The sequence below is a fragment of the Macaca fascicularis genome, chromosome 16 (assembly GCF_037993035.2).
Source record: "Macaca fascicularis isolate 582-1 chromosome 16, T2T-MFA8v1.1".
Lineage (NCBI taxonomy): Eukaryota > Metazoa > Chordata > Mammalia > Primates > Cercopithecidae > Macaca > Macaca fascicularis.
The window spans coordinates 56,559,269-56,697,808 of record NC_088390.1 but is presented as its reverse complement, the minus strand read 5'-3'; the positions used below and the strand labels follow the sequence as shown (position 1 = coordinate 56,697,808).

Here is a 138,540-nt window from a genome sequence, read left to right as displayed (position 1 = left end):
CTCCTGCCTCAACCTCCCGAGTAGCTGAGATTACAGGCACGTGCCACCATGCCTGGGTAATTTTTGTGCTTTTAGTAGAGAAGGGGTTTCTTTTTTTTTTTTTTTTTTTTTTTTTGAGACGGAGTCTCGCTCTGTCACCCAGGCTGGAGTGCAGTGGCCGGATCTCAGCTCACTGCAAGCTCCGCCTCCCGGGTTCACGCCATTCTCCTGCCTCAGCCTCCCGAGTAGCTGGGACTACAGGCGCCTGCCACCTCGCCCGGCTAAGTTTTTGTATTTTTAGTAGAGACGGGGTTTCACTGTGTTAGCCAGGATGGTCTCGATCTCTTGACCTCGTGATCCGCCCGTCTCGGCCTCCCAAAGTGCTGGGATTACAGGCTTGAGCCACCGCGCCCGGCCTGAGAAGGGGTTTCATCATGTTGGCCAGGCTGGCCTCAAACTCCTGACCTCAGGTGATCTGCCCCCCTCAGCCTCCCAAAGTGCTGCGATTATAGGCGTGAACCACCACACCTAGCCTCATAATGGAAGTTTGAGGTCACTTCTCAGTTTCTCCAAAATGTGCAGAAGCAATTTATTAAAAGTTTTTACTTTATTATTATTATTATTATTATTATTATTTGTGAGATGGAGTCTCGCTCTGTGGCCCAGGCTGGAGTGCAGTGGCAAGATCTCAACTCACTGAAACCTCTGCCTCCTAGGTTCAAGAGATTCTCCTGCCTTGGCCTCCAGAATAACTGGGATTACGGGTGCCTGCCACCACGCCGGGCTAATTTTTGTATTTTTGGTAGAGATGGGGTTTCACCGTGTTGGCCAGGCTGGTCTCAAACTCCTGACCTCAGGTGATCCGCCTGTCTTGGCCTCCCAGAGTGCTGGGATTACAGGTGTGAGCCACCGTGCCTGGCCAAATTTTTTACTTTATATAAATGCAAGGAGATAGCTTAGACATGTGCCTCCAAAATGCTTCTCATGGTTGCTCTCCATAGCAAAGATGTTAAAATCTTGACCTGTTGTTAAATCACATTCTGAAAGGGCGAGATAAAAAGAGTGTTCTTTTCTAATTTGGAAATACATTAAGGATTAAGGATGAGAATGGAGAAAGGGATTACAGTAACGTAGAAATATGTTCTTTCTCCAAAACCTTCTGATGATCTGTGAAGAGGCTGTAAGGATGAACTGACTGCATCAGAGATGTTCCATGCCATGTGTAGGTTGTGACAGAATATTCATACAGTAAAACAAAGTGACTTATATTTTGGAAATAAGACTGCTTCAGAGTTTAAAAAAAAATCCACCAGAAAAACAGCCAAATTAAATAGGATTTCGTTAATTTCTTTACTAAAATTAAATAGGATTTCCTTTAATTTCTTTACTAAAAAAATGTTATTTTGAATCCAACTTTGATTTCACAAGTTTGAATTTTTTCTGGGCTTTAAAAGCATTTTCCCTTAGAAAGAAGAGTTAAACTTCTGGTGATATCCAAGGTACTTCCAAGCATTTAAAAATGACAGACGGCCGGGCGCGGTGGCTCAAGCCTGTAATCCCAGCACTTTGGGAGGCCGAGACGGGCGGATCACGAGGTCAGGAGATCGAGGCCATCCTGGCTAACACGGTGAAACCCCATCTCTACTAAAAATACAAGAAAATTAGCCGGGCGAGGTGGCGGGCGCCTGTAGTCCCAGCTACTCGGGAGGCTGAGGCAGGAGAATGGCGGGAACCCAGGGGGGCGGAGCTTGCAGTGAGCCGAGATCGCGCTACTGCACTCCAGCCTGGGGCACAGAGCAAGACTCCGTCTCAAAAAAAAATAAAATAAAATAAAATAAAATAAAATAAAATAAAAAATAAAATAAAATAAAATAAAAATGACAGACATTTTAGACATTGATAGTCTATAAGATAGATTTATACCTTATGGACATAAGATGCAAAGGGCCTGATTGATAAACACATTGCTGCTCCACCAAAACAAGCCTGTAGACGCAAAGTAGATGGGCATTTTTGGTCCAGGTGCGGTGCCTCACGCCTGTAATCCCAGCACTTTGGGAGGCTGAGGCAGGTGGATCACCTGAGGTCAAGAGTTCGAGACCAGACTGGCCAACATGGTGAAACCCCATCTCTACTAAAAATACAAAAATTAGCTGGGCATAGTGATGCATGCCTGTTGTCCTAGCTACTCGGGAGGCTGAGGTAGGAGAATTGCTTGAACCTGGGAGGTAGAGGTTGCAGCGGGCTGAGATCACGCCACTGCACTCCAGCCTGGGCAATAGAGCAAGCCTCCATAAAAAATAAAAACTAAAAATAAATAAAAATAAAGTAGATGGACATTTTTGAAGAGCTATAAACTAATTTCTACAAGCCTAAACACCTGCTGTGGCTAGTTAGTATAAAATTCTAAGTATTCCAGGCTCAAATGTTTTCGTTGCGAGGATATTGAGTTTGATATCACATTGGAATGACAACAGGAATCAGTGTAATACAGGCTTGACAACAGCAGAACTGCAGGTCTAACTGGATCTTACCTTTGATTGTCTACAGTTTTCCCACTATCTAAAAGAAATAAAACATGTCCCAAAGGCTGCAGGCAGTTAGGAGGAGTGTTACCAGAATAGAAAACAGGAAGAGTCATATGATCTTACTATGGCATGGGACACAAAGAAACATGTCACTGATCAGGCACACAGTGGCTCACTGTAATCCCAGCACTTCGGGACGCCAAGGCAGGAGGACTGCTTGAGCCCAGCAGTTCAAGATCAGCCTAGGCAACATAATGAGACCTCATCTCTACTAAAAATCAAAAAAATTAGCTGGGGATTGTGGTCCATGCCTGTAGTACCAGGTACTCAGATGGCTGAAGTGGGAGGATTGCTTGAGCCTGGGAGGTAGGGGCTGCAGTGAGCCATGATCATGCCACAGCACTCCAGCCTGGGCAACAGAGCAAGACCCCGTCTCAAAACAAAACAAAACAAAACATGTCATTGCTGTTTTTAAAAAAATTAAATATGGGTAATATCTGTTTAATTAGTCCTATTATATTTGTGTTCTCCTTTTACAAAATCTTTCATGTATGTATCTTAAGACTACACAGTAGTGGCCAGGCACAGTGGCTCATGCCTGTAATCCCAGCACTTTGGGAGGCCAAGGTGGGGGGATCACGAGGTCAGGAGATCGAGACCAACCTGGCCAACATGGTGAAACCCCATCTACACTAAAAATACAAATATTAGCTGGGCGTGGTGGCATGCACCTCTAGTCCCAGCTACTCGGGAGGCTCAGGCAGGAGAATTGCTTGAACCAGGGAGGCAGAGGTTGCAGTGAGCCGAGATCACGCCCCTAGTGGCACTCCAGCCTGGCGACAGAGCGAGACTCCGTCTCAAAAAAAAAAAAAAAAAAAAAAAAAAAAAAAAAAAAAAAAAAGCACAGTAGTATAGACTATAGAATTTAAATACCTAGTAAAGAGTTATAAAAGAGTTAAAATAAGGCTGGCGCAGTCGCTCACACCTGTAATCCCAGCACTTTGGGAGGCCAAGGAGGGCAGATCACCTGAGGTCAGGAGTTCAAGACCAGCCTGGCCAACATGGTGAAATCCCATCTCTACAAAAATACAAAAATTAACCAGACATGATGGCAGGCACCTGTACTCCTAGCTACTCGGGAGGCTGGGGCAGGAGAATCGCTTGAACCCCAGAGGAGGCGGTTGCGGTGAGCTGAGATCATGCCACTGCACTCCAACCTGGGTGACAGAGCAAGACTCCATCTCAAAATAAATAAATAAGTAAATGAACAGAAAGAGACTTTATAAAAATAGTGTTTATTCACACATATCATTTGTTTAATTACCCCACTATTAATTAGTACTAATTGCCTCTTTTAACTTGTCCTATTGTTGTTTTGTTTAAATAACAGCATTTATGGATCAGAAAAGTAAATAATAAAGAATAATGTAGAATTTCAAATAAACACCTATTTTCATATTTTTACATTAAAGTAATAAAATGTGTATATATGACATATAATATTATTATGCTTTTTATGTTTTGTCTGGTATATCTGTGTCCCACCTGGCTCTCTAAAAAGTTGGTTATTAGAGGGTGAGGGGACTCACTGCCTCTGCCAGCCAGCACCAGGGTAGACCTCACTTTGAAGAGCTCAAACAGTGTCACCAGGTCCACACTGTCTCTCTGGGCCCTTGGTTCGCCTCCCAGCCTGTGCTTGTATTATCCTCACCCAGCAAGCCTAGCAATGAAAGCGTTTCTGTCCCAGGCACAGGCTTGAGATAGAGTCTCATTGGGTGCCTTTGAGTCACATGCCTGTCCCCAAACTACTTGCTGTCTCCAAAGGGAGTGGCAGAGCCTGGATCATGTGGGATCATTGCTTTCAGCGTGAGAGGGCAGCTGGAGGGAGGCACCCCCCTCACACCCATTCAGAGAGTGGAGAAGCAGTTCTCTACTGGGAAATCAAGGCGTCTTTCTCAGAAGAGGGAAAACAGGCTGTCCATTTCCCCTTCGGCAGGGAGCCAAAGTGCTTTCTGCTAAACCATTTTTGGCCAAATTCCTGGAGCCACACAATCATTCATCCATCTTCACACTTACAGTATTCTATGGAAATGATCTATTGATGTGCCTCGCTTGCTGACTGCACAGTGAGCTCTCAAGGACAGGGATGGCATCTGGCTCCCACTCTGTCCTCAGCCAGGCGCTTAACAGGTGCCCCAAGATATCCTTGGGTTCCTCTTCGTGTCTCTGTTCTCAACTCCCAGTTCACACGTTCCTTGCACAGTCTCTACAGATGTGCACAGCCTTCACATCTGTAGCACAGCACACACCTTTCCTTTGAGTCCAGAGCTGTGAGTCTTGCCATCTTCAGGACTCTAAATTGAATGTCCCACAGGTGGCTCAAACTTCACCCGTGGGAAAGTGAACTTGCTGTCTTCACCCTATTCTCCTCCTCCACTGTTCCCTTTGTCAGTGATAGCTCTATTGTTCATTCAACCAACTACACTGTCATCCTCCACAATTGGTCAATGCCCAGGTATCATTGGTCCTGCCTCCTGTATACCTTTCAAATCTTCCCTCCACCCCCATCCTCTTCATTCCACTGCCCTGCACTGCCCTGCCCCAGGCCTCAGCCTCTCTCCCTGGATGGCGTGCAGGTATCCTGTGCCAGAATCTCCCCTAGAGCAGCGATACAAGGTTCCAGCCCAAAGCCCCTTGGTGCCTCCCATTAACTTCACACTCAAGCCCAAACCAGTAGCACGTCAGCCTCCAGCCCCACAATTCTGCCCAGCTCTGGGGCTCCAGCCCTTCCAGGAGCCTTGCATTTCCCTGGGAGCACATATGCCTCCCTGTCTGATCCCTTTCTTCAGGTGGCTAACTCCCTTTTGTCCTGGGAGACCAGCCTTACTACCAAGAGGCCCCCCCATGATACACAACCCGGCCCCTCACACTGAGAGCCCTGCCTCTGAGCTCCTGTGGCCCTCTGTACTTTTCTCTTCCCTGCCTTTTCCCACATTTCATTCATTCGTTCACTCATTCATTCATTTATTCATTCATTCATCTTTTCAGTGGTGCATTGGATTGTGTGTCCACTGTTATACCCGACAATAATTTGACTTATGTGGTAAAGCTCCTGTGGTTAGACAGATGACCCCTACCTACCAGTCTCTCCCTCTGGAGTGTAAGGGCCAAGAGGGCAGGGATGACATCCCTTATCTCCGTGACTCCAGCCAAGGTTACTCCAGGCCTGGCACCTAGTAGGTGCTATCAATTGTTCAATGAATGGATCAGCAGACCAGCTACAGCAGAGATTAACAAACTTTGTAAAAAGCCAGATAGGAATTATTTTAGACTTTGCAGGCCCTGTGATCTCTGTCTGAATAAGAAAGCAGCCATAAACAGTACATAAATACAATTTTGTTTACAAAAACTGGATTTAACTCATGGATTGTAGTTTGCTGACCTTTGAGCTACAGGAATGAACTTCCTGCAGCACTTGGGAATAGCTTCTGCCCCCCACCTTCCTGCCCAGTGAGACCTGCTCCTGCTTTCTGTCCCCTTCTCAGCCTAGCCCCCATGGCCCTTCCTCCCGCTCTCCAATCTTACTTTCTGCCCATCCTCCACCCCCCATTCCCAGAGCACTGTCTTTGTCATGTCTCCCTTTTCAGACTCAGAGCTCCTTGTGGACAAGAATTTAGCTGCTTTTCCCTGACCTCCTCCAGCCCAGCCACCTGGATTCTCCATCACTCCCACACTCACATGATGACCAGCCCTATGGACAAGGCAATGACAGGCAGATATTTACTATGAATAGCACTTCCTCAGCTGAACAGTTGGAAAGCACATTTTTCTGCATGTTTTCATTCTTTTGTCAGCCCCTGTCTCTTCTGCCTTTCTCTGGGTTCCCTGAGGCCTTTCCCCTTGAGATTCAGCCCTTCTGGTTCCTTCCCTGGCTAATGCATGGGGAATCTATGTACAGCCTTGGTTCCCAGGAAGATGGCGGGCTTGTCAGACTTAGTTGCTGTGATGAACTCTCTCTCTATATATCTATATCTATATCTATCTCTCTCTCTCTCTCTCTATATATATATATAGAGAGAGAGAGAGAGCCTAGCCCCCATGGCCCTTCCTCCCACCCTCCAATCTTACTTCCTGCCCACCCTCCATATATATATATACACATATATATATACACACACACACACACACATATATATATATATATAGAGAGAGAGAGAGAGAGAGAGAATATATACATATATATAGGCAAATAAGGCAGCATGGCTGGGAGGCAGGAGGAGGAACAAGGTGACCCCGGGATCCACCTTGGTGGTGGCAGCCCAGGCTTCTGCTGTATGGGGACCCGTGATGCTGGCCCTGACCATGGCTGCAGTTAGCGCAGCTGCCACCAGGTGGCAGGCATGCCCATTTCTAAAGGACGGGCTGCTGGAACTCGGATAACTCGTTGGTTGATGGATTTGTTTATCCATCCATCATTTATTTATTAAATCGTTTTTTATTCCCCCAAGCATTTTTGACTCGTATGTGCCAGCAGGCATTGTGCTAAGTGTGAGGAGGAACCAAAATTGGCCCAGAAGAGGTGGCTGTTGTGGGCACTTCACAGGGCCCTCTCCCTGCTCAGCAGCACCGCGGGAGTGCCCTGACCAGAGTGGACCATGGCGACCAGGTGCCTGAGGGTCAGGCCTGCAGCTGGCGGGGCCTACTGCCTGGATCGGACCCCACGGCAGCCACTCGGGCTGGCACCCCCTGCCCTCCGTTCTGCGGCGGAGCCAGCGGGCAGTGGGCCCTGAGAGAGGTTTGGCTGGCCTCCCGTGCTGGGCTCAGGCCGCCCGCAGTGGGGCTCAGGTGCAGCCGCACAGTGGTCCCTGGGGCTGAGGTTTTCTCCATCTCTGTTCTTCCTCCAACCAGGCTCAACCTCAAACCACGAGTCCACCCCTCTGCCCCCCTTTCTCCCTTCCCTCTGCTCTGTTCTGCAGCGTTTCTCAGACGTGTACATCTCCAGGGCAGAAAGTGAATCCTTGGAACAGGACTGGGTCCCGGGGCCTCAGGGTCACCTTCTGCTTTCCTTAAGCCTTGCTGCTGCCCCTCCCCTGCTTCCGGCTGTGGGGCCAGCGTTCAGCCAGAAGCATCCAGTCTTGGCTGTTGGCTCTGTCCCCACATGACGCATAGCCCCACGAGGGCAGGGACCTCAGCTGATTCACTGTTGAAGCCCCAGGACCTTGCACAGTGCCTGCCACAGAGCAAGCCTCAACAAAGGTGGGCTGCATCACTCAAGGAACGGGAGCGAATGCAGCTGGGCAAAGAGGAGGGCCACAAGCGTCTATGGGAGGGCGGGCAGGCGTGGATGCTGCAGGACACATCAGAGCGTGCCCACGCGCCCTGAGACTGCCCTGCATTGAATTGGAGGAGCTCCTGGACCCACTGCAGTGAGGACCATAGGAGCCCCAGTTTGCTACATGGGACTCTACATCCAGCAGGGGTGGAGTCATTTTTTGGGGCCCCCAGAGGACTTCCTTGGCCAGCAGCTGCAGTGCCCAGTCCTCCAGGAGAATGCCAACTGCCACTCTGTATTGCTTCCCTCCTCCCCTTTCCTGCTGCCCCAGCTTCCCTGGCAACTGGGAACACTGCCCCCCACCCCAACTACCAACCCAGGCCCCGTGCCTTCTGACTCACAGCAGCTCAGCAGGAAAGCATCTGGTCATGCCCACAACCCTGGCATCTGGCCCACATGAGTGGCACCCCTCCCCAGGACCTTCCACACAGTTTCCATATTAGGGTAATGTCATTGAAATCTCTCCCACCCCGCCCCCAAGAAACCCCCTGTGATGCGTGGGGATGGCATAGCGCCCCGCCGCACGCCGTGCCAGGTGGAGTGGGAGTCCTGATCCTACCGGCTCATCACATTCCGCACATTCCCAGTGGGCAGGGTGGGGGAGGGGCTGGCCAGGCAGGAAGAATGCCGCTTGCCTCTGACATCCTGTGTCTGCGTTTGCTTCATCCCCACCCTCCCCGCCTGGGCTCAGCTCCCCTTCATGTGCCTCCTGGGCCCTCACACCTTGGACCCCCTGTCTAGCTCCCGCCTCTCTGGACTGTCTTCCCTTTTCTGACCTGTCCTTCTTCTCCATTTTCTCCTCCCTCGCTCAGCCCTTTCCTCTCTGTCATCCTGGAGTCTGTGGTGAGAAGTGGGGAGACCAGGCCAGCTTCTACACACAAGGCCACTCTCCCTGTCCTAGACAGCCAAGCACTCTGGGTTTGGTATGGCCGCAGCTCTGCGCCATCTCCTTATGCATCCAGGACTTGCCCTCTCTGGCCATGGGCTCCCAGGGTCCCAGTCCTGATCTCTAAGCTCCGCCCAAGGACCTTAGTGGGGATGGAGCAAACCCCGATGGTCTAGGTCCCCATGCTGCCCTGGGGAGATTTCTCCCTAAATCCCCCTGCCAAACGGCGCAGGACTAGATTTGAGGGTCATCTGCTCACCTGCCTCCCACCCACCTGGACCCTGCTCTTGCTGGAGGAGGGGCTGCCTACCTACCTTCTTTACACACTTCTGTGGGCATTGGGTCCAGTACCTGGACAAAGTTGTCCCATTCCTGAAATACCCACATGCCCCTCCCTCTGCCCTCCAGTCACCTCCCGGCTTCTGACCACAGTGCAGTGGCCGAAGTGGAGCTGGGCTCCAGGAACCTTGAGTTCCAGTTCTGGCTCTGCCACTTACTTGCTGTGGGACCTAAACTAGTCACCACCCTGCTGTGAGCCTCAACGCTTGGGGGAATGACAGGAATATACCGGTAGCCTCATGCTCCAGAGCCAAAGGGGACACCCAGCAGCCCCAGACCAGACAGATGTTCTGACCAGGTTTTGATGGAGGACATAGAGGGAGTCGCCAGAGAAGTGGTCCCCTTTTGGAGACAACTCTGTTTTGTTTATTTCTTTTCTTTGTCTTTCTTTTTTTTTTAGACTGAGTCTCACTCTGTCACCCAGGCTGGAGGTAGTGGCGCAATCTTGGCTCACTGCAACCTCTGCCTCCCAGATTCAAGCGATTCTCCTGCCTCAGCCTCCTGAGTAGCTGGGATTACAGGCACCTGCCACCATGCCCAGCTAGATTTTTGCATTTTTAGTAGAGGCAGGGTTTCACTATGTTGGCCAGGCTGGTCTAGAACTCCTGACCTCATGATCTGCCCGCCTTGGCCTCCCAAAGTGCTGGGATTACAGGCGTGAGCCACCACCCCTGGCCTGTTTATTTCTATACTTATTTTTAAGAGATGGAGTCCCGCTCTGTCACCCAGGCTGGAATGCAGTGGTGCCATCATAGCTGACTGTAGCCCTGAACTACTGGGCTCAAGTGATCCTCCCACCTCGGCCTCCCAAAGTGTGCTGGGATAACAGGCAGGGTCCAGCTTCTGCTTTGCTTTTTTTTTTTGAGATGGAGTGTCGCTCTGTTGCCCAGGTTGGAGTGCAGTGATGCAATCTCGGCTCACTGCAACCTCTGCCTCCCGGGCTTAAGTGATTCTTGTGCCTCAGACTCTGGAGTAGCTGGGACTACAAGTGTACCACGATGCCCGGCTAATTTTTGTATTTTTAGTAGAAACGGGTATTTGCAATGTTGGCCAGGATGGTCTCGAACTCCTGGCCTCAAGTGATTTGCTGTTCTTGGCCTCACAAAGTGTTGGGATTACAGGAGTGAGCCACCATGCCTGGCCCTATTTTGCTTTTTAATTGAGCAAGGAGCAGGCCACTCCCAGGGGTTCCCCAACCTCAAACCAGTGCTCCCTACCCCAGCCCCTCAGACTCTTCTCTTATCAGCAAGGTATATCTGAAAAAGTAGTACTATGAAGAGTATCTGAAATACACACACACACTCCATCAGGTTGAGTGGTGAAATACTCAAAGCTTTCTACTATGATGAGGAGGCAGCTGAGGAGCCCACTCTTACCACTCCATCCAGCACTGCACTACAAGGGAGGCCTCAGGCAGGGGAATAAGGCATTGTAAGAATTGTAAAGGGAGAAAGAGAACTGCCAATATTTAGATGACATAATGGTCCATAGACAAAATCCCTCAAAATATACAGACAAGCTATTAGAATAAATAAGTAAATTGAGTAAGCTCACTAGATACAAAAATCAGTATAAAAAATCGAATGTTGCTGGGGTAGGCAAAGATTTCTTTTCTTTTCTTTTTTTTTCCTTTAAATAGAGATGAGGTCTCACTATGTTGCCTGGGCTGGCCTCGGACTCCTGGGCTTAGGCAATCCTCCTGCCTCAGCCTCCTGAATAACAAGATTTCCTAAACAGGACACGGAAAATACTAACCATAAAGGAAAAAACTTGATAAATTTTTCTCCATTGAAATTAGAATTACTAAGCCGGATGTGGTAGCCCACTTCTGTGGTCCCAGTTAGTAGAGAGGCTGAGGCAGGAGGATCCCTTGAGCCTAAGAGTTTGAGTACAGCCTGGGCAACATAGTGAGATCCTATCTCTAAAAGTGAAAAAAAAAAAAAAAAGGAACCAATCAAATGTTTTTCTACCAATGTACAATTAGGGAAAGGAATTAAAAGGACAACATCGTTTATACACCATAAAAATATCAAATACCTAAAAATAAATCTAACCCAAACAGTGAAAGCTCCCTCACTACACAGAAAACTTCAAAACATCTTTGATAAATACTTTAAAATATCTAGGCCAGGCGTGGTGGCTCATGCCTGTAATCCTAACACTTTGGGAGGCGGAGGCAGGCAGATCACTTGAGCCCAGGAGTTCAAGACCAGCCTGTGCAACAGAGCGAAACCCCACCTCTACAAAAAATACAAAAATTCATCTGGTGTGGTGGCGTGTACCTGTAAGAGGCTGAGGTGGGAGGATCACTTGAGCTCAGGAGGTAGAGGCTGCAGTGAGCCATGATTGTGCCACTACAGTCCAGCCTGGGTGACAGAGTAAGAACTTGCCTCAAAAAATAAAAAAAAATTAAAGATAATCTAAATTAATGTTCACGGATTGGAAGCCTCCACCTTGTAAATCCTCCCCAAATCAATCTATAGATTCAATGCAATTCCAATCAAAATCCTAGCAGGAGTGTGTGTGTGTGTGTATGCACGCATGTAGAAATTGATACGCTGATTCTAAAATTTGTATGGAAATGGAAAGGACCAAGAATAGCCAAGACATTCTTCAAGAAGAGCACAGCTTTGAGACTTCCAGTACTAGATATTAAGACAACGTGGCATTAGTGCAAGGACAGAATAGAGAGCCTTGAAGTGAATCCACTCAGATGTGGTGATTTGATTTCTGACAAAGGTGACACTGCTCAGCTATACTGGGGAAAGGGCAGTCTTTTCAATAAATGGTGCTGGGCAATTGGATATTCATGTGGAAAAAAAGGTATACTGATCCCTATGTCACATCATACACAAACATAAAATTCTAGATGGAATATAGATCTAAATATAAAAGGTAAAGCCACTAGAAAAAAACAGAATATCTTCATGACCTTGGGTAGGCAAAGTTTTGTTGTTGTTGTTTGTTTGTTTGTTTGTTTGTTTGTTTGTTTTTTGAGACAGGGTCTTGCTCTCTCACCCAGGCTGGAGTGCAGTAGTATGATCCTAGCTCGCTGCAGCATCAACCTCCCGGGCTCAAGCAATCCTTCCACCTCCACCTCAGCCTCCTGAGTAGCTGAGACTATAGGCACATGCCACCACACCCGGCTAATTTTTGTATTTTTTTGTAGAGACTGGATTTCACCACATTGCTCAGGCTGTCTCGAACTCCTGGGCTCAAGCGATCCTCCTGCCTCAGCCTCCTGGGTAACTAAATTTCCTAAACAGGGCACAAAAAGTTCTAGCCATAAAGAAAAAAAAAAACTTGATAAATTATATTCCATGAAATTAAGAACTTCTAAGCCAGGCACTGTGGTGTGTGCCTATAGTCCCAGCGACTCGGGAGATTGAGGCAGGAGGATTACCTGAGGCCAGGAGTTCAAGCTGCAGTGAGCTACGATTGTGCCACAGCACTTCAGCCTGGGTGAGAGAACAAGATCCTATCTTTATAATCAAAATAAAATAAAATTAGAACTTCTGTTGATTAAAAGTCACCATTAAGAAAGTGAAAAGGGGCTGGGCATGGTGGCTGACACGTGTAATCCCAGCACTTTGGGAGGTCAAGGCAGGTAGATCACCTGAGGTCAGGAGTTCGAGACCAGCCTGACCAACATGGTGAAACCCCGTCTCTACTAAAAATACAAAATTAGCCGGGCGTGGTGGCGCGTGCCTGTAATCCCAGCTACTTGGGAGGCTGAGGCAGGACCTCCCTGAACCTGGGAGGTTGCAGTTGACTGAGATCAAGCCATTGCACTCCAGCCTGGGCAACAAGAGCGAAACTCTGTCTCAAAAAATAAATAAATAAATAAAAAGAAAGTGAAAAGGAAAGCTGCAGAGTTGCAGAAGAAATTTGCACCACAAAAGGCTTGTATCCAGAGCATATAAAGGACATTAACAGACCAATAGGAAAGAGAGAGATAACTCAATAGAAATGGGCAGGCAACATGAACAAGCCTGCCACAATAAGGCTTTCCAAATGCCCTGTAATCATATGGAAAGATGCTCAATATCGTAAGTCACTAGGGCAATGCAAAAGCTGCAATGAGCTAAAATGAAAAAGACTGACTTCTGAAGATTGGCAGGGGTGTGCAGCAAATAGGGCTCTTGTACCAGCCAGCGGGAGTGTGGGTTGGCACAACCGCTTTGGAAAACTTTATGATAGTATCAACTAAAGCTGAGCATACACAGCCTCTATGACCAGCAATTCCATATCTGGGCATGTATCCAACAGAAAAGTATTCATTGTGCCCCAAAAAACATGCACAAGAATGTTCACCACAGCACTACTGTCAACAGTCCTAAACTGAAAAAATCCAGATGTCCATCAGCAGTCGACTGAATAAATAAATGGCGGTGTATTCATACGAGGGTGTCCAGCAATGCAAAGAAACAAACTGTAACTACAAGAAACAAGATGGGCGAATGTCGTAGGCTTAATGTTGAGCAAGAACCGCCAGACACAAAAGAACACATATTCTATGATTCTGCTGATCAAAAGTTCAAAAACCAGCAAAACGCACATATGGTGGTAGAAGTCAAGATGATTGCTACCTTCTAGGAAGGAAGAAATTGGGAGGAGATTCAAGAGGGCTTGGGGGATACTGGAAATATTAAATTTCCCAACCTGGGTTCTGGTTACATAGGTGTGTCCATTTGGTGAAAATTCATCCACTTTTCTGTCTATGTGTTACACTTCAATAAAACATTTCCATTAAAATAAAATAAAATGGTGGCCCAGAGAGACTCATGAACTTACCCAGAGTCACGCAGTTCTTACACAGGAAGTTAAAAGTCTTAAGTTCTTATTCCTTCTTTGTTCTTCACTCTGTAAGGTCCTGGGCAAGTGACCGTCTCTTTCTGGGGTTCACTTTCCCCAACTGTGTGGAATAGAAAACACACATACATACACACACACACACACACACACACACACACACACACGTTATTGCAAAAGCTGGCAGGAGAACTAGGAAATACCTTGCTGGGCTCTCTTGGGATGTGAAACAGAGAGAGAGAAAGAGAAAGGATCTAGCTAATAGCCTGGGAGAACTCTGGGTTTCAGAAGACCACTCAGGAGAGAATTCCTGAGGATAGATGTGGAGAGAGAGAGAGAGAGAGAGACAGACAGACAGACGGAGATAGAGACAGAGAGAGACTGAAAACCAAGAAAATAAGGTGGTTGGCAACCAGAGGGAGGTGGAAACATGGGCTTGGGAGCTGGATATTCAGTGATGGGTGGAAAAGTAGCCCCTTCCTCCTCCATCACCCCCATCCCTCAGGAATGATCCCCCACCCTTGCTGTCTTGGGTGAAGAGTATTTAGGGAGGAATTAAAGGGAAGGGGGGCTGCATTCCACACCTGGGCTGACACAGTTCAGAGTGAATAGCCCGCAGGTGAGAGGCAGAGGGCAGTGGGAGTACAGCAAGGACAGGTCAGGGAGGCCAGGGTGAGGGTGACACTCACACCACTCGAGCGCGTGTTCCTTTTTTTTGAGCCAGACTCTCACTCTGTCACCGAGGTTGGAGTGCAGTGGCGCGATCTCAGCTCACTGCAACCTCCACCTCCCTTGTTCAAGCGATTCTTCTGCCTCAGCCTCCCGAGTAGCTGGGACTACAGCCACCCGTCATCATGCCCGGCTAATTTTTGTGTTGTTAGTAGAGACGAGGTTTCGTCATGTTGGCCAGGCTAATCTCGAACTCCTGACCTCAAACTCCTGACCTCGAGTGATCCGCCTGCCTCGGCCTCCCAAAATGCTGGGATTCCCACTGCGCCTGGCCCGAGTGTGTCTTCTAAACATGGGAGTGGAAGGAGAGCCTGGAGGTTTGGAGGACTCAGGTGTCCAGGTGGCGGAGCCTTGGTTTTCACATAAAAGCAGCAGGGGAAATTAGATGTGGTTTAGGGCCAACCCAGCCTAGTGAACTTTCTCCAAGCCCCTGCCCACACTCACTCACGGCTGCAGAGGGTCAGCCCCGCTGGCCAGACATGAACACAGACTCTTGGAGAATGTCGGAGGCCAAAGGCCAAAGTGGCTAGAAAAGGCGATGGCGATTCTCCTCACTGACATCTGGAGGCTTGAAGGAGAGCTCTCCCCACCCCACCCATTCCCCACCCAGACCTGTCCTTGGAGGGAAGGATTCTGACCCCCAAAGAGGCAAGGGATTCCACGCAGGTCCCAGTCCCCAAGGAAGAATAATCTGGCCCTGAGCAGCCAGGAACTAGTGGCCTGCTGATTGCAACACATCAAGGAGCAACTGATACTGAAGACCAGGGAGGTGACGGGGGAGAAAGAGGTTTACCCATAATATCATCTGCCTCTCACCGTTTGGAGGCTGCAAAGATTCTAAGGGCTTTGATTGGGCTGGGCCTCACCTGTGACTGAGCTGTCGCCAGCATGACCACAGTCCACTAGCAGGAAAACCACTTTAGTGCCTGTACAGCATAGATGAGGCCTGGAGAGGCTTCACCACATACCCAAAGCTGCACAGTTGGAAGGTCATGGGCTGCAGGGAGAAGAGGCCAGCACCCTGGGGGAGCTGGCAGGAATGCCAGGAGCTGCTTTGCTCCTGGTGTTGAAGGAGGCTCCAGGCTGGGGGATGAACAGTGGTGAACATAGCCCCCAAGAGAGATGGGAGACTGCTTTGATGAAACCCTCCTCATCAAGGCTTATCTCCAAATGCCACCTCCTCCAGCCAGCCTTCTCAGATGTCCTCATCAAAGAGGCTGTCTCCTTCCTCATCCTCATCCCCACCCCCCCAGCACACAGACCATACCAAGTCCTGTCTCCCAGCCTGAGTGGGGCCCTGCCCTGCCTGTCTCCCCCGAGCACTGACTGGCATCTGAGTAGCAGGGGTGGATGGGCTCCACTGACTGTCCTCCTCAGGGAGCCTCACATGGACTTTGAGCAGGGTAGCTGCTCACCAGCACTTAGCCCAACCAGAGAAGAGCTCCAGGCACCTCTGCCCAGCCCCAAGCTCTCCTTGGGAAAGCTGAATGACAGGTGAGGTCCAGCCCAACCCAAGGCTTCAGAATCTCTGCAGCCTCTAAACGGTGAGAGGCAAATGAGATCGTGTGGGTAAACTTTTCTCCCCGCTCATCTCCCTGGCCCGCAGTATTGGCTCCCCAGCCTGCTGCCTCCTAGAAGACTTCCTGAGGGAGGGAAAGAGGGTGGCAGAGACCAGGAGCCAGCGAGAGACAGAGGATCTTCCGGAAGCTGGGAGAGGAAAAGGAAAACTTGGGGCTGGGCGGGGGTGTTTGGCTCTCCCATGATGGCCACACTGCCCTCCAAAGCCCTGATGCCAGGGTGGACCTGCCCTCGCTGCCCCGGCTCAAGACTTGCAAAAGGTGTGGAGGGACCAGCCAGTTGCCCCATCCTGGATGGGTAGGAATAGGGGACCCCCCTCTACCTCGCAGTTCCCACCCTCCCCTGTGGTCCAGTCCCAGCCTGGAAAGTCCTGTCCAGGGGAGGAGAGGTGGTGAGTGAGTAGGGGTCCTGTCCTTTACAACAGCCTTTTGCCCCCAAGGGGCCTAGAGTCTCTCAGGCTGACAGCCCCTCCTGGGCTGGCCGGAAGGCAGAATGAGGGCTCCCCAGGGGGCAGATGAGACAGTGTCCCTCATTGTCCTCAGGGGCTGTATGGGGCAAGGGAGCAGGTGTTTACTGACTTAGGAGAGGCTTGGTTGAAATCCAGGTTTATCTGCTTAAACCACGTCGAGGGGGAGAGGGAGGCTGTTTGTTCCTATGTTTCCACCCCAAACCTCCCAGGGCAGGGCAGGGCAGGGCAGGCAAGGGAGGGCCTGGGCTCTTGACACTCCAAGGACGTCAGTCGCTGCTTCACCCGGCCGGGTTTCCTTCCTCCCACCAAACCTCTTTTGAGTGAGTGGCACCTGGATTCCTGTCCCAGCCTGTCTGTGCAGACATGAGAGATGAAGAGAGAAGGGGACAGAGAGACAGAGGGAGACAGGAACAGGAGGAGGAGGTGGGTCATGGAGGCAGCTCCGATGAAGCAGGGGAGAAGACTCCAAGAGGGACTTGGGCAGGGTCCTGGGAGCGGGGCCCGGCTGCCCAGCTTGGGAGGGGCAACACAGGGCTGATTGTCCGGGGCCGCCGCAGCCTCCCCAAACCCTCCAGTAGTTTGGGTGTGGGATGTGGCTGTGTGCCCTGGGAGGTGGCCGGTGGGCCCAGGGCAGTGTCCCCACTCCTGTCAAGCTCCTTGAGTATTTTTTCCTGTCAGCTCTGCCTCTAGGGACCGCTTCCCGCCCAGGATGTAAGGCAGGCAGCAGCTTGTCTGACCCAGCCTGGGCCTGGGGGAGCCCCCATTCTTGGTGGCCGGATAATCTGAACCAGGGAGACAAGAGAGACTGCTCCCCGCCCCTCACTTCTCTACCTCTCCTTGGAGAGCCATAAGCATCTGGGGTGCAGCCAGATTCCTGCCAGGCGGGTGGGCGGGGGGAGGGATTGCGGCAGGCAGCGGGCTACTGTTCTCCTGCACCCCCTCCCAGGCTCTGGCCTCCTCTGGCCGCCCCTCCCTGTGTCCAAGGCCTGCTCGCCTGACTGAGACGTGAGTAATGGACACAGCACAGGGCCTGACCCAAGGGCTTTGGCTGCAGGCCCAGCACTAGGAACACTATAAATATTTGGGGGAATTAATGATGCTCCTTCTCCCCAGCCAACTCTCTCCTGCAACCCAGAAGGCTTATGGGAGGAGGCCACAGTGTCCATCCCGCTGCCTCCAAGCTGAGACAGCATCAAGGATATAGGGGTCCAGACTGCTGGGTCCTTGACTGGGTTTGGCCACAGACAGGAGAACCATCTTTGTAATGCAGCTGCACCATCTCAGCCATCCCCCTGGCCTCCAGGCCGGCCAGCATCTCCTCCAGCCTGGAGACCCCAAGCCTTCTCTCTCAGGTACAGAATCCCCTGTTAATGGATGTTCTTTCTGAAATCCAGCCTCTGCCCTTCCAGGATCCCCTTCCATGGCTCTGGGATGGCAATCAATGGGTCTGCCCTTTGGGTAGTTAACAGTGCTCCTCACCTGCTCTGCTGCATTCCCTCCTGGACAGCTTCCGCCTGCTGTCACCCTGTCCAAGGGCCCAACCCCGGTGGATACCCCTAAACTCCTTGGGGTCCCCTTCCCTGCCTTAGTAGAAGCCTGGAGCGGGCATGGCCTCTCTACCTTTCCTGACATTTCCCCCTCTTCTGTGGCCTCAGATCGAGACAAGGATGTCATTTGAAAGCAATCTCTGAACACTTACCATACCAGGCAGCTAGGAGTTTTGAGGTCATCTCAGGGCGCTCCCTGTCCCCACTCCTAGGGCCCTGAGAGAGGCTGTGGGTGCGGGGCTGTACCAGGCTGGGCTGTGGAGCAGGAAAGCTGGAAGAAGGCAGCTGTATGTGCTTTTCCAATCTTACTCCCTTGTCCAGAACTCAATTTCTAATCTCATTTCATGAGACTCCTTTGACCTACTTCCTTGGATAATATTGAGCAAATTATTGAACTCCTCTAAGGCTCAGTTTCCTCATCTGTCTAATGGGGAAATGAGGGTTTTTTTGAGCATCAGATAAGATATGCATGCAAAGCACTTAGCACAAGGTAGAATATGTAGTAAGTACTCAACAAATGGTGACCAGTATGACTAAGACTTTTAAGACTTAAAGGCCAATTTTCCTTCTCCGAGTTCCCTCAGCTCCAACCTCCAGGTGTGTTTCTCATGGCCTGGGAGAAAGAGAGCTGTTCTGGAAGAAGACACCTTGAAACGGGACAAGACACTCTGCTCCAGCCTGACTAGCCCTGATCGGGCCAACCTGCTTCACCCACTGTTGCCCCCACTGCCAGGATTATCATAGGCCCCCAGATCCGGTGCCTTCCTCCCACACCTACCAGCCTGATGAGGCTGGTGCCTATCCCACTTCCAGGAAGAGGGACATAAACACAGCTGGGGTGGACGAGGGCCCCCAGCATCCTCTCCGGAAGCAATGGCCACCAGGGGCTCCAGGATGCATCAGGGAGAATCTGGGAATTCCTAGGACTCAGGTCAGGGAGTGCAGGGAGAGGAGAAGCTCCCCTTCCTAGAGCTGAAGAGAGAAGTGGCAGGGTCGTCTCCTCTGAACACTGTGTTTGGATCCCTACCACCCCCGCCTCCACACCTGGTGGATGTGATGTGGTGTCTCATTATGGTTTGAATTGCGTTTCCTTGATGACTAATGATATTGAGCATCTTTTTGTATGTCTATTGGCCATTTGTATATCTTCTTCTTCTTTAGATAAATGTCTATTCAGATCCTTTTTAACCACCTCACTGGCACGAAGCCACTAGGCTGTCCTCCCACTTTCATGTCCCCACCACAGCCTGGCTTCCCTCTAGGTGCTTCCCTCTATCAGGGCCTTTTCCTGCTTGAACCTTCAATGGCTCACCACTGCTTGCAGCCAAAAAGTGTGAAAAGTGACCGGGTGCAGTGGCTCAAGCCTGTAATCCCAGCACTTTGGGAGGCTAAGGTGGGCGGATCACAAGGTCAGGAGATGGAGACCATCCTGGCTCACATGGTGAAACCCCGTCTCTGCTAAAAATACAAAAAAATTAGCCAGGCGTGGTGGCGGGCGCCTGTAGTCCCAGCTACTCAGGAGGCTGAAGTAGGAGAATAGCGTGAACCTAGGAGGCGGAGCTTGTGGTGAGCCGAGATTGCGCCACTGCACTCCAGCCTGGACGACAGAGCAAGACTCTGTCTCAAAAACAAAACAAAACAAAGAAGTGTGAAAAGCGTTTTGTGAGAGGTTAAAAGAGGTTCTTCTGAAGATGATTCCATGGTTAAACCATGGTCAGAGTTTTGGAAAACGATACACACTCTAACCCACTCCAGGACTTTGCCGATGCATATTAGCATATAAAAGGCTCAGAGAAGTCCCAAAGCAAACAATCCTCTCTTTTTTTCTTGTTTAGAGACAGGGTCTCGCTATGTTGCTAAGATGACGCTGGATTCAAACTCCTGGGCTCAAGGGATCCTCCTGCCTCAGCCTCCTGAGCAGCTGGGACTACAGGCACGGGTCACCACACCTAGCAACAATCTTCTCCTTAACCCAGCATTTCCCAGACTGGTCTGATGATAGATTCACACCCCCTACTTGTATTTATTTTTTACAGTTTTATGGAAATATAATTCACATGTCATACAACTCATTCATTTAAAGTGTACAGTTTGGCCAGGCATGGTGGCTCACACCTGTAAGCCTAGCATTTTGAGAGGCCAAGGCAGGAGGATCGCTTGAGACCAGGAGTTGGAGACCAGCTTGGGCAAAATAATCAGATGCCATCTCTACCAAAAACAGGTATTTAATTTTATTTTAAGTTCCGAGGTACATGTGCAAGTTTGTTACACAGGTAAACACGTGCCATGGTGGTTTGCTGCACCCGTCACCTAAGTATTAAGCCCTGCATTAGCTATTTTTCCTGATGCTCTCCCTCCCCTCACCCTGTCTCCTGCCAAGCCCCAGTGTTTTCTCCCTCCCCGTGTCCATGTGTTCTCATTGTTCATCTCCCGCTTATGAGCAAGAACATGTTTGGTTTCCTGTTCCTGCATTAGTTTGCTGAGGATAATGACTTCCAGCTCCATTCATGTCCCTGCAAAGGACATGATCTCATTCCTTTTCATGGCTGCATAGTATTCCATGGTGTATATGCACCACATTTTCTTTATCCAGTCTATCACTGATGGGCATTTGGGTTGGTTCCATGTCTGCTATTGTGAATAGTGCTGCAGTGAACATACGTGTGCATGTATCTTTATAATATAATGATTTATATTCCTTTGGGTATATACCCAGTAATGGGATTACTAGGTCAAATGGTATTTCTGGTTCTAGGTCTTTGAGGAATCGCCATTCTGTCTTCCACAATGGTTGAAGTAATTTACATTCCCACCAACAGTGTAAAAGCATTCCTATCTCTCTGGGGCCTCACCAGCATCTGTTGTTCCTGACTTAATAATTGCCATTCTGACTGGCATGAGATAGTATCTTGCTGTGGTTTTGCTTTGTATTTCTCTAATGCCAGTGGTAAGGTTTTTTTTGTTTTTTGTTTTTTTTTTTTTTTTTTTTTTTTCTTGAGACGGAGTTTCGTTCTTATTGACCAGGCTGGAGTGCAATGGTGTGATCTCGGCTCACCTCAACCTCTGCCTCCCCGCAACCTCCACCTCCCAGGTTCAAGCGATTCTCCTGACTCAGCCTCTGGAGTAGCTGGGATTACAGGCATGCACCACCATGCCCAGCTAATTTTGTATTTTTAGTAGAGACGGGGTTTCTCCATGTTGGTCAGGCTGGTCTCGAACTCCCTACCTCAGGTGATCCACCTGCCTCAGCCTCCCAAAGTGCTGGGATTACAGGCATGAACCATGGCGCCCAGCCAATTTAATGGTCTTTAGAATATTCACAGATATGTGCAACTATCATTACAATCAATTTTAGAACATTTTCATTACCCTGAAAAGAAACCCTACATACTTTAGTTATCACCCTTAAATCACCACCCTTCTCTCTCTGCTCTCAACCCTAGGCAACTACTAACCTGCTTTCTGTCTCTGTATTTGCCTGTTCTGAATAGTTTATGTAAATGAGGCCATACTATATGTGGCCTTTTGGACCTGGCTTCTCAAACCCAGGATCATGTTTTCAAGATTCATTCATATTGTAGCACGTGTCAATACGCTACAATATGTGTCAGCACTTCATTCCTTACAGCCAAATAATAGTCCATTGTGTGACTGTGCCGCATGCTGTTTACCCATGCACCAGTGGATGGGTACTTAGATTGTTTCCACTTGGGGGCTATTATAAATAATGTTGCTGTGGACATTCATGTACAGGATTTTTGTTTGTTCGTTTTTTGAGATGCAGTCTCACTCTATGACCCAGGCTGGAGTGCAGTGGCACAATCTCAGTTCACGGTAATTTTCGCCTCCTGGGTTCCGGGTTCAAGTCATTCTCCTGCCTCAGCCTCCTGAATAGCTGGAATTACAGGTGTGTGCCCAGCTAATTTTTGTATTTTTAGTAGAGATGGGACAGGGCCAGGCTGGTCTCGAACTCCTGATCTCAGGTGATCCGCCTGCCTTGGCCTCCCAAAATGCTGGGATTATAGGTGTGAGCCACCACACCTGGCCCTCATGTACAGGTTTTTCTGTGAACACATGTTTTCATTTTTCACGTGTATATACCTATGAGTGAAATTGCTGGGTCACATGGCAACTCTATGTTTAACCATTTCAGGAAATGCCAGACTATGTTTTGAATCAATTGCACCATTCTACCTTTCCCCCAGCACCGCTGAGGGCTCCAATTTCTCCACATCTTCACTAACACTTTTTTTTTCTTTTTCTTTTTCTTTTTTTTTTTTTTCTGAGATGGAGTCTCGTTCTGTCACCCAGGCTGGAGTGCAGTGGCACGATATTGGCTCACTGCAACCTCCGCTTCCTGGTGTAAGTAATTCTTCTACCTCAGCCTTCCGAGTAGCTGGGACTACAGGCATGAGCCACCACATCTGGCTAATTTTTGTATTTTTAGTGGAGATGAGGTTTTGCCATGTTGGCCAGGCTGGTCTCGAACTACTGGCCCCAGGTGATTCGCCCACCTCAGCCTCCCTAATTGCTGGGATTACAGGCATGAGCCACTGCACCTGGCCATTGCTAACACCTTTTATCTAACTTTTTGCTTCTAGTCGTCCTTGTGAGTATGAGGTTGTATCTTATCATGGTTTTGTCTTGCATTTCCCTGATGGCTAATGGTATTGAGCATTTTTTTAGTGTGCTTATCGGCCATTTCTATATCTTCTCTGGAGAAAGGTCAGTCTATTCAGATCCTTTACCCATTTTTAAATTGGGTCATCTTTTTACTACTGAGTTATAGGAGTTCTTTATTTTGATAGAGGTCAGTTTATCTATTTTTTTCCTTTGTTGCTTTTACTTTTGGTGTTATATTTAAGAAACCATTGCCAAATCCAAGATCACAAAGATTTACTCCAGTGTTTTCTTCTAAGAATTTTATAGGTTTAGGGCCCAGGGCAGTGGCTCATGCCTGTAATCTCAGCACTTTGGGAGGCCAAGGTGGGCAGATCACTTGAGGTCAGTAGTTCAAGACCTGCCTGGCCAACTTGGGGAAACCCCGTCTCTACTAAAAATACAAAAATTAGCTGAGTATGTTGGTACACGCCTGTAATCCAAGCTATTCAGGAGGCTGAGGCACGAGAATCGCATGAACCTGGGAGATGGAGGTTGTGGTGAGCCGAGATGGTGCCACTGCACTCCAGACTGGGCAACAGAGAGAGACTGCATCTCAAAAAGAAAAAAAAAAACTTTATAGATTTAGCACTTATATTTAGGCTATATTAAAACATAGGCTTCCGTTTTGAGTTAATTTTTGTATATGGCCTGAGGTAAGGTAACTTCATTCTTTTGCTTGTTGATATCCTCCTAGTATCGTTACAAAACATCCCATAGCATCTTATGGGACTCTGGTGCTCCCGGAAACACTAACTGGAAAATGTTGATGAGGTCCAAGTTTCTTAGTCTGGCACAAGGCATCTCACCATCTGCCCCCAACTTGTCTTTTCCCAATTTCTCCAGGCTGGTCTCTTGCTATTCTCCAGATTTGTACTGGGCTTTCCTGTCTCTGTGCCTTAGTGTGTGCTGTTCTGTAGGTCACCCCCACCCCATGCACACATCTTTGCCTGCAGAAATTCATTCATCCTCCAAGGAAAAATAATAGCTAACATTTATTGAGTGTTTGACATGTACCTGACATTTTTTCTAAGAACATTATTTGTGTTACCTCATTTAATTCTTGCAGCGACTCTATGAAGCATATACTCCTATTGTACCCGTTTTACAGATGAGGAAATCAGTGCTCAAGGTGGTCAGGTAACTTGCCCATGGTTATGCAGTTATCAAGTGATGGGGGAAGAATTTGAACCCAAGCAATCTGACTTGAGAGTCCCTGCTTTTAACAAATCATTACTCTCCTATCAGTCTTTGCTTATCCCTGCAACTCTGTCCACCACTTTATTTGTACTAAAGTATGTTTACTGAGCTTCACCCTGTATTTCACTGAAATAACAAGTTAGTGAGTGAGTAAAAGAATGAATAGAACTGGATTCTCAGAGTTGGAAGGGACCCAAGTAGTGGTATGCATTCCAGCATAACCACCCGACTTGATGGATGGGGAGGTCTCTGCAACTCTCCAGGGTCACAAGGTAGGGACAGAGGCCACATCAGGACCCAAGTCTCTGCCCCTCCTGCCAGGCAGTGTTGACACCATGCTGGCTGCGCCTCCATGCCGCACATTACTTGAGTATCTCCTTGAGACTCCAATCTGAACTCAGTCCGAAGCAAACAGGACAAGACCCCTGGGACTCTGCCCTGTCTCCCTCCTCCAGGGAGGGGGGTTAGGCCTGGCAGAGCTGCTCCTGGGCTTCAAGACCCTCCTGGTTCCTCCCCCATGCAGGGCCATCCCTGGGGTCTCAACCTAGCTTTCTCTGTTTCCTTGGAGGGAGCATCGGGAATGAAAGGTGGCAGGCAGCCAGGGGCACAGGGTGGGGCGGGAGGAAGGGCCCCAGGTCCGGTTCATTTCCTGGCACCGTTGTTTGCTGCATGCCCCTGGCTTCTGGTGGCTGTTTCCACCACGCCCACAGCGTTCCTCCCTGGCTGAGTGGGCAGCTGGCCTGGGCTGGAATCTCCCACATCCTCGGCCTCCGTTGTCTCTCCGCTGGGACCGCTCTCAGAGCCCAGCAGATCTAGGGGAGAATTCTGCTCCTCACGCTGCACATGACCTTGGGCATGCCACTTTGCCCGTCTGGGCCTTTGTTTCCTCTTCTGGAAAAGGGGAAAACGTGACTGATCTCACAGGCTTGTCATGAAGAATCAAGGATAATATACATGAAGGGCTGGCACAGTGAGATTCTCAATAAAAACGACTATCCCTTTTTCTCTGCCTACCTCTCCCCATTTCCCCCAGTCTTCCAGGATGCCCACTTCCGGCTGCCTCCCCATCCCTGTGTTGGAGTCTCAGTCTGAGCCCTAGGTAGAGCCTTTTCTGGAGTCCTCTGTGATGGGAACACCTTCCCCAGGTGCTGGGCCCTCTGCTCGCTCTTGGGTACCCATAGAAACACCCACGCCTCACAGCGATGGGACCTGAGGGGACCGACGGGGACATCGTGAGTGTTTCAATGGACCAGAGGAGGTTCAATTTGACATCATTCATCTCCATCCAAGCAGAACACTGTAGTAGCAGCCATTGGCAGGGTGGAGAAAGAGGGTCTGAGCTGGCTTTCCTAGAGGTCAGAGTTCTTGGTGGAGAGACAGCCACTGCCATGCCATGCCACCATGACCGCCATCATCCCAGTAGGAAACAGGCAAACAGGACAAGATCCCTGGGACCCTGCCCTGTCTCCCTCCTCCAGGGAAGGGGCTTGTTTTCTATTTATTTTACTATGTGCTGGGCACTGTGTGAGATTCATTGACTCGCCACAAGGGTTCTATGACTAGGGTGCAATTATTAACTCCATTTTACAGATAGAGAAACTGAGGCATGGAGCGCTGAAGCAACTTCACCCAAGCTAACAGGTGACCTAATGTGGCGCATGCTCCATCAGAGGGAGAAACAGAGCTATGCTGAACTGGAAAGCATCTGCTGAAACTTTGGAAGCCTGGAAGGTGGTGGATTTCAGTTGGCCTTGAAGGAAGGGGAGCCGTCAACAAGCCAGAGGAAGCTAGAGTGTTGCAGGGAGAGGACAGGGAGAGGGCAAAAAGCTAGAGTGCTCCAGGGCCTGGAGAAAGCGGCAAGCAGATGTTTGGGGCACGAAGACCTGCCTCACAGGCCGGGGTTGTGTGGAGAGTGGAGGACAAGGGCTGAAGGTGAGCAGGGTGGTTTGCCAAGGACCTCAAACTCCAGGCTGGGGAGCTGGGCTTTGGGTTTTGTTCTGTAAGGTATCCAGGGTTGGGTTTTGAGTGGAGTCAGATCAGGGAATAAGATGGCCTCCTGGAGCCAGGTGACAGTTGACTTGAAGGGAAGGGAAGGGAAGGGCGCCGTGTGCTGGGCCCAACGCCAGGTGCTTCCCATCGATGGCTCAGTTAACCCTCACCACGGCCCTGAGAGTTGGGCATCGCTATTACTACCTCTTTGCAAATAAATAAACTATGGCTCAGAGATGACCAGAGGCCAGTTAGAGGCTAATGTGCATTGGGGTGGGAGGGACCCCACGGCCTGGGAGTGGGGCCAGGATGCAGGCCATGATTGCACACTGGCAGGGACAGTGGGTGTGCAGTGCCATGAGGGCTTCTCAGGGCATCTGCAGGTGCAGAAAGGAGGGAGGGATGCTCAGAGAATGAATGAAGTATGGACCCCTGGAGCTACAGCCAGGGTCACCAAGAAGCTAGAGTGAGAAGAGGGCTGGAAGGAAGAGCAGAGCTGAGGAGCTAGAGCCCACGGTGCAGGTGGTGAGAGGACTATAGAAACAGGGGATCAAGGCCAGGCGTGGTGGCTCCTGCCTGTTATCCCAGCACTTTGGGAGGCTGTCTCTCCACCAAGAGCAATGGATCAATTGAGGTCAGCAGTTTGAGACCAGCCTGGCCAACATGGTGAAACCTCATTTCTACTAAAAAAATACAAAAATTAGCTGGGTGTAGTGGTGGGCGCCTGTAATCCCAGCTACTTGGGAGGCTGAGGCAGGAGAATCACTTCAACTCAGGATATGGAGGTTGCAGTGAGCCGAGATCACGCCACTGCACTGCAGCCTGGGTGACAGAGCGTCAGTCTCAAAAAAAGAAGAAAGAGAGAGAGAGGAGAGATGGAGGGAGGCAGGGAGGGAGGAAGGCAGAAAGAAAGAAGGAAGGAAGGAAGGAAAAAGAAAGAAAGAAAGGGAGAAAGAAAGAATTGGGGATTAGGAGGGTTATCTTGGGTGAGCCTCCTGTGGTCTCAGCCTGACCACACAAAGCCAGGCTGGCACAGCCTGGTCAACATCAAAGCCAAGGCCTCAGGGAAAGGCCTCTAAGAATTTTCCTGTGTTCACGGGTTTGGCATGGACCACCTTGTGGTCCCTCTGGGCTTCAGTCCCTCGTCTAGCTCCAACCCTAGTCCAGGGCCTTTGGCAAATTGCCAGCTCCACCTAGCAGGCCCTAGAGGTGCTAGAGATTTCCTGGCTGTCCTTGCTGCTGCCCTCTTCCCATGTCCCCTGCATCCCCCCTGCCACCAGCTCCTCCTCAGCCCCTCCCCTAAATGTCCCTCAAGCCTATCTACATCTCCACAGCCCCTTGCCCTGCAGTAGGATGGCCCCTTGCCCTTTCCATTTTCACCTCCACATTAGCCCCCAGATGGATCTCCTTAACTCCCGATCAGAGGGAGCACTGGACCCACAAAGGCTGTCGGCTCATTCTCTTGTGTGAATCCATCAGCTCCCCTCAGTTCCAAGGCCAGCAAGCCAAAGCCTAAACTCGGGCAGGCACCAGTGTTTCCCTGAGCATGTCCCTATGTCCCTCATGTTGCTGTGCTGTGGTTTCTGCCCCATTACCCTGCTCGTGTTGCATCTGGCTCCCCTCCCTTCTCTCTGCCATGTGGTGGGCTGGGCTCTCACTCTGCCTCTGGGTCACACCTGCCAGAGACGCTGCCCAGGGCAGTTCTGCCATTGAGGGTGTGGCCCTGACACCCCCCAAACCACATCTGACTCCTCCACTCAGAGGGGTCCCTGACATCCATGACAAGGTGGGGAAGGGGTCCTCCACAGGAAGAAGGCCAAGGCCCTGGGGGATTGTTTTCCAAGGATGCGAAAGCCTCTTCATCATTGCCCTCATCCTGCTAACAGCCAGAGAAGCAGGTGCCACGGGCCTGGCTGGAACCCCTGCCCACCCCACCTGCCCCCACTAAATAATTATTTACCCCAGCTCTTCCCCATGCTCTGGCCCTCCTGACCCCTGACCACCTTAATAGTTGCCTGACTCATTTGTACCTCAGGGCCAGAGTCTCTGTGGGCGATGCTGTCACATCCTGCCCCTCCCTGCCTGGGAGCACTAGGGGTACTCTGCCAGGTAGGGCTCCTGCATTTAAACAGGAGCCTTCAGGAGGTAAGGCTCAAACCCATAGGAGGGCTGCCTAATAGTGAGCATGTCTGTGATCCTGGCAGGAAAGGAGAGAGCCATTGTGGGGATGGGGAACTTTTGCTGCCTCCCAGATCAAGCTCCCTAAGGGCGCCTTGCCCTGGACATCAGACCTGGGGTCCCAAGAACAGGGCGTGTGCCTTCCCTCAGTCTGCCCTAGGAGAGCTAACTCCTTAGCTTGGCTGACACTTGCAAGCAGGTTTCAAACCAGCAGTAATTAGTCCCACAGGGGTGAGGTCAGCAGTGAGGGGCTTGTGGGAGCTGTGATGAGGGATGAGGGCTGGGAGAAGGCTTCAGCCTGACTTACTGAGGACCTCGGTCCATTCAGAGCAGGCAGGGAGGAGGAAGTGAGTCAGTGGGCACAGCGATTCATGCCTCAGAACTCTGACTTTCTTTTTCAACCCACTGAGCCAAGACGTTTGTCCCAACAGGATCCAAGGGTGGGGGAGGGGACGGGAACCAAGGGATATTAAAGAGACAGGGCCAGCCTCTTATTCGCCTGCACTGGGCTCCTGTTTTAGTGCCATAGAGTATGTGGTGATCGATCTCAGCTGGACACACCGTGGTTGAAGACCTGCCACATGATGGAGAAGCTGCTATGGGGGCTGGAAAACACAGTTGTCAACAACTGAGCATAACCACCACCACTTAGGGGAAGAGCGGCTGACTTCTGGGCCCCAGTTCTTTTTCAACAAACCCATGAATTTGGCATCTTTATGTGGAATTTATAGATGAGGAAGCAGGTGAAGGGACTTGTCCAAGGTCACAGTCCCACTGGTCTAATCGTACTGCAAGGCCGAGTGAGAAGTCAGTGCGAGTCCTGGACAACTCAAGAGTGACTAGGGATGGTGGTTGGCGTGGGGGTGGGAAAAGGCTTTACTGAGAAAGTAGAAACTCATGAAAGATTTCGAAGAACAAGTGGAGATTTTCCAACTGAACAAGTGAGGAAAGGGCATTCCAACCAGAGGCACCGGCGTGTGCAGAGGTTGGGTGGCATGGCTGGCCTGGTGCTGTCATGCCGGACCTCTGCTGAATTTCAGTGGGGATGGCACCAGGTTCAAGAGGCTGAACAAGAGACCCAGAGTCAGTGAACGAGATATAGGTTTATGGGGAGCTTACATGCAGGGACAGTCCAGTAGCAGTGGGCCAGACAGCACCACAACCGCTTGCAAAATGCATGGCATTTATATAGCTTTTTCACTTAGTACCCTGCCCCGGCAACCTCTAGCTGGCAACCCACATTTAACCCAAAACAAAAGACCTCAATCCCCAATCCCCTCCATGGCTCAAATTCCATAAGAGATGGGCCGGGGGCTTAGATGTTCCTCATAGATAAGAAATCAGTCTCTGGGTTGGCCACTCTGATTCCTTAGCTCCAAATTATGAATGCAGATTTTTCTTAAGTTATTGTTGTCAGATGCATCTGCCATGCAGGTGTGTTAATGGAATCCTTCTGGGATTGGGGACCAGGCACCGAGACAGAGGCTGTGACAGGAGGAGCCCCTTGTTGAGGAAGAAAGGAAGATGCTAAGTACTTCTGGATACATGGAGTCCAAGGAGCCTGCGGCCAGCCGGAGGTGACTGGCAAGAGTTAAACATCAATGCTGGAGCCTGGCGGGTATCATCAGCATGGAGGAGAATGTTAACGAACAAGGGGTCAACTGTGGAGACATGAGAGATGAGAATCACAAACAGATGCTCAAAGTGGACTGAGGAATCTTGCAAGGGGGAGAGAATTCTAGGAAGGAGAGGGTAGAGAGGAGTTTAAATAAAATACAGATGGAGAGGTCAACAGGTCGCTGCTGCCACCCTAGAAAGGTCAGAGGGAAAGGGGCCAAAGTTGTCCATAGCATTTGCCCATCAGAAGAGACTGGTGCCCAAGGAGAGAAGGAGGCTCCAGTGAGATGGAGGGGGACGAAGGCAGACTGGGGAGGTGGAAAGGGTCACGGTAAACCTAAGGGCAGGATCCCTACTCCAGGAGAGGGTGGACAGGTGACTCCACTCAAAGGATGTGACTTCTAGGCTGTGACCTCCTGGGAGAATAGAGGGTAGCCCAGATGACTGGGGGTGGAGAAACAGCAAAAGTCTGGAGGTAAGAGGAAGACTGGCTCCATCAAGGAACTGCAAGGTGCTCTGTGGCCTGGGTGAAGAATTAGAACAGGTGAAGGGCAGCGGTGGGGAGGGGTGGAAAGATGAGCAGGGCCATCTCAGGGATGGTGTTGTATCCTGAGGGCAGCAGGGAACCATCAGACGTACCAAGTAGGAAAGAGACTCTGGTAGATTTGTAGGAACCCCACTCTGGCTTCCACGCAGGTGGTAGGGAGAGTTGGAGGCAGGGAGGGCAACAGGAATCACTGGCAGTCATCCAGGGAGAAAGGACAGAAAGGAGCGGACACACTGGCAAGACAGCAAGAAGGCAGAATCAGGGGGACACAGTGATTGGCTGAGCTGGGTGAAGAGAAGGAGGAGCAGACATTCAAGCTTCCAGTGGGGATGAGCCCCTGGAGCAGAGCACTTGGGTGCCCCACGTGATGGTGCTTGAGGAACTTCCAATCAGGAACTTGGATTCAGAAACTGAATCCACGGGGCCAGAACTTGGGAGGGTGCTGATTTGGGAGTTATCACCATATGGTCTGAGTGATTCAGAGCCAATAAGATGGGCTGGGCATGGTGGCTCACACCTGTAATCCCAGTACTTTGGGAGGCTGAGGAGGAAGTTCAAGACCAGCCTGGCCAACATGGTGAAACCCTGTCTCTACTAAAAATACAAAAACTAGCCGGGCGTTGTTGTCCATGCCTGTAACCGCAGCTACTCGGGAGGCTGAAGCAGAAGAATTGCTTGAAACCGGGCGGCAGAGTTCGCAGTAAGCCAAGACTGTGCCACTGCACTTCAGCCGGGGCAACAGAGTGAGACTCCCACTCAAAAAAAAAAAAAAAAAAGCCAATAAGATCATTTTTACCTAAATATCAGTAAGGCACAATGGAGAGGATTTCCCACTTTGGTATTTTAGTCTTCATTCCTACCTGAGCAAATAACCATGTTTCATCTAGTGTACGGCAGCAGATATATTCCTGCATCCATTAGTATTGCATTACGAAGAAGGCAATGAAACTCGGCATTGATGAGCCATGAGGATGATGGCCCCGAATAGAGCAGGTCCAGGTTGGCCAGCCACATGGATTGACCCAGCCAGAAGTATGTGCCGTGTCCAAGATGGACACTACCATCATCCATTCACCCAGCTACTCCCAAGGGCCTTACTGACCCTGTTTCCAACCACAGGACCAATCACAGCCGCTGGCGGAAGGATAAATACAGATACACTTCTCACTCCTGCCCCTGAGGAGCTGACTCTGGAGGAAAGTCCATCATTGTGGAGTCGGAGAACCCTAGGGGTGTTACCAGCCACACTGGGGAGGTGTTCATATCTCCTGCACCTTGGGCATGTCAGTATTTTCAACCATAGCCAGGGAGGCATCTATACCTCCTAGGGTTATTAGAAAGTAACATACATAAAAGGCTGCACACATAGTATGTGCTTAATACATATTTGTTCCCTATCTATATTCAAATATACATAAAACATTCAGACATGCAGTCACATAGGCAAACACCTGTGAATTCATAAGGGCATGTTTTGATCATCATACATGTAGGAACCCTCTACCCCCAGTGGAGTGTCTAGGGAGTTAGTGGGTGAAAGTAGATGAAGCCCTGCCCCCGATCTCCCCAGATTTCCCACCTGAGCACAGAACCCTGCCAGTAAAGAGGCTTCTCCACAGGAAATGGCAAAGCCCTTGGGGTCTGGTGACTCAGCCCTGACTCAGCCATGTGGCCTCCTGGGCACCAAAGGGCCACCTTGACTTGAGGTTGAGAATGCTGTAGGCACAGCAGAGTCCTAATCTCCCAGCCAGAAGAGAAGGGGACTCTGGGGGCCAGGGCAGGGCATGTGCAGCAGGGCCAGGCCTTGGGCAGTAGGAAAGGAAGAGAGAGACAGAGAGGGCTGGCAGGCAGGAAGTCCCCGGATGTTTGGGTCCTACTCACCACGCCCTCATAGAGATCACTGCCTATTAATCCCCAAAAAGCCTCTGCGCTTTCCCTCCTTCACTCCCAGCATCCCTCTCGCCCCACACCTGTCCCTGAAGCCCCAGTCAAATCTTACCCCAGTCAAATCTTACCCAAGAAACCCCTGGGCCTTTCTTACCCATTCCCTCTCTCCCTCCCTCAGCCCCTGCTCCTGCTCAACCCACCCCTTGGCCAAATTATTACACCAGCTGCCTTCTCCCACAGCCCAGTATCTCCTGGCAAAGTCAACTTCATGCAGCAGCCAGAATGTTCTGACAGCCCCCTTTCTCCCACAAGCACCACCCCTAACATACAATGCAAAATGGGTTTAGCCTGTTTAAATGTGAGAGCATCCAGAACAGGAGGCCACATCCTGGCCTGTCAATGAATGCTTGAGCCTGGCAGATTCTGAGCCAGGGGAATCGCCTGGACTAGGCCTGCGTCTGGGCCACAGGAGAAGGAAATCTGATAAGCCCATTCAAGCTTCAGCACTCCTCCCTCCCTCCCTCTTCAGTAATTTGCATTTTCAATTCAAGTCAGATAGACACCTGAGTCTCGGTCCAATAGCTGAGATTTGGTACACTTTGTTGCACAGATATAAGAAGGCTTGGGACACAATGAATGTAGATTGGGGAATAGTAAGAGATTTCTCTCCAGCCCTTTCATTTCACACATGGGGAAACTGAGGCCTGGAACAGGAAGGTAACTTGCCCAAGGTGAGAAGGCAGAAGAGAGCTTGCACTCAATTGAGGGCACAGCATTGTAATTCCTCATTATTTTTCCAGCAGCTGCCCGTGTGCTTCACGTCTCTGTGCTGATCTGCCCCAGAGAGGTGAGGGTGTCCATTGGTGTGCTCTGGGGCTCTGGGAGAGTGAGATGAGGGCTGGGAGAGGGCAGGTAGAGGAAGACTTGTGGGAACACAGCAAGTGCTAAATAACCAGAAGCTGCCTTTGTGGAATATTGACACCGTCATTGTTCCAGCTGGGAAAACTTCACCTGAACCAGGACCCAATTCTTCTGCCTTTCTTCTGCAGCTCCTTTCTTTCCCTGTTGTCCAGATACTCCTCCTCCAGGGAGCTTCCTCGACCCTCCAGCAGAACCCACCGTTTGCACGTTGTTTCGGTCACCTACAGAGGCAGATGGATCCCATCCAAGGTTTGGTTTGAATGAAGACTGATGACACCACCCAAACACCAAGAGACTATGAAAAGGTTTATTATTTACATAATGGAGGTCTCCAGGGGGAGCAGGGCCGGCCTTTCAAGCAGGTCCCAAATGCCTTGGGAGAGCCAGGAAGGAGACTGGCCTGGGTTTTTATTGTGGTTAAGGAGTAAGGGTTCCCTCAGGAAGGGGCTTGAGAATATTCCCCCCTCAAACACCAAAGGAGGGTGCACCCAGACTTTCTTATCAGCTTGTCCAGGTGTAGGGCACAAAGAGGGAAGGGTGAGGCTTAAAAGCTGTCCGCAAACATCAACAAATGAACTTAGACTCATTACACATATGATTCTGGTGCCCTTGTTTCTCTGTCTATGTTTCTAGGTGGGTCTCTTCACCATGGGGAAGGGATGACAGATAAAGAGTTGACATGATAAAGTCAACTGAATGATGAGATGATCCTACAGATGACAGTACCACTGAAACCAAAGGACCTTGAGATTTCTCTTTCTCCATCTCTCCAGCTGAGGTCCTTCTAGTCTCCAAGTCTCCCTCCACCCCCACTCCATCTCCCCACACTAGTCTGACACTCCCCCACATTCTTTGGCTCAGGCCCTCCCCCTACCAGTCGCCCCTGCTCTGCTTCACATTCCCTCTGGACACTCCCCTGGAGTGGAAAAACCATCCCTCATCCCTTTCCGGCTCCCAGTCCCAGGATCGGACATGCTGGTCATTCCTGTTTGGGATGTCCAAAGAGATAAGGCCTGGCATGGGGCCGATCTGTCATCGCAGGACTCTCAAAGCTGTTTCAGGCAGGATCCTCACCCACACGGCGTTTCCACCCTAAGCCCCTGCCCTTCTTGCCCTGGCTGGCTCCCCTTCTCCAGGAACATGGTAGAGGACTCAGGAGCCAGACAGAAAGCAAAGATCACTGTTCAACTTCCATCCAGGTCAGCTTCCTGTTCCTTGACCCCACATGTCTTCTAATCCCTGGAGGCCCTGGGCTACAAAGCAGACCATGAGAGAGGCTGGGTGGCTCTGGAAGTCACAGGTCAGGAACAAATCCTATTCTAAGGAACGTCAGAGACAAGTGTCTTCTTCCCAAACACCACAGAGAAAGCTGTTATCGCAGCTGCTTTTGTTTAGGCATGTCTAGCTGTCTGACATCCATCTGCCTGGAGTGTGTCTCTTAAAGATACAGCTGTGGTCAGCGGCTTCCAGTCCTAGCTCTGCCTCCCATAAAATTCAGATCTTGGACAGGCAGGTAACCTCCTGAGGCTCTGTTTTCTCCTAAGTCAAATGAATATGATAATCCCCACCTCACAGGGAGGCCGGGAAGATAAAATGAGCCTGCCTGTGAAATGATTTGCAAACTGTAAAGCTAGGCCGGGACCCTTTCCCAGACTCTGAATCTAATTTTGTACTCATAAGAATTATGAGTACAGAATAATTTTATTCTTAAAGAGAGCCCCAAATTGCACAAGCTTCAGACTTCACCAAACTTGGATGTGCCCAAAGTAGTGTATAAATATTAATTATTAGCATAAGTAGTTAAGGGCTCCAGGATCAGATAACACAGGATGAAAATCCTAGTTGTGTGACCTCTGCCAAATTGCCTAACCTCCCTGAGCCTCATTTTTCTCGTTTTAAAACAGAGATAACACTCCAAAGATTGTTGTGAGGATTTAACATTTGTGAAGCATTTAGCATAGTTCCTGCTGCATATGTGCTTAATACATGGTGTTTTTTCTTATTAAGAATAGATGGAGAAAATAATGCTTGGGGAGGCCAGGCGGGGTGGCTCACCCCTGTAATCTCAGCATTTTGGGAGGCCGGGGGTGGGAGGGGGGTGGATCACAAGGTCAGGAGTTCGAGACCAGCCTGACCAACATGGTGAAACCCCGTCTCTACTAAAAATACAAAAATCTAGCTGGGCATGGTGGCAGGCGCCTGTAATCCCAGCTACTCAGGAGGCTGAGGCAGGAGAACCGCTTGAATCCGGGAGGCAGAGGTTGCAGTGAGTGGAGATAGCGCCACTGCACTCCAGCCTGGGAGACAGAGTGAGACTCCATCGTCTCAAAAACAAAAACAAAACAAAAAACAAAAACAAAACAAAACAAAATGCTCTGGGGAAAATGGGTCTCTGAGCTGCAGCAAGAGAAATGTGAGTTAGATCTAAGAAAGTACATAATTACCTCTTTTTTTTTTTAGACGAAGTCTTACTCTGTCGCCCAGGCTGGAGTGCAGTGGCGCGATCTCGGCTCACTGCAACCTGCGCCTCCCGGGTTCAAGCGATTCTCCTGCCCCAGGTAGCTGGGACTACAGGCATCCGCTACCACGCCCGGCTAATTTTTGTAATTTTTTAGTAGAGACAGTGTTTCACCATATTGGCCAGGCTGGTCTCGAACTCCTGATCTCGTGATCCGCCCGCCCCGGCTTCCCTAAGTGCTGGGATTACAGGCGTGAACCATCGCGCCTGGCCAGCGTAACCTCTTGAAGTTCCCTTTCAATTTGATTCCTTGGTGGAGGAGACCTTTAGGCTCCGCCCACCTACCGCCACCTGGCGCTACCCACCAAACACCTGATGGGGGCTGACGTCCAAGCCCAGTCTCCAAACACTCTGTTCAAGCTTGGGTAGGAAGAGGGAGCCTCTGGGATTCTCTGGGCTGGGCCCTGAAGGCAGGAGTGGACGAGAAATGGGTACGGTCTAGGCTCAGCTTCCTGGCGACGCAGTGCTTTCTGTGAAGGAGGGACTCATTTCTACATTGACAGTCTTATCCCTTGATACCAGAAGTCGCAGGGAAAAAAATGCTTTTTGGTAATTACAATTAGCGACATTTGGTTGTTACCACTGCTAAATATGTCTGTCTTTGCTGAGGGGCCAATCTCAGCTCGGATCCGGATGAGTGGACAGGAGAAATAAATCTCTGCAAACACAGCGAGGAGCCTGGGTGAGAGGAAGAACTCCCAGGGACCGACAGCCACCTCTTGGGGACTCACAGCGCTGCGGAGGCGAGTCCAGCATTCCAGCCAGCCGCGCGCGGAAGTCTGTTCCCAGATGCGCCAACGCCAGGTCTCTCCAGCGGGCTGGCCTTTTCAGCAGCAGCAGCAGAGGCAGGAAAGCGGCCGGACAAATCCCACCCCCGGCTCCGCCCGTCACATCCATCTTGCTCCCGAGACGACCCTTTCCCAGAGAAGCGAGGGGCGGGGAGGGGAAATCTAAGCCTTTGGGTGTTGCCGACAGGTGTTTGGGGGAGAAGGCGGAGCTGGGGTAGGGAGGATGAGGAGGGAGGGGCGGTGCTGCCCCTTTAAGAGGCGGTGGCCGAGCCGGGACCTTTTTCTCTTTCCCCGGAAGGAAAGCGCAGCCCGGGCTGGGCTCGCAAGGTGGTGAGGTGCGGGACTGGGCGTGGAGAGGCGGGGCGCGCCCCGCAGGACCCCTCCCTCCTGTCCTCCTTGCGGTCGACCGGTGCGCTTGCCAGATCCGCCGCGAAGCCGGGATCGAAGGCAACAGCGCGGCCAAGGGGGCGCGGCCGGGACAAGCTGGGGGCCGGTTGCCCGGGGCAGGGACGGCGGCGACCCGGCCGCTGGGGAGACGGGAAGATAGACCCACGGATCTTAAGAGGGGATCCGAGAGCGCAGCTGTGAAATTGGCCGAGGCTGGGGGCACGAAACCGATCAGCACTACGGAGCGCAGCGGCCGGCGGGTTTCAGTGTCCTCCGGCGGCGCGGGGAGCAGGTGAACAGGTCCTCACGCCCAGCTCCGCGCTCTCACGCGCTCTCGCCCGGACCCCGCTCCCGCTCGCAGCCATGGGCCCTGGCCCCAGCCGCGCGCCCCGCGCCCCACGCCTGATGCTTTGCGCGTTGATGGTGGCAGCCGGCGGCTGCGTAGTCTCCGCCTTCAACCTGGATACCCGATTCCTGGTAGTGAAAGAGGCCGGGAACCCGGGCAGCCTCTTCGGCTACTCGGTCGCCCTCCATCGGCAGACAGAGCGGCAGCAGCGCTACCTGTAAGTGAAGCTGGAGGCTGTGGGGTGGGAGCGAGAGTGTGCGTGCGGGGGATGCGGGTCCGGAGCGGAGTCGGAGTCCGGGGCAGCTGGCCCTTGGGAGCCAGGATTAAGGGGCGGGTACCCAGGCGGCCCACTGGCTGCTGGGGGTTGGCGGGAAGTGGAGGATTGGGTGTGAGGTCGGGCAGTAATCATTGGCAAGTGCTGACGGGGCCAGAACCTGTCTGGACGCCACCCCTCCGCCCTTTAGATCTCTCCTGAGAGCGGAAGTGGGGTCCCGGTGACTGAGTCCTCTCCCATTATGTGAACCGAGTACCCAGCACTAGCCTCTTCTCTCCAGGGCTGGGAGCTGGGGTAAACTGCAAGATAAACACCCAGCGGACCCCCCTTCCCCTACGCTTGGGAGAAAAATGAGCATATGCATTTAAGCACCTCGCTGGTAGTCTGCGGCCACGCCAGCCACACCCTCTGCAGAGCCAGACTGGATGGCCTTCTCAACCGCTGGCTTGGCGGATGGAGGGTGAGGTGATGGGTGAGTCTGGGCGTTTGGAGCTGTCCATACGCTCCCTTTGACGCCTTGAGGATAGCGGCAGTGGAAGAGAGAGGAGGACTTGTCCGAGCTCTGGCTGCGTCTCCTCCTGCCCACCCCCAAGCAGTGGCACTCTCCCCACAGACATCCTCCCTGCATTCCACGGATTCGTGTTGGATCTTCAACCCTGAGTGTGTTTGTTTTGGTTTGAAGAGGGAAACAGTGTTTTTCTCTTTCTTCTGTTCTCCTTCCCCAACAGCTGCAAGGAGGAGGGGAAGAGCTATGCATAGGGGAGGAAGGAGGAGGAGGTTGCACCCAGCCGCCTGGGTCCCCCTCACTCCACCAGACACACTCATGCCCAGTAGCATGTCCAGGATTCAGAGGTCTCTCTGCTGTGGCCTCAGAGCATGCCGAGGTTGGTGGCTGGGGAGGTGAAGCTGTCCAAAGAGGGATGGTGGTTAGGACAGGTTAAGCAGGTACCATCCACCTCTTTGGGCTGGGTGATCTGCCCCCTCCTAGCCTCTGCCCCCACCTGGCCTCTGACCCCACTGAACAAGAAGATGTAGTCACATTCAGGGTACACTGAAATCTCTCCCTGCTCCGGTTGGGGCCTGCAGAGATTGAGGAAGTTTAGAATGTCCAAAGTCCAAACTCTGACCCTGCCTTGGTTCTGCCCTCCCGACCTAGCCTGCCTACCTGGACTTAACCTCAACTCCATCTTGCTCTTGCAAAAGCTAGGGCTACCACACCCTTCCCTGCCTGGCCCCAGCAGCTGCCACCTGGCCTTAGCCAACCCTCTATCTTTTGGAGATCCTGAGCCACCAGGAGCACACGTTTCTACATCAGCACTCTTTCTGCCCTAACCAAGAAAAAGATTTTCAGACTTTCAATGCCAAATCTGCATGATATAAGATAACATAGGTAAAGAGATCAGACTGGAAAGAAAGAGTCAATAATGATTCCTCAACCCCTCCCCCTTTTGCCTGGTGACCTTGAGCAAGGTCCCCTCCCTGGGCCAGGTTTCCCCCAAAAGGGGTTGGACCTGGATCTAGTGCTCTTTCCCACTGCTGCTGGCCTGTGAGAGTCAACTTGATATGGTAGAGGGAGAAGAGGCTTGGAGGTCCCATGGCCAGTGTCCTGTCTCAGATCTGTTACCAATACCTGAACCTGAATTTCCTTACGTGTTGGAGGGAGGGGAATAGCATGCCTTCTTTTGGGATGTTAGTGGGGCTGTAACTAGATAAAGTGTGTAAAATCCTCTGCACATGTGCCTTTCTCCAAGGAGCACCTGAAGGCTCTTGCGCTGAGGCCAGAACCTGGATGCATCCTCATTACCCATGAGCCCCCTCCAAGGTGGCTGAGCAAAGGGGTTCTACTTTTCTCTCTGGGAAACTGGAGCTGGCATTCAGCCTGCCAGGAGCCCAGAAGGTTCTAAAGCTAATGAACCTCTGAGGGGCAGGAGTTCTCTCCCTTGAGTATCCTCAGTCTTTCCTAAGGGTGGTTCTGTATCTTGGCCTTTCTTGTCATCTCACTGAATTCAACCCCTTGGCCATTCAACCCCTCGGCCATTTGGGAGAGCCAGCTGGGCTTAGCTGCAGCCAGCTGTGTAGCCAGATGCAAACAGCTGCCTGAGTGCACAACTCAGAGGAACTAACTAGTAAGACGAGCTGCAGCCTCATATTCTGTTAGCCTGAAAGTCTCTTTGGAAAAGCGGGATTGTTCATGGTCTTGGATAGGCTCTTAAACTGGGGTTCACAGAAGGTTTTCAAGAGATGCAGGGACTCCCTGAAAGTATACCCCAAATCGTAGTATTTGTCCACTGCCCTGTGGGTGGGAGGAGGGGAGAGCACCGCTTTCTTGTTCTCCATTCAGAAGGCCTCAGAAATGGTTAGAAACCCAGGGTGGGACCTTCTTTGCTGCCCCATCACCTTCATCTCTGGACTGGGGTTCCTGGCCCACAACATAGGGGGCTCGCCCTAACCCAGGGCCCAATCTCCTACTCTGTGGAAATGAGGGGTAAGGAGCAGGCAGAGGACCAAGTGCTCTGGGCTTCTTGGCAAAATGCATGAGGGGTTCCTTGGAGGGACAGGGACTGTTCTCTGGGAGGTGGTTACTGACACCATCTCTTCTCCAGCACCTGCTCTGACATTCCTTCCTGGGAATCCAGGCATTCTGGTCTGGTCTGACCCTGTGGGCCTATGGAGATACCGCCGGTCCTTCTCTTTCTTTCACTTTTGCTTGGAAATGAGGGTATCCGGGAAGCCCAGGGCAGGGTGGCTCCTAGAAATGAGGTCCAGGCTCACCTGCCATGCTGTCCTAACCTCATGTTTCCCTGGGCAGGGTGGGTGCCTGGCAGCCTCCAAGGCTCGTGCCAGCAGAAATGGGCACAGCAGCTGTGGCTGGAGGCAGAAGGCCTGCACTTGTAGTAGGTTTTACCCAGTGACCAGTCTAGGCCAAGAGGCTTTCAACTGGGCAGGAGTGGGAGAAGCCGGATCTTGTCGAAAAAGAAGCAGCGAAGGGGGCTTGGTCAGAACTAAACAAAGAAGGAAGAGGATCCCCTTTGCCGTAAGAGGGATTGAGGTTAGATGACACTTAGAATGCCCTCGGGAGTCAAATATAGGAAAAGTACTGAAGAGCCAAGGAAAGGGAGAAGAACTGAGAAAAATGGCCTTGTTCTTTTTTTATCTGAGGCTTAGCCAAGGCTCTTTTTCCTGCCCTTTCTTGTTCTCTCTCTCCCTCCAGCTTGTTGCTCTGGTTCTAGGGCTGAGTCACCAGTGGGGAGGGGGGCTGGGTGGGCAGCAAAGGAAGAGTAGGGAAGGATGGGGAGGGCTGCAGTTTCAGCTCCACGGAGCGGCCTCTGGGGAGATGGCTAATTCGGGCAGCAAGGTTGGCATAGAGCTGGGATCCAGGCATCCCAGAGCCGCCCCCGCCCCTTCTCTGGGGCTCAGAGGTGGAGCAGGCACGCTCCCCACCTGCCTCCTGGCCTGGGGTGGGAGGGGAACACAGGAGGCTAGGTACCCAAGGAGTGAGGCCTTGCTGTGTTGGCCTGAGTGCTAGATCCTTTGGCCCCCTCTGGAATCCTCCCATGGAGCCACCAAGTGCCTTCCTGAGGTGACAGAATCTGGGAAGGTGAATCTTACAGGCTGCTTCTCTGAGCATTACCCCACCCCAGTGGGGGCCTTCTCCTCTTTGGGGTGAGCCAACCTGGTACCTTGAATTCTCCTGGGTACTGTGCCCCGCCCTTCTCTGATTCTTCTGCTTTCTCCTTGGCTGTTCCATTAGCTTTGAACTGCCCCAAGGGGAGTGATAGGGCAGGGGTGAGGAAGGGCTTTTTCGGAACTCGGAGCTCAAGGCTCCACAGAGGCCAAGAGGGGCTGTTTGGCTGGAGCCAACGGGAGGGTGAGGAGGCAGCTGTTGGAAAGCCCTTGAGTAGTCACTTCACCCATCCCACTCCATCTGGGGGGCTGGTGGTCTCTGCTCCCCCCAGTCCAGCCTGACTCCTGGAGAGGGGCAGTCCTATCTCGTGTCTTCCTTGCTCTAAGAGCTCCATCTAGGCATCTCTCTACCTAGTCTCCCTCCTTCTGGCTGCAGCTGAGGGGATGGGCTCAGTACCGCTCTGGAAGGGGTCAGCTTTTGGATTTTGTGATCTGGACCAGACCCAAAAGTAGATGGCCAGCAGAACTGCTCATTTGCATAATTATTTGCATTTCATTTGCATGTCAGTAAGGTCCCTCTCACCTTCAGGATTCTCCAACCCTCACCACACACACCTGGGTATGTGTGGCTGCAGGAAGCTGGAACCACCCTCAGCATACCACCTTCCCCCATCCATGCGCAGGCCTCTGGCTGTAGACCCATTGGATCCTGGGCTGGGAGCCAGAGGGCCTTAAAGGGCCTCTGAGTGGGCCAAGTGGAAGCTAAAAATACTCTGGGGGGGTGAAGGGGGGCTCCCTCTGGAATCTCTGAGAAGGGAGGGGCCTGGGATGTGGGGCTGGGATTAGGGCACTAGCCCTGCCCCACCCTCTATCAGTAGGCATAAGACTGGTTCCAGGCAACAGGCAAGAGGGTATAGGTGGTAAGGGGAAGTATTTCAATCTCATTGACATGCGTGCCCAGCTCTGCCTGCTCAGTACCTCGGGAAGTTCAGAGGAGGGGGTCCCTTAGCCCCTTACTGGCTGAGTTGAGGGGGCTGGGAGGGCATGGAGACCCTCCTGCTCAGCTGCCTCCTGTATGATAACATGCTCAGGGCCGTAGAGTGGCTCTAGCTGCCAGCACTCCTGTCCCCACCCCAGTGATCACCTGGTATCCTCAAGCCATGGAAGTCTTCTTACGTCTGTCCCCTGCTCTCTCTAAACCACCAAAGGAGTCTCTTCTTTTCCCTCTGATCCAGGTTCCCTAACATGCCAGGGCAGAAATTCCTGGGTCCAGCCAGGCACAGTGGTTCATGCTTGTAATCCCAGTACTTTGGGAGGCCGAGGCGGGTGGATTACCTGAGGTCAGGAGTTCGACATCAGCCTGGCCAATATGGCGAAACCCTGTCTCTAGTAAAAATACAAAAATTAGCTGGGTGTGGTGGTGCGTGCCTGTAATCTCAGCTCCTTGGGAGGCTGAATCAGGAGAATCACTTGAACCCGGGAGGCGGAGGTTGCAGTGAGTGGAGATTGTGCCACTGCACTCCAGCCTGGGTGACAGAGCAATACCCTGTCTCAAAAAGGAAAAGAAAAAAAGAAATTCCTGGGTCCCTGGAGGGAGGGCTGGGGTCATGCTAGGGCCAGTCCTGATGCCACAACAAATCAGACCAACAATGCTCATACTAACTATGGCTTCATATCAGAACACCCTTTTGCAGAATAGACCTATCTGTTCCTCTAGCAACCCTGGAGGTCAGCGGGAGAGGGGCTGCCCGCATTTTACAGATGAGGCACTCAGGGCTCAGAGGAGGAAAGGAAATTGCCCCTTCAGGCAGAACAAACCCTACACCCAGGTCCGTGGGTTCTCAGGCTGAGCTGCTCCTTTCCCGCAGGCTGTGGCTCCCTTCTCTCATCTGTCAGGCACGCCAGAGAGCGGACGTCCATGGGTGGTCAGGCAGAGGATTCATCAAGACCTTCCCAGCCCAGACAGAAGTGACTCTCCAGGCCTGGCTGCCACCCTGGCCTCCTGCCAGCTTCCCTGGCCAGGAAGCTTCACCCCTTCTCCCAGGAACACTTCCCCAGGGTGAGGTCTGAGCTGTAGTCTTAAAGTACAGGCAAGGTCCCACCCCCTTCCCAGCAGCCTCAGGCAGTACATTCCTAACTCCCAGTGGGTGGAGACACCCCAGGCCCCAGCATGCCCAGGCCCTGCCCCGCCTACTCCCTGCAGCCCACACTCACAGGTCCCAGGCAGGAGCTACAGGCGTGGCTGTTGCTTGGCACTTCCAGACTGGCAGAAGGCCCAGAGCCCAAGTTCTTAGCTGGGAGCTGTAGAGTGATAGAGTTGCTGGGGCCAAATGGTGGGGCACCTGGGAGGTGTCTCCCACCTGAGAAGGCCAGGGCCATCAGGATTTAGCAGGGAGGGGCTCCTGGCAGAACATTTAGAGGCTGCAGGGAGGTGATGTGGGGAGAAGAAAGTCTGGTAAAACTGAGTTCTCAAACTGGGGTGCACTAGATTCCACCAGATGGTATGTTGTGGGCAGAGAAATCTACCTTTTTAACAAAGATCCCTGGGGTTTCTGATGACCCAAGGCTTGTCCTCTAAGATGGTATTTCAGGGCCAACCCCTGGAGGAATCTACCTTTTTAACAAAGATCCCTGGGGTTTCTGATGACCCAAGGCTTGTCCTCTAAGATGGCATTTCAGGGCCAACCCCTGCCTCTCTCTGCTCCAGCCACCCCTCTGGTATGGGACAGGTTGCCAGGGTCCTAAGCATCCTTGTAGGAACTTGCTGTCGGCATCCCCAAAGATGGAATCTGGGCAGGCTGGGGGCAAGGCAAGAGCCCTTGCCCACCCCACCTGCTGCCCGCCCACTGGGAACTCTGCTCTGGGGCCACATTGTCCAAGGTGTCAGGTACTCATCCCAACCCCTACCTGTGTGTCTGTCTTAAGGTCACTGGAGAAGGATATTGGACATCACCCAGGTCACTTAGGGGCCCAGGTCTCCAAGATCTGAGTCCCCAGATGGCTTCAGGAGGAAAAACCCAGGGCTCTGACAACCCAGCCCCCTAAGTTCTCCCCTCTGACCCCACAGAATTTGAACTCTCTGCCAGGATTCCTCATCTTGCTGTCTTCTGGTCAACCTTCATCTCAAAAGCCAAAGCGTTGCTTCCAAAACTGAGATCTGGCCATGTCATGCCCCTGCCTAAAATCCCTCTGCGGTTTCCCCTAAGGCTGTTCCCAGCCTGCCTTTGTGTGCCTCCCCAGAGGCTCCTGGACTCCAGCTATGCTGAGGGCCTTGCAGGTCTCTGAATCACCCTGCTGGCTCTTGCTTCCTGGCCCTGCACATGTGTGCCTTTGCCCACGTGGCCTTCTCCCCTTCTTCACCTGGAGAACCCAGGTCATCGTTCCCAGACTCAGATTAGGTCACCTCTTCTGCTGGCCTCCGTGACTGCCCCCTCAGCCCTGAGCCTGAGCTGCTGTGCTCCCTGCTTCCCCCTCCCGGGGCACTTCCTTCCAGTGTCTTTTTTCCTTGCCTGCCTTCCCTTATGCTGGGCACTTCTGGAGGGCAGGAGCTGGGGGTCTCCTGGCACCAACAATCTGCAAATGTATGTTGAATAAATAGCAAGTTGTTTGAAGTGGGGCTTGGGGAGTCTGAACCCAGACCCACCTCCCTCCCTATCCCCAGGCTCCTGGCTGGTGCCCCCCGGGAGCTCGCTGTGCCTGATGGCTACACCAACCGGACTGGTGCTGTGTACCTGTGCCCACTCACTGCCCACAAGGATGACTGTGAGCGGATGAACATCACAGTGAAAAGTGAGGGGAAGAGGCTGGGGAGGGGTGCCGGGTCAGAGGTCTGGCAGAGGGGTACCGCAGAGAGAATGGCCTAGAGGAGATAGAAGGCCTTACCCAGCTTCTAGTCGCTTCTTGTCCAGCTGGGAAGAGGGTGCCCTAGAGGAGAGTGGGGCTGGATGGGGTTGGTGGAGCTTAGAATAATGACGAGCTGGAGAAGGGGAATTGGGAGGGCTGTCCTGTGGGTGGAGGGCCCAAGCAGGACCCACCCCTGCCCTCTGGAGGCTTTGGGCACTGAAGTATGGGTGAGGTTCTCTGGTTCATGATCCCTCTGGTGCCCACAGGTGACCCTGGCCATCACATTATTGAGGACATGTGGCTTGGAGTGACTGTGGCCAGCCAGGGCCCTGCAGGCAGAGTCCTGGTAAGTGGATGCTCAGTGTCGGCTCCCCTACCTCTCCCTGGCTCTCTCCTCATCTCCTAGAGCTGGGAGGAAAGAAGAGGGCAGCAGGCGGGTCCACGGCGTGTGTGTGCTGGGGCCTGCACACAAGTCCCTTCCTGTGGCTGTGCATCCCTCGCTCCCTGCACTCCTGGGGAGGGAGTGAGTATCCTGTGCTCTCCCAAAGCCAGGCACGGCCTGAGTTCTCTGACTCATCCACTTCCTCCCCATGCCCACACTGGGTGCTCAGCCTTCGTGGGAACAAGCCGAGGGAGCTGAGGGAACTGCGAGGAGGAGAAAGGGCAGAGAGGGCCCCGGGCGGCTCAGCACTGGCTGGCGCTCCTTCCTGGGAGGCTGACTGCCGGAAGAGGCGCAGCCCTGCTGACCCTGGCTCACCCAGCTCTGGTCTGGGGGCTAATCAAATGTGTCACCTCCTGCCCACATTCTACAGTGCCAGCCCCTGAGTTCTCCATTTCTGAGTCCCAGATAGACATTCCCCCCACCGCCCCATTTTTTTCTCTCTCTGTCTGTTTTTGTTGTTGTTATATTCAGAAAGGATTTTATTAGTTCACACACAGAAGAGTTCTGGTTAAGGCTTGCCTTGCTCCTGGTGCTAATATGATGCCACCAGGATGTGAGGTATCTCAGGCACTTAACTCTGTGTTCTTCGTGTTGCCTCCATTCTTTGATAGGCAGTCTTTTCGTGGTGCATGAATGCAACAGCTTCAGCTTTATCTTCTTTGACCTTCAAGTTCTGTAGTCCTGGTAGATATCTGATTACAACTCATTAGCTCTGACTATTTCAGGTGCTCTTCTCTGAAACAATTACTGTGGCCAAGAGAATGCAATACTTATGCTTTCTTCAGACATGAATTATCAGTTATCCAGATAGGCACATAAACTCAGTCTTAGAATGTGCTTCTTTGATGTCAGGTTTTTCTCTTGCCTTGATAGTTTCACATGGCTGGGGAAGCCTATCACGGTGGAAGGCAAGGAGGAACAAGTCCCATCTTATGCTGATGGCAGCAGGCAAAGAGAATGAGACGCTCTCTCTCTCTTTCTCTCTCTTTTCTTTCTTCTTTCTTTCAAGATAGAAGACTCCTAGCTGTGTGCGGTGGTTCACGCCTGTAATCCCAGCACTTTGGGAGGCTGAGGCTGGTGGATCACGAGGTCAGGAGTTCGAGACCAGCCTGGCCAATATGGCGAAACCCTGTCTCTACTAAAAATATAAAAAATAAACCAGGTGCAGTGGTGCCCACCTGTTGTCCCAGTTACTCGGGAGGCTGAGGCAGGAGAATTGCTTGAACCTGGGAGGTGGAGGTTGCAGTGAGCCAAGATCATATCACTGTACTCCAACCTGGGTGACAGAGCAAGACTCCATCTAAAAAAAAAAAGAAGAAGACTTCATCTCTCAACCAGGCTGGAGTGTAGTGGTGCCATCTCAGCTCACTGCAGCCTTGACTTCCCAGACTCAAGTGACCCTCCAGCCTTAGCCTCCCAGGCTAATTTTTTAAGTTTTTATAGGGACAGGGTCTGACTGTGTTGCCCAGGCTGGTCTCAAACTCCTGGGCTCAAGTGATCCTCCCACTTTGGCCTCCCAAAGTGCTAGTGCTAGGATTTCAGGCATGAGCTACCATACCTGGCCCTATTTTTCTTTTTCTTTCTTTCTTTCTTTTTTTTTCTTTTATAGATGAGGTCTGGCTCTGTCACCCAGGCTGAAGTGCAGTGGCACGATCATAGCTCACTGTAGCCTTGAACTCCTGAGCTCAAGTGATCCTCCTGCCTCGGCCTCCCAAGTAGCTGGGATTATAGGCAAGAGCAACAATGCCTGGCTTTTTTCTCATTTTAAAAATTGATGTGGCCAGGCTAGGTGGCTCATTCCTTTAGAATGAGGCAGGAGGATCGTTTGAGCCTAGGAGTTTGAGACCAACCTGGGCAACATGGCAAAATTCCATCTCTACAAAAAATATATAAATTAGCCCGGCATGGTGGTGTGTGCCTGTAGTCCCAGCTAGCTGAGAGGCTGAGGTGGGAGGATCACTTGAACCCTGGAGAGAGAGGTTGGAGCGAGCTGAGACCATGCCACTGCACTCCAGCCTGGGTGACAAAGTCGGACCCTGTCTGAAAAAAAAAACAAAACAAACAACGGAAAAAATTGATGTAATGTTTACATACAGTGAAATGTACAGATTTTAAACTTCAATGAATTTTTACAAATGTATATACCTGTATAACCAAAAATATATCTTAAAATCACTCCAGAAGGTGCCCTTGTAACCCCTTCTAATCATTTGCCACCCCATAAGCCATCGCTGCTGTGATTTCTGTCACCTTTGAACACTGTTAAAGCTCCAGGTTGGCATCAGTTCACTGAAATGCTTTTTTGAGACCCCTGTTATGGATGGCTGTGGTCTAGGAGCCCATTTAAAGTGATTCTGCACCCTGGATCCTTTAGCAGTTATTTACACCGTTCATTCAACAAATATTTGGTGAGCCCCTACTGTGTTACCAAACACTGTGCTATTCCTAGAAGCTTAGCAGTGACTAAGGCAGGCTCAGGCATCGTGCTGGTGGAGCTCACAGCTAGAAGGGACCACAGAAAGCAAGTAAACAAGAACCAGGGACTATTTTTGGACTTTGCCTGCCTCCAGGCTGTTTTAAGTCACCCTATTCTGGCCCATCAGTTTGCCCAATAAATATGTACTGAGCAGCTAAAGTGCACTCAGAGAAGCTGTGCATAGATTCTCCCCTCTGTGAAGCAGCACAGCATGTGCTTAAGAGCTCAGATTTTGGAAGCAGACAGGCTTGGTTTGAATATTCTCTGCTTCTCTCTAGATATGAGATCTTAGGCAGGTTAACTGAGCTCTCTGTGCCTCAGTTTATCTAAAATGGGGAAAATAATCATTCCTACATCATAGGGTCACTAGCAGGCTTAACACTTAATATGTGAGGAGCTTAGAATTGTGCCTGGCATATAGGAAGCACTCAGGAAGTGTTAGCTGCTGCTATTACTATTACCGTCATTGTAATTATCATTTTAATAACGGTCCTTTCATTAAGAGGACAGGGTCATCTGGAAACGGCAGAGCAGTAAGTTCCTTAATCTCTCTGTTACTAACCCCTTCTAGACCAAGAGCCTGAACCCCACAGTCTCTCATCCTTCCCTGCTTTCCCTTTGCTGAGATCTGCAAGCCACTCTCAAATCCACACTTTACAGCTTTCCAAAAAGTGTTCCTGACCCCCAGAGCAGATTTCTAAATTCTGGAAAGGAGATGCAGGTTTAAGTATCACCGGGAGAAGAAGGAGAAGCCAGGAGATCTCCTTTGACTCCTGTTCAGCAAAGCCAGAGGCTTACAGGGTAAAAGAGACAGCTGACCCGGGTCCCTGTGCCTGACTGAGGCTGCCTGTGTTTGGGGGGTCCCCAGGTCTGTGCCCACCGCTACACCCAGGTGCTGTGGTCGGGGTCAGAAGACCAGCGGCGCATGGTGGGCAAGTGCTACGTGCGAGGCAATGACCTAGAGTTGGACCCCAGTGACGACTGGCAGACCTACCACAACGAGATGTGCAACAGCAACACTGACTACCTGGAGACGGGCATGTGCCAGCTGGGCACCAGCGGTGGCTTCACCCAGAACACTGTGTACTTCGGCGCCCCCGGTGCCTACAACTGGAAAGGTGGGGACCATGGGGCCATGGGGGAAGGAAGAGCAGAGACCACCCACCCCCAGTTAGCCACTGGGACAGCTGGCCTAGACCATCCACACTAGAAACATGACCTCGTGCCAATATCAGCAACCACCATGACTTCTACTGTTTTAAAGCACTTACTATGTGCCAGAGGCCTTATACATATGATGTCAATCAATCTTTTTCTTTTCTTTTTTGACATAGGGTCTCACTGTGTCACCCAGGCTGGAGTGCAGTGGCACACTCATGGCTCACTGCAGCCTCGACCTCCCCAGGCTCAGGTGATCCTCCCATCTCAGCTTCTTGAGTAGCTATGACCACAGGCATGTGCCACTACTAGGCTAATTTCTGTATTTTTTGTAGAGTTGGGGTTTCACCATGTTGCTCAGGCTAGTCTCGAACTCCTGGGCTTAAGCAATCCACCCTCCTCGGCCTCCCAAAGTGCTGGGGTTATGGGCATGAGCCACCACGCCCAGCCTCAATCATTTTTAAAATACTCTTATGAGGCAAGTATTATTATATCCATTTTACAAAAACAAAAACGAAGACTTAGAGAAGTAAATTGCCCAAGGCCAACAAAGTTATGAAACCTGGATTGGAATACAGGTCCACCTGATTTCAGTTTAACCATTTACAAACTAATTCTAAAAATAAAACATGCTCCTGGTAGAACCACTACATAGTACAGTAGGATTTGGTAAAAATAAAGTGTAAAAGTGTTCTTCTTCCCCCACCCTTCTTTCTATTCCCTAATGTTAACAGTATATTGCGGGTCCTTCTAGATTTATTTTAGAATAATAGGTATTGACAGGTGCAGTGGCTCACGCCTGTAATCTCACCACTTTAGAAAACTGAGGTGGGGATCACTTGAGCCCAGGAGTTCAAGACTAACCTGGGCAACATAGGGAGACCCCATCTCTACAAAAAATTAAAAAATTAGCCAGGCGTGGTGGCACACGCCTATCGTCCCAGCTACTCAGGAGGCTGAGGTGGGAGGATTGCTTGGGCCTAGGAGGTTGAGGCTGCAGTGAGCTGTGATTGTGCCATTCTCCTCCAGCCTGAGCAGCAGAGCAAGACTTTATCTCAAAAAACTAAATAAATAAATATCACTACTTTCTCTCTTTCACTTATCAAAAGTCATGGGCACTTTTTCATGTTGATATATGTAGGACCATCATTTTAGAGGGTGCAGAGTATTTTCTTGTAAAAGACGAAGCTTGTAAAAGACTACACTACACATGGTCTCACAGGGGGTGTCTGACTGCTTACACTCCCTCCATCTCTTTGCCTCCCTCCATCACACAGGTTAGCAATAGTGACCCCTTTTCCCTTACTGAACCTTTGTTGTTGCAGAATCAGCAGGCAGAGGAGCCTTGAATCTCCTCCTGACCAACAGGTAGCCCCAGGCATAGTCACAGCTCTGGGCTCACTGAAGGCTGAGGCCTCTGCCCCCTCTTCTGCTCCTGCCTTCCACCCCCTGGTCATGTCACACCTTGGCAGGGTCACAGATACTCTCCAGCAGCAGCCCTGGGTGCAGGGTCCAGCTAGGCAGCCCAAGTTTGGGGTCAGGACCAGAAAGAGGTAATGGTGTGGAGTCTGACCTCAGTGTCTAGAGAGTGGGGAAAGCCATCTAGCTTCTAATATCCAGGCGCCTGAATGATTAAGTTCTAGCCATGGCTGTAACAACCAGCTCCCCATGGGATTATGAGCAGGTCAACTTCCCTCCCGAGTCTCACTTTTCTCATCTGCAAAACGGGGGTCATAATTTCACCTCGAAGAATTGTTAAAATAGGCCAGGTGCAGTGGCTCACACCTGTAATCCCAGCACTTTGGGAGGCTGAGGCAGACGGATTACTTGAGGCCAGGAGTTCGAGACCAGCCTGACCACTGTCTCTACTAAAAATACAAAAATTAGCCGGGCATGGTGGCACACGCCTGTAATCCCAGCTACTCAGAAGGCTGAGGTAGGAGAATCACTTGAATCTGGGAAGCTGAGGTTGCAGTGAGCCAAGATCACACCACTGCACTCCAGCCTGGGCAACAAGAGCGAGACTCTGTCTCAAAAAAAAAAAAAAAAAAAAAAAAGAGGAAAAAGTAATTGTTAAAGAGGATGTGATTAATAAATGGCAAAGTGCTCACCAATAAAAGGGGTTATTATTATCCTTGTTGGGTGGGGATGGGGGTGGGCTGGACATGGTAGAGGAAACCAGTGGTGACTTATACTCCCTACTCTCCCTCCCTCAATCCCTGTGAAGGAAACAGCTACATGATTCAGCGTAAGGAGTGGGACTTATCTGAGTATAGTTACAAGGACCCAGAGGACCAAGGAAACCTCTATATTGGTGAGTACAGTAGTGGTAGCCCATCGAGTGATAGAGGGGAAGGGGGCTTAGTCCGTGGTGGAAATGTGAGGCCAGAGTGCAGTTGTGACTAATGGCATTTAGTTAAACTAGCACATGCAGATTGACCAGCACCTGTATGCCAGGCCCTGTTCCAAGCTCTCAAGATGCAAAGTTCTTGCCTTTAGGATACTCACAGTCCAGTGTCCAGGCAGAACCAGGGCTGGGATGGGGCATGGCTGCTGGCCATCTGGAGTCTACTTACTTGCCCTACTTGGAATAGTGGGATAGAACATCATGGTGGGGGGCAAACCAAAGGAGGGGATAGGGAGATGGGTCCAGAGTAGAAAGAGACAAAGTTGACTGGGACCTTGGTTGAACATCTTCCCTCTATCCCAGGGTACACGGTGCAGGTAGGCAGCGCCATCTTGCACCCCAAAAACATCACCATTGTGACAGGTGCCCCACGGCACCGACATATGGGCGCGGTCTTCTTGCTGAGCCAGGAGGCAGGCGGAGACCTGCGGAGGAGGCAGGTGCTGGAGGGCTCGCAGGTGGGCGCCTATTTTGGCAGCGCCATTGCCCTGGCAGACCTGAACAACGATGGGTGAGAATCTAGGGACATCCTCTGGGGCCAGGGAGAGCGATGGGTGGGGGAAGGCTTACCTAAGCCAGGTCAGGGGAGTGGAGGATTTGCAGTTGTACAGCTGTCTGCATGTTGTTTGCAGGGGTTTGCAATCAGGCTTTATGGGAGTCTGGGCATTTGCACATGGCATTTGTGGGACCCCTGCATATGCTTGTTTCTGCTTGGGATTTGTATGCTTCAGTGGATGTGGGTTGTTTGGGTTTGATCTGTGCCTGCATGGCATCGCCATGACATATGTCTTCTATTTGGGGAGTCATATTGGCATCTCCATGTCCTTCCCATGCACATGTCCTTCCCACCCATGACCTGTGGCCAAAAGAGCCATTTACAGAGCCCTGTGCCCTGGCACAGTCACGCCTGTCAAACAAGAGCTATGCTGCATATTGGAGGCTGACCTCACACTCCCATTTCCCTCTCCTTCTCTCCTGTGCAGGTGGCAGGACCTCCTGGTGGGCGCCCCCTACTACTTTGAGAGGAAAGAGGAGGTAGGGGGTGCCGTCTATGTCTTCATGAACCAGGCGGGAACCTCCTTCCCTGCTCACCCCTCGCTTCTTCTTCATGGCCCCAGTGGCTCCGCCTTCGGCTTATCCGTGGCCAGCATTGGTGACATCAACCAGGATGGATTTCAGGGTATAAGCCAACACCCCTCCCCCAGCACCCCTGCTGACTGAGCGCCAGCTGCACACCAGGCTTGACAGGGCCCACAGATGAGACAGGATTGGGCCGGACCTGGGGAGCTCGCAGCAGTACTAGAGAGAGGATGTGCAGGTGTGCAGAGGGAGCAACAGAGGCAAGCTCAGTGGCCTCCTGGAGGAGCTTGCATGCTGCTGTGCAGCCAAGGCTGGGCTGAGAGTGCACAGTAGAGAACTGATGGGACACAACACGGGCATGGAAACTGGCCTGGTGTGCCCAAACCTGCAGGTGTGGAGTGTTCACATCAGAGAGGAGGCTGAAGAGGGAGTGGAGTAGGGTGGGGTGAGAGTGGATGATTTGAAAGCCAGGCGGAGTATCTTAGGGATTTATATTTGGGTAATGGTGATGGTGGGGTGGTGGGGCATCCAGAGAGAGTTTTAGGGCACAGATGTGATATAATAACTTTGTACCCTGAAGGATGATTCTGGAAGGGGTATGGGATGAGTGAGTGCAGGGGTGGAGCAAGGCTAGGGGAGTGAAGATCAAGAATGTAATATCTCAGGTAGGGGATGATAAGGAATGGGACAAGGTGGGAGCCCTGGATATAGGGGTCCTCATAAGTGTTCTGCAGGACTTGGGAACCAATCGGACCTGGGGTATCAGGGACAGGGGCAGACCCAGGGCTGGAGTCAGTGCCATAGGGGCACCTGGCTTTTCTGAAAGTCACTTTGCTGATAACCTCAGTTTCCCAGGACATAGCTGAGAATGAAGAGGAAGGCAAAGGAGCCTCTGAAGACCCAAACTAGGTGCCAGAAAGTTCAGTCAACAGAGGCCAAGTGTGCACTGTGGAAGTCATTTGGTTTCTGCCTGGGACCTGCTTCCGCTCTCTTTACAGGGCTTACTAACAAGCTTGGCTTGCTGATTCCCTAGGCCTTATCTGATCCAAAGCTGCAAACTGGGAAGAGTTCAGTTTAAGAAGATAACCCAACACTTGGGGTTTATTTGTGGAGATAATGATTAGAATGTTAAAAGCCTTGACACTTTCAGTGATGTTCGCTGTAGTGTTATGGTTAAAATCCCAGCCACTGCTGTGAGACGGACCTGGGCTCAAATTTCCTCTTCTCTACACTCAATGGTTGTGCAACTCTGGGTTTTTGGAGTGTCTCCTCATCTATAAAGTGGGGGGACAATAGTACCCACTGCACAGCACTCTCGTGAAAATTAAATGAATAGCTGGGTGTGGTGGTGTGTGCCTGTCCTAGCTACTCAGGAGGCTGAGGTGGGAGGATCACTTGAGTCCAGGAGGTTGAGGCTGCAGTGAGCTATGACTGTGCCACTGCACTCCAACCTGTGTTACAGAGAGAGACACTGTCTTTAAACACACACATGCAAACACACACACACACACACACACACACACTCTGAATGCTTGACAACTATCTGGTAGTCACCTCCCATCTCCTGAACCTACTTTCCCACCCATGATAGGAGGAAGCTGGGCTTCAGATGGTCCCAGTGTTCATCCTGAGCTGCAGAGCTCTGCTCTGTCCCTGATGCTCTGAGCATTGCCCATCCATCAATCAGGCCAAAATCAATTCTGTGCTGGGCTCCATGGCCTGGAGCACAGAGTTAGGGGGACGTGGGGCCCAGAGTACCTGGGTGACCCTGTCTTGCCTTTTCTTCTGCAGATATTGCTGTGGGAGCTCCATTTGAAGGCTTGGGCAAAGTGTACATCTATCACAGTAGCTCTAAGGGGCTCCCCAGACAGCCCCAGCAGGTACAGAGAGACGGGGATGGGTCTGCTGCCCCCACCAGCTGAGATGGGCCTTCCTTGCTTTCCTTCACCGACTCCTTCCCTGTAGCCCCCTGGGCCCTGCTTCCCAGAGCCTGCCCCCACCACTTTCCCCTGCCCCCAGGTAATCCACGGAGAGAAGCTGGGACTGCCTGGCTTGGCCACCTTCGGCTATTCCCTCAGTGGGCAGATGGATGTGGATGAGAACTTCTACCCAGACCTTCTAGTGGGAAGCCTGTCAGACCACATTGTGCTGCTGCGGTGAGCCAGGAGGCCAGTGAATAAGGGTCTTTCTCTTCCTCATCTTTGTCTGCACGGATTCCCATCTCTGTCCATGTTTGCGCCAGCTCCTTGGAAGCCTGGGCCCCAACTCTGGCCTGGGGCAGGCAGGAGGCACTGATATCTGTCTGGCTCTGTTGTCTCTGCAGGGCCCGGCCCGTCATCAACATCGTCCACAAGACCTTGGTGGCCAGGCCCGCTGTGCTGGACCCTGCACTTTGCACGGCCACCTCCTGGTGAGATTGCTCTGCCCACCCATTCCTCATTTATTTATAGGCAGGCCAGGAGGGGCGCCAGCTCCCAAACCCCTCCCCTGGCCTCCTGACATCCCACCTTTAGAAATTTGATTCTTAGGGCCAGCATTTGCCCTCTCTACCCAACCTCATTAAAAAGCAAAATTCCTTGCAAGAGGTAATGAATGAATTAGGGGGCAGTAGAGTATAGTGGTTCAAGGTGGGAGCTCTGGACGGCCTGGTTCAAATGCCAGTTATGCCAGTGCAGGGGTGGGGATAGACTCTGGGAAGGGGGATGCATTTAAGTGCATGGATATGAAGGAGAGTCTCCTCAGGCGAATTATTAATCCCTCTTAGGCTCCGATTTCTTGCTTGTAGAAAAGAATTGATAATAACTGATTCACAGGGTTGTTGTGATAATTAAATGAGACAATATACAAAAAGTCCTTAGCACAGCACTGTGTATACCCTAAGTGCTGAAAAAAACGTTAGTTGCTAAGAAAATGACAGTAATGATGGCAATGACCCCAAGGTCTTTATGTGAATGAGGATTTTGGATCAGAAGGCAAAGGCAGACAGAGCAGGGAAATGGGGTGGGTGGTACAAGGAGACCTGGACTGGGGATTGGTAGACCTGGGTTCAAGACTGGGATGGGCCACCTGCTGACTGAGGACTTTCGACAAGTCCTTCTGGGCCCTGGGCCTCAGTTTCCCCATTAGTGACCTCTAACCCTGTTTTCTTTGGCTCTAAGGGGAGTGGAAGGGAAGGGGCCAGGGATACCACAGACCTGCTTTGTGGACTCCCCAGTTTTGTCCCTGCCTCTCTCCAGAAGGGCCTCGGTTTCCTTTTGCCCAGTACAGAGGCGAGAGCTAGGGCCTGGACGTGTGTGTCCCACTGTGACCCGCCCTCCTGTACATCCCTCCAACAGTGTGCAAGTGGAGCTGTGCTTTGCTTACAACCAGAGTGCCGGGAACCCCAACTACAGGCGAAACATCAGTGAGTGTTGGGGTACAGCATAAAAGGGGTACACTCCCCTGGCCCCTTGCTGACCACCCTGTCTACCTGTAGCCCTGGCCTACACTCTGGAGGCTGACAGGGACCGCCGCCCGCCCCGGCTCCGCTTTGCTGGCAGTGAGTCTGCTGTCTTCCACGGCTTCTTCTCCATGCCCGAGATGCGCTGCCAGAAGCTGGAGCTGCTCCTGATGGTGAGGGAGGAGCAAGGGGCAGGATGAGGGCTCCCAGGTCCCTGGAGGAGGTGGCCAGTGTCCCCCTAGATCAAGGATGAGGGACAGGGGTCTCCCCAGAGACAGAGATTGGGGATGTTGGTTTGGAAGGCTATCAGTCTGTAGGAGTACAGTGTACAGCACCCACACATGAGGAGAGATGGATACCCTTGGGGTGGGGATGGGGCCAAAGGGCTTATTACCTCCAAGAAAAGTGAGGGGTGTGGGAGCTCTTGGCTCAACCCACCTCTGGGAAAAGGGGTCCCTGAGTAGGGAGCAAGCTCAGTCCGTCTCTGGGACATCAGGGTGGAAGGGGACAGCTCAATCTGGGGACCCTGTGAATGGGGAGGTGAAGGGACCTTTGAGGAGGAAAAGCCCTGTCTCTCGGAGGGTCAGGATGGTAGGAAGTCGCAATTTGGCGACGGGACTAGAGGGAATTCAGCCTAACTGTCAGGTTTTCAGGGTGGAGGGGGGTCCAGCTCTTCTCTGGGGTTCAGGGTGGTGTGAGGATTCAGCTGAGGCAGGGAGCAGTGCAGGGCCGGGTTCAGCTCACCCTCTCTCCCCAGGACAACCTCCGTGACAAACTCCGGCCCATCATCATCTCCATGAACTACTCTTTACCTTTGCGGATGCCCGATCGCCCCCGGCTGGGGCTGAGGTCCCTGGACGCCTACCCGATCCTCAACCAGGCACAGGCTCTGGAGAACCACACTGAGGTGGGTGGGACTGGGGCCTGGACTGGAAGACCAGGGGCCAGGAGGGCAGCGGGGCGAGAGGGCACTGGGGGTGGTACAACCCTCACACCTCCGGCCACCCCCAGGTCCAGTTCCAGAAGGAGTGCGGGCCTGACAACAAGTGTGAGAGCAACTTGCAGATGCGGGCAGCCTTCGTGTCTGAGCAGCAGCAGAAGCTGAGCAGGTAGCTGTGGGCCGCGGGCCGCGCTAATTGGCCAAGGGTGGGGCGGGGCCTCATTGACTGGCAGGGAGGGGGCGGGGCCTCATGGCACGACGAGCCTGAGGGACAGGGCTTTAGCGGGAACAGGTGGAATGGTCAGAAACGGGGCTTTCTCCTCCAGGTGCGACTAGAGGGCGGGGCCTGGCTATCCCAAGATGGGCTTTTCTCACCTAGGAGACCCCAGGAGTGGGGCCTAGTTGATCCACGAGGGCCCTGGGGGCGGAGCTCTTGGCTGAGTCCTGGGCTCCTACTCTTAGGCTCCAGTACAGCAGAGACGTCCGGAAACTGCTCCTGAGCATCAACGTGACGAACACCCGGACCTCGGAGCACACCGGAGAGGACGCCCACGAGGCACTGCTTACCCTGGTGGTGCCTCCCGCCCTGCTGCTGTCCTCAGTGCGCCCCGTGAGTGCCCGCCGGCCGGCCCAGAGCCCAAGCAAGGCTCCCTGCGTCTTTGCATCCCCATATGCGTGTCCTGTGCAGGTGTCGTCGTCTGCCACGTGTCCCCCTCCTCTGGTCTGGGCCTTCTCGGGGAACTTAGCGTCTCTGCTGCTTGGAGAACCCGGCTCTAAAGCTCTAGGGCTTCTGACCCTGCACCACGGAGAAGGGAGGACAAGCCCTACTTTGACCTGACCCTGACGTTATTCGCCTTCTTTCCTCAGCCTGGGGCCTGCCAAGCTAATGAGACCATCTTTTGCGAGCTGGGGAACCCCTTCAAACGGAACCAGAGGGTGAGCACTGGCCACATCCTTCCAGTTCTCCTGGGTCCCAGGCTGCTCCTCTGATGAGCTCCTTGTCCTTCTAGCCTCTGCCTGCCTGCTTTCTGGGCTCCCTCGAAGCAGAGAGCCACAGTGCAGGAGGGGAGACCCAGTAGAGGGTGAGAAGAGGCCCAGAAACTAAGACAAACGGGGCTGCTAGGGAGCTGTGCACAAAGCTAGAGCAGGTGGAGGGGAGGAAACCAGTCTGACCAAGCACCAACTGTGTGCCAGCCCCTGAGCCCAACACTGTGCTTCTTTGATATGATATAATTCTCACAGCCTTCTGAGGAGCAGATGCTCTTTTACAGAAGAGGAAACACACACTTAGAAAGTTTCAGTTACCTGCTCAAGGTTATGTAGCTCAAAAGTAGCAGAGATGTGACCCGCCGGACAAAAAGGGAAAGGGAGACAGAGGCGAGGTGGAGAGGTGGAGGCCCCTCGCCCAGAACAGGAGGAGGAGGAGAAGGCCAGAAAGCCAACTAGAATAGTGTGCAGCCCCTCCTTCCCCATGACGTCACCCCCGCTAGGCCTCAAATGCCACTCTCTGCCTCCCTGACCCTTGTGGTAGATGGAGCTGCTCATCGCCTTTGAGGTCATCGGGGTGACCCTGCACACAAGGGACCTTCAGGTGCAGCTGCAGCTCTCCACGTGAGTGACCTCGAGAAGCCAGTCTGGGTTGGGGCTGAGGTATCCTGGATCACCTTCCTACCCCCTGCATTTCTTCTGAAGGTCAAGTCACCAGGACAACCTGTGGCCCATGACCCTCACTCTGCTGGTGGACTATACACTCCAGACCTCGCTTAGCATGTGGGTACCGCTCTCCACCACCCCCACCCCAGCCTGCTGTGCCTAAGCTAGGGTTCCCTATCCCCAAGGTATCTCCCAAGCTCCTCTGACCCCTCCCTTGGCCCAGTGTCCTCAGGCCTCCACTTCCCCTAGGTCATCCTTTCCTTAACAACAACAATCACTGTCATTATTATTACTATTACTGTTCCAGCTATAAAGCAGGCAGAGGTGGAGGAATCAGCAACCCCAGGGCTAAGGTGTTGTCCCTGCCATTTCATAAGAGCTCATTGTGCTAAGGATTTTATATACATCATCTCAATGACTTCTCACAGCAGCCCTGTGATACAACAGCTGTGATTAAGGCCATTTTACAGATGAAGAGACTGAGGCTCAGAGAGGATAAATAGCTTGCTTGAGTCCATAAAGCTGGTAAATGCAGAGCTGGGGTTTCTATTGAGGTGCCTGATGTTGGAGGGGCTACAGTTAACCAGCTTTGTTGCCCACCACCTCTGCTGGGGCCCTGGTCTCCTGTCCCCTGTGACTCCAGCCTCCTTCCTACCCCTAGGGTAAATCACCGGCTACAAAGCTTCTTTGGGGGGACAGTGATGGGCGAGTCTGGCATGAAAACTGTGGAGGATGTAGGAAGCCCCCTCAAGTACGAATTCCAGGTAAGGGGCTCGCCGGGGTCCTGGGCTGGGGACTTCTAGGAAGGATGATTTTTATTTTTTCTGGGGTCTGAAGGTGGGAGGGTTGGGGGTTGGTAAGATGGAGGTGGTTTTCCAGGAGATAATGACTATGACACATCTTTTGCCCACAGGTGGGCCCAATGGGGGAGGGGCTGGTGGGCCTGGGGACCCTGGTCCTAGGTCTGGAATGGCCCTATGAAGTCAGCAATGGCAAGTGGCTGCTGTATCCCACGGAGATCACCATCCATGGCAATGGGTCCTGGCCCTGCCAACCACCTGGAGACCTTGTCAACCCTCTCAACCTCACTCTTTCTGTAAGGACACTATCAGGGGTCTTTCATTTGCATCTCATTTGCTTGCTACCGGGCAGAAGGGCCAGTGTCTTCCCCTCCCTCCCCTCATACCTTTTTGGTAAGCTGTCTCTCCCGCCCTTTGCCCTCTGGCAACCCTGCTCCCAATTCTCCCTCTGCCCTGCCAGCAGATCTCCTATCTCCTCTCCAGGACCCTGGGGACAGGCTGTCATCCCCACAGCGCAGGCGGCGACAGCTGGATCCAGGGGGAGGCCAGGGTCCCCCACCTGTCACTCTGGCTGCTGCCAAAAAAGCCAAGTCTGAGACTGTGCTGGTGAGTGGCCAGGGCGAGGTTGGAGGGGATTGCACCCACCCCATCACAGGGTGCCTGGGCACCAGGGTCACACAAAGCAAGGGAGACCTCAGTGTGATGAGGTGATGAGGCCCCTGCTCTTAGGAGCTTCCAGACAGAGCAGGGAGCCTCATCTGCCCTCAGAGGGTTCCCCACTCTGATGGGGGAGCATCGAAGACAAGGGACCAAAGGAGGAGACACTGGCTCTGCTCCAAGGAGCCCCAGCCTGTTGGGGGCGATAGAGCTGCTCAGAGCCTTGGTTGGCAGGAGGCAGTGTCGGGCAGGGCATGGTGGGTGGTGCGTGTGCTCTCTGCAGGAAGGGAGAGGAGAGCCGGCCTGGCAAGCCGGTTGAAGCCTAGCTGGGTGGAGAGTGGGAGGGAGGTGGTGTCCCAGAGGCAGGGAGCTGGCTGGGAAGCAGGTGTAGGAGGTTAGGCCCTGTTTACACAAGCAGGGGCCAGATTCCATGTTATCCATGTGCCTGGCATTATATGAGCTTGGCCCAAACAGTGTGTCTGAAATGCATAACTGTGAGGTGGCGGCGGGGGTGTGCATGAGTGAAAGGATGTCAGACCCCTTTGGGTCACCCAGGGGTGAGACAAAGCCTGGGAGGGGCAGGAGGTAAGAAGTAAGGCACGAAGAATCTGGAGACCTGGACTATGTCACATTTCGTGTTCCCTGCCCGCCTCAGACCTGTGCCACAGGGCGTGCCCGCTGTGTGTGGCTGGAGTGCCCCATCCCTGATGCCCCCGTTGTCACCAACGTGACTGTGAAGGCACGAGTGTGGAACAGCACCTTCATTGAGGTCAGTGCCTGGGTCTGAAGGTCTCTCCTAGCATCCACCCTGGTGGGGAGAACCACAGGGAGAGGGCAAGGCCAGGGTCATAGCAGGGCTGTGTGTGTGCGCGCGTGTGTTGTGTGTGTGTTATTTGCGTGTCTCTGCATGGATGTGTACGTGTTTGTCCCCAGCCAAAATGACCTCTCTCATGTCCATTATTCTGTTGTGTATCCATTGCTTTCCCACCTCCATGCCTTTCCCCAGGGTGTTCCTTAACCCTGGAATGCTCGTTTCTCCCTCTTTTATCTCTGTGTGTAAACCCATATTTAGTTTTCAGGGTCCCTGTCAGATGCTTCACCATCAGCGAGGTCTTTTCTGGCTCTTCCAGTTGCAAATGACCTCTCTTCCAACGGCCACCCACCTAACTTTCTCAGAAGCCACACACACCATTTACCACGCTCGACTCTGGGTTGCAGTGCCTCATGTGCCCACTTTCTCATGCCATCTAGACCAAACTTTTTCTGTACATGACTAGATTAGAAATCTTTTCAACTTGGCGGGCCACAGAGTTTCTGTTGCAACTACTCAGTATTGCCAGTGCACCACACAAACAGACATAGACAAATGAATGGGCGTGGCTGTGCGCCAGAAATACTTCATTTACAACAGCAGGTGCCAGGCCAGATTTAGGCCACGGGCCTGACCTAGACTGTGACCTTCATTGTTTCGGTTGTCCCCAGCATCCAGCACAGGACCTGACGCACAAATGAATGAACAAATAAATGAATGATGTGCGTTTGTGTGTGGAGGGGAGGCCTGGCTGACAGATCCTTTGGGGTTCTGTTTAAGGATGCTACCTGGTGGGAGGGTGATGGGGTGGGGATGCTTAGGGTTGGAGGGAGGCTCAGAGGAGTGTCAAATGTTCCTCTTGACCCACCCTACTCCCCATCCAGGATTACAGAGACTTTGACCGAGTCCGGGTAAATGGCTGGGCTACCCTGTTCCTCCGAACCAGTATCCCCACCATCAACATGGAGAACAAGACCACGTGGGTGAGTGCGCGTGTTCACTAGGACAGCAGGCTCCAGCCAGAGCTTGGGAGTACAGGGCATCTCTTAAGAGCACATTGACGCACTTCAGCCATGTGGTTCTCAATCTTGGCAGCACGATAAGAGTCATCTGGAGGAGTTCTGGTGTCTGGACTGCACCCAGAGCAATTAAACCTGAGTCCCTGGGAGTGGATTCCGGTATTGCTGTGTTTAAAGATCCCCCAAGTGATGCTAATGTGCAGCCAGGGCTGAGAACCACTGCATTAGCTTCTTTGATCTGCACACGTCTCCATGAAGAGTAGGGCTGGGATCGCTTCTCTATTTTATGGCTGAGAGACTGAGGCCTAGAGAGACTTGAGTGGCCTCCCCAAAGTGGCACAGCTTGTTGGGGGCTGGAACGTGGGCCTCCTGATTATCTCACCCATTGTCACATCCACTATGGACCTGTGAGCTTCTGGCCATAGGCAATATGTATATATAGAGAGAAAGGCAGGACATCTAGGCAGAACGGAGGGAAGTTCGACCGTGAGAACCTGGTCAGTATTGACAGATGATATCATCATCTACATGGCAGAAAAGATAATCAATGAAAAAGCTATTATTTTATTTTATTTTGCTTCAGAGACAGGGTGTCACTCTGTTGCCCCAGCTGGAATGCAGTGGTGTAGCCCCAAACTCCTGGGCTCAAGAAATCCTCCCACTTCAGCTTACTGAGTAGCTGAGACTACAGCCATGTGCCACGATGCCCAGCTAATTTTATTTATTTATTTAGAGACAGAGTCTCGCCCTGTGGCCAGGATGGAATGCAGTGTTGCAATCACTGCAAGCTCCACCTCCCTGGTTCATGCCATTCTCCTGCCTTAGCCTCCTGAGTAGTTGGGACTACAGGCGCCACCACCATGCCCGGCTAATTTTTGTATTTTTAGTAGAGACGGGGTTTCACCGTGTTAGCCAGGATGGTCTCGATCTCCTGACCTCATGATCCACTTGCCTCGGCCTCCCAAAGTGCTGGGATTACAGGCATGAACCACCGCGCCCGGCCTAATTTTTTATTTTTGGTAGAGATGAGGTCTCACTGTGTTGCCCAGGCTGGTCTTGAACTCCTGGTCTCAAGTAGTCCTCCCACCTCAGCCTCCCAAAACACTGGAATTACACCGGCCCAAAAAGCTATTAGACCCAATAAGAGAATTCAGGAAGTCCAAGAAGTCAAAAACAAGATCAAAATACCCAAACCCCTTAGGTTTCCTACATGCTATAGCAATAACCAATCAAAAGTATAGTTGAAAAGATCCCATTCAAATTCATCAGAAAAGTGATAGAGCATCTAGGAATAAATACAACAAGAAATGTGCAACAAAAACTTGAGTAATGGTTAGAAAAAAGTTAGTATTGTATTATCAAGTTGTCAGATCTTCCCACTCAAATTATTCCAGTCTCAGTAAGATTCAGGAAACTTAAAAAAGAAGTTCCCAAACTTGAATCTGAGTTGCATCTAGAAGAATAAATATAAAATTGCTTATAATTTGTTGTTAAAGGATGTAAGTGAAGATATGTGGGAGATACTTACAGGGAGATGAATACAGGGTTGGCTATGTACATTATTGTACATTTCCTAAGATAAATTATTGTAGTATAGAAGAGGTAGAAGAAGGGCCAGAAAGATCAGTGGAACAAAATAGAACTTTATGATACAGATGGCATTTTTAATCCATGGAGAAAGGTAGATTATTAAGTAGTGTTGGGAGAACCCATTTGGAAAATAAAGACAAACCTCTACCTCACACCATAAATAAAAATACAGAGTTAGATTAAATTTTTTTTTTTTTTTTTTTTTTTGAGACGGAGTCTCGCTCTGTCGCCCAGGCTGGAGTGCAGTGGCCGGATCTCAGCTCACTGCAAGCTCCACCTCCCGGGTTCACGCCATTCTCCTGCCTCAGCCTCCGGAGTAGCTGGGACTACAGGCGCCCGCCTCCTCGCCCGGCTAGTTTTTTGTATTTTTTTAGTAGAGACGGGGTTTCACCGGGTTAGCCAGGATGGTCTCGATCTCCTGACCTCGTGATCCACCTGTCTCGGCCTCCCAAAGTGCTGGGATTACAGGCTTGAGCCACCGCGCCCGGCCTTAGATTAAATATTTACATGTAGCAATTAAAACCTAATATGCGAGGATACAATATAGAGAACACTTTAATATAACTTTTAATTACGGAAAGAGTGAGCTATAAACCCAGAAGTCACAGGAAAATTTTGATAAATTAGATTCTGTGAAAATTTAAATCTGTATATAGCAAAAAGATAGTAAAGAACTAAAAGGGGCTGGGCACGGTGGCTCATGCTTGTAATACCAGCACTTTGGAGACTGAGGCAGGCAGATTGCTTGAGCCCAGGAGTTCCACACCAGCCTGGGCAACATGGTGAGACCTTATCTCTATAAATAAAAACAAAAATTAGCTGGGTGTGGTGGTGCGCACCTGTAGTCCCAGCTACTTGGGAGGTTGAGGCAGGAGAATCGCTTGAGCTCAGGAGGTTGAGGCTGCAGTGAGCCATGATCATGCCACTGTACTCCAGCCTGGGTGACAGAGTGAGACCTTGCCTCAAAAAAAAGTAAAAAAGAAACTAAATGGGCAAATGATATACTGCTTTTTAAAAATGTTTACAGCATATGTGACAAAAAATTGATATGTATTTTTTAATATATAAAGGATATCAATAGGCGGCATACATGGGGTGAAATACAAATGTTCATCTTGCTCATAAAGAAATACAAATCATAGCAACAAGATTTTTCTTGCCTATCAGATTGGGAAATATTTTTAAAATTAATGCTGGCCAGGCGCTGTGGCTCACACCTGTAATGCCAGCACTTTGGGAGGCCAAGGCGGGTGGATCATTTGAGGTCAGTTCGAGACTAGCCTGGGCAACATGGTGAAACCCCATCTCTATTAAAAATACAAAAATTAGCTGGGCGTGGTGGTGCATGCCTGTAATCCTAGCTACTCAGCAGGCTGAGGCAGAAGAGTCGCTTGAACCTAGGAGATAAATGTAGTGAGCCAAGATCGCTCCACTGCACTCCAGCCTGGGTGACAGAGTGAGACTCTGTCTCAACAACAACAACAAAAGAATAATGCTGTCTGATGCTGATGAGGTGGAGGGAAATGCTATTGACTTGGATGATGAATTGGTAGATCCTTTTAGGAGATGAAGTTTTCAATGTCTATTAAAATTTAAAGTGCCCATTTCCTTAGATCCAGCACATGAGAATATATTGTAAGGAGCTAATAGGACGAGTATACAAAGATAAATATATGGGGATATTTTCGAGAATTATTTATAATGGCAGAAAACTGGAAACAATCTAAATGTCTTTCAGTAGGAGATTGGTTCAATAAATTATGGTACATTTCCTTCAATGACTATGCAGTCCTCGGAAGAGATTAGGCTGATCATTATCAATTGACCTGAAAAGATGATGCTATTAAGTGAAAAAAACAGGTCGCTGGCTAGGCATGGTGGCTCGTGCCTGTAATCCTAATACTTTGGGAGGCCAAAGTAGGAAGATCACTTGAGCCTAGGAGTTTGAGGCTATCCTGGGTAACAAAGTGAGACCCATCTCTACAAAAAAAAAAAAAAATCTAGAAATGATCTGGAAGTGGTGGCACGTGATCCCAGCTACACTGGAGGCTGAGGCAGGAGAATCACTTGAGCCCAGGAGGTGGAGTCTCCAGTGAGTCATGTTTGTATTACTGCACTCCAGCCTGAGCAACACAGTGAGACTGTGTCTTAAAAAGAAAAGAAAGAGGCTGGATGCGGTGGCTCATGCCTGTAATCCCAGCACTTTGGGAGGCTGAGGCAGGTGGGTCACCTGAGATCATGAGTTTGAGACCAGCCTGGCCAATGTAGTGAAACCCTGGCTCTACTAAAAATGCTGGGGTGGCGAGCGCCTGTAATTCCAGCTACTCGGGAGGCTGAGGTAGGAGAATTGCTTGAACCCAGGAGATGGAGGTTGCAGTGAGCCAATATCGTGCCACTGCACTCCAGCCTGGGCAACAGAGCAAGACTCTATCTAAAAAAAAAAAAAGAAGAAGAAGAAAGGAAGGAAGGAAGGAAGGAAAGAAGGAAGGAAGAGAGGGAGGGAAGGAGGGAGGTTGCTGAAGAGTGTATGTGGCATGATCCCATTTTTGTAGATCATATTATTCCATATTTAAAACTATGCAAAGAGATTCACCAGAGATTACAGAGACAGTAATTTCTAGAGATTAAAATTACTGGGAACCAGCTGGGCATAGTGGCTCATGCCTGTAATCCCAGCACTTTGGGAGGTCGAGGTGGGTGGATCACTTGAGGTCGGGAGTTCAAGACCAGCCTGGCCAACATGGTGAAACCTGTCTCTAGTAAAAATACAAAAATTAGCCAGTTGTGGTGGTGGGCACCTATAATCCCAGTTACTCAGGAGGCTGAGGCAGGAGACTTGCTTGAGCCCAGGAGGCAGAGGTTGCAGTGAGCCGAGATTGTGCCACTGCCTGGGCAACAGAATGGAACTCTGTCTCAAAAAAATATATATGGCCGGGCGCGGTGGCTCAAGCCTGTAATCCCAGCACTTTGGGAGGCCGAGAGGGGCGGATCACTAGGTCAGGAGATCGAGACCATCCTGGCTAACACGGTGAAACCCCGTCTCTACTAAAAAATACAAAAAACTAGCCGGGCGAGGTGGCGGGCGCCTGTAGTCCCAGCTACTCGGGAGGCTGAGACAGGAGAATGGCATAAACCCGGGAGGCGGAGCTTGCAGTGAGCTGAGATCCGGCCACTGCACTCCAGCCTGGGCGACAGAGCGAGACTCTGTCTCAAAAAAAAAAAAATATATATATATATATATATATATTTATTTATAATATATATCAGATATATATTATATATTTATAATATAAAAATATATACTATATAATATATATTAATGTTTAATATATATTTAATATATATTATTTAATAATATATTAAACATATTTATATTTAATAATATATTAAATATATTTACAATATATCATATATGGATATATATATATATATATATATATATATATATTTTTTTTTTTTTTTTTTTTTTTTTGAGACGGAGTCTCGCTCTGTCACCCAGGCTGGAGTGCAGTGGCCGGATCTCAGCTCACTGCAAGCTCCGCCTCCCGGGTTCACACCATTCTCCTGCCTCAGCCTCCCGAGTAGCTGGGACTACAGGCGCCTGCCACCTCGCCCGGCTAAGTTTTTGTATTTTTAGTAGAGACGGGATTTCACTGTGTTACCCAGGATGGTCTCGATCTCCTGACCTCGTGATCCGCCCGTCTCGGCCTCCCAAAGTGCTGGGATTACAGGCTTGAGCCACCGCGCCCGGCCATGGATATATATTATATATCTAACTGGGAACCTTTAGTTTTCTTTATATCATCTGTATTTTTTAAAAAATCATCAAAATAATTTTAAAAGAAGTGAAAATCATGTATAGTCAGAACAAACACGGCTGGGTGCAGTGACTCACACCTGTAATCCCAGCACTTTGAGAGGCCAAGGCAGGTGGATCACCTGAGGTCAGGAGTTTGAGACCAGCCTGGTCAACATGGTGAAACCCCATCTTTACTGAAAATACAAAAATTAAATGGGCATGGTGGTGCATGCCTGTAATTCCAGCTACTTGGGAGGCTGCGGCAGGAGAATTGCTTGAAGCTGGGAGGAGGTAGTTGCAGTGAGCCGAGGTTGCGCCACTGCACTCCAGCCTGGGCAACAGAGCAAAACTCCATCTCAAAAACAAACAAAAACAACTCATATACACACACATCCATATTTATCTCCATTGTAGGGGAAGAAAAAGAATGGGACTATCGGCCAGGCACGGTGGCTCACGCCTGTAATCCCAGCACTTTGGGAGGCCGAGGTGGGCGGATCGCCTGAGGTCGGGTGTTCGAGACCAGCCTGACCAACATGGTGAAACCCCGTCTCTACTAAAAGTACAAAATTAGCCGGGCATGGTGGTGCATGCATGTAATCCCAGCTCTTCTGGAGGCTGAGGCAGGAGAATCACTTGAACTTGGGAGGCGGAGCTCGTGGTGAGCCGACATTGCGCCTGGGCAACAGAGCGAGACTCTATCAAAAAAAAAAAAAAAAAAAAAAAAAAAAAAGAATGGGACTATATGCTATGAATTCTTTGTGGGGTTTTTTTGGTGAATATTTATGGAGTGCTTGCTGTGTAGCAGGTGTTGCTGTAAGCAGTTTTCTTATATCAAACACACTTAATTCTCCCCAGCAACCTATGAGATAGGTATTATTCCCATTTTACAGATGAACAACAGAGAGGTTAAGTAACTTGCCAAGGTCACACAGCTCATGAATAGCAAAGCTGGGCTAGAACCCAGGTAGTCTGGCTCCAGCACCCCTGCATTTGGCCGTTCTGCTGTTCTATGAGGTAGGCATTATGATCCCCCTCATCAGATAGCAGAAAGCATGAGATTCAGAGGGGTGCAATTACTTGTCCAAGGTCACACAGCTCGTCAGGGAAGGAGCTGGTACCCAGGCCTAGAGGTGTAGGTCACACATTCAGACTCCAGGCCACCTCCGAGATCTGAGGCTGCTCCTCTGGGGTCAAGTCTGTGCCTGGGAGAAGCAGGAAGGACCACTGGACCTACCGTTAGTGAGGCAGGCAGAGACTTTTTCCAGTCCCAGGCTGCCCCCTACTGGCAGCAGGACAAACAGCAGGTGCCTGGGCCCAGCTGGGATAGGAAGGGGGAGGATGGGCCTAAGCGGGCCTAAGGAGGGCTGAGTCCTCCTCTCCCCTCTGCAGTTCTCCGTGGACATTGACTCGGAGCTGGTGGAGGAGCTGCCGGCTGAGATCGAGCTGTGGCTGGTGCTGGTGGCCGTGGGTGCGGGGCTGCTGCTTCTGGGGCTGATCATTCTCCTGCTGTGGAAGGTTAGTAGCCCAGCCCCACTCCTGCTCCGGGACCTTCACCAGCACACTCACCAGCCCTTCCTCCAACCCACCTCTCACCATCCCGGTCCTCCCTTCCATCTCACCGCCGCCCTTCCTCCCTGTCCTCTCCACCTTCTCCCACCAGCTTACAGGCTCACCCCCGGCCTGGGTTAGTGGGGGAAGCTGCAAGCTGGAAAGGGGGACCCAGGAGCTCTGGCTTCTGACCACACCACCAAGCTGGGACTGAGCCCCAGCCCCCAGGCTCCCCAGCCCTAAGCCCCAGTCCACGAGTGCTGCTGGTGAGGACAGCCCAGCGCCCCCCTGATGGCCCATCCCCACCTCCTCCCCTCCGCAGTGCGGCTTCTTCAAGCGAGCCCGCACTCGCGCCCTGTATGAAGCTAAGAGGCAGAAGGCGGAGATGAAGAGCCAGCCGTCAGAGACAGAGAGGCTGACCGACGACTACTGAGGGGGCAGCCCCCCATCCCCGGCCCACCTGGGTAACATGGCCTCCGGGCCCCCTTCCCCGAGCCCCACAGCTGGGCGGGCCTCTGACTCTGTCCTGTCCGCTCCTCTTCCCTTATGGGCCTGTTCTGACCTCATTCTGTCCCCACCACCACCTCAAAGATCAGGCCACTCTGACTCTCCCTCCAGCCCCCTGGTCTGGCTTTCATCAGCCTTCCCCTGAGCCCCTTGGTGACTTGGAACCCCTTCAGGGAGCCATAAAACCCTCTCTGTGATGACCTTGCTTTCTGGGGATTGGAACAAGGTCAAGGGCAAGGCCAGGCCCCATCTCTAAACCACAGGCATGTGCAGAATAATTCTACGCTCGCATTTCCACCCCTAGGGAAGGAGGGGAGCAGTAGAGACCCTCCTCCTGGGAACTAGCCTGTTTCCTCCTGAGCAGCCCTTCCAGGATAACAAGTGGACCCACTCCCAACATTGTGATTAGCGTAGACTGCCAGTCTTCCTGGCCATTCCATCCACTGTCTCTGCGGCTGCCCTCCATCTCCATCTGCCTCTTCCTCTCCTCTCTGCCTTCCTCAACTCCTCCTTCCTCTGGGGCCTGGGGTGGAGAAACTCATTCTCCATATCTCAGTGCAGGGAGATGGGATGTGTTCCGTCAAAAGTTCTGGCTTTGAGGAGTTCTGGGTGGGAGGGGGAGAGGCCTGGCACTCCTTCCTGGCGGCTCAAACTCTGGACGCTAATGTTCTTTCTCTTCTCCCTCCAACTCCAGTGTGACTTCTTTAAGAGGACCCGCTATTACCAGATCATGCCCAAGTACCACGCGGTGCGGATCCGGGAGGAGGAGCGCTACCCACCTCCAGGGAGCACCCTACCCACCAAGAAGCACTGGGTGACCAGCTGGCAGACTCGGGACCGATACTACTGACATCCTCCCTGATCCCGCCCCCTCCTCCCCCAGTGTCCCCTTTTTTCCTATTTATCATAAGTTATGCCTCTGACAGTCCACAGGGGCCATCGCCTTTGGCTGGCAGCGGCAGGCTTAGGCACATACACCTCGTCAAGTGCACGCACATACTGTCTGGCCCTGGGGATCTCCCTGCAGGAGGGCCAGCGCTGTGGACCTTACAAGGCCGAGCACACTGCGGTCCTGTGCCCTAGACACACGTGGGGCCCACTGCTTGTGGACTGTGCTGGCACATCATGGATGGTGCATGGGCTCGCCGTGTCTCAGCCTCTGCCTGCGCCAAAACAAGCCAAAGAGCTTCCGGCCCAAGCCGGGAGGAAAAGGCCCCTGCAATGTGGTGACACTTCCCCCTTTCACACTGGATCCATCTTGAGCCACAGTCACTGGATTGACTTTGCTGTCAAAACTACTGACAGGGAGCAGCCCCCCGAGCCCCGGCTGGTGGGCCCCCACTGCCACCCATGCCAGAGAGCCGGGGTCCTGCCTAAGGTTGTCCATGGGGGCACTTGCAGGACCTGACATGCTCTACCCAACAGCAAAGGAACTAGAAAGAAGGTCCCAGAACGGCTTTCGTTCCTGCATCTCTGTGAAGCCTCTCTCCTTGGCCACAGACCGAACTCGCAGGGAGTGCAGTCGGAACGAACAAAGACAGGCAAATGGCGAGGTAGCCTGGGCTCGCTGTGCTGGGACTGCCCTGGGGGCACGGCGGATCCGCCACAGAGAGGAGGGGACCAATTCTGGGCCAGACAGATGTTGGGAGGATACAGAGGAGATGCCACTTCTGACTCACCACTACCAGCCAGCCTCAGAAGGCCCCAGAGAGACCCTACAAGACCACGGAGGGAGCGACGCTTGAATGTAGAACAGGCAGCTGGCCATGCACTGGGGTCCTAGAGGTGGAGTTCTTAGCTATCCTTGGCTTTCAGAGCCAGCCTGGCTCTGTCCCCTCCCCCATGGGCTGTGTCCCAAGGCCCATTTGAGAAGCTAAGGCTAGTTCCAGAAAACCTTTCCTGACCCCTGCCTGTTGGCAGGCCCACCCCCAGCCCCTTCCATGGTACTGTAGCAGGGGAGTGCTCTCCCCCTCCTCGTGCCTTCTTTGTACATAGGCTTCTCACGGCAACCAATAAACAGCTCCCAGTTTGTATGCAGCTGCATCTGCTTCCACCCACTCCCCAGCCTTTACCAACCCCGGGGCAATGGATGATGATACCATCCAGCCAACACCTAGGTAGATGAAGCCAGGTCTGGGGACTTGCGGGTTTGAGGGTAAAGATTGATGGAGGTGACCGGGTGCAGTGGCTCACGCCTATAATCCCAGCACTTTGGGAGGCCAAGGCATGTGGATCACGTGAGGCCAGGAGTTCGAGACCAGCCTGGCCAACATGGCGAAACCCTGTCTCTACTAAAAATACAAAAGTTAGCTGGGTGCAGTGGCACATGCCTATAATCCCAGCTACTTGGGAGGCTGAAGTAGGAGAATCACTTGAACCCAGGAGGCAGAGGTTGCAGTGAGCCAAGATCGTGCCACTGCACTCCAGCTTGGACGACAGAGCAAGACTCCATCTCAAAGAAAGAAAAAAAAGATTGATGGAGGTGACGCCGGCCCCTGCTCTCAGAAATCCTCCCATCTAAGAGTCTGTCATGAGGGGTGAGCCCTGGGGGACCTGGATGGAACCCAGAACGCCTTCTTGGAGGACAGTGCGCTGACCCTGGGGAGGAACAGGCAGGCAGAGGTGGCAACATGCAGGGTCAGGAAGAGGCAAAAGCTACTCAGCTATAGGAAGAGGCAGTCCTGGCAGGCTGTGGAGGGAGGAGAGCCCTCAGTCAGGCTGAATTCAAATAAGGGACTGCTTTTCTGCCTTGGTTTCCCCACAACCACCACCAGGCGCCAAGAAGAGATCAGAAGGTAAACCACTGATCCAAGGCTGCAGAGACTGAACTGTCACAATGTTCAGCCTCCAGGAGCTGAGAGCTCTGGTCTTTTGGAAGCTCCTTGGGAGTGTCTGAGCGCCTGGCTTACACAGCCACAGCATGTGGATCAAGCCTTCACTTTGCTTCCTGCCATGTCCGGGGTTCCCAAAGCAGCTTCCTCCTCTGCCCTTGGTTTGTCCCCTCCACACAGGCCTGGGGAATGGAGTAAGGCCGTTCCCCCTGTGACCTCTGTGAGCTGGAGCGTGGCCTAGGTCCTTCTGTTAATTTTCCTCAAGGCTGTGAACTTTGGTAAGACTTCACTGGAGGCTGGAAATTGCTACCCAGAGAAGCCCAGAGGTAGAAGCCAGGTCAGATATGCTCAGAGCTCACAGACCCAGGCTGTTCTGGGAGGCCCACCTGATGCCTGGGTGCCTCCCAGCCTCCTCGTGGTGGCAGCTGTCTGCCCCACCTCCCTCCACCAGTGCTCAGCTCACAACAGGGTTCGGGGCCCAATGTGTGCCCCTTTCCCCCTCCTCATTTTCTGTGCCTGGATTTGCCCCTTCCCAGGGTGACTGACAATGGAATGTCCACTTTCCCCAGGAAAACCGTAGCCCCTGCCCGGAGCTGCCAGGCTCTCAGAACCCAGTGAGTGGAGACGACACTTTATTTTCTAGAATCTGGAATCCACTTCTTTGGGCATAACACGTGTGCGTTGTCAAAGCTTGGCCCAGTCTTGTGCTTACAGCCACTTACTGCTTAAGACAGGGGTGTTTACACATTCCTCTGGCCAGTTTCACAGACCCCCCAGTCTCCTTGAGGAAGACCCCCCCACACACACACACACACACTGTTGAGGATAAGTCATTTTCAGAACTAGCATAAGCTACATATTATGAAAGAAACATAACTGGCAGAGATGTAGCAATGCCCGCTGTAAAAGAACCCTCTGCAATGCCAAGTTTTTTGAGCTCCTTGGAGAGTCCCCCACCAACCCATGTTACACATATAGTGGGAGATTTGGGAATCGGGGGGCAGGGTGCGGTTTACCTCGGCATTACCTAACTAAACTTGACTATGATGTACCACATCACACCACTGTTGTTAGCACCCTGCAGCAGGCTCTGCAGAAGGAATTCTTATCCAAGCACAGAGCCCACATTGTGGAAGTCCAGCCTAAGGTGAGGGTCATGGGAAATCTCTTTCCCTCTCCTACACCTAGCCTTAGAGGCCATGGTCTTTTCCTTGTTACTTTAATTTTGACAATAACAGCAATAGCTACCATTTATTGCTAGGCACAGAAATAGGCCTCTTTTTTTTGAGATAGGGTCTCACTCTGTCACCCAGATTGGAGTGCCATGGCATGATCATGGCTCTGGTTCACTGCAGCCTTGACCTCCTGGGCTCAAGCAATCTTCCTACTTCAGCCTCCCAAGTAGCTGGTACTATAGGTACCTGCCACCACACTCAGTTAATTTTATATTTTTTGTAGAGACAAGATCTTGCTATGCTGCCCAGACTGGTCTCAAACTCCTGGACTCAAGCAATCCTCGTACCTCAGCCTCCCAAAGTGAGGGCCAGGTTTTTTGTACGTAATATTCTATATATTCTGTGTACTTGAAAACTGCACTCACCAGCATCATCAATCACGTCCTAATTGCTAGCCCACTGGATGTTTGGTGGTTCTCTGAAATATCTCTGCGGTATGCTCCCCTGCTCACCGTGTCTTCTTTTTCACCCTGTCCTCCCTACTACATGCTGAGCACTGCCTGATGCTGGAGATAGAGCAGTGAACAAGACAGATACAACACCTGCCCTGCCCTCATGGAGCTTAAAGTCTAGCAGGAAAACAGATCAGTCAGCAAACAATTTTCACTCAATTGATAAGAGCTACCATCAGCTCCTTTTAACCCCTCCTTCCTGGATTTGTCCAGGTAGCTTTCAGCCAATCCCTTTCCTCAAAAAGGTACCTGTTTCACGTGTCCTGATCTTTCCTTGTCCTCCCTTAAGGGGCCTTGTGGGTTCCCAGTCTGGATGACAGTGACCCAGACTACAAATATTTGCTAAGATCAGGAGATCTAAGGAGCCCTTGAAGGGAGCCTATGACCCAGCTTGGTAAGATCAGGGAAGGCTTCCAGGAGGAAGGGATGCCTAAGCAGCTGAGACCTGAAGAATGGGCAGGTGAAGCTGGGAAGAAAGAATGATCCAGACAGAAGAGATGCATTTGCAGTGGCTTAGAGATTAGAGGCTGGTTCAAGGCAGCAGACAGGCATGGCTGGGAGCTGCGTGGGGGAATGGAGAGAGAGGAGTCTGGAGAATTAAGCAAAAGCCAATTGTGTGACAACCGGAAAGGCTCCGGTAAGAAGAAGAGAGCCATTGGTGGCCAGGCACAGTGCCTCATACCTGTAATCCCTGCACTTTGGGAGGTTGAGGTGGGCAGATCACTTGAGTTCAGGAGTTCAAGACCAGCCTGGCCAACATGGTGAAACCCTGTCTCTACTAATATTACAAAAATTAGCCAAGTGTGGTAGTACAAGCCTGTTATCCTAGCTACTTGGAAGGCTAAGACAGGAGGATCGCTTGAACCTGGGAGGAGGAGTTTGCAATGAGCCAAGGTTGTGCCACTGCACTCCAGCTTGGACGACAGAGTGAGACTCCATCCGAAAAAAAAAAATAGCCCATTGAAAGGCTGTGAGCAAGGAAGTAATAAGGTCAGATTTGCAGTTGACAATGATCCGAGTCTTGGCTTTCTTATCTATGAAATGAGGCTAAGAATAATAAAATAGAGAATTAAATGAGATAATGTCTGCAGACAGTGCCTGGCATATAGCTTATTCTTCTTCCAGCTAAGAGGCCCTTCCATTTGCGAAGTTTGTGAGGTCTGTATTACAATCATATTCAGTTATAGCTAATTATTTACTTATGTAGCTATCTCTGAAACGTAGAAATGAAATCATTGAGGAAAAAGGCCATTTCTTGATCCTGTCTGTGTTCTCTGTTCCCAGCAGAAAGCCTAACACATTTTAGGCTAATGTCACCGAGCAAAGAAAGCATCAAAGTGGCGGGTCGGGCCCTAAGCCCACGATCGGCCACAAGAGGGCGCATCACGTTTTCTCCAAGGGAAGCGGGGCTGCTGATGAAGGACGGGCTCCCGGCCCCCCAGAGACACTTCACCTCCTGGGATCTTGCTCTAAGGAAGCCCGGTGCGAAGGAGGTGGCTTTCTCAGGTGGTCGCGCTAGATGTCCAAGGCTTCATGTTCGGTCAGATGAGCTATATAATAAAATGAAAGTGTTAACTGGCATGGACGATAACTGCCGCCTCCACCGCCACTAGTCGTGACGGTTTTTACTCTGGATGTTTTTCAATTGGAAAAGCAAACTCCACCTTTTCCTGAGCCGCTCGGATCTTTGTGGAAGTGGGTGGGCTGCACATATACGGGACGGATTCGTATAGGCTTGCACCCTGGTTCCGAATTTTGCAAATATTCGCAGTCTGGGTCACTGTCATCTGGACTGGGAATCCCCAAGACCCGTTAAGGGAGGGCAGGTAAAGATGATGACAGGTGAAACAGGTACCTTTGAGTTGGAGGAAAGGGATTGGTTGAAAGCTACCTAGACAATTCTGGAAAGGAAGGGTTAAAAGGAGCCTGCGGGTGAAGGAGATGCAAGGAGATAGCGAGGAAAAGGCAGGCGTGGAAGAGGAAACGAAAGGGCTGGCGGGGCTCTGGGAAGGAAGGGGTTAACCCCGGCTTCGCCCCCGGGAGGAAAGGGACGCGTGAACACAGGGGAGGTGGGATCTCGGCGCAGCCTCCCCAAAACAACAGGCCGCTCAGGCAAAGCGTGGGTTAAGGGGGCGGGCCTGGAGGGAAGCCACGTGCCGGGGCGGAAAGCTATTGGTTCTCCCGGAGTTGTTTGTGAGTGGCCATTGGCGACGTCGAGGCGCCACGACGAGCCGATTGGCTGGGCCTTGGAGTGCTCGCCAGGGCAAGGGTAGGGAGGAGGCGGCCGAATCGCGTCGCTGGGCCGAACGGTGCGCGAGCGCTGCCAGCGCAGGGACCACAACCCGAGTCGCGGCCGCCGCAGCCATGCGCTGGGTCTGGGCGCTGCTCAAGAATGCGTCCCTGGCTGGGGCGCCCAAGTACATAGAGCACTTCAGCAAGTTCTCCCCGTCCCCGCTGTCCATGAAGCAGTTTCTGGACTTCGGTACGGAGTGGGCGGGAGGCGGCTGGCAGCGGAGGCCCGCGGGGCGCTGGGAGGGGCAGCCGGGGGCCAGGGGGGACAGAGGAGAAGAAAGGCCCCGAGTGACAGAGAAGGGTTGTTTGGAAAGGTACAGACAAGAAAGAGTTAATGGGGAAGGAGGGACCGGCCGGGGCCTCTCGACTGGGCTGTTGATGGGAATGGGGGGGCACTTACAAGGACGGTCCCGAGGTTTCTTCCTTGGCTTCATGGGGGGTCTTGAAGAGTTAGGGGCAGTGAAGCTGCGATATTACTACAGGAAGGGAGTAGGGTGGTATCCAGACGCTAAAAGGTTAATGGGAGTTGTCCTCATGACTGGAGGAGTAGGAGCCCCTCCTCCCACCAGAGGAAACCGGGGGTCTGTTGGTGGGAGTGAGGAGGCAAGGTTGAGAGGTGCAGCCGTCTGGAGAGAGACCTGGACTGGGCACGAAGGGTTTCAGACACCCCTGGGCAGTGGGGAAGGGGGCTCTTTCAGAAGATGCCAGCGGGAGAGAGTGCCCTGACTGGTAGGCATCCACCCACAGAAGAAGCTGGACCCTAGCTGCCCCAGTAGGCAAGGACACTTGAAGATCAAATCTGTTCCGGCCTGGGAGCCTCTCCCGAGCTGGGCAGGGGCCCCAGGCACCGTGATGTGGAGTCAAGCCGCCTATACCTCCCTTGGCTGCCCCAGGGTTGCTAGGTCAGGATCGCCCACTACCAGCATTCTGGGGGTGGCCCTGGGGCAGGAGGGAGGCTGTGCCAATGTGGCGGGTGAAACGGGCATTGTGTGGGCCCTGTCTGTCTACGTGTTATTTCCATGGTGCCAGCTGGGAACTGCGGGTGGGGGGCAGTTTCTCAAGAGTTGAGTTGATAGTGCCTGGCTTGGGGTGCAGCTGCATCAATGGTGCGACGGGAGCAGGGAGGTGGCAGCCGAGACACAGGGCACCTGTTCCTCAGGACTCATCTGCCTGCACCCCTGCCCTGTCTGAGTCTTGAGCCTCCCCCATGTAGGAAAGCCTCCTGGGCCCACTCCTAGCCCCCAGCCGCTGTCCCCACAAACTGCACCCTCATTACAGAAACACCACAGCTGTTGGGGGCTCACAGTACAGTTTGGTCAACTTGTAGTTTTATGGGAGAAACTGAGACCTTCAAAAGGATGATGGCATGGCCTGGGTGACAGAGTTGCAAGCAGAGCCTGATGGACTGGAACCCAAGGCCTCTGACCCTGGGCCAAGGCCTTATTCGGGCCCCCACCCTCTCCATCTTGATGCCAGACAAGGACCGTGGCATTTGGACTCCTGTTCTTGGGCCCATTTGCCTCATGGATGGGCATTAAGACACAGCAGCCCCACATGGGCATTCAGGCCAGGCTGGGTGAGGTGGGCTGGCCAGAGACAATATTGGGACACCACAGTGGTGGTCTGGCCATAGTCCCCCTCAGCCAGAGCCCAGTCCTAGGCAGGGATGGGTTCCCCAGGCTCCTTTGCCTCCGGGATCAGCCCCTCAAAGTGAGTGTGCTGGGAGGGGAGGAAAGAGAAGTGAGGTGACTGAGGCCAGAGGCATTTCCAAATGGGCCCAGTAGTGGCCCTGTCCACTGTGGTTAAAGGCAAGCAGGGTTCAGCTGGGGGTGAGGAGAGGATGCCACCCCCTGGAGTGTTAGGCACAGGGTGTAGGTGTTTGAGCCCTGCAGGGGATGGGGAGCCTTGCTGTGTGCCCCTGGGCAGGTCAGTTGCTCTCTGAACCCCCAGTTAATGAAGGGTTTAGCTGACCTGGCCGAGACATCCTTTGGCTTTCATAGTTTGTGGCTCTGTGGCTCACGTCTCTTTCTCCTGTCAGGATCCAGCAATGCCTGTGAGAAAACCTCCTTCACCTTCCTCAGGCAGGAGCTGCCTGTGCGCCTGGCCAACATCATGAAGGAGATCAACCTGCTTCCCGACCGGGTGCTGAGCACACCCTCTGTGCAGCTGGTGCAGAGCTGGTGAGACCCCTGGCTCCGTCCCTGCACCTCCCACTCCATCGCCAGTGTGCCTAGGCTCAGGGATGGAGTCTCCAAGCTTTTAGCAGCCTTGAGGGTGGGGTGGGGACAGACAGGAGACATCAAAGCCCCAAGAGCTTGGAGTTGCCTAGGGTCACATGGGAATCTGAGGCCAAAGCAGGACTGAGGTCAGGCTCCTAGTCTCCATGTGTAGCCCTCTTACCACCCACCTTTCTTTGGAAACCCAGGATCCACCCAGGAAAACATGGTTTTCACAGCCAAAACCCCAAGTTAGGCTGATGTCAGCGTTAGCTACCAGCCCAGTGCTGGAACTCGAGTGGCTGTTAGGTAGTATTTATTTGGGGGTAACTTTTTGGGAAACAGAAACAAGAAGCAAGTTTTCAAATAAACTATACAACCCAAGCTGCAAGATAGACTGTTTTGGATGTTGGAAAATACTCAGATACACACAGGGATGGCACAGTGCCTTCCCGCAGAGCTTTGGAGGGGCAAAGACCAAAAGTTTATTGCGCACTGCAGCAGGAACAGAGGGAAAGGCTCAGCAGGCTTCACGCAAGAACTCAAGTAACTGGATGAAATTAGCCAAAGGCCAGTCACATGAAGAATAAACAAGGGTGTCCCTTGTCACTGGGCATGTAAAATAGCTAATCCTCATTGACTTTGGTGGCACCCGTGCGGAAATCTTCTGTTGGTTCTTCTGGACTTGCAGTATGATATGGCTGTGATTTCCTTGTAGACTCAGGAGCACGTACCCACATGTACTCTGAGCCTAAAGCCATGCGAAGTCACAGCAGCTGCCCTCAGGGGCCTGTGATCTGGAAGGAAAAATAATACGCAGGCAGGGTGAACTGAGTCCAGCATAGTGCTAGGAGCAGGGAGCTGCCGAAGAGTTCGTTTTATTTAAATTAGGAATCCAAACATTATTTTAAAAGAATATTGATACTTTTCCTTTATTGTGGAAGTATAACAGGGTCACTTGACACTTGGAAAACGCAAAATAGTAGATAGAAGAAATTGCCAACCACTCCCCTCCACCCCCTAACGGAACACAGCTCAGTTTCATCACATGTAGTGGTGCCTTTCTGCACTGTTTTCTATGCACGGACCTGTGGATATGGGGCTTATTGTAATTAAATGAGATATGGTGAGGGGTAGTGTTGTACACACAAGGCCAGGAGTGTAGTGGATACACCATGAATGTTTGTTGAATGACACGTTGTGGGGCAGTTGCCATGGACATGCAGAGGAGGTGGCTTGTCACTGGACCTTACAGGGTACCTAGGCAAGCTTAGAGCTACAAGGAAGGGAAGGGCATTCCAGGCTAAAGGAATAGGCTGGGCAAAGGTGTGGAGACAGGAAGGGGCCTGGCTAATGTAGCTGGGAACTGACTTTCTGGAGATTGTGCTGTTAGTGTGGGCTGTGAAGAAGGGGCGGAGGCATGAGGCACAGAGCCTGATTTTCATGGAACCCAACCAGGTCACCCCTTGCTGTGCCCTGCCTCTCGGAGGTCCAGGACCTCTGAGCCAACCAACACTTCCCACCGTGGGTGGTGTGGAGTGGTGGGAAGGAGACAGAAGGTGCCATCTGTTCTCCCTGGCCCTCCTCTGGCTCTATCCGGCTGCCTGACCTGGCTGCCTCTCCACCTGGTCCCTGACTTCAGGGCAGAACTTCTCAGGCCCCTCCCTGGACACCGTGTTCCTGGGAGAGCTGAGGGATGCAGGAGGAGGGCACTGGGCTGCTGAGCTTCCCATGACTCCCCCAGGGGCCCCTGCAGAGTCCCTTCCTGAAAAATCAGTGACGCAGATAAGGGGTTGGCCTGACATTCTTCCACAAAGCTTGCAAGTAATGTCAAGTAACAGTGGGAGGGAATGAAGTTAGACAAGAGAGAACACTTCCTCAATGAAAGATTCAGCTTAGAGGAGAGCAGGCCGAGGGATTGCTAAAGCATCCCAACATGCTGAAGAGACAGCCTGCCAAGAATGTTTCCAGAGAGAGTGAGCATTGGCTGCAGCAAGAGAGACTGCAGTGTGAGGACAAGAAGGACTTCCCGACAGGGTTGAGGTGGCTGCCTGTGAGAGAGTGGAGACCTCTTTCTCCAGGAGGAACAGCCTGCCAGCTGGAACGATGGAGGTGGGCAGGTTCTAGGTGCCTGAGAGGAGGAAGGGAGACTTTACCAGGGAGCTTGGCAAGAGGGCCTCTAGCCTGAGTCTGATGAGTAAGGAGCAAACCCTCTTTTCTGGAAAACACAAGAACCCTCAGCAGATGCAGTTATTAGTGGTCATGGTTCATCTGTGGTCACAGAAATGGAGTTTCTACTCTGCTGGGGAGAGGTTCTAGGCAGAGTCACTGTGGGCAAGCTGAGAATTCCTGGTTCTAAATAACCCTGATACGTTATTTCAACTGGACAGACTTGCGATAGTGGGCCCTGTTTTGGTGGAGACTGGACTGGGAGGGAAAGTCCCAGGTTTGGCCTCGGCATGCGTGACTTTGAAGCTTCATCCTGGGCAAGCCATATGGCATCTCTGAGCCTCAGCTTCCTCATCTGTAAAATGGGGACCCATTGTGTTTGTAAGGGCCAAGGGCCAATGCTAAATGTGAAAAGTGTGCAGAACTCTACCAACACAAGCCACGTCCCCAGGCTGCCAGGCAGCAACACCTCCAGCCCACAGATGATGTAACTGTGGTGTGGTTTCTTGGGCAAGGTAGTAATAAATTATGATAATGACAAAAGCAAACACCTCCAAAGGCTGGCTGTGTCCCAGGAGCTGTCCTAAGTGTCTACACATATTAACTCATTGCATCTTCACAACCTTATGAGGTAGTCCTTGCTATCATCCCATTTTCTAGATGAGAAACTGAGGTTCAGAGAGGTGAAGAAAACTTATCTGAGATCACTCAGTGAGTAGATGGTAGAGTTGGGATTTGAACCCAGCTGTTATATGGAGACTGGATTCTTGAAGGGAAAGAAGGGAGCCTGCGTTCTGGGCGGTGATGTGGAGTCAGAGATTTCCAAGTTCATGTTGCAAGTCTGTGGGAGAGCAGAACTCACTTTACAGAATTGTTGACAGCTGGTGTTGTTAGAGACCGAAAGGAACAACCCCGTCTCCTCTCCAGGCATGGAGTCGTGGGGATGTGCTTCCAGAAAATGCAGGGTTAAGCAGGAGCCGCCGAGTAGAATCAAATGACAATGACTCACTGCTATCACTAACAGGATATTTGTGGGGGCTGTAGGTGGGAGGTGATATGGCCGGCACCTTCGCACAAACCTCCCTTGCTTGTCAGCAAGGTGTGTGGACCCCACACAGAGGGTGTGGCTTGGGTGCCCAGGACCTGCTAAAGCCAGATGAGCTCTCCAAATCCGTCAGCTGCTCCTTGCATGGCCGGAGCAGAACCGACCACTTACTACGCATGTACTCGAGGCATCATCTCCTTTTCTGTACACCCAGGCCCACGAGGTGCTTATTCCTGTGAACCCCATTTTGCAGATGGGGACCTGAGGGACTCGGTGGCCTCTTTAGGGCGCAATCAGCAGCGGAACCCAAACCTGCCTGGCCTAGAGGCTCCGGAGGCAGGACACCGCCACCTCTCCCCCAGGTGCAGCGAGCACCCCCTCCCCAGCCTTTCCCTTGTTCACACCCTGCTCGCCAGCAGCTGTGGATATGAGTGCACAGGGCACACCCTCACACACACCCACAGGCACGCACATGCCACATGCACACAATTACACACACTCGCCCGCTGGCTCAGCACCCCCTCTGCTCCCACACGGGGCTGCAGGGCCCTCCTCCCATACTCGCTCACCCTCTGCTCCCGCCCCCACCGCCCATTCTCAGCCCCACACTCTCACCAAGGCCCCTCGCTTCTGCATGCATCCCACACCTCCTCCTTCCCAATCCTGGGGCTCTAGACTGGTTCCGGAGCCCTGGAAAGCAGGGTTTGGGTGGACCTCCACATTACCTTGGGCTGGGCTTGGGAGCTCCGAATCTCACCAAGGGACTCCTGGGGGCCTTGATTACTGTAGAGGTCAGCAGGCCCAAAGACCCCAGCCTCCCTGCAGGCCCGGGGAGGGGTGGGGGCAGTGCCTCTCCCGTCTGTTGGTGCCTCTCTGTCACTGCACCACTGCTTTCAGGTCTCCCTTATATATTCTGTCTGGCCTGCAAGGGGTGGGCAGCCCAGAGGCCAACACCACTCATCCCCAATCTCTCTTCTTAGGACCAAGAACCGGCCCAAGGGTGACATTTGGTGTACCAGGCCCCTAAGGGGCTTCAGGGCAAGGCCAGGGACCTCTGGGAAAATCCTCATCCTCTCCCCTCCATTTTAAGAGTAGCCCGGGCCCCCTGCCCTGGAGGAGCCCTGGCCCTGTGAGAGAGGCTGGCAGGCGCTGCCCGCTGTCACTCCATGCCAGTGCCCTTTGCTCCACTTCAGTGGCCACATGACCAGGTCCCATTTCTGCCCTCTAGGGTTGTTGAGCAGCCACAAAAGGGGTGGTGCCAGCAGCTGGGGCACTCTCCCTAAGTGAGACTGGGACTTTGACCGTGCCCACCCCCACCCACCGACCAGCACAGTCAGGAAGTGGCTTAGTCTCCCAGCTCCCACCTGCTTCCCCACCTGCCCCCTGGGAAGGGGTCCCAGGCCCCACACTGCAGTGGGTCTCCTCTCCCTCCTCTCCCCACCTGCCCCTAGCACTGCCCCTATGCAGGCCCTCTCTCCCCTAAGAATTATATGAGCATGAAGGTCTATCCTGGGTGCATTTAGGGAGCAAGGGATTCGGAGCCATGTGGGCCTGGGAGAGAGAATCTCAGCTCTGCGTGTTAACTTCCTCATCTGTAAAATGGGTCCAGCAGTAGTGCCTACCTCTGGGGTTCTTGCGGAGGTGAAAGTGGGGCAGGAGGGAAGCACAGGGTGGACCTGGCCATTGGTACCCAGTAAATGCCACCATCACCATCAGCAGCAGCATCACCGTCAGGGCCAGTGTCGGCTGTTGGCCACGTGGTGTAGACTTGGAGTCTGCGAGAGCTGGGTTTGAATCCCAGCCTGCTGCTTACTGTGTGGCCTGGGGCATATCACCTAACCTCTCAGTGCTGGTCTCATCTGCAAAAAAAGGGAAATACCTTGTGTTCATCAGGGCTGTTGGCAGAGGAGAGACCCTGTGTGGGACTCGGCACAGGTGGGCGTTAGTGGTCGCTATGTTATTCTCCAGGGAGACAGGTCTTAGGAGTGCCAGCCTGATCATCTGCTGGGTGGGGTGGCAGGGATGGTGTTGGGGGCTGAGATGAAGGCTGATCTTTTCTGCTGTCAGGGCCCCCAGCGCCCTCAGCAGCCACAGCTCCTCCTCTCCGGCTCTGTGCAGAGCTCTGGGTAGGGAGGGGTGGGCGGTTAGCTCTGGGCCTGAGACAGCCCCCTTCCTGTGGCAGTGGGGCAGGTCTCCAGGGCATAGGGGCTCAAACATGCTGTGGTTCAGAGCCTACAAGCAGTGGGAGAGTATCAGATGCCGCCTGGGGGCTCAGAGGATGCACGCAGCTGTCCACGATGTTTGAGCCACCAACCATAATAAGAGCAAGCATTTAGAGAGTGCTCACTATGTGCTAGGCACTGTGCTAATCATCACATGGAATTCTCACCGCAAAGCAGTAAATACGTATCACAATCCCCATTTTCCTAACGAGCAAACTCAGGCCCACAGAGGCTCCTTGACCTACCCAGGGCCACACAGCTCCTGGTGCTTAAAGAGCCAGTTCTGGGTCCAGAGCTCGTTCTTTCACTCTCTTCTCTGCCAGGCAAGAGTGAGAGCAGCAGACGCTAGGTTTAAGGGGAAAGGCATTCCTAGCAGGGCATTCACAGTGCAGAGGGCACTGTGTGAACAGAAGCGTGGAGGTGAGAGTCGAGCGGAATCAGCACCCTGGGGTGGCAAGAGCGCTGGAGACTCGGGACTTCCTCATCCCACTTACTAGCCATGGGGCCTCTTCACGCCTCCCTGGGGGAGGCTGTGCGTGGGACTGATTCCTGCCTGACGTACCTGTTCAGGTTACAGTGAAGGTCAGAGCACTGTGGACGTGGGAATGAGTCCTCGTGTGGTAGGGCCTTTTCTAGAAACACTGTTGGGCCCCTGGGGCCCTCGCCGCTGCAGGGCTCTAGGCAGCCCCCCCTTCCTCCTGGTTATAAGTGTTTCTGCCAGAGAGAGGCTCTTCCTGCCCTCCCCAAAGGAACAAGCCACAGACTGGGCATGTTAGCAGGGAAACAGGTCATGGCTCCCCAGGGCATGGGGCACAGTGGCTCCAGCTCGGTACCATCTGCCACCACAGGTGGGCCTGACTCCCTTGCAGAAGGAGGCCTGCTGCTGTCCCTGAGTTCAGGGCTTCTTTTTTGGGGGGGACAGAGTCTTGCTCTGTTGCCCAGGCTGGAGTGCAGTGGTGCGATCTCGGCTCACTGCAGCCTTTGCCTCCCCAGTTCAAGCAATTCTCCTACCTCAGCCTCCTGAGTAGCTGGGATTACAGGCATGCGCCACCATGACCGGCTAATTTTCGCATTTTTAGTAGAAACAGGTTTTCACCATGTTGGCCAGGCTAGTCTCCAACTCCTGACCTCAGGTGATTTACCCGCCTCCGCCTCCCAGAGTGCTGGGATTACAGGTGTGAGTCACCACACCTGGCTGAGTTCAGGGGTTCTTGATGCTTCTTTTAGAGCATCAAGCTCTTCTCGCAGCCCAGGGAAAACTGGCCTCCCCATCAGGCCTGTAGATGGGAGGGGCGGCAGGGCATCACCTACTCCTACCCGGCCTTTTGCAGGAGAGTGAGCTTCTCTGGACTCTCTATGGGCCCCAGCCCCACCTGGGGACAGAGCCAGGCACACCTATCCCAACTTTGGGTCCTTCCCACCTGCCATTTTAGAATCCAATTGCCTAGGCAGGTGCCTGGCCCAGAGCACCCCAGCTCAGGGGTCATTCTGGGAGGCCCTGTGCTGGCCACTCTGTCAGGGGTGACTCTGGGAGGCCCTGTGCCGGCCCCTCTGCCATTGTGTCCCACTGGATGCAACAGTACCCCGGGGGGAGAAACATTAGGAGCCGTTTCCACGCTGGGGTTCAGAGAAGTTGATGCACCTGCCTGCCTTCCCCCACTGCAGGCGCTAGGTTCAGTCTCCCCACCCCATCTCAGCCTCAGTCTCCTGATCTGTGAGGCCTCTTGGATGGGATCATCTCCAAGCCCCTTCTGAGAGGACTATTCTAGGATTCCAAAGCAAAGGTGCTAAACGGGGGACCAGCACATTTGAAGTTTTCTTGCATAACTGACTGGGTTGTCAGGGAGACTCACATACAAATGAAATGGATGAAGAAAAATAGTGAGGCAGCTTGTGGGCAGCTCTGTGTGGGGCCCGCATGGGAGCAGGACAAGAGCGAGGCCCAGCTGAAATGGGTGAGGAGGGGCTAGCCACCTGAAGCTGAGGCTGTGTCCCCTCCCGCCCCCACACAGGTATGTCCAGAGCCTCCTGGACATAATGGAGTTCCTGGACAAGGACCCCGAGGACCATCGCACCCTGAGCCAGTGAGTGGGGGCCCTGGGTGGGGAAGGAAGGCAGGTGTTGGCCAGGGGCATCTGGGGTTGCAGCCCCTGGGGCAGAAGTACAGCAGGATGGAAGAAAAGACGCCTGCCCTCAGGAACATCCAGTCTGAGACGGCAGACAGACTCTGCTTCAGGGAGCCCCAAGTTTGATGGGAGAGACATGGACTCCATTCTCACTGTTCCCTGAGCCTGGTGGGCAAGACCCAGGCCCTGCCCTGGGGAGGATGAGAACTCTGGGCTTTCAAATGGGAAGCCTGCCGGCAGGCGGCTAAAAAATCAGAGTGGGCTTTGGGAGGAGCAGGGAGGGCATTGGGAGTCCATCAGATGGGGAAGGGTGGAGCAGGTGAAGACACTGTGGAGAGGGGAGTCAGAAACGGAGGGGAGTCTGGGGGTGTACCATGTGAACACCTGCCCTGCCCCACAGGTTCACTGATGCCCTGGTCACCATCCGGAACCGGCACAACGACGTGGTGCCCACCATGGCACAAGGCGTGCTTGAGTACAAGGACACCTATGGTGATGACCCCGTCTCCAACCAGAACATCCAGTACTTCCTGGACCGCTTCTACCTCAGCCGCATCTCCATCCGCATGCTCATCAACCAGCACAGTGGGTGCCAGCCACGGTGGCAGGGTGTGGGGGGCGGTGCTGGGACCCAGGGCCGGGCTGCTGAGGGGACCTAGGCCACTCTTCAGAACCCCACAGAAGGAGTCTTTGAGTAGTTATTCCAGTAACTTTGGAGTTAATAGCTCCGACATGGAAAAATAAAATTTTTCTTTCTCATTCATTTTCCATTTCAAAAACGTTTTGTTTTCAATGTTTGCAAAATGTAAAATTATGTCACATCTTTAAAAGAATGTTTAATTTAGTATTCATAAAAACTCTCATTATGTTCAAAAACAATTTGTTGTTTAGAGTTTCTTATTCCAGGAAGATTCACTATGATTTTTGAGAAGTTGTAGCCAGTCATAAGTGAAACAAGTTCCTCATGCTCAAATAATTTCCAAAGCAAGGTGGTAAGAGTTCTCTTAGAATGTTATAGTCAAAGAAAAGAATAAATGCAATGTGGAGATGTGATGTGGGGAGAGACCTCTGAAAAGATATCTGTTTCAGGTTTGCAAAGGTCCAACGCAAAGGTTTAAAAACGGCCTGAGCCAGGGCTGGAGGTGTCAGGGGTCAGGGAAGGGAGGACAGAAGCAGGGGAGCGGGGCAGCTTTAGGACTGAAGCCTACAAAGGCATTGGAGGTGAAAGTAGAGAGAAGGGGAGAGCCCAGGGGAAGAGGGAGCGCTGGGACAGACTGCAGCCCAGCCAACAGCACCCTCCCTTCCTGCCTGCAGCCCTCATCTTTGACGGCAGCACCAACCCAGCCCATCCCAAACACATTGGCAGCATTGACCCCAACTGCAACGTCTCTGAGGTGGTCAAAGGTGAGCCATTCCCACAGTGCCTGGCCCGCAGAGGAGTCCCAGGGACCCCTCCAAGCTTACCTGGCCAGAGGGTGACTTGTTCCTCAGTGAGGGGTGCTATGGGTTTAATGCTGGTGGTCCCCAGTGTCAATGTCAAGAGGACTGCCTGCTGGGTGGGCCACCCATGCCCTGAATGACCCCATCTTCTCTCAGACGCCTACGACATGGCTAAGCTCCTGTGTGACAAGTATTACATGGCCTCGCCTGACCTGGAGATCCAGGAGATCAATGGTGAGTGAGCGTGGCTATGTGTGTGTCTGTCTTGGGGCTGGGGACACAGCAGGGCAAGGTGAGATGGGGAGTGAGGAGATGGACTGTTTTCTAGACAGGGGAGAAGCAGAGTTATTATTGTATTATTAATTCATTTGATAAATATTTGGACGGGGCACAGTGGCTCACATCTGTAATCTCAGCACTTTGGGAGGCCAAGGCAGGCCAGTCACTTGAGGTCAGGAGTTTGAGACCAGCCTGGGCAATATGGTGAAACCCTGTCTCTACTAAAAATACAAAAATTAGCCGGGCATGATGGCACATGCTTATAATCCCAGCTACTTGGGAGGCTGAGACAGGAGAATTACTTGAACCCGGGAGGCTGAGACTGCAGTGAGCTGAGATCATACCAATGCACTCCAGCCTGGGTGACAGAGCGAGACTTCATCTCAAGCAAATAAGAAATTGAGTGAATGAATGAATGAAAGAGTAAGCAAGACAGAAATGGTCACCGTTCTCATGCAGCTTACATTTTTTGGTGCTGTGAAGACTGGGAAATGGGGCCTTCAGCCAATTAACAAGTAAATAAACACCATCTCAGATCATGACGAGTGACAGGAAGGAAATAAAATGGGGTAACTCAACAGGGATGGGGAGGAGGAGCATGTTAGATGGTGTATCAGCTTGGCTGCTTTCCTAGAACCCCAATACCAGTGGCTTACTTAAGAGGGAGGTTTCCCTCTCGCCAGCCTCTAGCTGGGGAGGTCAGGGCTGGCTCCCCACCCCTGATTCAATTCTAGCCTGGAGGAAGAGAACAAGGGTGTGGAAAGCAGGGCCCAAGAATTGAATGCATCACTTCCATGAGTCACCGGCTACCGCAGCTCAAGGGAGGCTGGGGATTTAGTCTCTCGCTGGGTAGCCATGTACTCAGTTAGAACCTTGTGGGAGGGGTGCCTCCTTTGGGTAAGGTGGTTGAGCGGTGACCTCCTGACAGTTTCCTGACCCTTGTTCTTGACTTGCCCTGCAGCAGCCAACTCCAAACAGCCGATTCACATGGTCTACGTCCCCTCCCACCTCTACCACATGCTCTTTGAGCTCTTCAAGGTGAGGAGGCTGGGAGCTGGTGCTTTGCGGGGAGCGTGGGTAGGGCTGGCTTCTCCCATGCTTCTCTTACCTCTGCCCCTCCACAGAATGCCATGCGGGCGACTGTGGAAAGCCATGAGTCCAGCCTCATTCTCCCACCCATCAAGGTCATGGTGGCCTTGGGTGAGGAAGATCTGTCCATCAAGGTATGTGACCCTTTGACCTTGGGGACCAGCGAGCAGTAGTGGGGGCTTCTCTCCTGCCAGGCGACGGGCTCTCCTTTTCTCCTACATGGTGGGCAGATCTTGGAGGTGGGGAAGACCATGAGAAGGTCAGGGTACCGGGCAGGGTGGGGAAACTGAGCTATAGAGAATCCCTGACACGTCCCCTCTCTCCCAGATGAGTGACCGAGGTGGGGGTGTTCCCCTGAGGAAGATTGAGCGACTCTTCAGCTACATGTACTCCACAGCACCCACCCCCCAGCCTGGCACCGGGGGGACGCCGTTGGTGAGATGGCTTCACCCCAGCCCCTCCCACCTCCTGAGGGAGGCTTCTCTCCTCCTCACTCCCCCTGCTCACTCAGCTCCTGTGTGGCCGTCTATGACAGTCACCTGTCTTGAATCTGGGCCCCGCGCCTCCCGCATCTCCCCAGTCTGCACACATCTCACCTGTGTCAGATGTCTCTCTGTCACCTTTCCCCCATCTTCCCTCTTCTCTGTGGCTCCCAAACCCCCAATTTCTACCTTTCTCAAGTGTTGTCCAACTTGTCAGCACCTCCCTGTTAGAGAACTTGAGACCCAAAGGAGCCATGGGGCCCGCTCTGACCTCCTGGCCCTTAAGCGGAGCTCCTCTCCCTGCCCAAGCCTCCCTCCCACATTCATGATTCCCTCATTCACCCCACACCCACTTCTTGCCTCAGTGTCCCCTCCCGCATGTCCCCTCCCCACTCCAGCTCTGGGACCCCCGCCGTGTGACTCCAGCTCCATACCCCTCCCTCCCTGCGTCAGTCCCTGCAGCTCCAGGAGGCCCCTGCCAGCCTCCTCATCCTCACTGCCTTCCTGCCCCGCTGCAGGCTGGTTTTGGTTACGGGCTCCCCATTTCCCGCCTCTACGCCAAGTACTTCCAGGGAGACCTGCAGCTCTTCTCCATGGAAGGCTTTGGGACCGACGCTGTCATCTATCTCAAGGTGAGGGCCCTTCCTGCAGAGCCCGGCTGGCGAAGAGGTTTGCTGATGGGACCTGGGCAGGCTTGGCCAGTGCGAGCCTTCCTTTCCACCCCCCCAATCCTTCCCTGGCCCCAGACTCTGAGAATCCAAGCAACGCTACAGTTCCTCAACCTGAAGAACCCTCAACCCCCAGACATGCACAGCTTGTCAGGGAATTTAGGGGAGTCTGTGGTCTATGATTAAGACCCCTGTGCTGGGAACCCTTGACTTGTTAGACCCAGAAGGAAGGGGACACCCTAGATCTTGCCATTCAGCTCAGAGGAGAGAAGACTGAGGCCCGGAGTCGGTCACTTGCTCAGGGTCACACAGCCCAGCCTCCTCCCTCTCCTTCTCCCTCCCTTAGAGGGAGCTGCTTTCTTGAATGGGCAGGAGGGGGACACAGGAGAGACCACCCTTTCGTGGGTCTTTGCAGGCCCCCATGTCTGGCAGCTGGGCTGCCGCTGAGCTGGGGCGGGGTGGTCTGCTGAGGAGTGGACAAGGCACAGGGAGGTAGGAGGGGCTGACCCTGGCACTCCCCAGGCCCTGTCCACGGACTCGGTGGAGCGCCTGCCTGTCTACAACAAGTCAGCCTGGCGCCACTACCAGACCATCCAGGAGGCCGGCGACTGGTGTGTGCCCAGCACGGAGCCCAAGAACACGTCCACGTACCGCGTCAGCTAAGGGCCGCCACTCATCTGCACCTGAGAGGACGGACTGCCGCCTCTGGGCCCCACCACCGCGGTGCCCCTCACCGTCCTCCTCGGGGAGCAGGGGGTGGGTTCTCCCTGATGACCAGGCTCTGTCTCTATAGAAGTCACTGCGGTGATAGGTCTGTGATGGTCCCTAAGTGCCAGTCCATCTCCGTGGAGAGCCCTCGGTGGCCTCCCCATCTCTGTGGGCGATGCCTGAGGGTTGGGGATGTCTCCACCCTGATGGGGTGTCCCAGAGACATTTCCCCATGGCAGTCCTCCTCTCTGAGACCAGGGCTGTCACTTTTCTGCCAGGGGTACTGGGTCCCCCTCAGCACCCTCCACAGCCCAGGCCTTCCAAGTGGATGCTCCGCTTGCCTTATTCTCCCAGCCCACAGAGGCACCCTGGGCTTTGGCCTGTTGAAGAGGCTGGGTGCCCTCCAGACCTGAGGACTGAGTGAAGAAAGGGGTTACACCCGTGAGTGGGGAATGAGGCTGGTCCTGCAGCCTCTCTCTCCACTCGGGACTTTAAGGTCGGTGGCAGAGGGGGTGGCTCTCACAGGGCCCAACCCTAAAGTGGAGGAACCTTGTTAGACCCAGAGCTTGCCACCCAGCCAAGCTGCTCGAGGCCCTGCAGCAGCCTTGGCAATGTCTGTGCCACCTCCCGAGCCCTCCCAGCATGTCCTCACGTGCTCATGCCCATCCGCCCCTCCACAAGCCCAGTCCGTCCTGCCTGAGTTCCAGCCCCCAGCCCCCACTGTGCCCAGACACGTGTGCTCAGGGTGGCTTTCTCCCAGGACCCTCTGTGTATATAGTTAGTTTTATAACCCTGAATGCCCCCACCCTTCCCCTAAGCACACGGGGGTTAAAGCTGTGTGTCCCTCCCAGTGGCTGTGGCAGTGACAGTGACACCCACACCCACAGTAAAGAGGAGACTGAATGAGACTGGCCTGGCTGCATCCCTGGGGGAGGGGATCCACACGTGCGCACGTACACACGCACACTGCAGCGCCCTGTGACCACCACATGACGCACTCGGGACGTCCGGCCCAGCTCAGGACCGTGAGTAAAATACTGGGCAAAGCCATCTGTGCAGAACGCCGGATGGCCCAGCACCTGGTGACAGACCTGTTGTCCCACCACACTCAGGGCCCAGCAGAATCTGGCCAACCCAACAGCTGGAGCAGACAGAAATTCTGGTCACTGGCACATCATGTGTTTATTGAAATAAATTGAGAACTGCCTCCCCTTCGCATGCAGGTGGGCACCCACTGTAGCTACTGATGGCTTTAAGGACGTGGGTGCATTCCAACCTCCCATGGCCCTGCCACCAGGCCCAGATGGTGCCAGTGTCCTCATATCTGTTTCCCTCCGAAGCCCCTCTCCCAGCACAGATAGCAGAGGGGGGATAAGGACTGAGTCCCAGGTACAGGGTGCTGGCTGTAAGCCACAGCCCCTGGGCAGGAATGAGGGAGCCAGCATGCATTGGTGCCATCCGTCGCTCTGGGCAAATGGGAGGAACTGGAGGGGTTTCCAAGCAGGAGCCCCCCGGCCCCATCGGTAACTCTGACTAGTGTCCTGGAAGTGGGGCTAGCTGCTGACCAGCGCCACACATGGACACTTCCTCCAAGGACATTTCCTAAAAAGGACACATGCTGTCCCGAGGCTGCTGGTAGACTCCACCCCCATCCAGGGAGCTGGCCCCAGCCCTCAGTGTGGCCTAGCGAAGCAGAGCTTGCACCGCCTGCCAGTTCTGAGCCCACTGATTCCCTGACAATGCCTGGGGCAGATGGAGTGCTGAGGAACCTTTCCAATCTCGCAGCTGCCAGGGACCCCCAGGTTTTGCCCCTCTGCCTGGCTGGGGTGACAGCTGACCAGGTCAGCAGCTCCTAGGCTTTGGCTGGTGGAAGTGGTGTCCTCTGTCCCTATCAGCTCCTGTTTGCTCAGCTCCCAAAGAGGGCTCAGGTGCCCTCTGAGGAAGCAGCAGAAAGTGAAGGGAGTCCTGGCTTGGAGAATGGGTCAAAGACCAGGTTTTGAATGGGCCCTGAGAGGCAGACCTGTGTGGATGTCATCTCGCCCCCTGGAACCCACAGGACAGAGGAGGGGAGTGGGAGAAGGGGGTGTTCATCTTCCCCTCTTGAGTCCTGGCAAAGACCGCACTCGCCCCAGGCTGCTTTCTCTGCTCTCCTGTTGAGGAGTTTGGCTGGGAGTCTACCCTGAGTGCAACTTGCTGCAGCGGCCACTGGCCTCTCAGGGGAGCAGGACAGAGCTCTACCACCACACAGCCCCCTGGGAGAGTGGAGAGGAGCAGCTCCCACACCTACTTCTGCTGAAATGCCCAGCCCAGCTCTGAGCCCTGGGGCCCAGCCTCAGGGCCTCTGGCAGGCAAGCAGGCAGGCAGGCCTCCTAGCTCCCCTCTACCCCAGCAGCACGGTGGCCTGAGGGCAGTGGGACAGCCTGACCCAGGCTCCCAGACTTGCCTCGGCCCTGGCCTCTCTGCCCTCTCCCCTTCATCTGCTCCTCCCCCAGGAATTCTGTGCCAAACAAGTCCTCAAAATAGGATTTATTACTAGGCCCTCTCCCTAGGGTCTCCCTTTCTGGGGGCTCTGGGTCTAGACCAAGTGACAGGGTAAGAGAGGGCATGTCCGCCCTTGATCGTGGGACCAGGCTAGCCCAAGCGCGGCGCCCAGGCCCAGCCTCCCTGGTGAGGCCTGTGCCCGCTGAGCCAGCGGCCGCCAGCGCCTGTGCACCCTCCCTTAGCTCTTCTTGGCCTCCTGCTCTCGGCGCCGGAGCTTCTCCCGCTGCCGTGCAGCCTTCTCCTGGGCCTTGCGCTCCTTCTCGGCCGCCGCTGCCAGCTCCTTCAACTTGCGCTTCACCAGTGCCCGGTCATGCGAGTTGCTGAGCCCCAGGCTCTGGGGAAGAGTCCAGGGTGAGGGAGAGAGTCCCAGAACCTTCCCAGTCCTGGCCCCCCACGCCCAGGCTCCTTTTGCCCCAAGTGTACTCTGGAGCTCCGAATCCTCCCTGGAATGGAGCCTCCACCTCCTACACCGTGACCTGCCCGTGGATCAGAACCCCCAGAGCAAGAATTTGGAATGAGTGTGGTTGGGAGAGATGAGGGTTGAGGGTATTAGGCGCTTCCTCCTCCTCCCCTACTATACCTCCACTCAGGATTTCAGCCTTGGCCTGGCCCTGCCCAACCTCCTGAGGCCCAGAGATGGGGAGTCACTTGCCAAAGGTCACACAGTTAGTCAGTGCCCAAGGACCCTCCTCACTTCCAGAGACTTCCTGGGGGCTCTTTTCACCATCCCTGCCCCCAAGCAATTCAGCAGAGAGCAGGAGACAGGCTGGGAACCTCCCAGCTTAGAGGTCAGAGACCACCCACCCCCTCCCTACATCCTCCCTCTGCCCACCATTACCACCAGCCTCTGAGACGGAATCAGACCAAGCTGACCAGGGGGAGACATGTGGCTTCCCATGACACCAGGAAACTCATATGCATCAAGGGTCATCCTAGAGAGCAAGGTCAGCCTGGAGACCAGGACTGGAGCTTGAAGGTCACACTGAAGTCATGGACTAGAGTTTCAAGTCAAACTAGGGATTCATGCTACAACACAAAAGATTAGACCAAGGACCTTGCCTAGAGGTCAGAGGTCAGGGTAGTGGCCACAGATGGAAGGGGCTTGCCCACATCTGTGCCAGTCTGTGGGCAAGCCCCTTCTCTCTGGGCCTTCCTTTGCTCATCAGTACAATGGAGATGAGTCTCCTGGGCTGAGGGTCAAAGGTCAGGACAAGGACTTCCAATCCTTGAAAGTCACCTCAAGTAACTGGGCTGGGTCATGGCCCTTCCGCTCTGACCCACCTTTAGTTTGCTTCCATCCAACTGCAGCAGCTGTGGCCCGTCTACCTGCCGTGCAGCAAACTCGGCAGCATACTGTTCCAGGTTGAGGCTCTGCAGCCACTGGCCCACCTGCTGGCTGGTCCAATGGTGGACAGGGGGGAGGGGTTCATCCAGGAACTGGGCAGAGACCAAGGACAGTGAGGGGGAGGCTTGGCTTGTGACCTGAGCACCTTGCAGAGTCAGAGGTCAGGACTCTGTGGGTACCCTGGGCCAGCCTTGCTCACCTCATCTGAAGACTGAGACAGCGTGTGGTAGGGGTAAGAACATTTGACCTCCTGCCGGGGCCCACTGGGAATCTTGGGGCTGCTGCTGGGGGGCGTGGAGTCATCACTCAGGGTGGATTCCTAGACAGAAGAGGGTGCATGCCACTGAGGAGAGTTCACCCCCAACCCACCATCCCTATCTGGGTGGAGCCGAAGTCCTGGACTAGGCACCAGGAGTTGCTCAGTGCCCCTGTGCATGAGCCAGGAGCTGGGCCCGCACACAGGACATGATAACTCATGTCGGGCATCAGGACCTAAAGCTTCCAGGAGAGCAGGCAGCCATCTGGAGCACATGAGGTTAGAACCAAGCCAGGTTAGTAGGAATGGAGGCGGTCTCAGGCAAGGTGTCACTTCCTACAGGCAGCCCACCGGGATTCCCCCAGGCTGGGTCAGGCATCTCTGCTCTGTGCCTCCCGCTTAGGCTCTAGTACCCCAGCTAATAAGTGCCTGATTAGAGGTCTTTATCCTCACTGGACTGTGAGCTCTAGGAGGGCCTGGGTTTTATCTTGTTCATCATGGTGTCCCAGTGCCCAGCATAAGGGAAGGAAGAAAGAAAAGGAGGAAGGAAGGAAGTTCCAGGTTCGAAGGGATTCTTTCTCCCCCGAAATTCCCAGCTTCTGATTTTCTCCTCTGCCCAGCTGAACATAAGAAACAGAACCATAGAACAAATACTGGGCTGGGGGTCTTAGAGCTTGGCACCTACATCTGTGCCAGTCTGTGGGCAAGCCCCTTCTCTCTGGGCCTTCCTTTGCTCATCAGTACAATGGAGATGAGCGTGCCTTCCCTTCCCACTTCACTGAGCCTTTGTGAGAGTAAAGCAGAAACGCGTTTGGGGCTTTGTAAACTGTAGAGGGCGCTCTGAACATAAGCAGATGCTCATCATTGCTTCTTTTACTCGGTCTCACATCACATAGGGTTGTAAATTTTCAGACCACTAGGCTGGGGTCCTGTTCTTCTCTATATCCCCCAGGCCTCACGCTACCAAGCAGGTGGCCCAGCTCCTCACACAGGAGTGGGGTTAGAACTGAGCCGGGCAGAAGAGTTAGCAGGAATGAAGGAAGTCTCCAGCTGGGGGAACAGTAGGGAATCAGTGTTCAGTGATTTGCTGAATGCATGAACCAGTGACTGAATCAAGGAATGAACTCCTCAGGATATGAAAGAGTGGATGAGTGAATGAATGAATTCAGAGAATGCATGAAGTAACGGATCACTGCATGGCTCCATGGATGGACACATCGATTCCAGGAATGTCTGAATCCCAGCCTGAGCCAGGGTAAAGTATGCCCTCATGTCACCTGAGACTGGGGGCCAGTTTGGGGACAAGTAAGCTATGGACTTACCTGGGAAGCTGACTTCTTAGGGCTGAAGCCCTCGTGTTTAGGGGAGCAGGCAGGGGAGGTGGTGCTACCCGAGGATGCTGAGCCCTTGCCGCTGTCTGTGAACCAGGAAAAAGGCAGGAACGGGGAGACCCCTGACCTGCCGGACCCCTCCACTGACTCCCTGCAGAGAGAGTGTCCAGCATGGGTGTGGGTACAGAGGGGAGGACCAGGGCACACAGGGGGCCGGGGTGGAAGCTGTGGGTGGGCTGCCATGGGCACTTCTCACCTGCTGCCCATGGACAGGCGGTTGCTGCCTTTCTCCTTCCGGCTCTTGCCTGTGGATGCTCGGCGCAGGGTGACCCTGTGGGGAGGAAGCAGGAAGTGGAGCAGCGCTGCCCACTGTGCTACCCCTGACCCCAGCAGCTCCAAACCGTGTGATCTAGCCCTGCCTCCACTCACCCCAGGTCCAGGAACTTTCGGCGGGTCTTCTTATCCAGGCCGATGGTGGGGCTGGCGGGCTCGGGAGGACTGGCGTCATGGCTGTCATCTTTCCAGGGAGAGAAGGAAGGAAATTGCCTGTCTGCTGCCCTGCCTGCCTCCTTCGGCTGCCAGTGTGCGCTGATAGAAATTCTCTTGACTTGGAATTAGGCAGCCTGGCTCTGGTGACCTTCACTAGCTGGGTGTCCTAGGACAAGCCACTTTATCTCTCTGAGTTTCCTCCATTTTAAATATGGGGATAATAACATTCACCTACTTCATGGGACCTAACAGGATGCTTATGACAGCCTTTTACAAGCTATAAAATGTTCCAAAAAGGTAGGAACCACTACTACTCAATTTTATCCTAGCCAACTTTTTTTTTTTTTTTTTTTTTTTTGAGACGGAGTTTTGCTCTTGTTGCCCAGGCTGGAGTGCAATGGTGTGATCTTGGCTCACTGTAATCTCCACCTCCTGGATCAAGCAATTCTCCTGCCTCAGCCTCCTGAGTAGCTGGGATTACAGGTGCTCGCCACCACGCCCAGTTAATTTTTTGTATTTTTAGTTGAGACAGGGTTTCATCATGTTGTCCAGGCTGGTCTCAATCTCAAACTCCTGACCTCAGGTGATCCACCAGCCTCGGCCTCCCAAAGTGCTGGGATTACAAGCGTGAGCCACCACACCCGGCCTGTCCTGGCCATCTAAACAGCCTTCCGATCTTGGCTCAAATGTCATTTCCAGGATGTTTCCAGACAGGCCAGGCATCCTGGTGTATGCTCTCCTGCCACGCTGCCACACACATTTCCCAAATAGCACTTGTTATAGTTTGTAGCTAGACATTTAGTTAGGGGATGATTTGATTGGGTTTTTGTTTTGTTTTGTTTTTGAGGCAAGGAGTGATCATAGCTCACTGCAGCTCAGAACTCCCGGGTTCAAGCTATCCTCCCACCTCAGCCTCCCAAGTAGCTGGTTCTACAGGTGCACACCACGCGGGGCTAATTTTGTAATTTTTTTCTGGAGACGGTCTCGCTGTGTTGCCCAGGCTGGTCTCAAACTCCTGGGCTCAAGCGATCCTCCCATCTCAGCCTCCCAAGGTGCTGGGATTACAGGCGTGAGCCACCAGCCAGGCCTGACTCGATTGTTTCTCCACTAAACTACTATGATGATAAAGGCTGCATGTGTTTGCTCACCTGGCTGTCCCAGAGCCCACAGGGTCTGGCACTTAGTATGCGTTCGGTAAAGAATGGGCGAGCCGCGGCGTTCACTCTCCACCTCCCTCAGCCACTCTGCCCAGTTGCCCCTTCCGCGGCTGCGGTGCGCGCCGGGACCGGAAGGGCTGCTGCGCCCCGGAGCAACCAGCAGGCGGTGCAGCGCTGGCCGCCTCTCACCTTCGCTGTGCGGCTCTGCGCGCGGGTGGCGGCGCACGAAGCTCGGGGAGCTGTCGGAGGAGGGCGCGGAGCGCGGCGGAGAGCAAGAGGCGGCGGCCAGGCCCTCGTGCGAGGTAGCGTTGTGCAGGGGCCGGTAGCGCGTGAGCGGCGAAGGCGGCGGCTCGTCCTCGTCCAGGCTGCGCCGCAACCCCGGAGGATCCAGGCAGAAAGAGCCCCCGGCCGGGGACCCCGGGCCTGAGTGCAAAGGCGAGCGCAGCCGGTGCAGGGGGCTCCCGCAGCTGTCGGTCACCTGGTCGAGGAGGCAGGCGCTAACCGAGAACCCTCCGCCTCCCTTCCCGAAGGAGCTGGGAGACTTTCACCCTGTAAACTGCGGGCCCTGAGGGTCCTTCTGGGGCCTAGAGGGAGGGTTTCCTCATGGGGGGTGGCTGGAGAGTGAGAGGTGGGAAACAGGAGCTTTGAGTCACATAGGCTGGGGCTGAATTCCCCCTCCTTCACTTACAGTGACACTGCTACTGGACCTCTCAGGGCCTCAGTTTCCTCAGCTGTAAGATGGGGCTAATAATATCTTCTTTACAAATGATTAAGTGAGCCAGAAGTGAACTGCAGCTAACACTTGTTAGCATTACTAGGTCAGAAGTCTGGGGATGTGGTTTCCCTGGAAAAGCACTTTGGAGAGTATCCAGGGGTGGGAGGAGTGGGAGGGGTGGGAGGGTGTATGTGTGTTTTCCTAACTCGCCCCAACCTTGCCTCCGGGCCCGTCGGAGCCTTCACCATCCTCTGCGGAGCTGGCACTGTCTCGAAGCCTGGAGCGGGACGGCCGGTGTCTCCGGCCCTTGGCCAATAGTTGGGCCCGGGCCTTGTGTAAACTGCTGTCCAGTCTGGCCGTCTCTGGCACAGCCAAGTCCAGGTCTGCGAACCGGGGGAAGGGAGCAGAGACCAGACACATGAGAGGTGATGGCAAGCCCAGAGACCCACCTCAGGGGCCACCTGCACCCACACCCCAGGCATTCAACCCGTGTTCTTGAGTGCTGGGAGTACAGACAGATGAAAAACAGGGTGTCTCCCCGTCTCAGGTGGGAGTGGGTGAGTGTTCAGGGGAAGCAGACATGCCAGCACTAAAATACAGCACGGTGTGATGAACCCTCACGTAGACACGGAGGAATGGCAGCCCTGTTTGGATACATCAGAGGAGGAAACACCAAAGCTGGGTTTTAAGGTCTGGGTAGGAGTTTGTAAGAGATGAGGTGGGAAAAACAGGTATATGCAATGCTAGGAAGTAGGGAAACAAGGGTGGTACCTCCAGGGACAGCTGGAGGGTAGCTTTGTGGAGAGAAAGGTTGGGTGATGAGGCTGGAGAGACGATGGAAATAATGGCTACCATTTAAGAAGCACTTACTACACATCAGACAGTGTACATACATCATCTCTCACTCAACCTGGTGGGGTTGGGACAGTTACTGTGCACACTTTACAGCTGAACAAACTAAAACTTAAGTCACTTGACTAAAGCCACCAGCTAGCAATGGTCCAGGATTTGAGCCTGCCTAGTCTGGTTCTAGAGACTGGCCCTACTGGGGACACTGACTTGCTGTGCCATGACAGGGTCTCACTCAGAGATAGCACTGCTGAGCATCTAGAGGGCTTGCAGTTGGAGTGGAGCAAAGAGACACCCCCAGAATCCAGTGGCAGTGGCAGGAAGGAAAAAGTCCCATCGTCCCCTGAAATTTCTCTCCTGCCCTGGGTCTGTGACCCAGTGCTAGGTCTTGCACAAGGACACGGAGGAAGAGTAGGCAGACCCAATGGGTCCAGCATAAAAGTCCTTATTGCTCATAGCTCCGCTTGTCATGTGCTGTACCTCGGAATGAAGCCCTCATGCTGTACGAGTCCTGAGCTTGGCACTGGGGTCTCCAAACAGAAAGAGTCTTCCCAGGCTTCAAGATGGGTCAAGACCTTTCCTCCCTACTCCACCCACCATGATCTCAGGGGCTCTATTCCGTCACCCATACCCACCTGGCCTTGTCTGATCCTCTTTCCTGTCTGTAGACAACCCCTAAGCCACCCCAGTTGCTCTCCTGACTTAACTACCACCTATTTCTATTTCCAGCCTTGACCCCCTCCCCTGAATTCCAAGCATGGGCACTCAGGCACCTGCCAGGGAAGTTACCATGTCAAAAGGCCCAAGGCATCTCAAGCTCAACTCATCAAAATGAACCGATCATGTAACCTCAAACCAGCTTCTCCTCTCTTCCTTGACTCAGTAAAAAGCCCCCTTGTCCACCCAAGTTGCCCAAGTCAGACAGCCCTAAGCTACCCTTCTCTCTCAGCCCCAGACCCAGTTGGTAATTCATGTGTCTAACTGTCTAGTTGACACCTCCACTTTGATGTCCACCAGGGGTCTTCAGCCTACATGTGCTGCAACCTCCTGATCTCTGCGCCCCAGAGCTGCTCCTCCCAGTCTTGGTGAACAGTAGCTCCATGCTTCTAGTTGCTCAGCTGAACCCCTGGAGTCATTCTTCACTGCTTTCCCTACCATCCTACAAACTGATTCATCCACAATTCCTGTTAGCTCTACTTTCAAAAGATAGCTAGACATATTGAAATATTTATGGTGAAGGGATATGATGTTTTGGACTAGGTTCCATATAATCCAGGGCAATAGGGGGAGGGTGTGGATGGAATAGATATGAAACGAGACTGGCTGTGACTAGGTATTGTTGAGGCTGGGTGGTGAGTTCTTGAGTGCTTGATAGAGTACACTCTGCTGTAATCTCTAATTTTGAATCTGTGTGAGATTTTCCATAATAAATTATTGTTTGTGCAAATGTATACACATACTCCTATATATGTGTATATATGAAGAGAAAGGGAGAAGAGCAGAGGAAGGGAGAGGAGAGGAAAAAAAAGGAGGGAAGAGGATAGGAGGAAAGGGAGGGAAGTGAGAGGGAGAACTCACAGTCTCTTAGACCAGAGGGTCTAAACTGCCATCATCTTTTAGCCTGGATTATTACAAACAGCCTCCTAGCTGGTCTTCCTTCCACCTCCCTTTCCCATCTACAGTCTATTTTCAACACAGCAGCCAGAGTGATCCTGATCAAACATGTCAGTTTATATCACTCCCCTGCTCAGAACCCTCCAGTGACTTCTATCTCATGCAGATTAAGAGCCAAAGTTCTCCCAGTGGCCTTCCAGAGTCAGCCTATGCTCCCTTGCCTCTCTGAGCACTACTCCTGTCCCTCCACTCCAGCCACCCTGGCCACCTGGCTCGTCCTCACACAAGCCAGCCTGCACTGCAGGGCCTTTGCACCTCCTCTGCCCTTTTTCTGCAAGGCTCTTTCCACAGATTTGTGCACGGTTCTCTCCCTCACTTCCTTCAAGTCTTTACTTAAATGCTTTCTCTCACTGAGGCCTTCCGTGACCACCCAACTTATAATAGCCCCCCTACTCCAAAACCCCACTCCTTTTTTTCCTATATCATTTCTCATTCTCTGGCATGCTATATATTTTGCTTGTATCATTTAATGTCTCTCTCCACCCATTAGAATGTCAGCTCCATGAGGACAGGTTTCTGTTTTGTTCACTGCTCTACCACAGGCAGAGAACAGTGCCTGGCACACAGTAGGTGCTTAGCACACCCTTTTAATGAAAGAAAAAAGTTCTGTTGATTGGCCTCCTCACACCCATGGAACCTGGGCTCTCCTCTCCCTCTGGACTGAACTGCCTTAGCTCAGGCCTTCACCTGAGTAGAGGGGAAATTGCCCCCACCTGCCACCCCCTGCCACCCCAAAACATACGACTCTCCCTTCGCTCCCTGCCTCCGGTCTGGCTCCTCCTTGTACCTTCCATGTGACTAGAAGAAACTTTCTGAAGCACATTTCTTTTTCCCTCCCCTCCCCTCCCCTCCCCTTCCTTTCTTCCTTTGACAGAATCTCACTCTGTCACCCAGGCTGGACTGCAGTGTCATGATCTTAGTTCACTGCAACCTCTACCTCCCAGGCTCAAGCGATTTTCCTGACTCAGCCTCCCGAGTAGCTGGGACTACAGGTGTGTGCCACCACGCCTGGCTAACTTTTGTATTTTTAGTAGAGGTGGGATTTCGCCACATTGGCCAGGCTGGTCCTGAACTCCTGGCCTCAAGTGATCTGCCCACCTTGGCCCCCCAAAGTGCTGAGATTACAAGTGTGAGCCACCACGCCAGGCCTGAAGCATATTTCTGACCATGTCCCATACTCTCCTGCTTTTGAAACTCTCGCAGAAGGGGTCCCAAAGCTAACTATATAAAGTCCATGCTACTCAGCCATCTATTCAAGGCCTGAGGGGCCCAGCTCACCCTTTCTGTGTTCCCCACAGATTCCTCCTCTTATATGACTATGGCTAAGAGCACTGGCCTTGGAGCCAGATGGCCAGGCTGAAGCCAGTTCTATCACTTGCCAGTTGGGTGACTCTGGGCAAGTTACTTCCTTTTAGGTGTTAGCTTTCTCATGTGTAAAATGGGATTATACTAGCACTATCTTCCTTATAGGGTGGTTGTGAGCATCAGATAAAATAATCCACATACAGTGCTTCGCCATAATGCTATGCTTAGTACGAGCTCAACAGGCGCTCGCTGGTGATGGCGTCTGTGGAATCAACTGAATTGCTTATACTGATACCTATATGTGTACCTGCCCCTGCTTCGCTTCCCACCTCCATCTCTGTGCTCCATCTCTCTCCAGCCCTTCTCTGTCTGGCTAATCAACTCTGACACAGCACCGTCTGGCAGCCGCACCACACTACCATATGGTCACGATATGGTCGGGATATGGTCGCCAATGACTGTCTCCTCATGCTGGCCTGCAACCTGCAGAGGGTGAAACCCTTCCCTGTCCACTGTGTATCGTGAGAGCCTGGTGCGGCTCCTGACAAGGAGCAGGTGCTCAGGAAGTGTTGAAGCAAAGTCACACTTCCATGGACCAGTGCATGCTTTGGCAAAGATGGACTCCAGACACACACGGGTGCTGATGAAGGTCACCTCCACGCCCATGCCCACATCCCATCACGTCCACATTTCAATCCTCTGCCCAGCACTTCCCACCATCTAGTATGATCCTTGTTTATTTATGTGTGCTTTGATCATCTGTCCCCCTACTTGCCCCTGCAGGAAAATTTGAGCTCCATGAGGATAGCGATTTTGTCTGGCTTGTTTGTTGCTGTCTCCCCAGAGCCAAGGACAGAGCCTGATGCATATTAGGAGCTCTATAAATATTTGTCGAATGAAAAGACAGGGGGAGACTGGGAGGCTACTACCTTAAATGTGGCAGCCAGACTGAGGTCTGCTATAAAGAGCTGAGGTTGTAGAAGGAATAAAAAGAGCTTTCTAAGGAGAGGGAATGGTGCAGCCTTGGGCTTGGAGCATCTGGGGAGCAGCGAGGGGGCCAGCACAGCCTGCAAGGGGACAGGAAGGGTCTGGGGGAGGGTGGACACCTCCAAGAGGAGATTGCAGTTGTCCAGGGGGCAACCTGCTGGTGTTTCCAGTCCCTGGGGCTGTACTGGCGGAGGGAGCCCTCTGTTCCCAGCCCCTGACAGAATCTCCAGGCACTGCCTGGAAGCAGCAGCAAGGATTGAAGGCTGAACCACAGAAAAATAAGAGCTAATCCTTATTGAGCTCTTACTGTGCTAGGCACTGTTCTAAGTGCTTTACAATTACTCAATTACTAGCTCATTGGAGCCTCCCCACAGCCCTACAAGGAAGGGACTCCAGGAATTCCCAGGGCAACCTTAATTTGCCCGAGGGCAGAAAGCTGGTGAGGAGCCCACCAGGGTTACAGACAGGCGGTCTAGCTCTGTTAGTAAGCATTAACACCCTCTCTGAAGCAGAGATGGGAAGGAATTTTGAGTCTAACCTCTCGTTGTATGGATGGGAAAACTGAGGCTCACGTAGGATAGGAGGACATGTTTGGCCAAGGGGACAGAGGGAGTTAAGGAGAGTGGCTCCCAGGCCAGTGGTCTGGCATCCTCTACCCTTCTGGCACCTAGCTGGTGCCTAACCAACTCAAAACAGGGAGAGGGGCCCCTTGCTCCTGACTCTGGGCCATATCAGCACCATGGCCATCTTACCTTGGAGGGGCTGGGGAGCCAGGGGACTCCTAAGGGGCTTGGTGGTTTTGAGACAAGGTGGGGCCAGCCTGTCCTGGGTCCTCTGCTCTACGAGGCTCTCCCTCCAGCTTCTATCTCTTCCCTCTTCTCTGCTCCTACCCTCCTTCCCTATCCTTCTCCCCAATCTCTCTCCCTCTTCCTCCTCCTCCCAGCCCTGGGCAGTGGGAATTCATAAATATTTAATGGCCTTTCAGGTCAGGAAGCAGTGAGGACCCAGCTACCTCAGCAGTGAGGAAAACAGGCAGGGGTTGCATGTTAGAGGGTAGGGAGGTGGGGGAATAGGGGCAGAAAAGCCCAGGGAAGGGAGAGCTCATTTCTGTCAGGCCTAGGCTTAAGTCTGGCCTGAGTAGGAAGGCAGTTCAAGGCTAGGGGAGCTGGAGGAGACTGGGATGGGAAGCAGCAGTTCCTGGCATGGCCAGGGGAGAGAGGGAAGAAGGGAGAGATGGGGAGAAGGAAAGCAGGGGAGGAGCTGGGGACCCTCTGGCATAAGAGCCCCTCGAGGAGCAGGCCACTCTCCCCCTCTCCCTTATTCCTCCAAGTTCCTTTGCTCAACGACTCCTCCTGACTCCTCCACCCGAATCCCGCTGGGAAACCGGCTTTCCGCCCCAGTGCATGCTGGGAACTCTGCCCAGCTGGGGTGGTCTCTTTCTCCAGTCCACACAAGAGAAGACTGCAGGGGGTAAATGATGGTACCGTGGTGTGTGCATGCACCCCAGTGTGTACTGAGGACGTGGGCGTGCAGGCCAGCATGAGGGGGCCAGCCTGGGGGTATTGAGGCTGTGTGTGTTATACATTTGATTTCAGCACACATACAAGCAGGGTGAGGTCCCTTGCACTTATTTATGTGACTTGGAAAACGTGTGTCATTTGGGCTGGAGTTTACAGGTGTATAAGATAGTCACTAAGAGCAGGAAGTCTGGCAGTTTGGGGTTCTATTCCCAGCCCTGCCACTAACTAGATATGTGATCTTGAAAGCAAGTGACTTCAGCCCTCTGTACCCTACACTCCTGGTCTGTAAACTGGGCTTACTTCTAAGCATTATTGTAAGGGTTAACGAATACATTGCATGTGAGATGGGGGTGCTTAACCTAGTATCTGGCATAAGATAAGCACTTAATAAATGGGGACACTTATTATACCTGGTGTGTCCACTAAGATAGCGGTGACAAAGGGTCAGGCCACAATACATACACACACACACACACACACACACACACACACACACACACTCTCTGAAGTTAAAAAAGAAGCGCCCTATCCCCCTCAATGCCTGGTGGCCCAGGAAGGAAGTACTCTATGGCTGTGTCTATTGACTAGAGATAGAGCCACACAGAACTTACCAAAAACCTCATCCACGGGTTCTCGGAGCTTTGAAGAAGCCATGACTCAAGACAGCTGGGGAGGACAAGAGGGGAGAGAAAGAAAAAGAGAGCCTGGGTAAGAGATTCAGGCTGGCCGAGGCAGGAGAGATGTCGAAGGCTACCTGCTCCAGGCCTGTTGGCTCCTCCCCTTACCTTAGAACCCTTCTTTTAGCCCCTGGAAGAGAAGTCATTGGAATCATAACCCACATCATGGGCGCTGGGGCAGGAGGTTTAGTAGGAGGGTGGGGGCAGATGTAAATCCAAGGCACAGACACAAGCTGAGCCCTGTGTTCCTGGTGTCCTGGTCCACTGATTTGCTGTGTGCCTTCACGTGGGTCACTGAACTTCTCCCCTTCACTGTCTTGGGCCTTCGCATCATTAGCATCCCCTAAAAGCTTTCAGTCATCAACTGTCCAATCAAATCTGGGAGAAGTCATGGAGATTATTAAATCCAATCCTCTCATGTTACAAATGAAGAAACAGAAGGGGGAGTGACTGGCCCAAGATCACATAGCAAGTTAATGGCAAAATCAGAACCAGGACCCAGGTTCTCCCATCCGTCTACCCACCTATGCACTCATCCACCTACTTGCTTACTCATCATCCATTCACTCACCCATCTATCTACCCATCCAACCATCCAACATCTGCTCCCATGCACCCAACATCTGCTGCCGTCTGTCCATCCACCTATCTTTGCATCCATAAATTCTCCATCTCTTTTCCAATCCTGCCTCCCTCTTCCCTACACCCCCATCACTGGTGCCCTCACCACCTGCCTTTCTGAACATGAGCTGTTCAGGAAGCTGGCACCATCAGCAGGGCCACTGTTCCAGACATAGTTCTCACAGTTCTTGACAGACTCACAGATGTAGGAGGGTATGAGGAGTACACACAGCACACAATGGACAGCCAAACCTCTATGATGCAACTATGTTCTGGGAAGAAGTGTGAATGGGTAGGGTTTTCTTTTTTTTTTTTTTTTTGGTTCAAGGTTTTTTGGTGGGAAGCAAGAAGGGAGGGCAGATAGGGAAGGATATATGTAGCTGAAACCATTTGAATAGACTTTCAAGCAGATGTAGGATTCCAGTAGCCCTAGGGAGCCCACTGGTCAGGGAATACTGAATCGGGGGAGAGTGAGGAAGCTCAGGGGCCACTGATGGTTTAAGGCAAGGGGACGCTGCATGGCTGAGACTTGACCTCCAATTACGTCTAACACTCAGGTCCCCAGGAGAATGGCAAGACACTGAGCTAGATCATGCATGTGTCAGATGTAGGAAGGCTAGGCCACCCGCCTGCTGGGGTCTTTTCCAACTCTTCTTTTCCATTATTACATAGACATCATCTACCTTTACTGTGGCCAGCCTTGGGAATTTTTTTTTTTCTTTTTTTTTAAGACATTGTCTTGCTCTGTCGCCCAGGCTGGGGTGTAGTGGTGCTATCTTGGCTTACTGCAAGCTCTGCCTCACGGGTTCATGCCATTCTCCTGCCTCAGCCTCCCGAGTAGCTGGGACTACAGGCGCCCACCACCATGCCTGGCTAATTTTTTTGTATTTTAGTAGAGACAGGGTTTTACCATGTTAGCCAGGATAGTCTCGATCTCCTGACCTCATGATCCGCCCGCCTTGGCCTCCCAAAGTGCTGGGATTACAGGTTTGAGCCACCGCGCCAGGCCCAGGAATTTTCATATCCCCACTTTACAGATACATATCCCCACTTTACAGATGTGAAAACTGAGAAACAGGAGATGAGAGGAAGAACTAAAGCTAGGCAAAGCTGATGCATGCTTATAATCCTAGCTACTCAGGAGGCTGAAGTGGGAGGATCACTTGAGCCCAGGAATTCTAGACCAGCCTGGGCAACATTGTGAAACCCTCATCCCAAAAATAAGTAAGTAGCCGGGTGTGGTGGCACATGCCTGTAATCCCAGCTACTAGGGAGACTGAGGCTGGAGAATGGCATGAAGCCAGGAGGCGGAGGTTGCAGTGAGCCGAGATGGTGCCATTGCACTCCAGCCTGGGCAACAAGAGCGAAGCTCCATCTCAAAAAAACCAAAAAAACAAAACCACCTCCAGATTCCATAAATGCCTGGGGCTGAAAGCAGAAAATGAGCTGTAGGAAGGGGTCATCAGGGAAGTAGACCCTCCAAGAACGCTCCTGCCATTCTTGAACTCCGGGGGCTACTAGCAAAGATCTAGAACATTTCTTCCTGTCCTGACAGGCCAGATGGGAAGGGAGGCTGACCCTAAGAATTAACCACATTTCCTCATTCAACCCACAAAGCCTTATCTGGCTAGGACCCAGCTGCCACCTCCTGCAGGAAGCTGTCCTAGGTAGCCTTCCCTCTCATTTGTCTGCATAATTTCTAAATCCACCCTTCTCCAACTACTGGGAAATGGGGAATTCTTCATACTTCATTGATTCCTTAAATAGGTCTTATCTCCCCCCCACCAATCAGATGGGTGCTTAGAGAAGAGAGGGTCAGACTAGTCCCGTCAGACTAGGGACTCTGAAGACAGGAACTGCCTCTCCCATCAGAATGGAGGCTCTCTGAGGGCAGTAGTGTTGTCTCCTCTCAGCCTCTGAGAATGAAGATCCTGTGTTCTTTATTCAAGAGCCCAGTCCAGGGTCGAGATCCTCTACTGGCTGGAGGCCTCCTCTTTCAGGCACCCTCTGGGCTGGATTGGGGTTTCCTGCTCAAAGTCACTCTCGGTCCAGCCTGATTCAGCACAACTGCTCTCTTTTCTTCCCTTCAACAACTAACTTCCTGGGGTGTGTGCGGGGACTCTCCCTACATTGTCTCCCGGGGGTCACCAGACCCCTCCCACCCAACCTTCTCCTTCCAAAACTGAGCCTAGAAAAATTAGACACCAAACCCCGCCCCCACTCTCATGCTCACACACACCCCGCACACTCACACACACATTCAACCAGGTAACTGCACAGGGGTGGGAATGAACCGGTTCCTCTGGATACCCTTCCCCCCAAGGCTTCCAATCCCGGAGAAGGAGCACCAATGACCTTTGACCCTTTTCTGAGAGAAAGGGAGGCAGGTGAGCTCACAGCCTCTTGGGACTCAGGGGAAGGAGAAAGAAAGAAAGGGCGCACAATTCCTGGGGAGGGAGCGGGAGCGGAAGGAAGTGAGGAGTAGGAAGAAGCAGAGACAGACACACAGACTGGCGGAGAGTCCACAGGGCTGCTGAGAAGAAAGAGATCACACCAAGAGTGGGGCCAGGGGGAGCGGCACTGGGGATAAGGGATTCCGCCGCCCTGAGTGACGCCCGAGGGTGGGAGAGAAGGGAGAAGCCCTTCGGGCAGGCGAGAGGAGAGGGCCCCTAAAGAGGAGAAAGCCACAGAGAGAAGTGCAACTGGGAGAGGCCGGGAAGAGGTGGATGGGAAAGGAGACTGGTGGTCGGGGAGGCAGTTGTGGAGCCGGAGAGGTGGTCCCGCCTTCCCATATCGCCGGCCGTCCACCGGCTTCAGGCTTGGGGTAGTCCTCAGGAGTCGGGGACCCCCTCAAAGCACTGTTGGAGATGGGGTGAGGTTGGGGATAGGGCATCTACTCCACTCCCAGAGCCCTTCTCCCCCGTCAGAGCCCGGTGGCTAGTTTCTCTCCAATCCATCAGCACAACTCCCCGCCGGGCAAGAAAGAGTTAAACCCTCTCCCCCTCCCCCCACACCAGCTTTTTATTAATTTCTCCGGGCGTCGGGCGGGAGGGAGGGGATTAGGGCCATAAATCCTATCTCCGCCCCCTCCCCTGACAGCCCGGCACCCCAGCCCCGTGCGGTCCCCCTAGGGATGGGGAAGAAAGGCCCTTGTCCCTTGGCCCTGCCCAACCCCACTCAGGGTCCCACCGCGGGCCCAAGTGGCCCCAGCCCCAGTTCCCGGTCCACCCTAGGGCGCCCGGCCCCTCACCTCCGGCATCGGTCATCTTCAGCGTCTGGCGCCCCTGGAACCCCTCAGGCCCATGGTGCTCGAGGCGGGGGCCGGGCAGGAGAGGGGTGGGGGGACCGTCACCCCGGCCGCGGGGGGCTCCGGGCGGGCTCGAGCCGCTCCATCCCGGGGGTGGGGGTGAGGTCGGCAGGAAGGGTCCCGAAGCCGGGGGTGAATGGAGGGCGGGGGATGTGGGGAGAGGGAGCAGTTTCGCTGGAAGCAGGAGGCGCGGGCGGGGCCGGACCAGGAGACCTGACGGGAGGATGCTCCGTGTGTGTGTGCGTGCGTGTGCGCGTGTGTGTGTGTGTGACAGAGAGAGAGAGAGAAGAGCGAAGAGCGAGCGCCACCTCCCTCCCCGCCCCCGCCGCCCGCCAGGCCTGGCCGGACGCGGGGCCCTCGCCTGGCAGGGCCGATTCGCGCCGCGTCGCGTCGGCCGGGGTCCGCGGGGGTCCCCGGGGAAGGGGCGTCGGGGGGCGGGGGGGCGTGTGGCGGGGAAGCCGGGAGCCCAGGAGACAAAGAGCGGGAGGGAGCGAGGGGGCGGGGGCGGGGGAGGGCGGCGGGGAGGAGGCGGCCGGGCCGGGGGAGCGGAGTTGCCGCTACTTCTCTGCCCGCGGGAGACGCGGCGCACCGGAGTCTGCGCGGGTGGGAGCGGCTGCGGGGCCGCCCCGCCACGGGACCCATTCCGCCTCCTCTGCTGGGTCTGTCAGGGCTCCCGATTCGTTCATTCATTCAACAAACGTCCGCCGAGCAGCCGGGGCGCCGAGGCTGGAGCGGACAGAGGTGAAGGGAACCCCTCGCCCTGCAACCCGGCTCAAGGCCGGTGGGCCAGTCGGGGGCGCAGACGAGTGGGGAGGCCCTCACGAGCTCGGGCGCCATGGGCCCGGCTCACAGAGGGCACTTCTCACCGTAAGGGAGAGCGCACCCTTGGCCCCGCCTGGGTCCCGGCGGCCGCGGCGGGGGCTGGGCGGGGGGATTCCCAGAGGAGGTGATGTGTTGGCTACAACTGCGGGTCGGGATAGGGAAGTGCCAGCGGGTGTTGGGGGTGGGAGGGCAAGAGGGGAAGATAACTTGAATCTGGGGAGGTGCAGGGGGCTTGCACTTTATTCTACCAGCCGCCCCTCGCCCCACCCCCCACACACACATGCACACACACAAATAACAGAGGAGGGAGGGGCTCAGGTGTGCATTTAGGAAGCACCCTTGGCTCCTCTGGAGACAGGGTTGCAGAGGGCACCCTGAAGGCAGGGAGACGCTCTGGAGGCTATTGAGGGCCGGTGGCAGTGGGCATAAAGATTACAGATTAAGCTGAGAGCCCTTCAGGATGCAGGCCTGAAGAAGCTGACACTGAAGAAGCTGACAGGATTTGGGGACCTGCTGGACTAGGAGGTGAGGGAGGAGGGGTCTAGGATGACTGTGGACCTCGGCTTGAGGCAGGGAGCCCTGGAGCAGGTGGGGGTGGGTACGGATGAGATCAGACTTGGACCCGGTGAGCTGGCAGCAGTGGCAGGCCAGCCATGGGAGGCAATGTAGGGATCCACAACCAGCTACCGCACGTCACAGCTTGGCAGGTGCCAGGCACTCTCAGATCATCTATTGTCACCCTCACAATAAACCCACAAGGTGGGTGTTTCCATTACCCACTGCCTCAGAGAAGACAGAGACTTAGAAGAAGGAAGGTGCTTTGCTCAAAAGCAAGTGGTGAAAGGCCAGGCACAGTGGCTCACGACTGTAATCCCAGCACTTTGGGAGGCCAAGGTGGGTGGATCACCTGAGGTCAGAAGTTCAAGACCAGCCTGGCCAACATGGTGAAATCCTTGTCTCTACTACAAATACAAAAATTAGTCAGGCATGGTGGCATGCCTGTATTCCCAGCTACTCTGGAGGCTGAGGCATGAGAATTGCTTGAACCCAGGAGGTGGAAGTTGCAGTGAGCTGAGATTGTGCCACTGCCTTTCAGCCTGGCCAACAGAGTGAGACTCAATCTCAAAAACAACAACAACAAAAACAAAAAGGCAAGTAAGTGGTGAAGCTGGATTAGGGGTCTAGAGTCAAGGGAGAGGTGTGGAGTCTATAGGACAGAGTTTCCTGATGGCCCAGAGGACTCTGCAGTCTGAGGCCTCTGGGAAGTGGCCTGTTGAACCCCGACAATCTTGTGACTCTGAGGACGGAATTAACAGCCTTTAGGGTCTGAGGGTATCCTAGGGATTTTATGGGAGTTTGGGGGTCTCTGGGTGTCTTCAGAATCTTCTGGCAGCCAGGAGGCTAGATTGTAGAAATCTGGGGAAAGGGTGATGTCTCTATTGACAGCTGTGGGGGCTGCATCTGGGGGTCTTAAAGGGGGATGTGCTTTGTAGGCATCTGGTGAGCTCTGGGTGGTGGGCTGGAGTGGGACTGATTATATAGCCCCTGTACATCCCAAGGGGGTGGGGAGATGAAGGGTATGTTTGCTAGGCCATAGGACCCAGGAGGAGCCCCTGTTCCCCCTATTCCTAGTGAGGCCTAAGCTTCTGGGAGTTGGGAAAATACCCCTTATTGGCAAGTGTTGGCAAACCTACTCAAGCTTCCAAAATTGGGCGAGTGGGGGGATAAGGGAGGTTTAAGGTGACAGGCCCACTTACAGTCACTCGATGAAGTCCCAAACATGGACATACTGTGTATCATGGGCAAGTCATAGCTCAGGCTTGAGAAACTCACAGCAAAGCCACACACGCCTCCAGCCACACAACACACTTGGGCTTAAATGTGAGGGGCTACATGGCCCACCATTTGAAACAAACAATGTATAGGCCCCTCACCTAACACACAGGACAGATGGGGAGTGGGGGAGGGACAGAGGGACCCCACCCTGGATGCTTAGCCCCAGTCAGCCCAGCAGAAACCCTGAAAACATTCATGCCTGCCTCCCCACCCAGGAAGGTCACGCCACTTCACTTCTTGGCTGGGTTTCCTGAGCAGAGCCTTGGTGGCCCCAGGGTTCAGTGACTTCTAACTCTGGAGCTATGACCTGTGACCCTGTGGTTTGGTGGTCTCTGATTTTGGGGATCAGACACCTTGATCTGTCTTTAGCATCCTCAGGGCTCCCAGAGTGTTCCAACAATCGTCCACATAGCCAAGATGCCTTGGGAAGAGCATTCATCATCCCCAGGTTTCCAGACAACCCTCATGTGGGGGGCAGGTTTGGACTGGCCTGAGGTGTAGACTTAGGGTTTTTGAGGGATAGCTGTGGGAAGCCAGAATTCAGCTAAGCATGAATGGGACCTGTGTGACACAGCCATCTACAGGGGATGCTTCTGGAGCAGACTGTCCCTAAGGGTGCTGGCCACCCATCTGGATGTTGTCAAGGACCCACCAAGGTGACCTTGAAAGGCCCTGAAGTTGGGACTTCACTCCTTATGGCAAAGGTGAGAATCCCCTAGTGCCACACCACTGAGTGCCAGTGCCTCCATGCTTCAGGTCTCTCACATCTGCACACCAGCACCCCGGCAAGGAAAGACTGGCCCTGGGGCCTGCCAGAAGCTCCTGCCCCATTCCCTGCTGGCTCTCACCCCTCTGGGACTTCACCAAAGCTTGTCCCTGGAACCCTGGCACCTAGACTCCCAGACCCATTAGCATTCGAGCTGGTGAGTCAGCACACAGGCTTGCTGGCCCAGCACAGGGGCTGGGGCTATTTCAGGCCACTTGGCCCGCCTGAAAAGGCAAACAGATTTTCTAGGACCCGGGGGACAAAACTGCCAGGCGGTCACCTCCCACTCCCAGCTATCTTTTGATCCTTCACCTGCCTCACATGGTGTGCTTCTTGAAAGTGTCCCCACAGTTTAGAGGCCTTCTGGGGGAGGGACTTGGGGTTCACCTTGCTGTATTTAGCCCATCCTTGGAACTTCATGGAGGCCCTGAAAAAGGAATACAGACTGACCGAACTCGCTAGAAACCCTCAGCCCTGCCCAGGAGGACTGGACAAAAAGCATAGGTGCTGCTGGGTGGAATGGGGGCAGAGAAGCAGTTTGCTGGAACCGGGAACGGGGCGGGGGGACACTGTAGGAAGTTCCTCAGGATTAGAGGCAGCACTGGTGGGAGGGGACCACTGGGGCAGCCTGGCATCCTTGATCCCTGCCCACTCCCCACCCCAGTGAATCAAGAAATCAGGCAGCAAGGCTCTGGGGGCTGCTTTTATGGGGACGACCTGACAGAGGGCATGGTCCGTACAAAACCGGGAACAATACATACATATATATATTATATACAGAGACGCAGTCCTCCGGACGGCTGGGCAGGGGTGGCCGCTGGCCCAAGCAGCTGGAAGTGGCCCCGCCCACCCAGTTCCGCCCCCTCCATCTGCCGGGGTGAAGTGCGTGGGCCCAGGACTGAGACGGCCAGCTCCTTCAGGGGATGGGGGCACATCTGGGGATAGGAAGGGGTGGGGTGGGGACAAGAAATACTGATCGAAGTCATGGTCTATTTACAGGGGACAAGAAGCCAAAATGGATGGGATAGGTGCTCTGGTTTTAAAAAATGAACAAAAACCCAGTTAGGGCAAGGGCATGAAGTGGCAAAATGAGATGGATTTTGAAAGGGGAGGGGACCTGGGGGGGGTCTCACCTCCCTTGGTCCAAGCCCCAATTTGGGGTTAAAGTGGGGAAACAGAGTCGATTTCACTTAGAAGGCAGGCTGCCAGCAGGGCAGCCCTGGTCTCCAAAAACATGAGTAGTAGTAAAATTTTGCCCTCCAGTCAAAACATTGGAAAAACAGTAGGGGGTGGGGGGTGAGGCTGACTCCCTGCAATGTCAGTAGGCTTCCAGGCATTGCCCTGGGCTGGGCAGGCAGGGCGGCACAGGATAGGACCTGGCTCTCCAGGGAGAAATGTTCCCCTTGCCTAAGACCAGGGTCTCTGTAGCCAGACCCCCTAAGCTGACAGCCTTTCCTCCTGGGCATTCCCAGCCTTGACCAGGAAACCTGGACCCCAGAGAGGCCACATAACAGTTCCAAGAGGAGGTTATGGCTATTTGGCACCTGGGAGAGGGGAGGCACAAGGAGAAATTGAGGGCTGCTGCCCCAGGAAATGGGGACCTGGGGATCAGGTGTCCTGAACTCTCCCTTTTTCCTACTCTCACTCCCCTTTTCCCGAAGGACACATGAGAAATCAGTGCAGGGCCAGGGCCAGGCCCAGCCTCCGGGCTCTGGGGTGGACTCTATCCCTCCCAGGACAGGGAACAGGGATCGGGGAGGTGTTGAGGCAATGCCCCCACCCCCCAAGCAGGAGGGTCGGAATGCAACAGAGACAGCACAATGATGGGGGAGAGGGAAGGGCCGAGAAGGTAGAATCTCAAGTCAAGAGGCCCAGGGGCCACCCAGGTGCCCCATGGGCAGGGAGCAGCCTCCAGTTGGCAGATGCTGGGAGAGCCCCAGCCCCGTTCCAGTCCAGAGACAAAAGCTGGAGTGTGTAAAGTCTGGCAGCTTGATGTGCAGGTGCTTGTGTCCATCGACCACCAGGCCAGCCCTTGGCAGCCCTCGGCCTCTGTGCCTCAGCCCCATGGGGCAGGAAAGAGGCCGCCCTTCCAGCCACCTCTGTCTGCCCAGGCCATCTTAAGGGGGCCTGTGATATGAGCCCTCTGGTCCCTGAAGCTGGGGGAGGTGGGGTGGAGGGGTGGGGGGGAGTCGGGGCACCTGTCCCCAGGCTGGTAGGGGGAGGGGTGGGGTGTTGAGGACAGGGGAGGGAGGACAATGGGAGGGGGTTAATTATTGTCCTGTCAAGGAATGATTCCTGTTAAGTAGAATTGGAATTCCTCAGTGTTTGCAAGTTTCCTTCCAGTTCTGAGATCTGGAAAACAAAGGAGGGTAGGGGGTCAGGTCTGGACACCAGGCATGATCCCAGCCCCTTCCACCCCCCTGGTGAGGACATGGCATCCCCTCCCTCCAGGACCCATAGGGTAGGGGCTTCAGTGCTGCTCCCTCCATTGGGCCCTGCCCACAGGGCGCCCCGAGCCCACCTTGTCCAGGAGCTTGTCCATCTCCTCCTTTCTGGCCAACTCTGACTCCTCCAGAACCCGACGCTGTGCAGTCTCCTTTTTCAGGAACTCTATCTCCCTGGGCATAGGCAAGGGACAGATGGCAGGTAAGGGTGTGTGGTCTGGCTTCCATCCAGGATGACCCAGGTCCTCAGCTCTACCTGGGCAGCTCTGTCCTCCCCTGTTCTCAGGTTGGGAGGCCCCAGGTTTTCCCAAAGCCTCTGGGGGTCTGGCTCTGTGCTGGCTCTGATGCATGTCATTCCAGGCCGGGTGTCCCACCATGGGGCCCTCCAACTTCTGTGCTCCTTGCCTCCCTACTCAGCTGGAGGGGTGGGGAGGGACTGCCCCCAAAAGCCTCTCAATGCTCCCTGGGCCCAGGCCGCCCAGCCCCCAGCCACGTACTTCTGCTGGTAGTCCTTGATGAGGCGCTTGGCTTTGCTATACTTGCGCTCCAGGGCCTGGTACTGCGCCTGAGTCTCCCGCAGGTGCTCGTCCACAGCCTGGCACAGGCTCTGGGCCTCGCCCCAGTAGCCTTCCAGTTTCTCCATGCGCTCCTTGTTCTCCTCCACACTCTGCTCCAACTGCGCCTTCTCCACCCGCCAGCGCCCCTTCTCCTGCTCCAGGCTTTGCAGCTGAGGGAGGAAGGCACGGCCCTGGGTTGGTGGGGGCCAGCAGGAGCCAAAGGGTACCCCCATCCTAGCACTGGTGCCAGAGTCGCCAGGGGATTCCTACAGTTGTGGAGTCCATTGCACCCCAACTACTAACCCTCTTTGACTGAGCCTGAGAACTGAAACCCAGAGAGGAAAGTAGAGCTCGGCCTCAGAGCTCCCACCAGACTCCCTGTCACTGCACCCCTCTCACAGGGAGGCTGGAGGCTTCGGTTTGTCGCTGATACTCTGACTTGGGGCAATGCAACTAATGTTCCAAGCCTCAGTAATCCCATCTGTCAAATGGGAGTGATATGTGCCTCCCAAGCTCACAAAAGCTCTAGTGAGACAGTACATGTGAAGTAAAAGGGCAGATGAGGGTCACCATCACTCTCTGTCCCCTCTCTGCAGCCCCAGCCCTGCTCGCCAGTCTCTGCTCCTCCATCGCTCTCTGTCCGCTCTCTGCAGCCCCAGCCCTGCTCGCCAGTCTCTGCTCCTCCATCGCTCTCTGTCCGCTCTCTGCAGCCCCAGCCCTGCTCGCCAGTCTCTGCTCCTCCATCGCTCTCTGTCCGCTCTCTGCAGCCCCAGCCCTGCTCGCCAGTCTGCTCCTGTGGCTTTCTGAACAATCCTGGTTCCTCTCCCAGCTTCCAGGTGACCCCAGCGCAGACCTCCAGTCCCCCACAGCTCAGTTCTGGATCCTCTGTTCTCTCTATACTCACTGCCCTGGGGCACTGGCCCATCTCCCACACCACCTGTGTGCACTCTGAGCCACAAATCTCAAGTCCCAGCCCAACCTTGCTCCCAACTCCCAGCTTTAGCTCCCAGCTCCTCCCAGGTACCATGCCCCAGACCAGACCCCCGCAGCTGCACAAACCTATGCCTTCTTTCCTGATTTGCTCTTTTAAAAGGCGCCACAACCTCACAGACATGTTGGCACTCAGTCTCAGGCCCCTTCCAGTATTTGCTGCAAACATCCCTTGCTCTCTGTCCCCCAGCCACACAGGCCCTCCTGCAGATCCTCAGACTTGCCACAGGGCCTCTGCATGTGCTGTCCCCTCTGCCTGGAACGTCCCCCATCTACCCTCCTGCTTGCCTAATTATTTCCCTCTGTCTCACCCTTTGGCTCTCTACTCAGTGTGTCACTTCTCCAGAGAAGCCCCCACAACTCCCTGCAACAGCATAGCCCTATCCCCACCTCCACCCAAATCAGGTTCCTCCTGCTTTAGCAGCTCAGGAAGCCTGTTCTCTCCTACAGAGCCCCATGCCAGTGTGTGACAACACAGTCACTGGTTTGCAGATGCACAAGAACAATGGTCAGCTCTGGCTTTGCCCATCATGGTGATGGGAACAGTACCGGACATCTATAAGGTACCCAGAGGAGGTCTGTAAGTGGAACGCACAAACAGACCTTTGGCGTGTCCCTCCCCTTCATACTCTGCATACACCCCAGGAACACAGCCTGTCACTCTGACCCCGGAAATGCAGTGCTCACTCACCCTTCCTTTCCAGACCCTCTGCCAATACTCTGAGCAGTCCTGGCCTACCCCTACCAGAACACTGTCTGGGCCCCTAACCAGTTCGCCTGCCTCCCAGCACTGCCCACTTTCATGCCCTCCCACTTTGTAGGCAGTGGCTTTCCAAAAAATCCCAATGGCCACATACTCCATGCTATCTATAGGACCAAGGCCAGAGTCCTTAGAGGGGAGGCAGGACACTGCAAGCCAGAGCCTACCCTGGCAGTCCAGCCCTGCCTCCACCTCTCCCCGACAGGCATGCTGCCACCTCCTGGCTGGCCTCCCCCAAAGCCAGCCTCCATGCTCCACAGAGCTCCTCTCCCTGCCAGGAATGCCCCTGCTTCTGCCCCAGCCATCCAAACCCCGCCCTCCTCTCCTGCATACCTCCATGTGGGAGGGTACGCACCCTCCCATGTCTGCAAGACCCCTATAGATCTGTCTCTCCCCACCACGGCAGAAGCCCCATAGGTACTGGGACTCCTATAGTCTAGGTCCCAGCAGGGACCCCATACAGACTTTTAATATGAAATCTGTATATCCACATGCCTGTGAGGGTGCTGGCACCTGACATGCTTGTGTAAGCATCTGTGCAAGCTACACGTGTGTGTGTGTCATGTGTCTCCATGTGGTGTCAGCGTCGGCACCTCTGTGTTGCTTGCCCAGGTGAGAATGTGCATGTCCTGTCACACTCTTCCTAGACCAGGTGGTCTGAGCGATGGCCATGCCTGTGTGTTTCAAAGCAGATGGGTGCAGAGTGGGTTTTCGTATCCAGGCTGATAGCCCCGAGTGTAATGTCACATGAAGTACAGGTCCACTGTCTCTGTGACCGTGTCTGTGTGGAGTGGGTGTCTCTATGTGTCTGGGTGTCTGGGTGAGGGGGTCTGTGGGTACTATGTGCCTGGGGCCAGGCTGCTGTGTGTCAGTGTGTGTATTTCTGGGTGGTATTTATCAATGGGCTTATATATAGCAGACATACATGGGACAGCACGAACACAGAGACACCTAGAGTGGAACTTAGCACGCTTCGGTATCACAGCTAATATACTGACTTTTTTTTCTTTTGAGACAGGGTCTCATTCTGTTACCCAGGCTGGAGTGGAGTGCAGTGGCACAATCACGGCTCACAGTAGCCTCCACCTACCCTGGCCCAAGTGATCGTCCCACCTCAGCCACCCGAGTAGCTGGGATCACCGGTGTGCGCTACCACACCTGGCTAATTTTTGTATTGTTTGTAGAGATAGGTTTTTGCCACGTCGCCCAGGCTGGTCTCTAACTCCTGGCTCAAGCAGTCTGCCTTGGCTTCCCAAAGTGCTGAGATTACAGGCATGAGCCACTGCACCCAGCCTACTTTGACTTTTTATTGAGCACCTATTATGTCAGACATTGTGCGAAAGACTTGACATATATATACACACAAATATATATATATATATATATTTTTTTTTGACATGGAGTCTCACTCTGTGGCCCAGGCTGGAGTGCAGTGGCGCAATCTCGGCTCACTGCAAGCTCCGCCTCCCAGGTTCACGCCATTCTCCTGCCTCAGCCTCCCTAGCAGCTGGGACTACAGGCGCCCGCCACAACGCCTGGCTAATTTTTTTGTATTTTTAGTAGAGACGGGGTTTCACTGTGTTAGCCAGGATGGTCTCGATCTCCTGACCTCATGATCCACCCGCCTCGGCCTCCCAAAGTGCTGGGATTACAGGTGTGAGCCACCGTACCCGGCCAACTTGACATATATTATCTCTTTTAATCCTACAACGACCCGGTGGTGTTGGTGCTATTATGACTCCATTTTATGGATGAGGAGGCTGAGGCACAGAGAAGCAAGTGATACTGGAGCAGATGGATCCAGAGCTTGAGCTCTTAATATATCCTCTTGCCTTAGAGCAGCCTGTTCTGTGGGTGCCTGTGCCTAAGTGCCAGCATGTGCAGGTGTGAGGGTAGAGGGACCCTGCTCCTCAACACACGCATGCGCGCACACAAACGCACACGCATACACACCCTCACCTTTCTTTTCAGCTGCTGTATCTCTGCCTCAGTGACCGCGTGCTTGATCTGGAGCTGTTGGGAAGAGGGGTAGGCACTCAGCTCCGGCGGGGTGGGGTAGGCAGTGCTGAGGGCAGGAGACCTGCCTGCCTTTCCCTCCACCACTCCAGGGAGCCCCTCCTCCCACCTCCTTGAACTTGTGCACCAGCTTCTCGGGCTCCATGTCCACAGGGGACAGTGCATCCTCGTTCTCTGCTAGCTCAAACACCTCGATGGCCATCTCACCACCCGGGAACGTGGGGCTCAGCTCCTCATCCTCGTCAGTGGCGTACTCTCCCGTCTGCAAAGGGAGACCGGAGACTGTGGGCCCTCCCCACCCAGCTGCCCTCAGCCCTGATGACCAGGGCTGGGACCAGTCTGCCCATGCCAGACAGACAGCTACCCAGGAATGTGGTTCGTGCCTCCCGCTTCAGCCTGAGGCTGGACCAAAGACACAGTTTATGTCTTACCCCAACAGCCTAGTATTCCCCTGATGACAGAGGGAGTCAGTTCCCCATCAGCCTGGGTCTCTGAAGAAACAGCCTGTACTGTCTTTCCCCTTCTGGATCTATCTCCCTTTCAGATTAGGTCCCCCAAGGCCAGGGGCTATACTCTCCCCTCAGATTTGGGGCTCTTTGAGAGGACTGTGTATTCCTTGTCTGACCTCTGAAGACAAAGAGTGTGACTGGAGGACAGGGAATGGCACTGTGGGCTTTTTACCAGGGCAGGGGAAGCAGTAGAGGCAGATGACTGTAACCCTTCATCTAGCCACCAGGGGGCGACCACGCGGCCAGTCAGGCAGGGACTCCCTACCTCCTCGTCATCCTCCCCATACTGGGCGTATCTCTGCTCCATCATCTCCCGCTGCCATCGCTCCTGTTCCAAAGTCTGCTGAATTAGCTGGGCCACTTCGCTCTGCTCTCCCGGCCGCTCCCGGCCAATCATAAACCTGCAGGGGCACCAGCATCATCCGCTGCCTCTGTCCTCAGCCAGGTAATGCCACCATCCTCCCTGCTGATGCTCCCCTCTCCAAGCTCAGGCCCTCCCAGGGGAGGAGAGATGAGAGGGCTGAGTCCGAAGGCTGCAGTGTTAATAATGAATGGGGGAATGGGGGCCCTTATCAGGTTTCCTTCCCAAGGGAGGCAGGAAGGCCCATTCACCCCTCTGGCCAGTAGAGAGACTGCAGCCAACCTCTAGGCTGGGCTGCAGGGTACATGCACTCAGGAGGCTCTTCCCCTGCCACAGGGGAGAAAATGAGGCAGGGAAAGGTGAAGATGACCCTCCCAGCAGGGATGGGCTGCGGAGGTGTTTCTTGGGTATGCTCCAAGCCCCTGAGCTTCAGGAAGGGGCGGGATGATGGCAACTGGAGATTAGGATGGAGAGGAAATAGTGGAACTTCCAGGCACCAGCCCCTCCTCCCGGTGGCCACCCACATCCTGTTTCTCTCCACCACCCTTTCCTGGGGGTAGTGCCCCTCTTGCAGGGGGGCAGGGAGTGATCCCTGAATGTTAAGCCAGAGGTAGAGTGGACAAAGGGGGCTTCTGATCCAGTCCCCTTGGTTATAGGCCTGGGGAGGAGTCTTCCCAGGATGACACGGGGCTGGTCGGGGGGAAAGATGAGGTCCTAATGAGGGGATCCCAGTGTGGTTAGCATTCACCCTGGACGTCCTAGTTCTTCAATCAGTGACTCGGGGACAGGCAGGGGGAAGGAAAATAAGCCCTAGAGGACAGTTTGGAGGGGTAGTGGACAGTGGGCCAGGAAGGCTGAGTACTGGTGGCCAGCAGTGGCCAGGGAGCTGGGATGAGAAGGCAGGTGTGAGGCAAGGGACTCCAGGCACAGCAACTCCTGCAGCCAAGGAGTCAGCAGAACCTCTGTGAGCTGGAACACCAGAACCTTAACTGGCTGTAGACAGGTGAGCGGAGTGCCTGGACGAGGACCTCCTGCCCACTCCCATGCCCCACCCCTCTGGGCTCTCACCGCACTCGGCCCTTGGTGTTCCGGAGCACAGACGCCGCAAAGCTCTGGGTCACTCCCACCAGACTTGTTCCATCCACCTCCACCAGGAGATCATTCACCTGGATCCTAGGGGAGTGACATTGGTTAAGGGGTCACAGGGGAATCATGGAGCGAGGGTAGAGGTAGCCTCCTCCCATCAGAAACTCCAGGCTCCCCAGCCCGAGTACATAGTGAGAACTCATCTCTACAAACAATAAAAAAAAAAAAATTAGCTGGGTGTAGTGGCATGTGCCTGTAGTCCCAGTTACTTGGGAGGATGGGGGGGGAGGATCACTTGAGCCAGGGAGGTCAAGGCTGCAGTGAGCTGTGCTCACGCCACTGCACTCCAGCCTGGGCAACAGAGTAAGACCCTGCCTCAAAAACAAAACAAAACAAAACAAAACAAAAAAACAAGAAAAGAAAACAACAAAAAACCTCACAGGGACTTTGTCCCCACAGGGACCTGGTACTTTGTCTACTTGCGTAACATTCACGAGGCCAGAGGATTCAGTGTCAGCCAGGCCCACCTGTGTGGGCAGTGAGAGCCAGGCAAGCAAAGCAGACACAGGCGTCCAGGACCAGGAGAGGCGGCAGGCACACTTCCTGTGACAATCACACTCTTGTCCCCTCCTCCATCATACTTGACTAAGCGGTATGACATTCTCAGAGTTCATCTCTGCCATGCACACTGGCCAGGGGACCCACGGCACACAAGTGACAGCCACCCTGTTACGTGTACATTTCTGCACAGAATTGAGTGCACAGATGTCCTCCCAAGTCCCCAAGACTGAATGGCACTCTCTCAAGTTCACACACTGTCCCACACACACCTGATACAGGTGCACCTCCTGACACACTCCAGTTGTGTCCCCTGAAGCCCGTGTTCTCCACACAAGGGAAGGTTCAGTCCGGCCTGCCGAGGGAGATGGAGGGTGGGGGGCCTCTCAGGCACCTCCCTCCTCCACTCCACCTCCCTGGCAGCTCCAGGCCTTCTCTCAGACTCCCACACGGAAATGGAGGAAATGGCCTATTGTCAAGAGCTCACCCCAACACACGCCACTCCCAGGTGGGCATGAGTGAGTGGCCACGGCCACCATGCACACTCACTCCTTAGACAACTCACAGGCAGCAATGGGAAAAGGCTATGGAAGTTCACACTGGGAGGGGGAAGGGGTAAATGAAAGGGCATCCTGTTCCCTGCCCCTCTCCCTGCCACCCGGGCCACAGCAGGTAGAAGCCCCTTGACAGGGCAGCCCCATCTCTAGCAACAGGATCCCAAAGTCACCCAGCTGCACAAGGATACCTGCTCACCTTTGTCACATGGAGGGGGTCTGGGTTTGAGGTATCACCACAAGAGATCTCCCATGTCAACCTCTAACTTACAGCCACCTAGGGGATGCTCTACAGCCCTTCCTACTGCCACTCCCCACACCCCTGCAATACAAAGCTAACACAGGGGTCCCTGGCTGGCACACAGCTCCAGGATGCCCTCCCTGAACCTTCTGTCCCACAGAACTCACCCCCTGCAACCACGGATGCTCCACAAAGGCATGCACACTCACAAGCGCAAAGAGAGCCAGTCTCCAGAGCCACCGCCACCAATGTGTCTAGTCACAGCCTCCTGGCCCCTGCTCTCTATGCCCCAGCCACACCTGCCTGCTCGTGGCTCCACAGCCTGGAACCTCTGCACTCACTCCCTCAGCACAGCTAACTCCTGCTCAGCCTTAGCTCTCAGCTCCAGCACTGCTTCCTCCAGGAAGCCTTCCCTGATACCCAGAGAGATTAAGCTCCCCTATTGTATGCCTTCACAGCACCCTGCATTTCCCTCTATTTCACCACTTTTTGTGTGTCTACTTGTTCAATGTCTACCTCACACTACACTGCACACTTCTCAAGGGCCAGGCCCTCACCACTGACTCCCCAGGGCCCAGGACCAGCCCAACATTGTCAGAGAGTCAATGTTTGTTAAGCGGGGAAAAAAAAAAAAAAAAAAAAAAAGCTCAAATATACTCCAGGCACACAGGTTCCATGCCTGTCTTCTCCCTACCAGGGCCCAAACCATACTCCAGACCAGGATGCATAACATACGCCTACAGCCCCCATGGTCACCAGTCCCTCCTGGAGAACGCACGCTCCCTGAGGGCATGGGGGCTGACTGTGCTCGCTGTTGTATTTCTGGGGCCTGGAACGGCACCTGGCAGGGCAGTGCTCCCCAAACAGCTGCACACACAGCACAGAAGTCTCCCAGAGAAGGCCCACCCCACCCCCAGCTCAGTGGCTCACCCCACCGAGGATGGCCAGTCGGGGAGTGAAAAAGGGTTGGGCAAGACTGGGGAGGATTGGTACCTGCCGTCCCGATGGGCCGCACCACCCTCCGTCACGGTCTTGACGAAGATACCCAGCTTCTCCAGGCCCATGTCCGCCCCAGCACCCATGCCAATGATGCTGATGCCCAGGCCCTCGGAGTCTGTGGAACAGAGAGTGGTGAGATGACAGGGCTTGTAGGGGACATACAAGACTCTCCACCCCGAATTCCAGGGCACAGACCCCCATCAGGAAGCAGTCCCCATTAGGGGATGTCCCACAACTGAAGAAGGCGTATGGCTCTGTCCACCTTCTTTGCCAAGGCAACTAGGAGGGCTCCTGAGCCACTCCCTGCCCTTTGTCCCTTCCAAAGAACCAATGGGTAGAAGTGTGTGCCAAAGGTGGCACAGGCAGGTAAGACTGTTGTATATGCAGACCAGGGCGTGTGGCCGGGATGGGGGTGGCCAGGATGGGACTCAGCCCTAAGCCTTTGGTCTTCTCCCTCTTAACCAGTCTCATCTGTACTCACAGCTTCAAGGACCAAAGACCTCCAGATTCTCTCTCCCCTGAGGTCCATTCCCCTATCCACACCTGCCCCTGCCTGACTCATGGGCCTCTGACGTCCAAACTAATGACCTTCCCCCACAAACACTCCCTCATGGGGGATGCCACCACCACCTGCCACCTGCCAGACCTGGGAGGCACCTGGATTCCTCCCTCCCACTCACAGCCTCCACCTGAGCCAAATGACCCCCAGATCCTGTGGATTCTATCCCTGGAGATCTTTCCAGTCCACCCACACCCGTTCTGCCATCTTCCTGTCCACGCCACAGTGGCCTTTCTCCATTCACTTGTGATCCCCTCCCTACACCACAGCCTGGCGTGGTCTTTCTAGACCTTTCCTGTGCCTCGAAATGGCTCCCAGTCCATCTTAGCAACAAGACCACGTGGTCTGCAAGGCCTCATTTGCATGCCCTTCTTGCCCTCCCTGTGAAAATGCAGCCAAGCCCCTTTCCTGCCTACTCCCCTAATTCCTCCTCACCAGAGTGCAACTCAAGCCTCACTTCCCCGGGGAATGCTCCCAAGCACAGTCTGGTTAGGTCACCTGGTTAAACGCTTTTACAGCAGCCCCTCCTTACCTTCCCCAGCCCCTATTCCAGCACCTAAGGGTGCAATTAGATGTGACTGTGCCTTCCATGTCTGCCTTCCCCATCCATCTCCCCAAGAGCCCATCACTGTGTCCCCAACACAGAGCCTAGGACCTAGCACACAATACCCTACAGAGACCTGTTAACTGAATGTGCAAATGTGGTTCCATGACTGGGGTGGTGGGGGTGTGGCTTGGCCTGGGTCCGAGTCCCTGTTGGCTCTGGGTGCCGACAAGGGAGAAGCAGGGAAGGTCACCAAGGGCCCGAGTCAGAGGGAGAGGCCCAGCAAGTCTGTGGGAGCCCCTGAGGGCACAGGGCAGGAGCTGGCACCAGAGATGAGACCCGGGTCAACCCCAGCTGTGCCCAAGTGGCCTGGCCTCCTGGCCTCTCACCCTTTTCCAGCTCCACAGGGAACAGCTCCAACCTTTCCACCCGCTTCTCCAGCTCGTACTCAGCAGAGGCCGCCATGGGATCCACATCCTCGTTGCGACGATCGTAGTCCTCGTTGGAGTAGGTGCTGAACACCTGGGGAGGGAGGCAGCTGGTCAGAAAGGCCGGCAGGAGGACAAGGGCAGAACTGGCATGAGGAGGCTGAGGAGGCAGGCCGAGTTACCCACCCCATGCCTCCCCATGACAGCCCTGAGATAAGGCCTCGCCCAGCCCCAAGAGACCCCAGCTCTGAGCAAAACAAAGGCCCTTATAGTTCTGGAGCCCAGGTTCAAGACAGAAAGGGACCCAGCCTTGGTTGACCCGCACTGTTCTTCTCTCTGCAGCTCCAACCAGCGTGAGCATGATCTGCCATAGGCACAGAAGGGGAATCCTGGAGAAACGTCCAACTCAGGAACCCAGACACCCAGATAGAGAGAAAGTGAGATAGGACCTAGAGAGCCAGATAGGCGAGAGGGGACACAAAGACAGACACAGAGAGGAAGGAACAGGCTGAGCAGAAGAGGGGAAGAGGAGGAGGGGAGAGAGGATAGAGAAGATGCTGGAGGATGCCAGATGGGGAGAGAGGGGGGAGCGGGTGTGAGACAGCAGAGGGTGAGGGGAGCAGGAGGGGTGGAAGGGGAGAGGTACCCAGGACTGGCTCTGAGTTGCCACTCAGGTGGATGTTGGAGCAGGGGAGGGAAGCAGGAAAGACCACCTCTATCCCTGTGGAGAAAAGGCAGGCCCTCCACCCCCAGGAGCCCCTCAGGTGGCAGGAGCAGGGGAAAAAGCTGGGCCCTGCGGCCTGGCCTGCACACCCAGGCTGCTCTCCCTCCACAACTGCAGCTCTGAGTTACACCCCCTGTCCCCCATGTGCTAGGGGGCCCAGGAGACTGAGGAGGGGACGGCCTCTGACACTACCCACAGTGAACCCAGGTGCCATGGGGCTCCAAGGGCAGCCCTGCCTTGGCATCTCCTGTACCCCTCTGTTGTCTCTCTCCCGTGTCTCAGCAAAAAAGGGAATTCCTCAGCTCTGACCCTCTCGGAAGGACAGAGAAGGTGGGGCTGGGCTCTATGGGAATGTCTAATTCTGGGCCCAGGCAGGGGTGCCCCCAGTGGGAGGTTAATGAGCACCATTTGGGGTACCATGACATGCTCAAGCTTCATTGCCTGCAGTGACAGGTTGGCACCACTTGGAGCCAGGCGGGGGCGGGGAGGGATGAGGAGCAGTACTATCAGATGGCTGAGTCTCAGCCCCAAGGAGTCAGACTAGGACCCCATCTCCCCCAAGGGCCCTTGGCAGGGCCCTGTCTCCTCCAGGAGCAGACCTTGTGGGCACCCTGGCAGGCAGCAGCACTCTTGTGTCCCAGCCTTTGTCTGGGCTTGCTCTGTGTCATCCCCACCCCCTACCAGAGAGGCTCACTGCCACAGTGGGAGAGGGAGGGGGTGCTCATAGGACTAGAAGGCTTAGGTGGGAGGGACCCCTCTGGTCCCTTAGCTCAATTTCACAGCATCAGAGAAACTCCGGCTCCAGCCCTTAAAACTCATCTTCCATTGCACCCTTTGAACAAACAGGCTGCCCACCTTACACATAGTACAGGGCACCAGGCCCACTGCCCAAGGTCACATGGGTTAAACTGTGGCCAGGCAGGATGAGACTGCACCCAGCTGGGCCAGGTGGGTGGGTCACCGGTGACTTTGTTTCCACTGCACACATGCCCCAGGCTCTGGGACAGGGCTGGTGTGAGCTTGGACTCAGCAGTGGGATTTGGCCCACTTTGCATTGGAGTCCCCTGACTCTCACCCCCTGCTCTGGGAGACAGGGTCCCTTCATCCTTCAGTCTCTACAGTCTCCTGGGTCAACCAACCCCTCCCTGACAAACAGGGTCACACATACCCACTGTGACCTCCAAAACACACCCTCACAGCCTGTCCTGGGCTGCACCCTGCCCTCTTCTCTCAGCCTATCAAATCCTGTTCCCTTTCTCGTTCTGCCCCCTGCAGGAATCCCAGGCCTGGGCTCAGAAGCCCCAGACCACCTCCTACCCCTCCTCGGGTTGCCCACCATGATATGCCGGTCTAACAGAGGGCCCTACGTGAAGTCCCACCTCCCCCAGGCCAATCTGGAATTAGGTTCTCTGCCCTCAGCAGAGGCCTCCACCTCCAGAAGGGGAACAACTGGGTCATCCATGGGGCCCGGGACCCTGGACTTGGCATCAAGGCAGGGGCAGGAAGAAGAAAAAGTGGGGCCCCTGTGCCAGGGTGGGGAGGAGGAAATCCCCAGTGAGGCTGAAAGCCAGCCACACCGGGCCCGCCACACACCCTGGCTCTCACACAGGGCGGGCCAGCTCCAGAGTCACCAGGGAGCCGGGAAGCACTGCTCCAAATCATGTGCTATTTTTTACCAAAAAATCAGGGTAAGGCGTCAAATATAGACAGTCAGAGGCCCAGACCACACTCCATCTCCGAGGGCATCCGGCTGCTTGCAGAATTAGTGGGGGTGGGGTGGGGGGATCCAGACTCTGCTTCAGAGTCCCAAGAAACAGTACAGTCCCCCATTCCCTTCAGAACCCCACTGCCTTCAGGAGGGGAAAGCGGTTGGGAGAGGACCCCCCAGGACCCAGCCTAGGGGAGGGACTGGCCTGGGAGAGGAAGAGCAGCCACTCACTTTTAACCTTTCAGGCCTCCTGCTGGGGTGGGAGGTGGGAGAGAGGCAGAGAGAGGCTAATATTCCGGTCGAGTGAGAGGAAAGTTGGGCAGCTTCAATGTCCAGGAGTAGTTATGGAAACGGCAAGCAAACAGATGGTGGTTTGGCTAGGGAAGGGTAAACGCCGGGCAGGGTCCAGGCCAAGGAGAGTCCAGGGACCTGGACACTTCCATGGGGCGGACCTGGGGCCGGGTGCAGCTGAGCCTGGGGTGGTGAGAAAGAACCCTGCAGGCTGAATGTGCCAGCCAAGAGTGGAGGGTGGTGGGAAGTGGGGGGAGGGGTGGCCTGGGGTTTTTGATTCCCCCCAGGGGATGTCCCCTCCCCATCGGCGCTGTTCTGAGGGCCTCCAAGCTCTGGCATAACCCACAAACCAACCACCAATAGTGGCAGTGGGGATGAGACTCCCAAAGGGGCAGCTCCCATCCCTCTTTCAGGGCTCCTAGAGAATGTGGGAAGAACACTTGGGGCCTGCCAAGGCCCTGGGAGTCTGTCCTATTGAGCAGCCAAGAGCAAAGGCATGCCCATTACTGCCAGGCACCCAGGGGGATCCTAGCCCCACCTCCTCCCCTCCATGCCTGCAGAAGGCCTCTCCCCATCAAGGACCACACAAAGTGCCCCTCCCTGTGCAACCAGGATGGGGCAGCTGGCCTGCAGGGACCCCCAGGGAACACGGCGCCAGTCAGTCACATGGCCACAGACCAGCTCACCCTCACGATCTGCTTCCCTCTTTCACTTCTGCAAACTTGGGGTGGGGTGCAAACAGGATGGAGGAAGGGCTGCCGTCCCCTGCAGCTTCGTTTTGAGAAGTTCCTGGCTTTCCCCTTTCTCACCCCATCCAGCTCCCATACAGGAGGAGAGCACCCCTAGCCCCCCTCTACCCAGTGAAGGGCAAATATCTCTCCTGAGGACACACACACCCCTTTCACGCTACCCAAGCCCCAGCTTCTGGCAGCCTCTGGAGTAAGGAATGTCTGGGCGAGGAAGGCAAAGCAGGTGTCCCAGAACCTGCGTGGGGCAGGACGGGTTCTGCGAAGTGGCGGGGCGGGGCGGGGCAGCAGGCGGAGGAACCTGAGGGCAGGTCGGGGCAGGCCACCCCCCTCGCACACCTGAAAATCCCTCTCTGACAAACAGCTGGAACTCCCCCACGCCCCCCTGAGGGTGGGAACTTCTGGGAAGGGGGCTGGGTGGCAGGGGCTGACTCAGCCTGCCAAACCCGGCTGGCTGGCGAGCCGGGGGCGGCCGCGTGCACGTGGCAGGGGCGGCGCGGGGGCGGGGAGGGGGGGCTCACTTACTTGGATGGGCGCCGTGCTGAAATGGATCTTCCGGCTCGGGGCTGGGTCCTCCTCCTCCGACAGCCCCGGGATCTCCACGCACCCCGACTCGGGCTCGTAGGGGGGCTCCCCATCCTCCTCGTCTTCTTCGTCGTCCTCCTCTAGGGCACTGCCCCCAGAGTCCTCCCCGAGCCCACTGTAGGCGCTCACGTCCACCAAGTCCGCCTCCGAGAAGTCCTCCTTCTTGGATTCATCTACTTCCTCAGGGGCCACGTCCGGGGCCCGGCCATTGCCCACCCCCCTCTCTGGCGGCGCTACCGCCGCCGCCTCCTTCTCCGGGGCCACTTGGGCCTTTGGCTGCTCGGGCGCGGGGCTGGCTGCGGTTGCCGCGGTGCTGCCATTCTCCAGGGCCGCGTGGACCGTAACCTCGGCCTGGATCACCTCCCCGGGCGCCGACTCGGCCTCCGACTCCCCGCTCTCCTCCACCTCCACCGGCTTAATCTTGCGCACCTCCCGGGGCTTGGGGGGCGGCCGGGCAGGGGCCACTCGGTGCTGCGGGGGCTGCTGCCCTCCGGGGCAGCGCTCTTTCTCCGCCGGAGCATCCCCCGACGGGGCGGGCGGCGGCGGCGGCGGCGGGGGCTGGAACACCCGGGACCGCTTGCTGACCAGCTTCGAGTTGACCTGGGGAGCCCCTGCGGCCCTGGGGAGCCCGGGCCCGCGGTGGAGGCCGGTCCTCGAGTCGGCCTTCTCGAAGACGGCGCTGAGCTGGCTGACCGTCGGGGACACGGCGTCAGCGTCCAGCTTGTCCAGCGCCTCAGTGCTGCCGTTGAAGCGCACCACGACGTCCAGCTTCCGGTCCTGCAGGCCGGCGCGCTCCTGCCTCAGCAGCCGCCGCGCCGCGGCCTCCTTGTCGCCGCCTGCGGCCGCCGGGGCGCTCCGTTCGAACAGCTTCCGCGTCTCCTGCAGCCGGGACGGCGGGTGCGGCGGCGGCGCAGGCTGCGCGGAGGGCGCGGGCTTGGAGTCGAAGCGGCTCACGCGCTCCGACACGCTGGTGCCCAGCTTCAGCAGGGCGCTGTGGTCCACGTTCTCGTTCAGGCTGCTGGCCCGCGGCAGCGACAGGCGCACGCCGCGATCGGACGCCCGCGGGGCCTCGGCCAGGCCCGCGCCGCCGCCCGCCTCGCCCGAGGGCCCCGCCGTCGTGCCCATCTGCAGGAACATACTTTTGATGCGGTGGACGTTGGAGCCATATTTCTTGTGGTGGGCCCCCTTGGGTGCCTCGTCGGGCCCGGGCGCGTCGGGCGGCTTCAGCGCCTGGATGCCCGCCTCGTAGGCGCTGCGGTGCGGGGAGGCGCTCCGGAGGGGACCCCCGGGCCCCCGTGGCTCCGTCTTCATCATGGTGGGGGGAGCCGGGTTCGCATCCCCTTGCTCCCCGCTCCCCCCCTTCAACAGGCGGCTGGCCAAGTCGGGACCACCGCCCCCTCCCCCCGATAAAAGAAACCCCAGAAGGCCTTTTTTAGGGTCCCCCCAAAACCGCTGCCAAAAACAGTTAATCCCGCTTTTTTAAAAAAATGAAAAAAAAAAATCTCCAAGCGCCCTGTGTGTGGGTCGCCTCCCCCAGTCAAGCTGCCGAAGACAGCCAGCCCCGCTTCAAAAGCCCAAGCGGCCTGGTACGGTCGCCCCCACCCAAATTAGCAAAGCGGCGTCTGGGGCCGGTGGGAGCGCGCGCCCTGCCCGCGAAGCAGCCGCGGCGTCGCCGGCTCACATCGTCCGAGGCGGTGTCAGTGGGGCTGGCAGCCCGGGCGTCCCCCAGTCCGGCCGGAGGCCTCGGCTCTCGGGGGGCCCGGCACCCCAGCGCCCATGGCTGCTCTGCCGGCCCGGGCCGCTCCGCCGCCGCGCCTCCCTCCCTCCCTCCCTCCCCCCCGTGCCCCGAGCCTCGGTCTTTCTCTGGCTCTGCCCGAGCGGCGGCTGCCGGAGACCGAGCGGCTGCCCTTCTCGCCGCCGCCGCTGGGGGACTGGCACCTCTGGGTCCTAAAGGGATCGGATTTCCGGGGCCGGAGCCTGTGAGCCCTCCCCTTCCCCTCCACCCGAACGGATCCCCTCCCCTCCCCAGCCTTCGCTGAGAGCCTTCCTCTGCCCCCGGACATTGGCCAGCCGTCTTCAACCCTTCCATCACAACCTCTGACTGCGGCTTATCACAACCCACAGAACCGCACCCCCATGAAATATTGGGCGGAGGCAGTACATCCACGATGGTCTCAATGTGAGGGGAGGGGGGGTCTGTGGGGAGGGGCAGAGGTTCATTCTTCAGGGTCCTCGGAGCTAGCTCTTCGGTGTGCTTCAAGGCTTTAGCATCAGAATCGCTGGGCGCTTGGTAAAAATACAGATTTCTGAGCTCTCCCTCGAACCTTGTGTAGGAGAATCTCAGAGGCTGAACCCAGGAATCTGCATTTTAACACTTCACTACAGGGACTCTTTGGCACCCTTGGAGGTGTGAAACCTTGGCCCAGTGCTGGTGACCTTTCGATGGTGGGGGAGGGGTCGTGAAGAAAGGAGGTGGACCCCGTCATCCAAGTAGCAGGGGATCATCAAAACTGCCCCTTTAGACGTCTGGAGAGGATGTCCTGTCGCCTGTCTGCTGTGCACCCGTCTTCAGGCCCCTACCCTGGCACTCCTGCGTCTCAAACCGGAAGGAAGGGTTTGGGAGCAGGAATTCTAGAGGCCTGGGGCCAAAGTTTTCCCAGTGAGAGCTCTAACTTGGGTCTCTGATTTAAAGGATCCTGGCGACTGTGTTCCGGTGGGGGTGGGGGGTGGGGAGGGTGACAGTGACCTACACATCCCCTGTCCTGGCAACCCAGAAAGCTGTTTGATGCTCTCTGCACCCCCCGCATACACACCTAAGGTGCTGGTGCTTCCTGAGCCCTGGGTGTGAGGGTCCACCCTCTGGACAGGTCCAGGTGAGCGGGTTCAGTCCACACATCCCAGAAACTGGTGAACACAATGGGCCCTAGGACCCAGAGAACAACTCAGGCACAAAGCCTCCCCCCACTCCCAGCTGCTTCCTGCATCTCAGGCCTTTCTGCGGCCTCTGCCTCCTCCCCCGCCCTCTTCCCCTCCATCCTCTTCCTCCTTTTCCTAATCTCCCACTCTCTCCCCCCTGGCCTGGAAGGGCTGGCAAAGGGAGCCCTCTTACCGCTCCACTGCAGGGGTGTGTGTGGGTTTTGTGGGATATTAACGCGTTACCATGTGCAAAAGAGCTTAGAGTACAGCGTGGGGGATGGGGTGTGGGGAAGCCGCCTGGGAACCCTGGATATTGGGATCGGGAGGGGCCAGGAACGGCAGGACTGATCCTGAGGCTGGTGCTAAGGAGGAGGGAAGAGCTAGGTTGTGAGCTGGAGCTGGAAATGAACCCAGACCTCAGACTTTCCAAATGCCACCTGCATCTTTGCCCCGCTGTCCAGGAAAATTCCCCCTCCGCAGTTGTGCACTTTGGGATGGGCAGGGTGAAGAAGCCTCTCTCCTAACCCTTCTTAGAAGGCCTTGTCAGGAGCAAGCTTTGGGACTTGGATTTCCAAACTCAAGATGGGGTCTTGAAAACCCCTCCCCACAGGCCCCCCAACCCCAATATAGAAGTCCAGAGAAGACAGAAACCTCACCCAGCTGGGGTTTGGAAGTTTGGACAATGTCCTCAGAAGCTCTTGTGTGGATTGGAGGAGGGCGCAGGCCCCTGTGTTCTGCCCAGAATCTCCCACACCCTTGGTGGTGAGTCATCTTAACTGGTCCCAGCACAAGGGGTCTGTGCCCACGCTTCTGGCCAGGTGGGGAAGCCCCCAGTTTCTGAGGGTGGGAGGAGGAGCTGAGGCCCAGCTGCTAGGCCCAGAGACCCTCGGACCTCCAGCATTTCCGGTAGCAGCTTAGAGCAAACTGGAATTACGGGGATTCTCTTGGGTCTCCCTTGTCCAAAGGTTTATGGGTCTCTGGACAAACCCCTTTAACAAATCCCTCTAGGGGGTTTGGCTTCAAGAGGGTGGAGCTAGCCAGAGCTTGGGGGACTGAGGCTAATCAGTGGGATTATTATTTCATGGGCTCCTGGTTAGCAGAGCAACACCCCGGCCAGAATTCCCAAAGATGCTTTTATGGAGCAATAAGTGCTTCACCGTCACTTGTTCTCTGGTGTCAGGCACCAAGCTGGCTGGCCTGTGAGATGGGTGAAGAATGGGGTATCATTCCCTCCATCCCTTCTCTGCCTGTCTGGAGCAGTAATGGCACCTGATAGGAACAAGGAGGGTTTGAGAGGGTTACCATCCAAACTGAAGGCTTTAAATCGAATTTTCATTTACTGGGCTGTCATCTTCACCTGCTTCCTCCGGTGAGGAAGCACTCCAGGATAATTTCACCATCCTTTCTCTTTCCTTTGTCTTCATGGAAGAGACTTTGATGGCCAAGTTGCCTGGTGGTCTTTGGATGGAAGTTCCTTCCTTACGTTTGCCTTGGCATAGCGTGGTTGACCTAGGAGCCAGGCTGCCAGCGTTCAAATCTTGGTTCCACTGCTTACTGGCTGTGTGACCTTGGACAAGTCACTTATCCTCCTCTGTGCTCTGGGAGGATAAAAGAAGGCCCAGAAAGAGACAAGAGCGGCTCAGACACGGAAGAGAGGGTGTGGGGGAGGAGATGCCTTTCCCAGCCCGTGCTAAAAAGGCCAGAGGCTGCAATAGGCAGAGATAATTCACCCCCAACTCTCCTCCTGGTAACGGCCCCCACCATGGCTTTCCCACACACCCCCAAATCTGATGAGGGCCCTTGGGAAGATGCTCTGTTAGGATTCTTCCCCAAGGCTTGCTAGTTTTAAACACCAGGTGTAACTGCAAAGATGGTGATGAAGGCAGGGAGAGGCCTGATGAGTGATAAGTCCCGAGCCCTCAGCGCCCTGGGCACAGGCCCAGGCTGGGTGCCAAGGCTGGCTTCTCTTTCCAGCCCTGGGGCCTTGAGACTCAGCTTCTAAAAGCGGTTTTTCCTTGGCCACGGTCATCTAAGCAGAGGCTGGCCTAGACCCTGCACTTGGATCCTTGTGTGGTGAGCCAGTGGTCCCCACCCAGTTGCTCTCCCTCATGGGTTGTCCTCTGCCAGGGATTTGGGCTGCTTCTAGGATGCTGGAAAGGTATGCTTGTGTGTGTACACCTCAAATCCAGGATGTCAGTGTTGGAGGGGCCTTTAGTGACCCTTGGCTGACTTCTTCACAGGGAGAATGACGAAAGCTGAGGAGTGACATACCTAGTTTTTTTTTTTTTTTTTTTTTTGAGACAGAGTCTCGCTTAGTCGCCCAGGCTGGAGTGCAGTGGCGCGATCTCGGCTCACTGCAAGCTCCGCCTCCCGGGTTCATGCCATTCTCCTGCCTCAGCCTCCCGAGTAGCTGGGACTACAGGCGCCCGCCGCCTCGCCCGGCTAATTTTTTGCATTTTTAGTAGAGACGGGGTTTCACAGTGTTAGCCAGGATGGTCTCGATCTCCTGACCTTCTGATCCACCCGCCTCGGCCTCCCAAAGTGCTGGGATTACAGGCGTGAGCCACCGCGCCCGGCCGACATACCTAGTTTTAGAGGAAACAGACCAGGCTAGGGTTCATGAGGTCTGAATTGAGTCCTAGCTGCCCTCATTTGCTGAATGACTGTGGACTGGTCATGTCCCCTCCCAAAGCCTAAGTTTCCTCAAAAAACTCAACTTGACTGTCTCCTGAGCATAGATAACCGTAGGTGTCCCCTCACTTTTGTGCATGGAGCACAGCAGAACACAGGCCTTGAAGTCGGGCCATCTTTGTTAGAATCTCCAACTTGCCATTCCCCGGCTAAGGGACTTCAACAAATTCCTTCTATAAGATGGGGATAATATACCAACTTCATAGAGTTGTCGTGAAGAATAAATGGGTCCTCAATGCATAAGGCACTAAAAGGGGGCTCAGAGTGTTGGCTGTTACTGATTGCAGGGTATGCAGGCACATGTAGGGGTGTGCGCCTGCATGCATGTGCGGGCAGGTGTGGCTTAGGATGTGTATTTCTATGTGTGTCTTCACAGGACTTTGGGGCTCTCTTTTTTTAAGGTTCATTATGTGAAATTCTGAAATATAAACACCCCTTGCCTACAGCTTCTCCAAATCTTTGGGGGTCACTCTTGGGTTGACCTCTCTTCTCTACTTCCCAAAGGGTTTTTCACTCCTGCCTGTGGGTGCCTCAAGCCCCTCATTGTCCCTGCAGGGAGAGGGGTCCCTTAGGGTCCTCTCACAGCCAGGAGACTGCCTTGCTGCTGGTTCCCTGTGCTGTACCCGGTTTCTTTCTATCACTCTCCATACTTGCTCCAGTGGCTCTTGGAAAGTTCAGATACATCTTGGAGACTGGGGAGGAAGACTCGGTAGGAGGAGTCAGGGTGTGTGTGTTGGGGGGCGGGGGAAGGGGTGGGACAGAGGAAAGATTTCTCCAAATCATCAGTTGCTTTAAAAGAAAGCCTATATTTAGCTGGGCTTAGAGGGCCTGTAAATATGTATTTTGCAAGGCAGACAGCCCGTAGCCGTGGGAGCTCCAGAGATATGCAGGGAGGTCAAAGAAAAAAAAATAATCAGAAAGATTAGGCAATATATTTTGTCATCAGCAAATTCAAAGAACTCTTTCTACTGCCTGCTCTCACTGCTAATAATACACATTTCTGTGTTTGGATGGTTCCTGTGTTTCATCTGCTCTCCAGATCTTGTGCAGTGGGTGCCTGAGAAGGCGACTGGCTCTCGGAGACACCTTTTCCTGCCAGCCTTTGCCTCATCTGCCCTGGGTCAAGGGAAACAGCATCCCGCCATCTCCATCCCCACTAGCCCGCCAGGCTCTGCCTGGCGCAGGTGCAGCCTCCAGAACATCAGCTCTCAGGTCTCCCACACTCAGTGCCCAGTACGCAGGTGGCTTTGGGGTGAGGTGTGGGGTGGGAAATCCTGCACTTCAGGGCAGTTCTACTTCAGAGACCTCTTTTTTCTACAAAAATGTTCACTTATTATTCTTACTTTTTTACTTTTACTTTGAAAGTTTCTTTAACAGTAAGAAGCCTTCAAAGAACCATGTGACAGAATTTACAAATGCTAGCAATGTGTCATTTTTGCTTTGGGTTTTTACATATAAAATAGAATATTTGGCTGGGCCCGGTGGCTCACGCCTGTAATCCCAGCAGTTTGGGAGGCCGAGGGGGCCAGATCACAAGGTCAGGAGATCGAGACCATCCTGGCTAACACAGTGAAACCCAGTCTCTACTAAAAGTGCAAAAAAAATTTGCTGGGCATGGTGGCAGGCGCCTGTAGTCCCAGCTACTCGGGAGGCTGAGGCAGGAGAATGGCATGAACCTGGGAGGCGGAGCTTGCAGTGGGCCGAGATCGCACCACTACACTCCAGCCTGGGCAACAGAGCTAGACTCTGTCTCAAAAAAAAAAAAAAATTGTCAAGCCCCCTCTTCTTTCTCCCCAGTTCCATCGTCCACCTCCCCCAACACTGGCATACTTGGAATACAGCTTTTCTAGACCATAATTTTTGCATTACTATATTTTAATTGTAGCAAACTAGAGATATAAAATTCACCATTTTATGTGTACAGGTCATTGGCATTAAGTATAACCACATTGTTGTGCAACCACCACCACCATCCATCTCTAGAACTTACTTTCATCTTCCGGAGCTGAAACTCCATACCCATATAAGTCCCCATTCCCCTCTTCTGCCTCTCGGGTTCAAGCAATTCTCCTGCCGGAGCCTCCTGAGTAGCTAGGATTACAGGCCTGTGCCACCATGCCCGGCTAATTTTTGTATTTTTAGTAGAGGCAGGGTTTCATCATGTTGGCCACACTGGTCTCGAACTCCTGACCTCAAGTAATCTGCCCACCTCAGCCTCCCAAAGTGCTGGGATTACAGGCATGAGCCACTGTGCCTGGCCTAGAATCATGTATTTTAAAACTTTATGTAACAAGGGCAGGTACAGGGTCTCATGCCTATAATCTCAGCACTTTGGGAGGCTGAGGTGGGAGGATCACTCGAGGCCAGGATTTCAAGCCCATCCTGGGCAACATGGCAAGACCCCGTCTCTACAAAAAAATAAAAAAGTAGCCAGGTGTGCACTTATAGTCCTGACTACTCAGGAGACTGAAGTGGGAGAATCACTTGAGCCCAGGAGTTCCAGGCTGCAGTGAGCTATGACTGTACTTCTGCACTCCAGCCTGGGTGACAGAGCAAGACCCTGAAAAAAAAAAAAAAATTTATGCAATGGCCATCGTACTATGTGTACCATTTTTCCAGTCAACATGATTTTTACAATGTAGCCACATTTGTTCATTTGATTTTGTTCATTTTAACTTCTGTTGATTATTTTATCAGGAGAATAAGCCACAATGTATTTATCAATTGGGTGTTTAGGTTTCTATGTTTTGCTATTATAGCTATTTATTTATTTATTTATTTTTGAGATGGAGTCTCGCTCTGTCTCTCAGGCTGGAGTACAATGGCGCAATCTTGGCTCACTGCAACCTCTGCCTCCCAGGTTCAAGCGATTCTCCTACCTCAGCCTCCCGAGTAGCAGGGATTACAGGCACATGCCACTGTGCCCAGCTAATTTTTGTATTTTTCGCAGAGACTGGGTTTCACCATGTTGGCCAAGCTGGTCTCAAACTCCTGAGCTCAAGTGATCTGCCCGCCTCGGCCTCCCATAAAGTGCTGGGATTCCAGGCATGAGCCATTGTGCCTGGCCTGTTTTGCTATTATATAAACAGGGCTTCAATTAACATGCTTGGACTTTTCTCTGAACCCATTATTAGGGCCTATACTTAGAATTAGAAAGCTAGGCTTGTCGGGCAGGCACACTTTGAAGTTGACTAGTACTGCCAAACTGCTCTCTACAGTGGCTGAACCAATTGATCCTTTCACCACCAGCGTTTGTATAAGACATCCTGTTTGACCACGTCCTTGCCAACTTTTGCTCTTGTTAGACTTATGTTTGCCAATCTGATGGGCATGAAGTGGCATCTCATTTGCAGCTGCATTCCCTGCCTATGAGGTTGAGCATCTTATTCTCATTGACCATGTGGGTTTCCTCCAGGCAAATCACTTATGTTCATATCCTTTGCTATCCTATTGTAGTTTTTGGTGCAAGTTACAACAGAAAGCCCAACTAGAAGGGGTTTAAGCAAAAAGGAATG

At 53.7% G+C, this 138,540-nt stretch overlaps 4 protein-coding genes and 4 long non-coding RNA genes across 16 annotated transcripts; 3 read left to right on the top strand and 5 right to left on the bottom strand.

Moving 5' to 3' along the window:
* The first annotated feature begins 16,959 nt into the window (after positions 1-16,959).
* On the top strand, positions 16,960-19,592 carry LOC123569394 (uncharacterized). The gene is made up of 3 exons (XR_006693033.3): positions 16,960-17,075; positions 17,766-18,004; positions 18,775-19,592. It is a non-coding gene; the product is annotated as an uncharacterized lncRNA (long non-coding RNA).
* A 13,445-nt stretch (positions 19,593-33,037) lies between these two features.
* Positions 33,038-36,706, bottom strand: LOC123569371 (uncharacterized). The gene is made up of 2 exons (XR_010581836.1): positions 36,447-36,706; positions 33,038-33,418 (listed from the first exon to the last, which is right to left on the bottom strand). It is a non-coding gene; the product is annotated as an uncharacterized lncRNA (long non-coding RNA).
* Positions 36,707-36,807: 101 nt separating this feature from the next.
* Positions 36,808-71,339, top strand: ITGA3 (integrin subunit alpha 3). 3 transcript variants are annotated; one of them, XM_045374982.3, is made up of 26 exons: positions 36,808-37,453; positions 44,796-44,923; positions 45,244-45,323; positions 48,764-49,013; positions 51,281-51,367; positions 51,764-51,971; positions 52,444-52,640; positions 54,332-54,420; positions 54,560-54,696; positions 54,864-54,950; positions 55,876-55,943; positions 56,016-56,152; positions 56,737-56,886; positions 56,991-57,088; positions 57,382-57,529; positions 57,787-57,855; positions 58,451-58,530; positions 58,612-58,689; positions 59,234-59,336; positions 59,486-59,668; positions 59,856-59,978; positions 60,685-60,798; positions 61,725-61,823; positions 68,641-68,766; positions 69,122-69,263; positions 70,001-71,339. In XM_045374982.3, the coding sequence occupies exons 1-25, from the start codon at positions 37,254-37,256 to the stop codon at positions 69,230-69,232; spliced, it is 3,150 nt and encodes a 1,049-aa protein (XP_045230917.2). In that variant the 5' UTR covers positions 36,808-37,253; the 3' UTR covers positions 69,233-69,263; positions 70,001-71,339. The 3 variants fall into 3 exon arrangements, with proteins under 3 accessions (XP_045230917.2, XP_045230916.2, XP_073875457.1); XM_045374981.2 differs by lacking the exon at positions 69,122-69,263; XM_074019356.1 differs by lacking the exons at positions 36,808-37,453; positions 44,796-44,923; positions 45,244-45,323; ... (2 more) ...; positions 51,764-51,971; positions 69,122-69,263 and having other exon boundaries at positions 52,531-52,640; positions 55,808-55,943.
* A 1,413-nt stretch (positions 71,340-72,752) lies between these two features.
* LOC141408805 (uncharacterized) lies at positions 72,753-76,881 on the bottom strand. Its single transcript, XR_012425693.1, has 2 exons — positions 76,517-76,881; positions 72,753-75,374 (listed from the first exon to the last, which is right to left on the bottom strand). It is a non-coding gene; the product is annotated as an uncharacterized lncRNA (long non-coding RNA).
* Positions 75,535-91,767, top strand: PDK2 (pyruvate dehydrogenase kinase 2). 4 transcript variants are annotated; one of them, XM_065531354.2, is made up of 11 exons: positions 75,535-75,650; positions 78,155-78,296; positions 85,781-85,852; positions 86,295-86,479; positions 87,209-87,298; positions 87,491-87,568; positions 88,575-88,651; positions 88,738-88,836; positions 89,030-89,137; positions 89,703-89,816; positions 90,375-91,767. In XM_065531354.2, the coding sequence occupies exons 2-11, from the start codon at positions 78,229-78,231 to the stop codon at positions 90,513-90,515; spliced, it is 1,032 nt and encodes a 343-aa protein (XP_065387426.1). In that variant the 5' UTR covers positions 75,535-75,650; positions 78,155-78,228; the 3' UTR covers positions 90,516-91,767. The 4 variants fall into 4 exon arrangements, with proteins under 4 accessions (XP_065387426.1, XP_005583706.1, XP_045230921.1 ...); XM_005583649.5 differs by lacking the exon at positions 75,535-75,650 and adding an exon at positions 76,107-76,306; XM_045374986.3 differs by lacking the exon at positions 75,535-75,650 and adding an exon at positions 76,107-76,845.
* On the bottom strand, positions 78,794-82,727 carry LOC141408804 (uncharacterized). Its single transcript, XR_012425692.1, has 2 exons — positions 82,272-82,727; positions 78,794-79,129 (listed from the first exon to the last, which is right to left on the bottom strand). It is a non-coding gene; the product is annotated as an uncharacterized lncRNA (long non-coding RNA).
* SAMD14 (sterile alpha motif domain containing 14) lies at positions 91,718-109,816 on the bottom strand. 4 transcript variants are annotated; one of them, XM_074019358.1, is made up of 10 exons: positions 109,278-109,816; positions 105,341-105,395; positions 98,611-98,777; positions 97,671-98,157; positions 96,463-96,550; positions 96,290-96,364; positions 96,025-96,184; positions 94,646-94,765; positions 94,383-94,538; positions 91,718-93,435 (listed from the first exon to the last, which is right to left on the bottom strand). In XM_074019358.1, the coding sequence occupies exons 2-10, from the start codon at positions 105,381-105,383 to the stop codon at positions 93,280-93,282; spliced, it is 1,452 nt and encodes a 483-aa protein (XP_073875459.1). In that variant the 5' UTR covers positions 105,384-105,395; positions 109,278-109,816; the 3' UTR covers positions 91,718-93,279. The 4 variants fall into 4 exon arrangements, with proteins under 4 accessions (XP_073875459.1, XP_065387424.1, XP_073875458.1 ...); XM_065531352.2 differs by having other exon boundaries at positions 97,869-98,157; XM_074019357.1 differs by lacking the exon at positions 105,341-105,395.
* Positions 109,817-113,448: 3,632 nt separating this feature from the next.
* PPP1R9B (protein phosphatase 1 regulatory subunit 9B) lies at positions 113,449-131,354 on the bottom strand. Its single transcript, XM_045374983.2, has 10 exons — positions 129,359-131,354; positions 125,326-125,458; positions 123,828-123,948; positions 121,464-121,568; positions 120,300-120,435; positions 119,635-119,787; positions 119,469-119,522; positions 115,700-115,929; positions 115,280-115,376; positions 113,449-115,110 (listed from the first exon to the last, which is right to left on the bottom strand). The coding sequence occupies exons 1-10, from the start codon at positions 130,730-130,732 to the stop codon at positions 115,057-115,059; spliced, it is 2,457 nt and encodes an 818-aa protein (XP_045230918.1). The 5' UTR covers positions 130,733-131,354; the 3' UTR covers positions 113,449-115,056.
* Positions 131,355-138,540: the final 7,186 nt, after the last annotated feature.

Bases quoted from the DNA above. Each gene is read 5' to 3' on its own strand.
- ITGA3 (XM_045374981.2), top strand. From the start codon at position 37,254: ATGGGCCCTGGCCCCAGCCGCGCGCCCCGCGCCCCACGCCTGATGCTT. The intron at 58,531-58,611 runs GTGAGTGACCTC...TTTCTTCTGAAG, and splicing joins GTGCAGCTGCAGCTCTCCAC to GTCAAGTCACCAGGACAACC. The intron at 59,669-59,855 runs GTAAGGACACTA...TCTCCTCTCCAG, and splicing joins CTCTCAACCTCACTCTTTCT to GACCCTGGGGACAGGCTGTC.
- PPP1R9B (XM_045374983.2), bottom strand. From the start codon at position 130,732: ATGATGAAGACGGAGCCACGGGGGCCCGGGGGTCCCCTCCGGAGCGCC. The intron at 125,459-129,358 runs GTAAGTGAGCCC...CTCCCTCCCCAG, and splicing joins TCAGCACGGCGCCCATCCAA to GTGTTCAGCACCTACTCCAA. The intron at 123,949-125,325 runs GTGAGAGGCCAG...TCTGTTCCACAG, and splicing joins CCCTGTGGAGCTGGAAAAGG to ACTCCGAGGGCCTGGGCATC.
- PDK2 (XM_005583649.5), top strand. From the start codon at position 76,189: ATGCGCTGGGTCTGGGCGCTGCTCAAGAATGCGTCCCTGGCTGGGGCG. The intron at 85,853-86,294 runs GTGAGTGGGGGC...CCTGCCCCACAG, and splicing joins GACCATCGCACCCTGAGCCA to GTTCACTGATGCCCTGGTCA. The intron at 86,480-87,208 runs GTGGGTGCCAGC...TCCTGCCTGCAG, and splicing joins CATGCTCATCAACCAGCACA to CCCTCATCTTTGACGGCAGC.
- SAMD14 (XM_074019358.1), bottom strand. From the start codon at position 105,383: ATGGCTTCTTCAAAGCTCCGAGAACCCGTGGATGAGGTTTTTG. The intron at 96,365-96,462 runs GTGAGTGGAGGC...TCCTCCCCACAG, and splicing joins CGAAAGTTCCTGGACCTGGG to GGTCACCCTGCGCCGAGCAT. The intron at 94,539-94,645 runs GTGAGCAAGGCT...GTCTCTGCCCAG, and splicing joins TGTCTCAGTCTTCAGATGAG to TTCCTGGATGAACCCCTCCC.